At 42.1% G+C, this 129,861-nt stretch overlaps 8 protein-coding genes and 1 pseudogene across 10 annotated transcripts; 3 read left to right on the top strand and 6 right to left on the bottom strand.

Annotated features, from left to right (window-relative positions):
* Window positions 1–229: 229 nt before the first annotated feature.
* On the top strand, window positions 230–4,880 carry prpf38a (pre-mRNA processing factor 38A). The gene is made up of 10 exons (XM_079157547.1): window positions 230–414; window positions 1,137–1,296; window positions 1,660–1,781; window positions 2,145–2,230; window positions 2,426–2,536; window positions 2,656–2,768; window positions 2,894–2,920; window positions 3,007–3,098; window positions 3,833–3,881; window positions 4,290–4,880. The coding sequence occupies exons 1-10, from the start codon at window positions 285–287 to the stop codon at window positions 4,333–4,335; spliced, it is 936 nt and encodes a 311-aa protein (XP_079013673.1). The 5' UTR covers window positions 230–284; the 3' UTR covers window positions 4,336–4,880.
* Window positions 4,881–8,168: 3,288 nt separating this feature from the next.
* Window positions 8,169–10,645, bottom strand: LOC306695365 (interferon-induced protein with tetratricopeptide repeats 5-like). The gene is made up of 2 exons (XM_079158594.1): window positions 10,560–10,645; window positions 8,169–9,528 (listed from the first exon to the last, which is right to left on the bottom strand). Exons 1-2 carry the CDS (start codon window positions 10,565–10,567, stop codon window positions 8,229–8,231), a joined length of 1,308 nt encoding a protein of 435 aa, XP_079014720.1. The 5' UTR covers window positions 10,568–10,645; the 3' UTR covers window positions 8,169–8,228.
* A 3,442-nt stretch (window positions 10,646–14,087) lies between these two features.
* Window positions 14,088–46,898, bottom strand: LOC306694502 (interferon-induced protein with tetratricopeptide repeats 5-like). 2 transcript variants are annotated; one of them, XM_079157392.1, is made up of 3 exons: window positions 46,819–46,898; window positions 44,155–45,570; window positions 14,088–14,522 (listed from the first exon to the last, which is right to left on the bottom strand). In XM_079157392.1, the coding sequence occupies exons 1-2, from the start codon at window positions 46,824–46,826 to the stop codon at window positions 44,265–44,267; spliced, it is 1,314 nt and encodes a 437-aa protein (XP_079013518.1). In that variant the 5' UTR covers window positions 46,827–46,898; the 3' UTR covers window positions 14,088–14,522; window positions 44,155–44,264. The 2 variants fall into 2 exon arrangements, with proteins under 2 accessions (XP_079013518.1, XP_079013517.1); XM_079157391.1 differs by lacking the exon at window positions 14,088–14,522 and adding an exon at window positions 30,322–30,754.
* On the bottom strand, window positions 14,520–16,945 carry LOC306694500 (interferon-induced protein with tetratricopeptide repeats 5-like). Its single transcript, XM_079157389.1, has 2 exons — window positions 16,815–16,945; window positions 14,520–15,921 (listed from the first exon to the last, which is right to left on the bottom strand). The coding sequence occupies exons 1-2, from the start codon at window positions 16,820–16,822 to the stop codon at window positions 14,601–14,603; spliced, it is 1,329 nt and encodes a 442-aa protein (XP_079013515.1). The 5' UTR covers window positions 16,823–16,945; the 3' UTR covers window positions 14,520–14,600.
* On the bottom strand, window positions 20,704–27,686 carry LOC306694916 (NADH dehydrogenase [ubiquinone] 1 alpha subcomplex subunit 12-like; annotated as a pseudogene). The gene is made up of 4 exons: window positions 27,610–27,686; window positions 24,048–24,130; window positions 23,764–23,850; window positions 20,704–20,893 (listed from the first exon to the last, which is right to left on the bottom strand). The product of its transcript is annotated as an NADH dehydrogenase [ubiquinone] 1 alpha subcomplex subunit 12-like (transcript).
* LOC306694501 (interferon-induced protein with tetratricopeptide repeats 1B-like) lies at window positions 30,748–33,549 on the bottom strand. Its single transcript, XM_079157390.1, has 2 exons — window positions 33,417–33,549; window positions 30,748–32,166 (listed from the first exon to the last, which is right to left on the bottom strand). Exons 1-2 carry the CDS (start codon window positions 33,422–33,424, stop codon window positions 30,861–30,863), a joined length of 1,314 nt encoding a protein of 437 aa, XP_079013516.1. The 5' UTR covers window positions 33,425–33,549; the 3' UTR covers window positions 30,748–30,860.
* Window positions 46,899–53,215: 6,317 nt separating the features above from the next.
* Window positions 53,216–62,438, top strand: trmt1l (tRNA methyltransferase 1-like; the record flags this gene model as incomplete). The annotated part of the gene is made up of 16 exons (XM_079157248.1): window positions 53,216–53,276; window positions 54,312–54,422; window positions 54,586–54,648; window positions 54,968–55,081; window positions 55,673–55,737; window positions 56,052–56,208; window positions 56,805–56,925; window positions 57,047–57,126; window positions 57,939–58,200; window positions 58,464–58,676; window positions 58,760–58,950; window positions 59,589–59,655; window positions 60,291–60,454; window positions 60,548–60,613; window positions 61,444–61,570; window positions 61,854–62,438. The coding sequence occupies 16 exons, from the start codon at window positions 53,216–53,218 to the stop codon at window positions 62,041–62,043; spliced, it is 2,052 nt and encodes a 683-aa protein (XP_079013374.1). The 3' UTR covers window positions 62,044–62,438.
* Window positions 62,439–70,975: 8,537 nt separating this feature from the next.
* Window positions 70,976–96,829, top strand: LOC306695393 (protein Niban 1-like). The gene is made up of 14 exons (XM_079158623.1): window positions 70,976–71,108; window positions 84,062–84,192; window positions 84,814–84,942; window positions 85,064–85,178; window positions 87,714–87,878; window positions 88,769–88,884; window positions 91,923–92,027; window positions 92,361–92,523; window positions 92,621–92,808; window positions 93,202–93,348; window positions 94,210–94,320; window positions 94,994–95,101; window positions 95,229–95,340; window positions 95,476–96,829. The coding sequence occupies exons 1-14, from the start codon at window positions 71,054–71,056 to the stop codon at window positions 96,711–96,713; spliced, it is 2,883 nt and encodes a 960-aa protein (XP_079014749.1). The 5' UTR covers window positions 70,976–71,053; the 3' UTR covers window positions 96,714–96,829.
* A 3,277-nt stretch (window positions 96,830–100,106) lies between these two features.
* kifap3a (kinesin-associated protein 3a) lies at window positions 100,107–128,008 on the bottom strand. The gene is made up of 20 exons (XM_079158527.1): window positions 127,867–128,008; window positions 126,906–127,037; window positions 126,482–126,627; window positions 126,301–126,359; window positions 126,011–126,152; window positions 124,108–124,207; window positions 122,920–123,044; window positions 122,631–122,729; window positions 121,585–121,763; window positions 119,246–119,408; window positions 115,066–115,166; window positions 112,496–112,604; window positions 112,277–112,389; window positions 111,740–111,905; window positions 110,299–110,424; window positions 109,673–109,771; window positions 108,888–108,973; window positions 106,742–106,931; window positions 106,536–106,626; window positions 100,107–100,213 (listed from the first exon to the last, which is right to left on the bottom strand). Exons 1-20 carry the CDS (start codon window positions 127,905–127,907, stop codon window positions 100,114–100,116), a joined length of 2,367 nt encoding a protein of 788 aa, XP_079014653.1. The 5' UTR covers window positions 127,908–128,008; the 3' UTR covers window positions 100,107–100,113.
* Between the last annotated feature and the right edge of the window lie 1,853 nt (window positions 128,009–129,861).

The following is a 129,861-nucleotide window of genomic DNA, read 5'->3' as shown; positions in this document are numbered from 1 at the left end:
ATAATGTATTCATATCAAGTATATTTGTAACAGTGTGATTTTATTTACCTGTTCTCTTCTTGCACATCCGTTTCTATGGTTATTGGTTCGGTTTTAATAAATAGACCAGTCGGCTGAGCATTCTCTACGCAGAGAAACAGCGACACGTGCAGGCCAATTCTGAGAATGACGCTCTCATTCTGAAAAATACAATACAGGAAGTGTCTGTTAAACTGTTTCCGGTGTTGGATCGCAGGCTGTCGCTGTTCTGCCCATGCTAGCCGAGTAATTCATTATTCATTCCGATGGCAAACAGAACTGTTAAAGATGCGAATAGCATACACGGGACCAACCCGCAGTATCTGGTGGAGAAAATCATCCGGACTCGAATCTACGAGTCTAAATACTGGAAGGAGGAGTGCTTCGGTCTGACCGGTGAGTAGCATGTTAGCATGGTAGACACGAGCTAACGTTAGCTTCCTCTCGGCCAATGACGTTAACCTGGCGGATTTTACCCCTCTGTTTTCGAATGAAAGCAATTTAATATATACGAGAAGTGTAGTGGGGTTTTCTATATAACGTTTAAGGAACCATATGTGTCACGTTCTGTTTAAATAGCAAAAAATATAAGTAGGCTAAAGCTAAGTATGTTAATGACCACAACCCGAGGTTTACGCTTGTAACTGTTTCTGTTGTCGGACCAGCAGATAAAAACCCTAAAGACGTTCACTTTGAACATTGTGAGACAAACTAGAGCTGCTTTTACCGAGTCTTTAATTAATGATTAAGCAAATAACAAATTAAAGCAGCAAGTCATTATATTTTAAAAGCTGTAACTAATATATCTTTTGTATTTTTATTTGTTTAGCGAAAAATAATTTAAATTGTCATATCGGTCCATCGGCTGATTTTTATAAAACCGTTTTTGCTACGTACAGTTGGGAGTTATTGTTTGTTTTTTACTAGATAATGTACTTTGATAATACTGTTTTGTACTTTATTTCCCTGTTACGTGGAAGGGAAATCTTAATGTAACAACATACAAATATATTAATACAAAAGTAAGCCCACATGTTTTTGTGTCCGCAGTTAGTTTTGGTCCTGTTGTGTTTCACGATGACAGTTAATAAAGTGTGTGCATGTTGTGTGATTCACAGCTGAGCTGGTTGTTGACAAAGCTATGGAGTTGAAGTATGTCGGTGGAGTGTTTGGAGGAAACATAAAGCCCACTCCTTTCCTCTGCCTCACGCTGAAGATGCTGCAGATTCAACCGGAAAAAGACATCATTGTAGAGTTCATCAAAAATGAGGATTTCAAGTGAGTTTCAATCTATTTAGAGAATAACGTTAATACTGGCTCTGTAGTCCCATCACCAAAAATCCTTTCAGTTGAAAAAAGGATTTCGTCAATATAAAGCTAAAAGGTGAGAGAGTGTGAAACATATGTACGACTAGGACACTATTTTGGTTATAGGACTTTGCAATTCTAGAGACTGGTTTTGAGAAAGAAAGAACAGGAAATTCTAGAAACTACAGAAGGCTATTTGACAGACAGCCTTCCATGTACAAAATCCAAACAATACATGCACACGTCAAGCATATCTGCTTGATTATACTTTGCTTGAGGTGGATCTTTTACCATCATCTTACTCTGCTCGCTCTCTCCTTGTTTGTTTTTTAGATATGTTCGTTTACTTGGAGCGATGTACATGAGGTTAACTGGCACTGCAGTGGATTGCTACAAATACCTGGAGCCGCTGTACAACGACTACAGAAGAGTCAAGAGTCAGAACAGAAATGGAGGTGAGTTTTTGATTCAGTTTGGACTGTGCCACAATGCACACCCTGGAATCAAATCAGTGGTTGGTGCGGTAACGGTCAGTGCTCTTTGTATTGCAGGTATAAATAAAACAACAAACAAGACAGTGTGGTTTCCACAGTGGAGCTCTTCCTTTATCTAACTACACAAGAGCCAAACAAATACTGTATATCCCACCAGACTTTAGGAATAAAACCGTTGTTTGGCCCACAGAACTAAAAAGTTTAATGAAGATGAAACATTCTTTTAGCTTCACTAAAATAAAATTCTAGGTAGCGTTTAGAGTATGAGACCGAACCCTGATTATGTTGTGGATGTTTGATAAAATGTTTTTTCTTTTGTTTTAGAGTTTGAGTTGATGCACGTGGACGAGTTCATTGATGAGCTTCTTCATGCAGAGAGGATGTGTGACATCATTCTGCCCCGACTTCAGGTACGTTTACGCCTCGTCTGTTCACACACACACACACACACACACACACACACACACACACACACACACACACACACACACACACACACACACACACACACACACACACACACACACACACACACACACACACACACACACAGAGCTTGATTCAATTGCCCACACCACTGATGTGTGTGTGTGTGTGTCTTACAGAAAAGACACGTCCTTGAGGAGGCTGAGATGTTGGATCCACGTATCAGCGCTCTGGAGGAAGATCTGGATGAGGTGGAGAGCAGTGAAGAAGAAGATGAGGAAGAAGAGAAGGTAATAATCCAGAAACCTCTTCAGGTGAAAGACGTGTCGGTCTTTAATACTCTCTGAAACACAAGACCGTTGTGGTGTTTGTTACGCTGTGAACCTATTTTAGCGTGTATTGTTTGCAGCCGGAGAGACTCCAGACCCCTGAGCCCCACAGACGGCGGGACGGTTACCGCGACAACGACCGGCCTCGACGCTCTCCGTCGCCTCGTTACAGACGCAGTCGCTCACCCAGACGGTTTGTGTTTTAATTATCCAAAACCTGTTCCACGGCTACACACACGTTCCCTTTGTGAAGGGGTTCTAAATCGTGGGTTCAGCTCTAAATCGAATCCTTTTCTTTATGTTTCTTTATGTTTCCAGGAGGAGCAGATCTCCGAAGAGGCGAAGGTATGTTGGCATTTACCTGAAATCCTTTAAATACAACGCATGTAGTTCACACTCATTTATGTTTTTTGTTCCGTGTACTTGCGTAGCCCGTCGCCCCGGAGAGACCGCCATCGCAGCAAGAGCCCCCGCCGACACCGCAGCCGGTCCAGAGACAGACGCCACCGCTCCAAATCTCCAGGTGAACACAACAAGCCTCTCAGGAGTCTGTGTAAAGAAAATAATAATATTAACAAAAGCCACAGCAAGATGAGTCATGGTTGCACTATAATAAAAGTGAGGTTAGATATGGTGGTTGGCCTGCAAATAAACTCCTGCAGCTCTTTTACGGTGTACTGCAGAGATGATTCTGGGCCTCATCTCTTCCTCCGTTTTCTTCCCCCATGGTCAAATAATAAGTAGAATTGATATTTCTATGCAGATGATATGCAAATATATCTTTCTGTCAACCCGAGTGATACAAGTAGTCTGACTTCCCTAAAGATGTATATTTTTCCCATGTTGATTTGCACCTACATGTAAAATCTAAATGGTTAATGCACTGATTCCCTGTCGTTTATCACATGACACACATCTGAAACCTAGCAGGTCGTCTTAGCGTTTGCTGCTTCGCTGTAACTTAAATACTGGATATTTTATTAGTTTGACTAGAGATTAAAAAAATGGCCTCGGTTCAATTGATTTTGTTGATTTCATAGTTTTTAGTTTTTACTTCGGTTCTTTAATTGTCGGTGCACTAACCTGCAGCCTGCTGTGAACACAAATATTTGTTTTCTTTTTATTTCAATTCAATGTAGCACAGATGTACTGATCAAGTCTTTTTTTTAATGATATGTAGAAGAGAAATGAACTTCTTCCTGTATGTGATGATTTGAAGATGGTTGTGTTACTTATTCCATCATTATTTTGAACCAGGTCACCACAGAAGCCACAGACACCGCAGCCACTCAAAGTCCCCAGAGAGGTGAGTGATGCTACTGTTATTGTGACTAAAACATGCAAATCTATTTGCATATGTTCGGCTGGGTCTCGTTTGTTTGTAGGTTTATAAGGTAATAGCAAAGATTCAAGACCAGACTTTCCAAAAAAATTGCAAAATCCTTATTTTCATTGAACAAAAACGTTACTGAATGTTGTCTGAAAACCAGAAGCCCAACAATAACAAACCGTTTTTATATCAGTACTTCTTGGTTCTTGGTGTGTGGTGCTACGGATACATTTCACCACAACGTCTGTATAGTTTTCTGGAGCTTTTCTTTAAAATATCACACGATCTTCGTCTGTTGTGTTCCTGTGTATCTCTAGTCTTATTGTGAACAACAATTGTTTGATTAATTCCATTCAACATCGTTTTGTTTCTTCTACATCACAGGAGTTCAAAAAAGAGTCACAAGAAGAGTCGAAGAGGAAACGAGTGATCTCCCTTTCCTCTTTTTTTACTTTACCTCTGAACTGTCTGAGAGCTTTGCCTCTAACTATTGTACGAAATGCGATGATCATTTTTTATTTTTATTTTACAAGTCATTTCCACTTAAGCTGTTGGACCACTGACCTGTCTGTAAGGTGTGACAATGCAAAGCCCTCGGGTTTCAGCAGTGTGTATGTACAGTATCTAATCACCCATCTGCAGCCCTTCACTCTCATTTTGTGGTTCCAACCCTTTGAGAGAGAAACAAATCCAATAGTATTCCCTGTTTTCAGAAGGTTCTGGCCATTATCGATCACTTTTGGATCTGTGTAAATGTAGAACATGTGTTTCTGTATGTTAAGACTGAGCTCCACACATTTGTCGGAAAATAAAGACCCTGATTCATTAGTTTTGTGTTTTTGGAAGTTGATTCCTGAGGAAGATTAGGACCCACAACTTCTGAATTGATGCTCCTGGGATTTTATTTACAAGGAACTTTCAGGTAAAATAACATGCAAAAAACATTACAGCAGTTTTTTTCGGTTTACATGCTGCACTGTAGTGTAAGAATGCTAAATTGGTCTTAATGATACCTTTAAACATCTCCAATAAGCTTGTCAATAATAAATGACTAAATAATTAATCTTAACAGGTTTAATGAATGATTCAGCCTTTCATACAAATGTATCGTTTTTTAGATTGTCTTCCATTAACTGTACTATAGTGTAAAATCTTGAAGACACAATGTACTGTATATTTCTTCGTCATAAAAAGATCAAGAACCAACAATGAGATGATCATATATTACGCGTTCTGGGTCGAGTGTTACTACCTTCTGGACCAACCGACCACAAAACATTTTAGAACCAGTGTCGTTAAAACCACTATGTCGACCATGTGTGTTGGCTGCCTTCTAATTGAACCTGTAGCATGGGTTCTTCATCAGCTCTATCAGGTGATAGTTGGATTCTGACCCTCTCTGGGCACCCCTAGTAACCATATTTTGGACCTGCCCATGGCTTTACTGGTTAATGGCCGGTCTCTCCACACCCCCAGCCCCCCCCCCCCCGGCGGGGGACGCCTGCGTTGGCCAATCTGGAAAGAAGGTGGTCCTCTTTGACCTTCCCAGCGAGGGCGAGCAAACGGTGGTCTCATTGCCCCATTTCGTTGTTGTGCGTTTGGCTGTGGTGAATAAACATTGACAACAGCGGGCGGCTGCACGAATGATGGTTGTGCATCAGGTGCAGTTGGCATTGCATTGTTAGTAGTGTCATTTACCAGTGGAGCTTGGGTCTTTATTTTGTTTCTGTTTTGCAAGTCACTGAGATGCAGCTTTGCTAATTTTCGCTGAAGACTTCTCTCTTGCTCTTTCATTTTCTCCTCCTCATCCTTCCTATATTTCTCTATAGCGTGCACCACGTGATCACTTAATGGTCGGTGAGGCATTGAAGTCGGTCCCACTACATCCTCCAGTCTGCTTTGCACCGGAGTTGTCAGGGCTTCAATACCTGCGTTCCTGAACAAAGTCATTAAGACAGGGCTGCTCTCAGCCTCCTCCTCCTGTCTCTTGTTTCCATCTTTTCAGCTGTTTGGTACTATATGCAGCTGCATTCACAGTCTCTGCCAGAAGCTCCCCCTTCAATGATTTGGGATCTATTTTGGTAGGGTACTCCACCCTCAAGGCCGCCCATAACCCAGCCCTGTACGCAGTCCCATCTGCCATAGGATCGGCCATCCAAGTATTTCCGCTATTGCGTAAAATATTTTCCATAGTGGACACTCCAAGACTCTGTGCCCACACAGCCTTAATGTCTCCCAAGGCTAGCATTTTACCAACCGTTTCCTCCTCAAAACCCTGATCCACTTACCAGCCCCCTCATGACTGTCAGGTAGCCTGGAAATCAGTCCTGCAAGGTCGAGTGTTTGCCAAGGTATATAATGCCCCTGAGTTCCTCTTATCAAGACAGGATACTGCCCATGGGTGAACCTGTCTGCTGCGTGTATGTCGGGTCTGTATCTCAGATCATCAGCTTTGCCTGTTATTCCTCCCTTTTTGTGTGCCCCTGCTAGTCCTACTATCTTTCCTTCTGCCCTCCTTTTCTCACAAACCTCCCTGTGGCTCTTCTCTATTTGTTTCTCTAGCTGTCGGATCGCGGCGTTTGCATGATTGTGACATTCATCTACCTCTTCATCCATTTCATTAATCATGGTCCGAATTAACTCTCCTCTCGAGTCTCTCTGTTCTCCCCCTCCATACTGTTCCATACCCAGCCAGTAAGACTCTCTCCTCCATCCCTGTGGTCTCGTTTCGTCCCACATAACAATCTAATATTCGTGATGCTTTTGTTGCTTTCCCTTTTCTTCCAGTGCTGCAGAATTTTGGCGTTTGTTCTTCTATTTTTGAAGTGTGGTTCAAATCGAGTTTGAAACTGGAATAGTGGGCTGAATTGGGAGCAGAAGAACTGTGTGGGGGAGTGTGGTGCGTCATTAGAGGCACATTAGTGTCTTTAACTTCAAAGTCTCCATTAATGTTAACAGTTCCTGCAATTGATGGATAAATTCCTGCAGTTTTCAAATAGTCCTGCAGCTCTTCCAATGTGTCTGCTTTTGCTTCTCTTACATTTTTCCTGTAGCGATGACCTATAATCTTAAACAATTTAATTGTTTCTAGTTCTCTTTTCTGCAGACGTTTCTTGCTTTTATCTTTTGGTTTGTCATCCTTGATTCTTAGTTCCATATCCTCACACAAAGGATATTGAGGTTCTTCACTTCAGGTTATTTAGGAACATACTATGATCAATGTCTCTATGAATGATGGCTTTTACTCCTCATGTGCAGCTACAGGCTGCGTCACTCAACAATCACTCAGCGTTCAGCCAACAATCACCACTAGGGAGCCAAACAGGAAGGTGGGGGGGGGGGAACCACGTTGGGCACCAATTATGCAAAATGACGAGAAGAGACGTTGAATTAGAGTTGCAAGGCAGCCGGAAGTGTTTTAATGAGCACAAGGCAACTTACAACAGATCCAAAGTATTAGTTCTTGCGTTCTTACACTTATAGTCGAACTTCAGCCCCCTTATGTCACCTTCCACCAATCAAACCAGCTGGTTGAACCACAACCAAAGCACATCTCGCTCTCCAAATATGGTATGTTCTTTCTGTCCACGTCTGAATCAGATATCAGACCAATTTGACAGAACATTTGGTGTGCGTACAGGAAGTGTTTATCTTACCCATCCAGGTTTCCTGACGCCGTCGTTCTAGGAGCTACTGACGTTCTTATTTCAAGGAACTATCTGTTATAAAACCAACTGTTGTTTTCAGCATTTATATGATGATTTTCTTCAACATAGTAGTAGTAATAGTAATGTTCTTACATAAACTCCATAAACTGCATCTGCTGTTATATTCAGGTTACAGGCATCAAATGTACTATTACATTATTAGAGAATGTTATATTTCCACGACTCAAAGACATACAGCGAAGCAGATTTCACATACCAGTAGTAGTAGTAATAGTAATGTTCTTACATAAACTGTTCTTAGAATACAGTGCTAAGAGGGAAAAAAAAACAGGAATATAATCAACACATCTGATCAAAATCTATTGTAATAAACCATGTGATGTTGAATAATGGTGATGACATTTAGACCTCACAGTGGATGTTATTTAAAAGACCAGTGTTATTGAACGATTCAGCCTGTCGTACAAATCGAGTGTACTACTTCCGACAAATATATAGTTTTTTTTATATCATTTTTAAAAGCTTTTGTCTTCCATTAACTACTAAAGTGTAAAATCTTGCAGACACCGGCCCTTATAAAGGATACAGCTTTTTTTTAGGTAATGCAATGAATTTATTTTGTTCCTGATTCAGGATCAGTGTTGTAAAGAAACCACTATGGCTCCTGCAGGTTTTCCAGAAACTCCTCTATTTCTCTCCACATTGGGTTCCTGCGTTTATTTTTAATCTTCTCCAGAGCTTCGATGCTGTTCCCACGATAGAAGGATTGGTGCGGTATCGCTGCCGCCTTCATGTGATATTTTATTGACTTGTTGTGATCCTGTCGATTGTAGTATAAATATTTTGCATAGTGGTTGTAAAGCAGCTGTTTGTCTGCAGGTTCCAGATCAATTTCTAGCAGTTCCTGGTACATCTGCTCAGCTTTAGCCTGCTTGGACTTCGCGTATATGTTTGCCAGGTCTACTTTCTTCACAAATGAAGAACCAGGGTAAAGAGAAATCACCTCCTCATAGAGGCTGATTGCTCTGTCTATCATGCTTTGCTTTGGGCGACTGTCACTGGAAAGAAAGATCTTCCATTTGAGAGTGAGTGCAGCACATCTCTTCAGATAACGCACATCTGGATGGTTTTCCAGAGCCTTCTCTGCCAAATCAATGGCCTCATCAATAGATACATAGTGTCGGTAAACCCTTAGTATTGCTTTCATACCACTGTGGCTGCTGACAGGATTTCTCAAAACCTTTCCAGCTAACTCACGTGCTTCATCCTCAACTTCTTCTCCTTTCTTTGCACGTTGCTCAAGGTAGTAAGCAGCGAGGTACAAGTTCTCTGGATCCTGTTCCTTGGCGACTCTTATTTTCTCCAAGACGTCAGCCTCCAGCCCTGTCTTGCTGTGCTTAAAAGCACTCGCTAACCCCATGACGTGACTGGTGTTCCACTCCACCATGTCCGGGTGCATCCTGATGGCTTTCTGGAAGTAATCTGCAACCAGCTCTCTGTCTCCGCTGAACTTCATCAGGGTCCAGGCTTTTTCAGCGTAGATCTCTGCATGGAGCTCGTCCTGCGGTGGAGATGGGTATTTCTCCATCAGGGCTTCAACCTTGGACAGGTAAGCCTCGCTCTCTGCTTGGTCTCCCAGGTGGTGGTGCAGCCAAGCCAGGTTCCCGTAGTTCACCACTAACCAGGGACCGTCATCTGCTTTTCTCATCTGGCGGAAGGCCTCTGCAGCCTTGTTGAAGAAACTCTGAGCGTCTTCAGTGAGGCCCAGCTTGTACTGAATGAACCCCCTCAGGTTGTAAATGTGACCCAGCCAACAGTTTCCCTCCTCCGTGCCGATGTCCACCAGCGTGTCGCTGAGACGTAAAAAATTGGTCTTGCTGGGGTCCAGATCCCAGGTAAAGTGGCACTGCAGGGCCTCCAGTTTTGAGACCAGTGTTGTTTGACTCTGAGCAGCACTGATGGGGAATAAAAATGATAAATATTAAAACACATCACTAGGTTAATATAATATGCTCAGAGGCGTGCTATGTTTGGATAATCATTGTTCATTTCATGTTGAGGAAGGGACGAACATGGAACTGGAGTAAGGAGCATTGAATTCCTGGAAGCAAATAATATAATAATGAATCTGTTAGCTGCTTCCTTGATCTGAACACAACATAATTTCACTACACATACTGTGTCTGGTTGTGTACGGTGGTTTGATTTGAACGGCAGTAAGAAAAAAAAAGGAAGTGAGGAAGGATCGGAGGGGGGAATGAAAAATAGAGTAGGGTGCATTAAATGGTGAGAAATGAAATAAGGAAGGAGTAATAAAAGAACAAAATATAAAACCATGGAGGACAAGAAGAAACAGGCTGAAAAAAATACACAAAGGTAGACGACGTATGCAATGAATACATAAATTAGTATTGAAAGATGGCGTCTGTGAGGAAGGAAGAAACCGAGTGAGGCAGGAGGAGAGGAAAAAAGGGGGGCAGAACGACAGAAGAGAGAAAGAAAAGATGGCTGAAAGAGGTAAAGGAGGAGGCAAGGATGGAAGGCCGGAAGGAAGAAAAGTAAAGAAATGGATGTGAGCCACAGAGAGAAGGGAAGTCAGCAGAATAAAATAATTCAACAACAACAACATTTCACATTTGTCCACCAGAATTATATTACTGGAAGTGTGGGATTAAACTTCAAGAAAACAACTGATCAGTAATAATTGTTAAGAAAAAGGGTTTTAAATCCCTGTGGCACTGACTAAAAGGCAAGACTGAAGAAACACAGGAGGGATAAAAGTAGTAGCCTAAAGACAGAAAGGAGGGAATGAAGGAAGGAGAAGATGTGACTGAACAACAGTGTTTGAATACATCATCAATGACTTGAAGGATCCATAATGTTCATATTTTTTGTTGTAGGACACAATGATAAGATATTAAATAAATCATAATGATACTGATTATTTACTCCAACAATGATATGAAATGCAGAAACAGCTACTCACCTCATCATTTAGCTGTTTCCTCAACTCTGTAACTTCTCTAAGTTAGTGTGGCTGGTTTTGGCTCTTGATGCTGCTTTGGCTTCATTGGTATAAATGATTAAGATGTTGTTGAGCACGCAGCTTTATATGTTCACTACACGTCGAAGCGGATCATAGAGGCGGGGCACTTGAGCATCATTTCATCAATTGTCTTTTAGAAACGCCTCTTGACTTTTGTTTCCTGGAATCGAAGCCTACAGCCACGTCTGATGAATCTAAAACATGACTCATCAAATGTGATTATTTTTTCTCTTGAGGAAATGTTGAATTAGAAACAGTTTCTTACTTCTTCTTACAGAACATGATGCCACACTGGGGGAAATATTCACATCCAAGATATCCTATTGTTATGGCTGCACCTTCACATCGAATGGTAATATCAACGTGTTGTGAAACCTTTGAACGCATCTGTATGTTTTGTGACCTGTGTAATGGCAAAAATATATATTTGCATGAAATGGTATAGAAACATGTTACGGCTTAGAAGAACAGACAGCTTTGTCCAAACATGGTTTACGACCAGACCATATACTGGGTGTTACTGTCCTACTTTTGAGGGCCATAAAGACAGACACAGGAAGGTGAGCAAGGGTTCACACTAGGGGTTCTTCCTATTCTTGGGATGTTTAGGGTCACGTACATGTATCTGTACTGTTTCTGCTTTAGTATATAGTATGTGAAGATTTGAACTGATGTTGAAGAATGCATCCAGCAGACTCTGTGTGAAGAGCTGTGTTGGGGATTCTCCCTCTTGCAAGAGAATAAATGGAAAAAGACAACTTTGAATGATTTGGAGACTTGGATTATTTTGATTTGCGAATAACACTCTCTTCTCCCGATTAACATAGAAATATTCTACGACACCTGTCTTCTCCTTCACTTTCATCTGATCAAACTGAAACATAACTCATCAACTTTGGTCACTCAATTTTCTCTTCTGAGTTTTGCATTACTGTTTTGTAATTACAAGAAAATAACTCATACTTATAACTTCGAGTTACTTCTTACATTTGTGTTTCAGCAGTTGAGACATGAATCGTCTTTCTAGTTTCAGATATCTGGAGCTGTTGAGGAGGAGACTCATTGTTTCATCACTTTACCCTCGAGGGGATGGTTTGGAGGAAGAAAAAGAAGAAAGAGAAGAAGATAGTCCCCTAAATGTAAGATTCAGCACACACCACGTCTGTGGTACTGTTTATTGTCCAAGAGGGGGCGTTGTTCCTTTTGGTTTCTGTCTTGTGACTCAGCTCTGCCACTGCATCAGTACAAGATCAGTGAGAGAGAATGAAAGAAGCCTTTGGCATCCTCTGGAGTCAGCATTTCAGCGCACAACAATCCCCTCTCGTCTTTATTGAGAAACCAGTGGAGACTCTGAGAATGGGGGCAGCATCTCATCCATTGAAATGAATTAAGAAAAATTAGCCAGAAATGCTCTGACGAATGGTAATAAACTTGAGTGCCATTACAATTTGTGGACGGTTCATTTGTTGCCCTTTGGCTTTCTCGCAGCAGCTGATAGCTATTGTCTGATTCATCCTCTGCAAAATGGAGCAGATAATGGTAAATGGACTGTACTTAGTCTTTCCGACCACTCAAAGCACTTTCACAATACACTAAAAAAAATGATTCAAGCCCTTCTTAAAGGTGACACATTTAAATTGTCTTTGATTTATTTTAATATATCAATTTTAAAAATAAACATTTATATTTAATGGGTCTAACACAAAATGTATGAATACTTTCATTTATTAGATTTATTTAGGTTGGACGGTGTGGGTATCAACTCAAAATAAAAGCGTTTAGTTGGGGGACTACCCTCTGCGCATGTGCCAGATCAAGTGCTCTCAGTCTTTCCGCCTTTTTTCCTGACTGAAGCAAGATTCAAACCGACCGCAGGCAACAGTCCATTCTACGGTAAGTCACTTTATTTGTTTTCTTGTAGTAGTTTAGAATGTACCTCTCTGTCAATGAAGGCTTCCATTCTGTAATAATGACCAAAATGTGTGCCTCTTTCTGAAGTTTACTGTTTATCTTAGTTTGTTCTTGTAAACTTCTCTACTGGCTGAGACAAAGCAGACAGGAGGACGGGAGGAATGACTGATACTATCTGTTGGAAAAAAATAATGTTTTGTTTAGCCACTGAAATCTAGGCAGCTGCTTTTATAATGTCTGTGTCTTTGTCTGAACCTTTTGTGTGAACTTTTTCTTCACACAAGCTATCTCAGCTGTTTGTCTTAGCATCTATTTGTGACCTGGCGTCAAGGGGAGATAGTACATCTGTTGCGTACGTCAGTATTTACGTATTCTTCTGATTTTAGACCATGACGTCCTCCCATATTAGGATAAGATAACTTTGACAGAACAGGCATCAAAAGGACGGTTTCAAACGAGGTCACAGACTTGACTAAATCATTCTGCTTCAAAGCCTTTGTATGTGATATCTGCAGTAATATATATATATATATATATATATAAATATATATATCAGAGACTCAGAGACAGACCTCTTAGCAGCAACTGGACGCATAACCTGTTTCAATTCTGTTCCTTCTTGCAAGAATAAATGTCCTGTTAAATAATTTTACACCTGGTGTCGAGTAATATTTTTCTAACACTATCTAATGTCTTTGCTCCTCATTATTATTATTATTATATATAAACTTTACTCAGGAGGTTTCCAGTGAAATATTAATGACTTTATAAAGTGACTTTGCTGTTGTAAACATTAAAGTTCTAATTCATTTCTAATCCTGTTCTGAATTTATTTGTATCTAAAATTCTATATATGCTTTCAAAGCAATCATTTGTCATGAAAAAGAACAGAGTATTGATAAAAGTAGCTCTTTGCAGTAATAAAACCAAAAGATAACTATCACTACCTGAAAGCCACCGCAGTTCTCCGATAGGCTTAGAAAGGGAGGGGCTGAGCTGAGGGTCATGTTGTTGCTTGCTATCTGCAACCTCACCACTAGAGGCCACTAAATCTCACACACTGTTCCTTTAAGTTGATTCAAAGTTAGAAACAGTTTTTTCTTCATCTTGAAGTATGCCTTCATGCCACACTGAGTGAAATAATCTAACCCAAGCTCCCACATTGTTTTGGCTGCACCCTCCCATCAAATGGAAACATTAACTTGGTGTGCATTATTTTAAACACGCTTATATATCTAGTATATGTGAACATTCTGAGCAGCGGCCGTCTGCAGAGTGTTGGTGTGAACAGTGGGGACAGCAGTTACCTGGAGACACCTGCATTACGACACTCTGCTGCCATCTTCCCTTGTAACCTGGTTACTGTTTGGTCACCACTTCACACTGACGGGGCTGTTTAACTGAAAACCAAAAATTCTATTTGACAGTAGCTTTCAAGAGCTGTAGTTTGACTAACATCCATCAGCACCCTGTGAAGAGGACTGCAGGATTGTGTAGAGTACATGAATTTCTTGTATAGTAACCAGCACAAAAACTTGAAGATTTCTTAGTGTCATTGTATATTTATTAGTATTAATAGGTAATTGTGTACTACTGAGAATCAACTTGACATACTTTCTATACATACAATCAGTTGCATCTGCTGTTATATTCAGGTTACAGGCATCAACTTAACTATTACATTATAAGAGAATGTTATATTCCACGACTCAAAGAAATACAGCAAAGCATATTTCACATACTAATAGTAGTAGTAATAGTAATATTCTTACATAAACTTAAAATACAGAGGGAAAAAACATAACAGGAATATAATAAACACAACATTTGATCAAAATCTATTGTAATAAACCATGTGATGTTGAATAATGGTGATGACATTGAGACATCACAGTGGATGTTATTTAAAAGACCAGTTTTATTGAATGATTCAGCCTGTCGTACAAATCGAGTGTACTACTTAACTACTAAAGTGTAAAAACTTGCAGACACCTGCCTTTATAAAGGATACAGCTCAAGTATTTTCAGATTTTGTTTTTAGGTAATGCAGTACATTTATTTTTTCCAGATTTAGGACCAGTGTCCTAACCTCTTTGGCTTCTGCAGGTTTTTCAGAAACTCCTCTATTTCTCTACACATTGGGTTCCTGCATTTATTTTTAATCTTCTTCAGAACTTTGATGCTGTTCCCACGATAGAAGGATTGGTGCGGTATCTCTGCCACCTTCATGTGATATTCTATTGACTTGTTTTGATCCTGTCGATTGAAGTATAAATATTTTGCGTATTTGTTGTAAAGCAGCTGTTTGTCTGCAGCATCCAGATCAATTTCTAGCAGTTCCTTGTACATCTGCTCAGCTTTAGCCTGCTTGGACTTCGCGTATATGTTTGCCAGGTCTGCTTTCGTCACCAATGAAGAATCAGGGTAAAGAGAAATCACCTCCTCATGGAGACAGATTGCTCTGTCTATCGTGCTTTGCTTAAGGCGACTGTCGCTGGAACGAAAGATCTTGCATTTGAGAGTGAGTGCGGCACATCTCTTCAGATAACGCACATCTGGATGGTTTTTCAGAGCCTTCTCTGCCAAATCAATGGCCTCATCATAAGATACATATTTGCTGTAAACCCTTAGCATTGCTTTCCAACCACTGTAGCTGCTGACAGGATTTTTCAAAACCTTTCCAGCTAACTCACGTGCTTCATCCTCAACTTCTTCTCCTTTCTTTGCACGTTGCTCAAGGTAGTAAGCAGCGAGGTACAAGTTCTCTGGATCCTGTTCCTTGGCGACTCTTCTTTTCTCCAAGACGTCAGCCTCCAGCCCTGTCTTGCTGTGCTTAAAAGCACTCGATAACCCCATGACGTAACTGGTGTTCCACTCCACCATGTCTGGCTGCATCCTGATGGCTTTCTGGAAGTAATCTGCAACCAGCTCTCTGTCTCCGCTGAACTTCATCAGGGTCCAGGCTTTTTCAGCGTAGATCTCTGCATGGAGCTTGTCCTGCGGTGGAGATGGGTATTTCTCCATCAGGGCTTCAACCTTGGACAGGTAAGCCTCGCTCTCTGCTTGGTCTCCCAGGTGGTGGTGCAGCCAAGCCAGGTTCCCGTAGTTCACCACTAACCAGGGACCGTCATCTGCTTTTCTCATCTGGCGGAAGGCCTCTGCAGCCTTGTTGAAGAAACTCTGAGCGTCTTCAGTGAGGCCCAGCTTGTACTGAATGAACCCCCTCAGGTTGTAAATGTGACCCAGCCAACAGTTTCCCTCCTCCGTGCCGATGTCCACCAGCATGTCGCTGAGACGTAAAAGTTTGGTCTTGCTGGGGACCAGATCCCAGGTAAAGTGGCACTGCAGGGCCTCCAGTTTTGAGACCAGTGGTGTTTGACTCTGAGCAGCACTGATGGGGATTAAAAGTGACAAATATTAAAACACATCGCTAGGTTATGGGTAAGGGAAGAAGTATGAGAGGATAGGAAGAAAAAATGTGGACCAACAGACGGCTGCAAAGAAAAAGTATGGTAGGAAGAGGAAAGTAGATAAAGAAGAAAAACTTGAAAGAGAAACAGAAGAGGACAAAGGAAGACAATGGGTGGACGTAGAAGAAGGTATTAAGAAAATGGAACAATGGAGGGAAGGAATGGAAAAGAGGTATAAGAACAGACAAAATATAAAACTATAAAGGACAAGAAGAAACAAAGGCCGAAAAAAAAGGTGAATGAAGTATGCAATGAATACATAGATTAGTCATGAAAGGTAGGATAGCGTCTGTGAGGAAGGAAGAAACAGAGTGAGGCAGGAGGAGGAAAAAAGGGGAGGGGGGGCAGAAGGACAGAAGGAAGAAAGAAAAGATGGCTGAAAGAGGTAAAGCAGGAGGAGGCAAGGAAGGAAGGTCGGAAGGAGTAGAGAAGTAAGGAGAAGAAAATAATTCAACAACAACAACATTTCACATTTGTCCACCAGAATTATATTCCTGGAAGTGTGGGATTAAACTTCAAGAAAACAACTGATCAGTAATAATTGTTAAGAAAAAGGGTTTTAAATCCCTGTGGCACTGACTAAAAGGCAAGACTGAAGAAACACAGGAGGGATAAAAGTAGTAGCCTAAAGACAGAAAGGAGGGAATGAAGGAAGGAGAAGATGTGACTGAACAGTGTTTGAATACATCATCAATGACTTGAAGGATCTAAAACTATAATATTATTTGGCTGTAGGACACAATGATAAGATATTAAATAATGATACTGATTATTTACTCCAACAATGATATGAAATGCAGAAACAGCTACTCACCTCATCATTTAGCTGTTTCCTCAACTCTGTAACTTCTCTAAGTTAGTGTGGCTGGTTTTGGCTCTTGATGCTGCTTTGGCTTCGTTGGTATAAATGATAAGATGTTGTTGAGCACGCAGCTTTATATGTTCACTATCACGTCGAAGCGGATCGTAGAGGCGGGGCACTTGAGCATCATTTCATCTATTGTCTTTTAGAAACGCTCCTTGACTTTCAGCTCCAGGAATCGAAGCCTACAGCCACGTCCGATGAATCTAAAAAGATGACTCATCAACTTACCACATTGTTATGGCTGCACCTTTACATCGAATGGAAATATCAACCTGTATATCAACATTTGAACACATGTTTTGTGACCTGTCTTCGTCTTCACTTTCCTTTCCTGGGATTGAAAACCTACAGCCACATCTGATTAAACTGAAACATAATTTCATCAACTTTGGTCACTCAATTTTCTCTTATGAGTTATAATTTACTGTTTTGTAATTACAAGAAAAGAACTCATACTTATGACAAAAGATCTCATAATTATGAGAAAAGTTAAGGTAGCCTTGTTCGGTAAAGTCGGAAAGATATTCAGATCCGGACTTCTCAGATCAGTAACTCAGAAGCGAAACGTTGTTAAAACACAAACAAAAGAGCACAAGAGTGCGCAGGGACCGTCTACAAGGTGCAATGCTTAAAAAAAGAATAGATGTATCACAAATATATTCAATAACTTCATTTTTATGCTGTGGAGTGTGACCAAACACACTTCACACATCAATGGTCCCCTCATGGTTAAACTACAAAAGGTCAAACTTATTACAATGGTCATATACACACAGGTTTATACATGAAATGTGTCCTCTGCATTTAAACCCACCACATGGCTTCAGGAGCGGTGGGCTGCTGCAAAGCAGACCAAGGAGGAACTTGGGGTCTGTATTTCACTAATGGACAGCAAGACACACAATTAGCAGCCGAGGATCAAACCACCAACCTCGAGGTAAAAGGAAAATGCTCTCTTGCATAATTTAACTGAGTTAATGTGAATTCTTTTGCAATAGATTTGATCCAGAATTGTGCAAACGCTAATTTTTCCAACCAGGAGAAGACCATTGATGTATGAAGTGAATTTGGTCACACTACACTAAACTACAGTGGATTTATTAAATATTCTTCCCAATAAAAATTCACCAACATTATGTAAATGCACATTTTGCCCAAATAGTTGATGCAGCATAAGAGGATCTCATTGATGTATGAAGTGAGTTTGGTCACACTACACTGCATGACAAATGAATTTATTGAATATTTTTGCACTATGTCTATGTCCTTGTGCACTCACTCTCACAGCCCGCTGCACATAGAAACCGATATTATTTGTCCAGCTCGGAGCGGCTCATTTTGGTGAAAATTAGGATGATGATCGTTGTCTACCTCAGTTGCAAAGTGGCATCGTTTGTGTTTTAACAACGTTTCGCTCACGAGTTATTGATCTGGAAAGTCTGATTCTGTGAATATCTTCTGACCTTTACCGAACGGCTATCTTAACTTATTTAATTATTCCGAGATCTTATCTTGTAATTTCAAGATAGTAACTCATAATGACGAGATAAAGAGTGTATATATTGTCTTTTTTGGATGCAATGCGCTTCCATAATTTAGAAAGGTTATTTTCTTCATCTTGAAGAGCTTGATCCTATTCTGAGTAAAAGATTCACACCCAAGATATCACATTGTTAAGGCTGCACCTTCACATGCAATGGAAATCTCAACGTGTTGTGAAACCTTTGAACGCATCTGTTTGTCTTGTGATCTGTCTTTGCCTTCACTTTCGTTTCCCGGGATTAAAAACCTACAGCCACATCTGATCACACTGAAACATAACTCATCAACTTTGGTCACTGAATTTTCTCTAATGCGTCAATGTTTTGTGATTACAAGAAAAGAACTCATACAAAATGACAAATGACGAGATCTTTTGATTAATAATGACAGTTGAGTAAAGGATGTCGAGAGCTGCAAACAGAGACAGCTCGCCTTCAAAGTAAAAGTTGCGCGTTTTCAAATGTGTTTGGATCAATTTAAGGAGGGCTAAATTAAATAAATAAACTAGTGCTGGGCAACGATTACAATTTTTAATTGCTTGATATTCTTGCTTGTTATGTGCAAAATTCAATAATTAATTCAAAAGTAGTGTATTGAGCACTTTTATTTTAAAAGTACTGCTATATGAACAAAAGTGCAATAACATTTAGTTTGCAAACACTTTAAACAAATAAGGTTATTTTTAACAGCAGTATTCCCTTTACACAGTAGCAGTTAAAATACAGTTATAATGATTCCGATAATAGATATTCAGCCGGTGTTCACAACTTTATTTTCATGTGTGTAATAGATGCAATTTGAAATATACACCTTGAATACTGCAAACCTCATCATGTCATGTTTTTTTATTTATTTTTTATGTTTGTTAAATGTCTCAGTAGCAATAACTAAATGATATGCTTATTATACATATTCCAAATAAACTGAGCCATGAGGCAGAGAGAGCAGGGGAGACAGGATGAGTGAGGAATGCAGGGGACAGGCTCTTCACGACCATATAAGGGAATAGGTCGAGGACCAGAGACATCACCATGGACAGGAAGTGGACACAGAGGAGCTGGACAGATGACCAAGAGTGTTACTTTCTCTCAGGTTCAGCTAAGACTCAGGCGCAGACACAGGAGACAAGGTGAAGTGGAGAACTAGGTAGCTTTACTGGGCTCCAAGTCATCAAACACGGCAACAGAAAACAACTCCAACAGGGAGCGGGCAAAAATCCAAACTGAGTCAAAAAGGGCAGTCACAAAAAGACAAAGTCACAAAAAGGCAAAGTCACGAGGCAGGACCAAACGCTGGAGCACGGAGCATATACACGGAAGACACAATGCTGGGACATGTATGAGACAAGAAGACGAACAAAGACGATCTGACAACCAGAACAGGGAAAGTAGGGGAGTGTCTATGTGTGGGGTGATGAGAAGATTGAAGGCAGCTGGGTGGACTGGGCAGGTGAGTTGGATGAGTGCAACCAGGGGAAACACACACACAGAAACACAGGAACAAAGGGGGCAAAGCCTAAACCGTGACAAAGAGAGCAGGAGGAGTCCGAACGTCTTCAACCAAACACTGAGCTGATAACTGCCCAAAGCCAGGAGGGGGCTATTGAATTTTGGTCAATCACAGAGGCTAATACTGGACATTTAAACTTTCGGACAGAGACTTTTAAATATAGCATAGTTCCAGAGGGTTTTTGCTTCAGTTCGCTCCGTTACCACTCTGTAGTTGACCAGCTGAGCTGGCCTATTAGGTGGGGCAAGTGAGGACTCTGCCCCAAGAGACATATTGATATCGATAGAGTAATTCTGTTTGCAACTGTTCGAGCTTCTCTTGGTTATTAAATACTTTTTGATTGTAAACCGGATCCAGTTCATTTTTGGTGTGACTTCGCTGCAGAAAGTTAGCAGCAGCGAAAGTCCAGCGGCCTGGCTCTCCCCTGAAAAGGTCCAGCCCCAACACCTTCCATCAAAGAAACTCTATTTCAGACTCTTTTGTCGTCTATCATTAAGTAGTACTAACCAATATTATTGCAGCTTCCTTGTTCAATTATATTTCTACACAGACAGAAACACAGCGTGTTTGATGAAGGGCAAAAAGGTAAAACAACTGGACAAAGGCAGATTTTTCCAAAAGGACAGTTTGTGTGCCAAGTTGTTTTTCTCACATTAATGTAATTTCATGATAAAAAAACACTCCTCTAGTCCAAAAGGTTTATTGTAAGAACTGCCACTCCCATCATAAATGTCTGTATAGAGATTTTATTCAGGACATGTTGGATCTAGTTGCAGGATACCATCATTTACAAATATGCAGTCAGAGCTCCGGCTTTGGGTGCAACCCACTCGTGGATCTTCTTGCTGGTGGTGGGGAAGGGCACGTACTGCTGTGAGCTGCCACTCACGTTGAACTCACCTCAGCCAGAAACTTCTTGGGCTCTGGTGGATGTGTGGTGGGGGGGGTCGTCTGTCATACAGTGCAGCCAGCGATGCCTGAAGAGTGAACACAAACACTCTAAACTATTTCATCGTAAAATAACGGTAACTTACTGGCAGCAGGGATGCCAGTAATTTACTGTTTTTTATGGAGAAGCTACCTTAATTTACTTTTATGATATCTTACCGTATACTGGATTACGGTATGTGATAGTAGGATAACTGGGTTTTACGGTGATTTTACAATATATGCCAGAATGTTACCGTTTATTTACAAAGGGTAACACAACCCAATAGTTTTGCATTTAATTTCCAACAAATAAAAGAATAACAATAGACATTCAATACGTAATTGTTGCAGTTTAATACATGTTCTCAAGACAAATAATAAAGGGACATTTGTATTACATCACCAAATTCACAATGTACTGCATGTTTAGAAGAAAACAAATATAAGCACAACATTTTTAATGATCGGCTTAACTGAACGCATGAAGATAACCTCAGACGAGTAGCGCCGAGATCAAAAAGTGGCCGATGGTATGCTACTTTTGTTCAGTGGTAGGTACCTATCCCTGGAGTGGAATGCTGCCAGTTCAGTGGTAGGTACCTATCCCTGGAGTGGAACGCTGCCAGTTCAGTGGTAGGTACCTATCCCTGGAGTGGAATGCTGCCAGTTCAGTGGTAGGTACCTATCCCTGGAGTGGTATGTGTTAAAGAAATCATTCAAGTCCAGTTCAGAAGTTGCTGTGGTGTTGTGAGTTTATTAAAGCATGCCGGCACACTGGTGACCTCACAGAGCAGATCTGAGCCGGTGAGTTGACCCAGAACAAATGTAAAAGAAGCATTTTATATAGGGAGCCAGAGCAGTGTTTAGACTGCATGTAAATACTAGAAAACTAGGGAAGACTATGACCAGACATAATGTAAGAAAACTAGGGAAGACTATGACCAGACATAATGTAATTGCAAGTAGAGACAAAGGGCAGGAAGGGGGCATTCACATTCAGACCTGCAGGAAGGACACACAGTTGGCATTTGGTCATTTAAGGGGTCGACTCAGCAGCATCAAATGCCAGTACTTTTCCAGCGGCACACTGTTTGCTGAAGACAGGTTCCGCTTGAAAGTGGTAGTCCACTCTGAGACAGGCACACCAGTGCCGTCTCTTGATGCGTATGCACATTTTATGTCAATTATGGGCATATACCACTAATAAGATCTTTGAAGCGGCACCTGTCTTCAGGAAACGGTGTGCTGTTAGAAAAGTACTGGCATACCACTCCAGGTATCGGTACATGCCTCTGAACAACAGCAGCATACCACTCCAGGTATCGGTACATACCTCTGAACAATACCATCGGCCACTTTTCGATCTCAGCGTCACTCCCTCAGACACTTAATCAAAATAGCATTAAGAGTGAAACTTAAATTAAAATAGTATCAAGAACAGTGTAATAGAACTGCACCACAGTCTAGCTTGTGAACAAGTCTTATACATATTTATAGTTAATTTGAACTGCATGAACTCACACATGAATGAAAACAATAAGGAGAGAGAACACCTTGAAAGAGGACTTGACTGAAGCGTCTGGCTGGTATCCTCAATCTCTGATGACGAGTGACTGTAAAACAAACCAAATAAAAACACAATGTTCTGAACTTCTGGACAGTTCTATGACATCCAGGATAAACAAACTTAAAAGAAACTTTGGATATGATACTGTGGGTTTGTGCCTCACATATGTTAACATATCAGTGCAAGTCTTTGCAAAAAGCTAATACAACAATATATACAGTTTAAATCAACAGATGAGCTGATTACGTTTTCTGAAGAAATGAAGCTAAGACCATGGACCACAATGGACCAACGTTCAACATTAAATGATTTGATCTGGTTTTAATATTGCTCCTGGGATAACACACAGGTAACGTTACCGTTAGCGTTACCTCAACTGTTCATCGTCTTGAACTCACGTTGTGATTTCTGTTCCCCTCTCCATTTTGATAATCGCCCCGTTTGCGGTCCTACAGTCGGTTTAATAATAGCACAAGTAAACACAAGTTAGGTTACTAACGTTACATCTTAACACTGTAATTGGTGATTAAATTTATTTATGTTAAATTAACTTGCCAAGTGAAACATTATCTGAGATGTTAACAGTTCAATAATCATAAAGACAAAACAATACTGGAGACTTGCATTTTGGGTGATAAGCTTAACGGTTGATCTCCACATGGAATATACTCAGAAGGATGAACTGAAGCTGTTGTTTCCAAAGTCACGTTCAGGAGCAGTCTGTCACTCTGTCACTCAAAAATGACTTTTAGGTAATGAGCAGTTTGAATAATAAAATATATTCTATCGTCATTACAGACACATTAACCTACAATAGACAGTATGATGTAGATGGATCGTGATTCATTGAACTTGTATAGAGAAGCGTATTTCCTCCACTTCACAGAAAATACTGTATCATGCTGTTAAATTACAGTAGTCAGCTGTTATTGTTAATTTACGCCATTGACTGTTAATTTACATGTGAGAGATGAACATTTAACTGTATGTTACAGTTATTATGAAATACTGTAAGATACCGTTTTAAATCCAATGGAAATTTACAGCAATTCATTACAGTGAAGCAGTGTAGCTGTCTTAAATGACAAGCTAATTCCTTCTTTTTCATTATTTTGTGGTCATTTTTGTTTTTGTTGACAGTTACATTTCTGCGGGAGGTCAAAACATGTAAACCATTTGTAAGACAGTAGAGTAGAGTTTGGAAGTCTGAGATGCATATTTCTTTATTATTATTTTTAAATATGTTTATGGTTGGCAGTGGACATGCCAAATATTGCCCCAGAAGTCATTAAGAGTTTCAGCCCAAATGGTCATTGTTGTACTAATCCTATAACAAACTGCAGGTCGTACCATTCATCTGGAACCATGCTGCCGGCCACCTCCCACATGGTGTTCTTTCCGTTCATCTCTGTGGTGTAGATCAACCAGCGGTGACGTCTTGAACACATTTTGGAGACAAGAGTTTATTAATCAAATCTAACAAGTGTTATTTGTCTGCGACAGATTAGTTCTAAAAGTGTGATAAAGTAATCTGAACATCCTGTGCAAAATACTGCTGACAACAATGTCGTTTAGTGTAAATGTCCTGCTAGTGACTTGTTGAAATCATGCACATTTGGGGATAATTGACTCACCAAAGAAGTAGTTATTTTTATCCTTAAAGTATTCATTTCCATATTTACCACCAACCAGGGCTCCTGTCTTCACATCATTCACCCTGCCAATGGAATAATGAGAGTCAGGTTGACAGTCCCAAGATATGCATGGTCAACATTTCTACATTTTCTTTTGTGCAAACAAGCACTGTGAACCAATTATATAAGCTGACATGTTGCTCAAAGAAACACTATGTGTTGACTAAAACTTGAGAACCGGATTTTTCAGTGACACCTTGACTTTTCCTCAGTAAGGATCTCCAGAAATTTTAAAGCGAGAGAAATGCCCCTACTAAACACTTTAAATGAAGTTTGGAGTAACATTCCCTTCAAACACAGTTACATGTCTGACATCTTTTAACGTTTGCTGAAGGTCCAGGCTCCGTTATCAGGCCGGTTTAAAGTTAGCTGTCAACATGCTAACTCGGCTCTGAATTGAAAGACATGGTTAACACATCTTTAAAAAGCTCTCACAGTCAACAGTGGTTTAATATAGACAATAAAAACCATTCAATTAAACTGACCTGAATAATTGAAGGAAAAAACAGGACGTAAACTTAAATGCACAGCATTGACAGCAAACAGGGCAGCATGTATTCAGCCTCACTGTTTATTTCTCTTTACACAATATCTGAGCTGTTTCAAGTTACTGCTGCTTCACATTACACACATTCAACTGGTGAAACATGAGGTAGCTTTTATTGTGAAGAAGTCAAAGGAAATAATTTGTTTGACAACGAATACGTTTTAAATACTGCAGGGAGTAATCAAACAGGAAGCTGCAAACCTTACTGTGTGCCAGGCTGCTATTAAATCACAGTTGTAACTTTTATTGACCGACTTCTTAACAACTGTAAGGCACCGTCTGCCATTTTTGTTCAATTAGCTCTGAGCGGTGGGGATGTTGTCAGCTTTAAAGATGTAAAACAGCATATTTTTGTGGTACAGCTTAAACTGCAGCTTCTGGTCCGGACCGTTCTTCTCCTCCCTCAGGAAAAAAAGCGAGCAACGGACGACTCTCCAACGCTGCAACGTCCTAAAAGGGAGAGATAATTACTCAAGCAAAAAGTTAAAAAAAAAAGCCACACATAGTTCAGGAGAGCAACAAAACCTCACAGTGTGCGTACCTCGCTGGCATCATAGGTGTTCAGGACTTTATTCTCAATGACAAACCACAGCCTTCCACTGCTTCTTGTTGCCTTTTGACCTGTTTCAGTAGCCGCTCATGGAGGAGTTCTCAGTGTTGGCGGACACCTGGAAAAACAGCATGAACAAAATAAAACACTTCACATACTTAATACATAAAAGATGCAAAAACAATTACACCAAAACGTAATCAGCGAATATAGTGACAATTTATGTTCCTTGCCTCTTTTAGTGCAGCAGGAATCTTCTTCTGTTTTCTAGTGAAGGAGAAAGCTCCAGATTTGATCAGAGAAACTGATGTTGAAGCACTGCGGTCACCAGAAAATCACTAAAATAGACCAAAACCCTATATTTTTTACCACAAGTAAATGATCTTAAAGGTCTGATTATATTCGGTATTTTGTTTATTGTCAATACTGTCAACAAATCCCACGAAAGACCAAAACCATCAATGCGTTAGTCCATCTTTCCGTCTTTAAATCTGTTTTTAAACATAGTTTCAGCTTTAAAAAGCTGAATCATTTCCTAAAACAGATGGCCACTGTAGCTTTTATCAAACGTTACTCAAACAGGAGGAAATAGTGCATTCCTTTCAGGACTATTTTCAGCGGCGGATTAATCCACGTTTATTGCTCTAGTGAGTATTTGTGGCAGCAGGACGGTGTATGTGTGAGTTCATGGTAATGAAGGAGCATATCACCCAACAGTGAGGCTCACTGGTGTGTTTTAATAGTTTTTGGACAACAGTGGAGCTCAGAGGAAGAAAATATATCACAGACAATACTTTTTAGTAGATAAATTCATTATTGTTTCTTTAATAAATAATGTCATCAGACTTTAAATCTGATTTTGTGCTGCTGTATTTTCAGAACTCCACGTTTACTTATTGGCAGAGCACGCCTCACACACCACCTGTCAGACACACGTGTAACTGCGATGAGAAGGGGGTTCATTAAACAATGCTTTGTATGAGCAGCAGTAGTCGTAGTGGTACAGACCCTTCCACAGGCGCGACAGTGATGCCTCCTCCAGGTGAGGGTGAACTCACAGGTGCAGATCATGCACATGGTGGCCCTCAGGTCTGGGATCCAAATGGGAGCCTTTGAACCCAGCGGGGCCCCGGTGTCGACAACGGCCTTCGCCTCGGTCAAGATAATAATGTACATATATTTTGAAGGCAGAACAACAGTATAACGTAAACCGGATTTAATTATCACTCACAAGAAAGAACACGCGAGGCTGCATGACTTTCCTGGACAGCTTCATTATAGTGCCCTCCTTCAGAAACACCTGACAATAAACGGGCTGCATTTAGAAAACACCTGCAGTATGTGGAGTCCAGTGACTAAATAATGACTTTTTAAGACTCAATCGATACATGAAACAGAAGCACAGAGCAGCGTGATGTGATGGTGAGAGTAGGTTTGTCATGTTGGGGCGAAATCATCAGTCATACAGACTTAAACCACACATGAGCGTATTCTGATTCACAGAGAACCTGCAACATTAGTAATGACGCTGCAAAAACTAAAAATGATTAGCAAGAAACTGAAAGATGATTCAAACTATAGGAGGGATGAAATTTAACATCTGCTGATTTGTGGATCAGAAGACGCTGTAATATCATATAGATTATAATTATATTATTATCAGTTATGGAACCTGTTGAGTCTGAAGTATTTTGTACTTTCTTTGTACATTTAGTTCTGTGACTTGTCTTATTATTTGTTAATTATAGGAGAAAAAAAGCAGTTTAAACATCTGGTATTTGTAAGTCTTCTGAGAGAATTTACACCTGTGTGAAAATTCTCCCCGCATGACAGACCGAACTGGAATATGAACTTTGTTTTGTAAAAAAAGTTAGCAACACTTTTGAGACTTACGCTTCCTGGCTGAGCGATCTCATGGTGACCATTATGTATAGAGAAAACACATCCTGTCCTAAAAAAAGCACATAAAGGACATAATAATAATACATTTTTCAAATGTGTACATTGTGCAGAATATGCTCGAGAAGAAACAAATCCATATCTGCTCTAGGTCTTGGCACCAGGGGGAGACATAAAAACAGATATTACAAAATGTTATTTCCTTTTTTCCTCCTTTGATGATGTCAAATGTGAAATTCCTTATTTCCAGTGTGCAGTCAGCTTCTAATTTGCCTTAAAATTATTTTGAATATTTGAAATCTGTTCTGCAGAATTCCTCCCTTGTGTTAAACTCCTCAGGTTGTTATTACCGTTACTGTCCACTGGGTGCCAGTACAGCACCAAAGCAAAGAAGGATCTGACTTCAGTCCCAAGGTTCATTCACGTGTTGTCAATAAAGGAGCGCCATGACTGAGGAAACCCTTTGACTTTCACTGAACAGTGAATGTGTGTCGGGGCGTTTGTACCTGTGAGCAGCAGCTGGTGCTGAGGGATCCTCTGCACTGGTGTCAGCAGGTAGTGCTTCAGAGCCAGACTGACACATCTTGGACTCATCTGAGATAAAACACAGAACCTTCCAGTTTACTGTTAGAGATACGCGAAGAGTGTTTTGATGGCTGCTTCTGGATTGACAGACAGCTGAACTATATCACTTTATCTTTAAATGTTAGTTACTGTAAGAGCCAAATGAGACTTAGTAAGATGTCTTAAGTGATTTATGTAACAAAAATGTGGAAATGCTCCTTTAGTTGCGCTACTGACTACGTCACAGGCATTAGCCCTCAGTTGAGGTTAATGAGTCTGCGGAGCAAGTTAGTTTTTTGACCGTTGTGCCAACGCTGTGACAAGTTGAGCACAGAATGCTTCTTGTAACTTTATTTTTGTTGAGTAAACCTTGTTAAATGGAGTTACTGCCTGTGAAGAATCATTACGCGTCAAGCTTATTGCCAAACACAGACTGTAACAGTAGTGGTAATGTGGACTATGGGACGGAGGGAAGATTGCCGCTACAGTGAAGGAGTAAAGGCTCCTGAAACTGTATTGCACACATAATATAACATAAATAATCTAAATTAAAATCCTGCTTGAAAACGGTGCTGATGTGATTTAATCTACTAAGTGATGTTTGAAAGAAAAGCACAAATAAACAAACCTGATAAAATGTTCATATAGAAACCCCCAACAATTTGTTACAACTTTATAAACTAAAGAAGAAGAAATGACTTGCTTACATTGTTTTGTAAATCAAACTTTTTTTAAAGACAGGTCATTCAATAGTGGAAACAAATGTTGGCTATAGACCAGATTAACAAGTATAATCATGCAAATTTAACAATAAGAAAAACAATGATATTACAACGTTCTCTGTAATCATTCTCTTTGCCTCCCCTCTAGCTTTGAGTTTCTCCCTCATGTGCAGAAACACACACATGGGAAGTGGACAGAACTGGGACGTTGGTATTTTTTTTACAGCAAAAATGCAAAAGGGGCAGGCCTAAAAATGAAAAGACTGAAGGCATCGACTGACCCAACAAGCACAGCACAACACTTGTAGATAAAAAGGGAAGCCTGGATCATCAAGTATCTCACACACAACTCCACAAATGTGGAGGAAGTCGGGCATGAATGATGAAAGAAGAGAGCACAAGGAAGGAGGAAAAGACATTGATGGACGAGGAGGACGAAGAGGAGGTGATGGACTATGAGTACAGATGAGAGATATGACAGTTGGCAGGAGGGACGATGGAAGGGGAAAGAGGGCCAGACACGGAGCATGTCTGGATCAAGTGTCGTGGAAAAGAAGTTCGGACCAGGCCAGTTGATGAAGTCTAAACCGTCATGTACAGCAGCCCAGAACAGACACTGGCTCTGGTGAGAGCCATTCGTGTTTTTGCATTAACTAAAAGGTAGGGATGGCTACTGAGACTCGGTATTCATTAAATGTGCCCCGGAGTATTGATAAACTCCGACGTTACTGGTGCTTTTTATTAGTACTTTTTAATGGTTTGGTGTAATTTAATATCACGCTGAAGTGAGCATTTCCACTACTTCGCAAGCAAAAGCCAATAATTTTTCAATACATCTGTTCCACAAGCACTAACATGTGAACAAAACCTAATTCAATTGGCCGCTCTCATCCACTATACCCTAACTCGTTATGTTTATACAAACACAGCACATGCGATCGGCCAAAAGCTTTTTTTCTCATTTTCTTTTTTACAAACAAGCTAAAACAAAATGTGTCGTTTGACTGTTTATCTTAGTTTGTTCTTGTAAACTTCTCTACTGGCTGAGACAAAGCCGACAGGAGGACAGAGGACGGGAGGAATGACTGATAATGTCTGTGTTCCTCATTATTATTATTATTTATAAACTTCACTCAGGAGGTTTCCAGTGAAAGATTAATGACTTTATATAGTGACTTTGCTGTTGTAAACATTACTGTTATAATTCATTTATAATCCTGTTTTGAATTTATTTGTATTTAAAATTCTATATATGCTTTCAAAGCAATCAACAGAGTATTGATAAAAGTAGCTCTTTGCAGTAATAAAATCAAAAGATAACTGTCACTACCTGAAGGCCACCGCAGTTCTCCGATAGGCTTAGAAAGGGAAGGGCTGAGCTGAGGGTCATGTTGTTGCTTGCTATCTGCAACCTCACCACTAGAGGCCACTAAATCTCACACACTGTTCCTTTAAGTTGATTCAAAGTTAGAAACAGTTTTTTCTTCATCTTGAAGTATGCCTTCATGCCACACTGAGTGAAATAATCTAACCCAAGCTCCCACATTGTTTTGGCTGCACCCTCCCATCAAATGGAAACATTAACTTGGTGTGCATTATTTTAAACACACGTATATATCTAGTATATGTGAACATTCTGAGCAGCGGCCGTCTGCAGAGTGTTGGTGTGAACAGCGGTGACAGCAGTTACCTGGAGACACCTGCATTACGACACTCTGCTGCCATCTTCCCTGTAACCTGGTTACTGTTTGGTTACCACTTCACACTGACGGGGCTGTTTAACTGAAAACCAAAAATTCTATTTGACAGTAGCTTTCAAGAGCTGTAGTTTGACTAACATCCATCAGCACCCTGTGAAGAGGACTGCGGGATTGTGTAGAGTACATGAATTTCTTGTATAGTAACCAGCAAAAAAACTTGAAGATTTCTTAGTGTCATTGTATATTTATTAGTATTAATAGGTAATTGTGTACTACTGAGAATCAACTTGACATACTTTCTATACATACAATCAGTTGCATCTGCTGTTATATTCAGGTTACAGGCATCAAATTTACTATTACATTATAAGAGAATGTTATATTCCACGACTCAAAGAAATACAGTAAAGCAGATTTCACATACTAATAGTAGTAGTAATAGTAATATTCTTACATAAACTTAACATACAGAGGGAAAAAACATAAAAGGAACACAACATTTGATCAAAATCTATTGTAATAAACTATGTGATGTTGAATAATGGTGATGACATTCAGACATCACAGTGGATGTTATTTAAAAGAACAGTGTTATTGAATGATTCAGCCTATCGTACAAATCGAGTGTACTACTTAACTACTAAAGTGTAAAACCTTGCAGACACCTGCCTTTATAAAGGATACAGCTCAATTAGTATTCTCAGATTTAGGTTTTAGGTGATGTCATGAATTTATTTGTCCAGATTTAGGACCAGTATTGTAAAGAAACCACTATGGCTCCTGCAGGTTTTCCAGAAACTCCTCTATTTCTCTCCACATTCGGTTCCTGCGTTTATTTTTAATCTTCTCCAGAACTTTGATGCTGTTCCCACGATAGAAGGATTGGTGCGGTATCGCTGCCGCCTTCATGTGATATTTTATTGACTTGTTGTGATCCTGTCGATCGAAGTTTAAATATTTTGCATAGTGGTTGTAAAGGACCTGTTTTTCTGCAGGTTCCAGATCAATTTTGAGCAGTTCCTGGTACATCTGCTCAGCTTTAGCCTGGCCGTGATTGGACTTCGCGTATATGTTTGCCAGGTCTACTTTCTTCACAAATGAAGAATGAGGGTAACGAGAAATCACCTCCTCATGGAGGCTGATTGCTCTGTCTATCATGCTTTGCTTTGGGCGACTGTCGCTGAAGAAAATGATCTTCCATTTGAGAGTGAGTGCAGCACATCTCTTCAGATAACGCTCATCTGGATGGTTTTCCAGAGCCTCCTCTGCCAAATCAATGGCCTCATCAATAGATACATAGTTTCTGTAAACCCTTAGTATTGCTTTCATACCACTGTAGCTGCTGACAGGATTTCTCAAAACCTTTCCAGCTAACTCACGTGCTTCATCCTCAACTTCTTCTCCTTTCTTTGCACGTTGCTCAAGGTAGTAAGCAGCGAGGTACAAGTTCTCTGGATCCTGTTCCATGGCGACTCTCATTTTCTCCAAGACGTCAGCCTCCAGCCCTGTCTTGCTGTGCTTAAAAGCACTCACTAACCCTATGATGTGACTGGTGTTCCACTCCACCATGTCCGGCTGCATCCTGATGGCTTTCTGGAAGTAATCTGCAACCAGCTCTCTGTCTGTTCTGAACTTCATCAGGGTCCAGGCTTTTTCAGCGTAGATCTCTGCATGGAGCTCGTCCTGCGGTGGAGATGGGTATTTCTCCATCAGGGCTTCAACCTTGGACAGGTAAGCCTCGCTCTCTGCTTGGTCTCCCAGGTGGTGGTGCAGCCAAGCCAGGTTCCCGTAGTTCACCACTAACCAGGGACCGTCATCTGCTTTTCTCATCTGGCGGAAGGCCTCTGCAGCCTTGTTGAAGAAACTCTGAGCGTCTTCGGTGAGACCCAGCTTGTACTGAATGAACCCCCTCAGGTTGTAAATGTGACCCAGCCAGCTGTTTCCCTCCTCCGTGCCGATGTCCACCAGCTTGTCGCTGAGACGTAAAAAATTGGTCTTGCTGGGGTCCAGATCCCAGGTAAAGTGGCACTGCAGGGCCTCCAGTTTTGAGACCAGTGTTTTTTTACTCTGAGCAGCACTGATGGGGAATAAAAATGATAAATATTAAAACACATCACTAGGTTAATATAATATGCTCAGAGGCGTGCTATGTTTGGATAATCATTGTTCATTTCATGTTGAGGAAGGGACGAACATAAAACTGGAGTAAGGAGCATTGAATTCGTGGACAGAAATAATATAATAATGAATCTGTTAGCTGCTTCCTTGATCTGAACACAACATAATTTCAATACACATACTGTGTCTGGTTGTGTACGGTAGTTTGATTTGAAAGGCAGCAAGAAAAAAAAGGAAGTGAGGAAGGATCGGAGGGGGGAATGAAAAATAGAGTAGGGTGCATCGAATGGTCAGAAAGGAAATAAGGAAGGAGTTATAAAATAACTAGTAGATAAGGAAAGAAGTATGAGAGGAGGAAGAAAAAATATGGACCAACAGACGGTTGCAAAGAAAAAGTAAGGTAGGAAGAGGAAAGTAAGTAAAGAAGGAAAACTTGAAAGAGAAACAGAAGAGGACAAAGGAAGGCAAATGAGTGGACGTAGAGGAAATGGGACAATGGAGGGAAGGAATGGATAAGAAAGAGGTATTAGAACGGACAAAATATAAAACCATCGAGGACAAAAAGAAACAAAGGATGAAAAAACACAAAGGTGAACAAAAATGAATACATAAATTAGTAATGAAACGTAGGATAGCGTCTGTGAGGAAGGAAGAAACAGAGTGAGGCAGGAGGAGAAAAAAAGGGGGGGGCAGAAGGACAGAAGGAAGAAAGAAAAGATGGCTGAAAGAGGTAAGGAAGAAGGAGGCAACGAAGGAAGGTCGGAAGGAAGAAAGGTAAAGAAATGGTGTGAACCACAAAGGAGAACAAGGAAGAAAAAAATGGAGTCAACAGAATAAAATAATTCAACAACAACATTTCACATTTGTCCACCAGAATTATATTACTGGTAGTGTGGGATTAAATTTATAGAAAACAACTGATCAGTAATGATTGTTAAGAAAAAGGGTTTGAATCCCTGTGACACTGACTGAAAGGCAAGACTGAAGAAACACAGGAGGGATAAAAGTAGTAGCCTAAAGACAGAAAGGAGGGAATGAAGGAAGGAGAAGATCTGACTGAACAGTGTTTGAATACATCATCAATGACTTGAAGGATCCATAATGTTAATATTTTTTGCTGTAGGTCACAATGATAAGATATTAAATAAATCATAATGATACTGATCATTTACTCCAACAATGATATGAAATGCAGAAACAGCTACTCACCTCATCATTGAGCTGTTTCCTCAACTCTGTAACTTCTCTAAGTTAGTGTGGCTGGTTTTGGCTCTTGATGCTGCTTTGGCTTCGTTGGTATAAATGATAAGATGTTGTTGAGCACGCAGCTTTATATGTTCAATATCACGTCGAAGCAGATCGTAGAGGCGGGGCACTTGAATATCATTTCTTCTATTCTCTTTTAGAAACACTCCTTGACTTTCGTTTCCCTGGAATCGAAGCCTACAGCCACGTCTGATGAATCTAAAACATGACTCATCAAATGTGATTATTTTTGCTCTTGAGCAGATTGCACATTGACTACTGGTTGTTTTTCATATTTCATACCAGCATTCTTTACACACACATAGGTAAGGTACATATTTGATTCCACCGGGAGCGTGTGCGACGCGATCCAGCTGCACATAGTGTTTTATTTTGAAGGATTACCGGATGCTCTATCCCTTTTCGGTGTCTGACTTCCGGTTTGGGTCGATCTGCAATGTGTAGCTTGATGCGACTTCAGCGCGTGTCTGTGAAAAACAGACTCTCGCGCGTCGCCTTATTGTGAAACCTTTTGAACGCATCTGTATGTTTTGTGACCTGTCTTTGCCTTCACTTTCGTTTCCCGGGATTGAAAACCGAGAGCCACATCTGATGAAACATCAACTTTGGTCACTCAATTTTCTCTTATAGAAACCGATATTATTTGTCCAGCTCGGAGCGGCTCGTTTTAGTGAAAATTAGGAGGTCTACCTCAGAATGGTTGCAAAGTGGCATCGTTTGTGTTTTAACAACGTTTCGCTCACGAGTTATTGATCTTGAAAGTCTGAATCTGTGAATATCTTCTGACCTTTACCGAACGGCTATCTTATCTTATCTTATTTATCTGAATCTTATTTAGATAAGATAAGATAGCCCAGTTCTTATCTTGTAATTACGAGTTGTCTTTTTTGGATGCAATGCGCTTCTATAATTTAGAAAGGTTATTTTCTTCATCTTGAAGAACTTGATCCTACATTGAGTGAAAGATTCACACCCAAGATATCACATTGTTAAGGCTGCACCTTCACATCCAAAGGAAATATCAACGTGTTGTGAAACCTTTGAACGCATCTGTATGTTTTGTGACCTGTCTTCGCCTTCACTTTCATTTCCCGGGATTGAAAACCGACAGCCACATCTGATGAAACATCAACTTTGGTCACTCAATTTTCTCTTATGAGTTATGCGTTACTGTTTTGTAATTACAAAAAAAGAACACTTATGACAAAAGATCCCGTGATTACGAGATCCGGATTTTATAATTATGAGAAAAGTTAAGGTAGCCTAGTTCGGTAAAGTCGGAAAGATATTCAGATTCGGACTTCTCAGATCAGTAACTCAGAATGTTGCTGAAGCACAAACAAAAGAGCACAAGAGTGCGCAGGGACCGTCTACAAGGTGCAATGCTTAAAAAAAGAATAGACATCACAAATATATTCAATAACTTCATTTTTATGCTGTGGAGTGTGACCAAACACACTTCACACATCAATGGTCTCCTCATGGTTAAACTAAAAAAGGTCAAACTTATTACAATGGTCATATACACACAGGTGCTACATGAAATGTGTCCAAGGAGGAACTTGGGGTCTGTATTTCACTAATGGACAGCAAAACATACAAGTAGTAGCCGAGGATCAAACCACCAACCTCGAGGTAAAAGGAAAATGCTCTCTTCCATAATTTAACTGAGTTAATGGAAATTCTTTGGCAACCGATTTGATCCAGAATTGTGCAAAAGCTCATTTTTCCAAATGTGTTGTGTATAACCAGGAGAAGACCATTGATGTATGAAGTGAGTTAGGTCACACTACACTGCATGACAAATGAAGTTATTGAATATGTTTGCACTATGTCTATGTGCACTCACTCTCACAGCCCGCTGCACATAGAAACCGATATCATTTGTCCAGCTCGGAGCGGCTCGTTTTAGTGAAAATTAGGATGTAGATCGTTGTCTACCTCAGAACGGTTGCAAAGTGGCATCGTTTGTGTTTTAACAACGTTTCGCTCACGAGTTATTGATCTGGAAAGTCTGAATCTGTGAATATCTTCTGACCTTTACCGAACGGCTATCTTATCTTATCTTATTTATCTGAATCTTATTTAGATAAGATAAGTTAGCCCAGTTCTTATCTTGTAATTACGAGTTGTCTTTTTTGGATGCAATGCGCTTCTATAATTTAGAACGGTTATTTTCTTCATCTTGAAGAACTTGATCCTACATTGAGTGAAAGATTCACACCCAAGATATCACATTGTTAAGGCTGCACCTTCACATCCAAAGGAAATATCAACGTGTTGTGAAACCTTTGAACGCATCTGTTTGTCTTGTGATCTGTCTTTGCCTTCACTTTCGTTTCCCGGGATTGAAAACCTACAGCCACATCTGATCAAACTGAAACATAACTCATCAACTTTGGCCACTGAATTTTCTCTAATGAGTTATGAGTTACTGTTTTGTAATTACAAGAAAATAAGTCATACTGACGAGATCTTATGATTAATAATGACAATTGAGTAAAGGAAGTCGAGAGCTGTAGACAGAGACAGCTCGCCTTCAAAGTAAAAGTGTTCAAACGTGTTTGCTCCAGCGATCAATTTAAGGACAGCTAAATTAAATAAATGAACAAATGTTATAAATAATGAACATATTATATAACTATTACAAAGTCATATTTCTGCCACTTTCCCACAACTGATTGAATAAACTGCCAATGGGCCAAACACTGAATTATATGTATGTAATGATTCATTATATTATCAACTTATTTATTTAAATAAAGGCTTCTTAAACTATTTGGGTGAATGTTTCAGGCTGTAGTGTTGAGACTTGTGAAGAGAAAGAGTTGATTTATCTTGAACTTTGACTTTATTGCTGGCTCCGTTGTCATGACAATGATGCCACGAAGCTATCCCATGTAAAATCCTTCAAGTTTATTTACTGTTTGCACTTTTAACTATTCTACATAAAATAAAATGAATGAATAATAAAAATCCTTAGTCAGGATTATCCTCTGGCCAGTGTACAGAGTTCTTCCACATCATGACTTTCCACAGCATAAAAATCACTTTGAATAAAAACCACTTCTGATATATTTCTTGAGTGTGCCAACTAAGATACAGATACCATTTTAAATACAGCAGTCTTGTAATGGTAAAATATATTCTAGTATATTGGGATGTTTTGGAAGATGGGTGTTCTACTGAGGGGAAGGTACAAGATGCAGATAAACACTGCATTCCTACAGAGGTGAATCAGGTCATAAAACCTAGGTCCGGTTTTCCAGTGTTGATGTTTACATGCACACTAAAAGGAGAAACAGGGAACCACTGTTTCCTGTTTCTGCATGAACTGACCCCCAGTTGATCGCACCTGGAGATAACAGATAAGGAGCAGAAACAAATCAACCCATGTCCAGAGACCCTATACTCCCTTTTTGTGAGGTCACTAAAGGCGTGACCTTTTGTATGCATAAAACATGATGTGCCTTGTATTTCTTTGACAGTGGTTTGCACAGTTCACTGAGATACGTGTCTGTGTGCCCACTCTCCTGCTTGCAAGCATTAAATTGACACAATACTTTGAGCATTTATCAGACTCTGTCTATTTAATCAACTCTTATCCCGCATCTACATAGAAATATTCCACAACAGTCTGTAACAGGTTGCACATGTTTCTGCTCACAACACGGGTCTGTATTACAATATTTGTTAACATTAGTAATAACATAAACTTTATTTCAGACTCTTTTGTCGTCTAATATTAAGTACCAATCAATATTATTGCAGCGTCCTTGTTAAATTACATTTAATTGATTCAATACTTTTTCTTACAAGATCTGAAAATGAAAAGGCGAGTTTGTTCAGGAGCAATTCACTGCATTAAAAGTTGTGTCATTAAACCCGGAACCTGTTTATTAACTACAGTGTATTGACCATTTTAAATGACTATACAGCATGAAGCTCGTGCTTTGACAAGCTTTGACACGTGCATTTGAGGACAAATACTGAGGCCATAGAACCAGCAGTTATAATGTTTCTCTCAGAAAGTTATTGCACAACTTAATTTAGCTTTTCATGTGTCAGTGTCTCTGCATTGCCTACACTGAATCAATTAAACGCAATTTGAAAAGAAAGCCGCAATAATAATGATTTTAACTTGATAATAGATGACAAAAGAGTCTGAAATAGAGTTTTTAGATTGGAAGGAGCTGATTGGCTGGCCTGAAATCCGTGTTACTGAGCAAAGAGGTAAAAATGTGAGGATGTTATGCTTTTGTTTATCAGACATGATTGAAGATGTATTTGGACTGCTTGTCGGACAAAACCAGGGATCTAAAGATTGTACCTTGACATCTGATACATTATGATTGATATTATAATCATGTTATCCCTCCTGTTATGTTGCGGGTCAAATTGACCCGTTTCAAAGTTTGAAAATCTAGAAAAAATATTTTAAAGTACTTTTTCTGTATGAAACTTCTTCTGCTTGCCTTAATTAGTGTAATCAATGTAAAAAAAAATGGTTCATATCCAGTATTTGCAACACCCCCCCCCCCCCCCCCCCCCCCCCCCCCCACCCACCCACCCCCCCTTGCACGTTTATATTAAAGAGATGATGTTCGGGTCAATTTGACCCGGCAGTGAAAGTGGAGGCTAGAAGGGGTCAGAAGTGTCAAGTTTAGACCATTTCTTTCTTTGAAAATGTGAGAAAAGTATTTCTTACTCCCTTCCACCATTATTTTCACCCCATTTCACACACACACACACACACACACACACCATATTTCATCCCAATCTCACACGCACACACACTCTCTTTCTCACTACCCCGCCTGTGCGAGAAATACAGATACTATTTTGACTTTGACAGGAACCTTTTATTTTACCGCGGTAAAACTCCGCCCACACTTAGCAGGAGAGGGGAGAAACATATGAAAGGGTTGCTTGGGAGTCCAACCAACATTACACTCTGCAGATACATACAACACAGCAGCTTACTGGAGGACAACATAAGCAACAGAAACAAAAGGATGACAGCCCTGGAGGCTCTGGAGCACATCCTTGATCACGACAGGGAAATAGAGGAGGATGTGTCTGAAGATGAAGACCATCTTGAGGTCATTTCAGATTACAATGGTGCTGATTATGAACCATCAGATGAGGAAACTGATATACCTGTTCCTCTAAGCGAGACATTCGTGTCAAAAAATTGTGAAATACAGTGTTCATCCTCACCCAACGCACGTCAGCCAAGACTGTCTGCCGAAAATATTATAAAGACAGTGCCAGGCCCCACCAGGATGGCAGTGACTCGTGTCACAGACATCAAGTCAGCTTTTGAGCTGGTCATTCCAAACTCAATACAGAAAGTAATTCTAGAAATGATTAATCCTGGAAGGGAGACGTGTTTTGGGGGAGAAGTGGAAGGAGCTGGATGAAACGCATTTACATGCATATGTGGGGCTCCTGGTCCTTGCTGGGGTCTATAAGTCAAAGGATGAATCGGCAGCCAGCATGTGGGATGCAAAGACAGGCAGGGCCATATTTTGAGCCACCATTCTCTCTGGAGACTTTTCACATTTTCTCCAGAGTTATCCGATTTGATAATCGGGAAACAAGAGCTAGCAGACGGGAGAAAGACAAGCTGGCAGCTATTAGGACAGTGTGGGACAAGTGGGTATGAGGGTCTTCCCCTACTCTATAACCCAGGTCCTAATGTCACAGTGGATGAAAGGTTGGTGGCATTCAGAGGTCGCTGGCCATTTAGACAATACATGCCTTCCAAACCGACAAAACATGGCATAAAAATCTGAGCAGCATGTGATGCAAACTCCAGCTATGCATTGAACATGCAGGTTTACACTGGAAAGCCGATTGGAGGAGCCCCAGAGAAGAATCAGGGCGTGAGGGTTGTGCTCAACATGGCAGAGGGTCTCAGGGGGCACAACATTACGTCACTACAAACTGTGTCAGGAACTTCTAAAGAGAAAGCTCACAATGGTCGGGACTGTCCGATAAAACAGATCTGAGCTCCCTGCCGAACTGTTGGAGATCAAGAACAGGGCTCCCTAGTCGTCCAAGTTTGTCTTCACAGACACCACAGCCCTAGTGTCTTACTGCCCCCAAAAGGGAAAGAATGTTGTGCTCATGAGCACTCTCCATAGAAATGCTGAAATCAGCACCAGAGAGGACAAGAAACCAAGCATGATTCTAGGTTACAATGCCACAAAAGGGGGGTGGACAATTTGGACAAAGTAACAGGGTCCTACAGCACCAAGAGAATGACTGCGCGCTGGCCTTTCGTCATCTTTTATAATATAATTGATGTATCGGCCTACAATGTGTTCGTCATCTGGATGGAGATTTTTCCTGAGTGGAACGTGTCGAAGCTGTACAAGAGGCGCATCTTTCTCGGGGAACTTGAGAAGGCACTCGTGGTGCCGCACATACAACGGAGACAGCACATACCAAGGACCCCAGTCGCTGCAGTACACCAGTGTCTGAGGTAAGTAATTGTTTGTGTGTGTGTGTGTGTGTATGTATATGTGTGTGTGCATGCATGTGTGCGATTCAGGGGATCAGGAGAAAGACATACTAAAGTAATCATTATCATTATCTTTCTAGGTTGCTGATGGGGGGAAAAGGAAGAGGTGCCAGGTCTGCCAGCCATCTGATGACATCAAGACGAGCACATGTGCGACATGTGCAAAATGTATTTGCACAAAGCACACCGTGACATGTCACTCGTGTTCTGTGTAGACACAGACAGACGTACACAAACACACACACACACACACACACACACACACACACACACACACACACACACACACACACACACACACACACACACACACACACACACACACACAGACACACCTCTTCATTGTGTTCATGTCTTGTTATTTTTTGTACGTCTGTTTCTTAACACTATAAATAAGCTAGTGCTGGGCAAGTTAACGCGTTATTATCGCGTTAACGCATTAATTCATGAATGCCGACAATTATATTATCACGCGTTAACGCAGTTTTTTGTTTGTTATTATTAAGCGGACATTTTTAACACAAGAACTGGCCAGCGAGCGGTGAACAGCTGTGTTTGTGTGGCTTCACCTCCTTCTGCTGCCGCTCTCCCCCCCACCGGGTGACACGCCCGGTCCGGAACCCCCCTTCACTCCGTCACCGTCGGTCCCTCCTGTCTCTCTCTCACACACACACACACACACACACACATGCATCGCGCGTCTCGTTACAGGATCGTGACAATATCAAAATACATATTGTCGTGTTTTTAAATAAACATATAAGCACGAGAGAACAAACTGCTCTTCACTGCAACTCTTTATTAGCTTAACTTCCAAATGCTGCACGTTACTGCCACGGTACAGACTACAGTTTCCATGCTTCACCTACATTCCGCTGGGTCCTAAGTCCCTCCAAGTACAGCTTCTTATCACCCTCTATGTACCAACATACATTTATAACAAATACCACACATATTACGGTAAGCAGCGTTGCATATGTGTCTGACCAAAATACCAAAAAAATCTAAAAAGAAATGATTAATTTAAATTATTTTTTTAGAGTTTTTAAAGTGTTTTGTTTGGAATATGTATAATAAGCATATCCTTTAGTTATTGCTACTGAGAATTTCACAAACATAAAAAACACGACGTAGATAGGTTTACAGTTTTCAAGGTGTATATTTCAAATTGCATTTATAACACACATCAAAATAAAGTTGTGAACACCGGCTGAATATCTATTATCAGAATCATTATAACTGTATTTTAACTGCTGTGTAAAGGGAATATTGCTGTTAAAAAGCACCTTATTTGTTTAAAGTGCTTGCAAACCAAATGTTATTGCACTTTTGTTCATATAGCAGTACTTTTTAAATAAAAGTGCGCAATACACTACTTTTGAATTCATTATTGAACTTTGCGCAAAACAATGCGATTAATCGCGATTAAAAATTGTAAACGTTGCCCAGCACTAAAATAAACATAAATAAACTTTACTTTCAATACAAATCCTTATCACTCATTTGACTTGATTTTGAGTGAGCGGGTCAATATGACCCTGAACAGCAGAGGTGTCTCATCTCTATTTATCTACATCACCCCATGAAAAAAAGGAAGTTTCAAAATGTAAAAAAGATTTAGAAAAAAATACATGTTACGGTAGACTAATGCAATTTATATCTAGGTTTTTCCAATGTACCTAAAAAATAGTTTGAACATGTATTTTTCATGAAAACGAGTGAGTTATCCTCATTGAACTATGATCTATGGAGGGGGAATAACTAAATTCCACTAAATACTGATTTAATTGTTAGTAATGGTGTTGGTGATGAGGTACAAACTATATTTATTAGGATTTTGGGGTTTCTGACAACTTTTGGATGATTAAACATGCACTGGGTCACATTGACCCGGGAACATCATTGCTGTACCTGAGAAATTAACATAACAGGAGGGTTCTCTTGAAGGAACAGTGTAACATTTAGGGGGATTAGTTGGCAGAAAAGGAATATAATATGCATAACTCGCTAGTGTATAATGACTTGAAACTAATAATCGTTATGTTTTATTTAGCTTAAAAAAGCCATTTATATCTAATTAGGGAGCGGGTCCTTTTCCACGGAGTCGGCCATGTTGCACCACCATGTTTGTACAGCAGCCCAGAACGGACACTGGCTGTGGTGAGAGACTTTTGTGTTTTTGCATTACCTAAAAGGTAGGGATGGCTACTGAGACTCGGTATTAAACGTGCCCCGGATTATTCAAAATCGGAGTATTGATAAACTCTGACGTTACTGGTGCTTTTTAATGGTTTGGTGTAATTTAATATCACACTGAAGTGAGCATTTCCACTACTTTCTCTGTGGGGCTGAGCTCCTCCAACTACACATAGACACAAACACACACACACGATGCATCAGTGAGCAGAGAGGCGGGACGGTGGTACCTGAACCAGGTGAAGTGAAGAATACTCCATTTGACGGCAACTTCGCTTACTGCAAAAAAAACATTTGCAAGTAAAAGCCAATCATTTATCAATACATCTATTCCACAAGCACTAACATGTAAACAAAACCTAATTCAATTGGCCGCTCTCATTCACTATACCCTAACTCGTTATGTTTATACAAACACAGCACATGCGATCGGCCAAAAGCTTTTTTCTTTTTTTTTACAAAAAAACTGAAGTTGACTGTTTATCTTAGTTTGTTCTTGTAAACTTCTCTACTGGCTGAGACAAAGCAGACAGGAGGACAGAGGACGGGAGGAATGACTGATAATGTCTGTGTTCCTCATTATTATTATTATTTATAAACTTCACTCAGGAGGTTTCCAGTGAAAGATTAATGACTTTATATAGTGACTTTGCTGTTGTAAACATTAAAGTGATAATTAATTTCTAATCCTGTTCTGAATTATTTTTTTATTCTATATATGCATTTAAAGCAATCATTTGTCATGAAAAAGAACCCTCCCATCAAATGGAAACATTAACTTGGTGTGCATTATTTTAAACACGCTTATATATCTAGTATATGTGCACATTCTGAGCAGCGGCCGTCTGCAGAGTGTTGGTGTGAACAGCGGTGACAGCGTTTACCTGGAGACACCTGCATTATTACACACTGCTGCCATCTTCCCTGTAACCTGGTTACTGTTTTGGTCACCACTTCACACTGACGGGGCTGTTTAACTGAAAACCAAAAATTCAATTTGCCATTAGCTTTCAAGAGCTGTAGTTTGACTAACATCCATCAGCGCCCTGTGAAGAGGACTGCAAGATTGTGTAGAGTACATGAATTTATTGTACAGTAACCAGCAAAAACAAACACAACTTAAAGAGTTCTTAGTGTACAAATTGTATATTTAATAGTATTAATAGGTAATTGTGTACTACGGAGACACAGCTTGACATACTTTCTTTACATACAATCAGCTGCATCTGCTGTTATATTCAGGTTACAGGCATCAAATTTACTATTACATTATTAGAGAATGTTATATTCCACGACTCAAAGGCATACAGCAAAGCAGATTTCACATACTGCTAATAGTAGTAATAGTAATGTAGGAGCCATTAGTTAGGTCTGGGTATTATAAATGTATATTGGGAGCCTACCTCAGGTTGACCAATTGTGGCAGGTAATTAATATATGGGGCATAGGTGCAACTGACAGGTAATGAGGCATGGGTGACGGGGAGATTGCACGGTTTTTACCGCAAGACAGACACACCAGAGGGAGACCGGGAAGATAAGTCAGATATCATACTATGTTATCATCTGTTAACCAATTATACTAATTAAACGGGAACCTCACCCAAAAGCGAAAAGCCTGGAATCCTTTTGTTGAAGCGAGTAAGGAACACGTTCTTCTCCCGCACCCAGCCGAGTGGCTATTGCTGGAATCAGTCACTACAGTAATGTTCTTACATAAACTTAAAATACAGAGGGAAAAAACACATAAGAATATAATAAACACGACATTTGATCAAAATCTATTGTAATAAACCATGATGTTATTTAAAAGACCAGTGTTATTGAATGATTCAGCCTGTCATACAAATCGAGTGTACTACTTCCGACGTGTATATATATATATATATATATTTATATATATATTTTTTTTCAAGCTTTTGTGTTCAACAACTAAAGTCTAAAAATGTGCAGCCACCTGCCTTTATAGAGGATACAGCTCAATTAATGAGTATTCTCAGATTTAGTTTTTAGGTGATGTAATGAATTTATTTGTCCAGATTCAGGACCAGTGTTGTAATGAAACCACTATGGCTCCTGCAGGTTTTCCAGAAACTCCTCTATTTCTCTCCACATTCGGTTCCAGCGTTTATTTTTAATCTTCTCCAGAACTTTGATGCTGTTCCCACGATAGAAGGATTGGTGCGGTATCTCTGCCGCCTTCATGTGATATTTTATTGACTTGTTGTGATCCTGTCGATCGAAGTTTAAATATTTTGCATAGTGGTTGTAAAGCAGCTGTTTTTCTGCAGGTTCCAGATCAATTTTTAGCAGTTCCTGGTACATCTGCTCAGCTTCAGCCTGGCCGTGAGTGGACTTCGCGTATATATTTGCCAGGTCTATTTTCTTCATAAGTGGAGAATCAGGGTAAAGAGAAATCAACTCCTCATGGAGGCTGATTGCTCTGTCTATCATGCTTTGCTTTGGGCGACTGTCGCTGAAACAAATGATCTTCCATTTGAGAGTGAGTGCGGCACATCTCTTCAGATAACGCTCATCTGGATGGTTTTCCAGAGCCTTCTCTGCCAAATCAACGGCCTCATCAATAGATACATAGTGTCGGTAAACCCTTAGTATTGCTTTTATACCACTGAAGCTGCTGACAGGATTTCTCAAAACCTTTCCTGCTAACTCACGTGCTTCATCCTCAACTTCTTCTCCTTTCGTTGCACGTTGCTCAAGGTAGTAAACTGCAAGGGACAAGTTCTCTGGATCCTGTTCCTTGGCGACTCTTATTTTCTCCAAGACGTCAGCCTCCAGCCCTGTCTTGCTGTGCGTAAAAGCACTCGCTAACTCTATGACGTGACGGGTGTTCCACTCCACCATGTCCGGCTGCATCCTGATGGCTTTCTGGAAGTAATCTGCAACCAGCTCTCTGTCTGCACTGAACTTCATCAGGGTCCAGGCTTTTTCAGCGTAGATCTCTGCATGGAGCTCGTCCTGCGATGGAGATGGGTATTTCTCCATCAGGGCTTCAACCTTGGACAGGTAAGCCTCGCTCTCTGCTTGGTCTCCCAGGTGGTGGTGCAGCCAAGCCAGGTTCCCGTAGTTCACCACTAACCAGGGACCGTCATCTGCTTTTCTCATCTGGCGGAAGGCCTCTGCAGCCTTGTTGAAGAAACTCTGAGCGTCTTCAGTGAGGCCCAGCTTGTACTGAATGAACCCCCTCAGGTTGTAAATGTGACCCAGCCAACAGTTTCCCTCCTCCGTGCCGATGTCCACCAGTATGTCGCTGAGACGTAAAAGTTTGGTCTTGCTGGGGTCCAGACCCCAGGTAAAGTGGCACTGCAGGGCCTCCAGTTTTGAGACCAGTGTTGTTTGACTCTGAGCAGCACTGATGGGGAATAAAAGTGACAAATATGAGAACACGTCACTAGGTTAATATAATATGCTCAGAGGCGTGCTATGTTTGGATAATCATTGTTCATTTCATGTTGAGGAAGGGACGAACATGGAACTGGAGTAAGGAGCATTGAATTCTTGGAAGCAAATAATATAATAATGAATCTGTTAGCTGCTTCCTTGATGTGAACACAACATAATTTCAATACACATACTGTGTCTGGTTGTGTACGGTGGTTTGATTTGAAAGGCAGCAAGAAAAAAAAGGAAGTGAGGAAGGATCGGAGGGGGGGAATGAAAAATAGAGTAGGGTGCATCGAATGGTCAGAAAGGAAATAAGGAAGGAGTTATAAAATAACTAGTAGATAAGGAAAGAAGTATGAGAGGAGGAAGAAAAAATATGGACCAACAGACGGCTGCAACGTGAAAGTAAGGTAGGAAGAGGAAAGTAAGTAAAGAAGGAAAACTTGAAAGAGAAACAGAAGAGGACAAAGGAAGGCAAATGAGTGGACGTAGAGGAAATGGGACAATGGAGGGAAGGAATGGATTAGAAAAGAGGTATTAGAACGGACAAAATATAAAACCATGGAGGACAAAAAGAAACAAAGGATGAAAAAAACACAAAGGTTAACGAAAATGAAGACATAGATTAGTAATGAAATGTAGGATAGCGTCTGTGAGGAAGGAAGAAACAGAGTGAGGCAGGAGGAGAAAAAAAGGGGGGGGCAGAAGGACAGAAGGAAGAAAGAAAAGATGGTTGAAAGAGGTAAGGAAGAAGGAGGCAAGGAAGGAAGGTTGGAAGGAAGAAAGGTAAAGAAATGGTGTGAGCCACAAAGGAGAACAAGGAAGAAAAAAATGGAGTCAACAGAATAAAATAATTCAACGTTTCACATTTGTCCACCAGAATTATATTACTGGAAGTGTGGGATTAAACTTCAAGAAAACAACTGATCAGTAATAATTGTTAAGAAAAAGGGTTTGAATCCCTGTGGCACTGACTAAAAGGCAAGACTGAAGAAACACAGGAGGGATAAAAGTAGTAGCCTAAAGACAGAAAGGAGGGAATGAAGGAAGGAGAAGATGTGACTGAACAGTGTTTGAATACATCATCAATGACTTGAAGGATCCATAATGTTAATATTATTTGGCTGTAGGTCACAATGATAAGATATTAAATAAATCATAATGATACTGATTATTTACTCCAACAATGATATGAAATGCAGAAACAGCTACTCACCTCATCATTTAGCTGTTTCCTCAACTCTGTAACTTCTCTAAGTTAGTGTGGCTGGTTTTGGCTCTTGATGCTGCTTTGGCTTCATTGGTATAAATGATAAGATGTTGTTGAGCACGCAGCTTTATATGTTCACTATCACGTCGAAGCAGATCATAGAGGCGGGGCACTTGAGCATCATTCTTCTATTCTCTTTTAGAAACACTCCTTGACTTCCGTTTCCCTGGAATCGAAGTCTACAGCCACGTCTGATGAATCTAAAACACGACTCATCAACTTACCTCATTATTATGGCTGCACCTTCACCTCGAATGATAATATCAACGTGTACATCAACCTTTGAACGCATCTGTATGTTTTGTGACTTGTCTTCGCCTTCACTTTCGTTTCCCGGGATTGAAAACCTACAGCCACATCTGATCAAACTGAAACATGTAATGGTAATTTTTTATGTAGTATATATTTCTTTTGTATTCAGGCATTAGTACTTTTGCTCTGAACTTTGTTGGACTTCACCGTGTCTCTGTTGTGCAAAAGAAGAATTCTCCCTTGCCTGTTCACAAAGATAACTAACTGTGTTGCATGAGAATGTTTCACGGCCAAGGCCTTTGGGCCGCTTGTTTTGGTTGCTGGCCGTTTGTTTTTCCTTGTTGTTCCTATCAGTCTGAGACCAAATGTCTTTAACATTGGCCATGGGCCCCCACCTTTGCTCATTCTGTATAAAGAAAGCTTGTTCGTTTTTTTCTTGATTCTTCCTCACTGAGACTGTTGTGATGATAGAACCTTCTCTGCGCAGAGAATAAATACTTAAAAGACAACCTGGTTTTTGGTATTATGTATTTCAACATTAAAAGACTCACGCAAAGCGGGTATAGGAATATTTTCCACCACAATTGGTGTCACGAACAGCATCCCTTGTAAGATCGTCAGGAGCCAACAGGGATCGGTGAACTGGCCTCTACTTACCACCAAACAAAATTAAGAGAGACAGGCCCGATCCCTGTCCTGAACGTCTTCACTGGGATCTAATCTTGATGGACCTGTTGAGTCCAAATAACTACAAATTCTCATTTGGTGAGTCGCTGCCATTTTTTAAATTAATCGTATAAGTGAAATTGATCCAGGAAGACCATATCGTGAGACTGAAAAGCAAATACGTCTGTTGTTGTTCATATTGTTTTTTTTAATTTTGTTTTGTGGGTTTATTGTGGATGTTGGTTAACCTCGTATCCTAGCGTTTTTCTGGGCATCACGATTGGGTTACTGGAATGAGGGGTCAGTGTTTGGCGTTGCATGTTGACATGAGTGTTTGACAGTGTAGACGTTAAAAGCTGAAGTCCTTTGACCTAAGAGATGTTAGAGTCCGTAAGGATAAATCTAGAGAAGGAGGACTGGTACAAGGATGAGTGTTTGGCGTTGCATGTTGTAGACCTTGGAGAAAGGTTGACATAAGTATTGGATTCCTTGGACTTAAGACTGGAATACTAGGGTGAGTGTTTGGTGTCTGCCTTAGAGGTTGAATATCTTGGGGTTAGGCAGTAAGCGCTGGGTTCCCTTGACCTAAGACAAATGTGGTCTAGAGCAGTGTTTTTCAACCTTTTCTGAGCCGTGGTACACATTTTACATTAAAAAGATCCCGCGGCACACCAACAACCAAACAAACACGTTACATATATGCCATGGTGTCAAACTCAATCTCAGAGAGGGCCAAAACTAAAAATTGGGACTACGTTGAAGGCCAAACAGAGTCACTATTTAATAAACAGGTTAGAAGGGATATTGGACAAAGTGCAAAAAGAATACATGTTTAGGTAGGCTACATTATTTTATGCATACGTATCAGAGCCAGATGTTTGGCATATTTTCTTGGCTGCCAGTTCATAAATATCTGGGGTTAGGTTCTGTGGAAACCCTCAATGTGGAGTGAAGGTGTGCATCAGTGAGACGAATCCTGTGTGGGTTTTTGTTCATCTTCATCACAAAGAAAAGCTGCTCACACAGGTATGTGCTTCCAAACATGCATAGCATTTGAGCAGCATGTACAGTAGGTGGACTTAAGGCATCGTTTCGGGGATGAAGCTTGGAAACTGTGCAGTGTCCACAGAGTCAAACTTTGCCTTGAGTGTGTCATTATATTGGAGGTCTATCAGCTCCATTTGGATGTGCACAGGTGCACGTGGTGCTCTTACCACGTCAATGGATTGCTGAGCAGTTCAAATTTAAATTTCTGAGCTGCAAAGTCGGCAAATCGCCAAGTGAACTCTGATCCAAGTGCGCCCAGTTCCAAGTGCGCCCAGTTCCAAGTGCGCCCAGTTCCAAGTGCGCCCAGATTATGAGCAAAATGCGCAGTCGGGATCACAGCGGTGGAGACTTTTACTGCATCACACATGTCTGTGATCACATGTCCCCGTCCCTGAAGTGAGCTGCCAACATCCAAACGAATGAGTGAATGAATGTGGTTTTCCTGCGGGAGGTTTATTCAGTCTCAATCTGATACAGAAATTACACACAGAGTTGGGGAAAAAAATTTAAAATAAAGGTGAAACATTTGGAAATGATAAAAAGTCATAGAATAAGCCTGAGCAGCCTGATGCCAAGGTATTACCTCCAATAATAAAATATATTTGGGACAAAGATAATCAGACGGCCAAACAATTGGAAGAACAGATAAGATTGGGGTTCCCGGAAAAAGGCAACTTTAGCCTACGACAAAAATTGGATCAACTCAAACAGTGTCTGGAGCAGCAGAGAGGAAAAGGCGAAGCAGAAGCAAATGAAGTAATGTCCAAGAGGTAAAGAAATAAACATGTATTTGAATAAGACATATACAACTGATAGAAAAGAAAAATATACTGCTGAACTTTTGTTTTGTATTTGTTTTACATGGTTGAGTGGATCCTGATCTGGTCTCCGCAACGCCGCTGCTGTATGCTCCCCAGGCACAAACAACTTGACCGCCAAAGCCCACCACTCAACACTCCTAGGATGAAGAAGGACGAGACTCATCCAAATCTACAGTCACCATGTCAACGCTCACAACTACAGCCCCATCAAGGAACACGTGACAATATAAATCTGGATTATCTGAACACGAGACAAAGAGGACATTACAACAGAGAAAGAAGACGTGAAGAAGCCATGACTCATGTGGAGAGTTCAAAGAGCAACTTCACAGAATTCAAGAGAACTTTGACCTCCTTTGTGCGTTATCATAAAATATCTGCGGCATTCATTGCAGTGACAGCCCTGACTGAACTTTGTAAGAAGGCTTTCCTGCCATCGATGAATCTGAAAAACATCACACTAAAGACAGTTGTGTGATATGGATGACTGCAACCATATTGCAACATGCTGAACACGTTGAGGAACGACAGAGAACAAGCAAAGCTTTTCGTCAGCGCAAACTCGAGGATGCCCAGCTGACAATAGCATCAGTTTGCATTTGTTACCTTCATGGTTGCAGTTGTATCTGCTATCTTTTTATTAAATTACTATTTTTGACTTTAAATTGGATCCAGTTCGTTTTTGGTTAGACTTCGTTGTTGAAAGTTAGCAACAGCGAAGGTTTTGAGGCCTGCTCCTTCTCGTGAAGTTTCCCAGCCCCAACACCGTCAGTGCAGACAGAGCTGTGCTGATCCGCACAGAGCTTAGTGAGCAGTATGAACTGAAAGCAGCTGTATACTATGAGTCACATTTTGTGATTCTAAAAATTATGTGGACCTTAAAGCAATGCCAAGTTCCTGAATGTTGTGTATATACACATGATTTAATGTAGGGACATAAACGAGCTTTCATTTATGCTTTTTGATCAGCTGAGGAAGAAGCAGGACACTGTTTGAATAAGACTAATTTGGTTCTCAAGGGAGAGCACAGGACATGTAACTTATACAGCAGACACTTATGTTCCAGCAGGCAAAAATAATGGATTTAATAGTGTGAAGAATTTAAGTTTTAAAGAGCTCCTAGCATGGATATTATGTGTTACAATATGTTTACTTGTAGGAGGTTTAAACTAAAAGGAGTTACTGAATGTATTGTGCACTGTGAGAGAAACCAGAGATTTTATGACACCGCCATAAAGTAATAAAAAAGAAAGTAGGAATGGGTCAAGAAGATGGCCGACTGAAGTCCGAAGGGTTCGGCCAATCACCTGCCTCTGATCAAACAGCATTTGCTGAAAAGTATTAAGCTGGAGATGAGCGAAAAAGAGCGATTTTTCTCTTCTTCATAAGATAGGTAAAATAGCAATACATTGTCAAGAATTGTCTTTATTCTTGTTCTATAATTTCATAAATACAACAAACTATAGTTTTTGTATATATAATATAACTATATATATACAACTTTGTAAGCTGAGATATCAAATAGCTTTTGCGGCTCCAGACACATTTTATTTCGTGGAAAATAGGGCAAAATGGCTCTTTGGAAAGTAAAGGTTGCCGACCCCTGGTCTAGTTGAAGGAATGGAAGGAGAGGGGGTGAGAGAGGGAGCCTTATTTTCTGTTGCTAGGTACCCAAAGGTTAAGAAAGCCCTTGTAGTAAAATATATTACTAAACTTGAAGAAGCTGAAGGATTTCTTAACAGTGTTACATACCACATCCTTTACATTTGTTTCCTTTACTTTCAGAGCATGTGCAGCAGATGCAGGTGCCCTGGTCTCCTTCCAATCACTGTCACTGTCCTCTGTTTCAGATCCAGAATCTAACAAAGGCTTTTGCCAATCATCATAACTGACTTCAGTCTCAGAGAAGTCAGAAATCATTTCATCATTAGCATTCGGTTGTGCATGATGATCTGGAACTAGGTTCCTGATCCTCCACAGTCCTCTCCACCAGTAGCCGAAATGCTGGCTGGAGGTTCTAACTCTCTGTTATCCTCCTTTTGGCTATGATGAAGCTGTGATGACTGAGGTATCTCATTGTCATCTTCAATCGTCACAGGAACAATATTGAATAGGAACCTGGTGACATCTGCCTCCTCCAGCTCTCTGAGGTGCTCTGCCTCCAGACTGGTCCAGAGTTCCTCTGGTTCCTCTTTTCTGTGGAGGGGCTCTTGGTCCCCCTGCTCCTCTTTTCTGTGGAGGGGCTCTTGGTCCCCCTGCTCCTCTTTTCTGTGGAGGGGCTCTTGGTCCCCCTGCTCCTCTTTTCTGTGGAGGGGCTCTTGGTCCTCCTGCTCCTCTTTTCTGTGGAGGGGCTCTTGGTCCTCCTGTCCTCTTTTATGCGGAGGGGCTCTAACTCTCGATGAACTCTGGAAACAGCAATTCAAAAGCGACTTCCTTGAATGCAGTCAAGATGAACAGACAGGGCCGTCGAGGGAGGATTGTAAGTTCTTGGAAATGGCCAACAAGACTGAAACTTGTGGACGGCCACGACTACAGCATCGCTTTACCTTTAAGGAACAGGAACAAGGAACATCTTTCCAATCTAAAAACTCTATTTTAGAGTATTTTCTCATCTATTATTAAGTAGTACTGATCAATATTATTGCAACTTCCTTTTCAAGTGACATTAAAAAGAGATAAACCGTATTACAATGTAAACATTTAAACCTAGGTTTTAGGAGTAAAATGGTGCAAATGAGCCACTTGGGGTATCGTATTTCGCTAGTAAACAGCAAGACATACACTAAGTATACTAACTTCCCATCGAATGGAAATTTCAACATGTTGCTCAACTTTTGAGCGCATTTATATGTTTAAATCTTCTGGTCTCTACTTTCGTTTCCCAGGAATGGAGACCTACAGCCACATCTTTTAAAAAACTCAAGCATGACTCATCAAATATTTTCTCTTAACTTGATGGTTAGATATAATAGACTATGCAGCACTGGATTATTTATTCAAACCCGATATGCCACATTGTATGGCTGCACCTTTTCATCAAATAAGAATATTAAGATGTCATGTGCATTGTCTTAAACTCTCTGTGTGTGTACTCTCTGAGCAGCGGCCGTGTGCAGAGGGTCCGATGGTTGACTGGAGACACCTTCATTACGACGCTCTGCTGCCACCTACGGGTGTAACCTCGTTACTGTTTGGTGAACGTCCAACTGAAAAACACTTTTCTGCACAAAATCTCATATTACATTATCACACATTCACCCATCTGTTGAATCCTTTCATTTAAAGGTTTCTTTTAACTGTTAGCCATGTTATCTTTATATTTATTTAATTGTATTCTAACTGTAAGTATTATATGTTCCTTGTGTGTGTAGTGTGCGCTACAACTTACAACAATTGTGGTTGTAAATTATGTTGTAAATTGACAAATAAATGAACCGTGTAACTTTATAAATTAGTCATTTTTGTTAAATTCAACAGCAATCTACGTTTACAAACTGCGCAGTTTACGTAAACCACGTACGACAGAACATATCCTGCGTATGTTGCTGTAGTTAGCAATGGCGGAGCTCAAAGAGGCAGACGCTGCTCAGCTTCACCAGGAGGACGTCGATATCAAACGTACGTAAACTGCGCCCGTTTGTTGATTAAACGCTACATTTTGGACCGTAAAGTGGAGAATAAATTATAGCATAGTCAATGTCAGCGCTGTGCAGTGAATTCACAGAGAATTTGAGTTTGTAACTGCTTAACTAAACGAGGGCCTCACCACGGAGCTCCGCCATGGGACCTAAATAGTCAACAATAACAGCGTCAAAGGCACTGGAGCTAACGTTAGCTAAACCGTTGTCGTTAACAATGACTTACAACAGTGCATCTCTTCACAGAGCTTTAATAAGAGTGTGGGTTTGGGTTGCACTACTGTTTAGGATGACACGGTCTCATCACGGAGCTGCACTACAGGACCGCTCAGTTTGGACATCAGCTGTCCGTCTATTATCGGCGTATTGACGGTTCGATGTCCACCGAGCCGTTGGTTTTAGTTTCAGAACAAAGAAAACAACAGTCCACTAGCGATAGCTCAACTTCAGACAAGAAGATGCTGTTTGTGAACAATTTATGTTTTGTCAACAAACAGTGGAAGCAGCTGTGTAGCATATTAGACTTCTAATATAGCTAGACCTATATATTATACGTGTATTAGAAATAGAGGTCATGAGACCAATCCTCCTAAGAAGTTGACATGCATAAATAGCTGAAGACCAGACTTGGCCTTAGACTGGTCTTAGATGTCAGGTTGGTCTAAGTCTAATCCAGCCTGTCTGTTGCATACGTAATAAGACTGATGCTGAATGTGAGGGAGGAATGTTAGCCAGGTAATGATTAGCCACCTCAAGGTGGGAGCTCTGTCACTGAGTGTACCTGGATTGTTCCAACTTCAACTTAAAAACGTAGGAGGACATAACTTGGTTTTGAAAAGTTTTCCAGTAAGACAAAGCAGGAAACCCTCAGACAAGTCAAGCTGAACTAATTAGTTTGTCTGTTTTTTTTGTTTGTAAAACGTTTTTAATGAACCTTGTACCTGCCAATTCCAGCTGGTCCACTCAAAGAAATAATCAAAATAGCTTTAAGAAAAAAAAAATGTTGTCTGTGAAGGTGGAGATGGTGGTGGAGATGCACCGTCAGTTGGTGACCAAGCTGCAGAACAGGCTGTGAAGACCGAAGCTGCTGCAGACAGCGATGCCAAACCCTCAACCACAACCCCTGGTGAATCAATAAAAGCTGTTTCTGTGCATTGATTGGTTGACATCAGTGATGTCTTCATACCATCTATATTCACTGACATTAAGGGTGACACTTTAATGTCACGGAGTAAAACATTTCAGAAGTGTTCTGACTTTGCATAAGTATTGTGCTTTTCTACAAACAGAGAGACACGTCTCCATCCAAACTGAATTGGAGGGACTCGAGGTGCTGGTTGACCTCAATGGTGGTAAGTTCAGTTCTGCAGTAACACATCCTTCTCTTTTCCACTGTTTATCTTATTTTTTATAAAAATAAATCCGGTGTCATGGAAGAAGAATGAGAGGACATGTTCGATCATTTTCTGAATGCAAAGATGCCCCGGAATTTACTTCACACTGTGTATTTTCTTCAGCTTTCTATTGTCGTATTTGATAGTAAACAAAATATCTAGTTTTGGAGTTAGGTGTTAGAAATGTCGTGTTTGCCATTTAAATACAGGTTTCTGACATGTGTAGAGCAAACAGTCAAGCAGCCCTGCTCATTGATTTTGTGTCTTCATTCATCAGCGGGACGTAAATCGTGTCCTCTGTGTCCCGAGGAGAAGTTTAAAGCCTGCTACAGCCACAAGCTCCGACGACACCTGCAGAACCTCCACTGGAAAGTCTATGTGGAGTTTGAAGGTAGGAACGTAATCAGGTCCGGCTCACAGTCGGCGTTCCAGAGATGTGGGATGGGGTTTAGGTCGGTGCTCTGTACCGGCCAGTCAAGTTCTTAACATGGAGCTGGCTTTTTGCACGGGGACATTGTCATGTTGAAACACAAACACTGTTGACACAAAGTTGCAAGAACACTGTTGTCCAAAGGCTTTGTACATGTTCTGGCAACAATTAATGACACCTGTATCCAGCAAACTCTGGTTAGTGTTGAAATATCAAGTAAAAATAGATTTTGTGCTTTTAATTGTTTCACATTGTTGTAAATGTAATTCCATTAGAATTTTTTTTTTGTAATTTCCATAGATTTTAGAACAAATTTATACTGTAAGCTATGCGGCCTAGACCCTGAGAACAGCTCCATAAAACATGGACCGTCCACATGCTTTTGGCCATATATCGTAAGGTGTCTGCACAGGTCTCCAATGTCTGAAAAAGTAAACAAAGCAAAGTAACGTACGTAAAATGTGTGTGAAAGTGACGTCTGGTATCTTGGTCTCAGGAAATCATCAAATCGTACTTCCTTATTGTTGACATGTGACTGTTGACCTTTAACAGGTCAGAGAATGTGCATCTGCCACCTGCCCTGCAGAAACCTGAAGCCCAGCCTCAGTGGAGATCAGGTGAGAAAAAAGACACGCAAACTGTCTGCAGCTCAAGCTCCCTTCAGTTTGGAACAATAGAAGCACTGTGGCTTCAAATTGCATACATCGCTCACACAATACAGCAGCGGTCGGTGCAGACACCCCTGGCGGAGATCTGCACTCTGCTGAGTGCACTTTTTCTAGTTACTTAGTAATGTCAGAGATAATTTGGTAAGTATTTAATTGAAGGACACCTCCCTTCTCCCTCCTGCCACATGACAATACTGTGAAGTAGTTGCGGTTCGTTTCTTCTTTCACCCCTAAATTTCGATTGTTTGATATTTTGTGTCCAGGCGTCGGGGAGACACGTGGCTCACTACCACTGTGTGGTGTGTTCTGTGACCATCGCCCGCAAGACGGACATGGTCAGCCACCTGAAGCGACACGTCAACAAAGGAGAGACTGAAGCCAGCTACTCCGGGAGCTCAGACGTCCCGTTTGAGGAGCCGGGTAATGAGCACTGACACCATCTCGCCACAACATGCTCCATTGGATAGCTGTGGGGCGACACGGGGACTCACAACAGACGGATAAAAGAAAGAACGGCCAAATTTGAGGCAGACATTTAGTCCCCTGTTTGGGTAAAGCTCCAAAACAAAACTGGACTCTACACTTCCTGTAATGCAGCTCTATATTGTGTCTTTGTTAGGCCTTCCCCGGCTGGCTTTAAAGCCCACATCACTCAAACTCCTCGCTTACTTCTAGCCAATACCATGTTGCTGCATGAAACCTCCGAGGAAACTTTGTTTTAAAATGAATGAAAACAGAAATGTTTACTTTACCTATATGATGTGGCAAAACCTAGAACCTTCCATCCTAAAAGAGACAGCCATTAGCTTTGTGCAGGTGTTTTAACATCTACACTGCCACTGTCTAAAAAGCTCTTAGTATAATCCCATGCTTCAGATCTCCTTATTCCAGGTCCTGCCTCAGCAGTCCTCTCTGTCCTGCCACCACTTTGAGTTTGTTAATGGCCAGAGATCTCTTTATCCTTACTGTATGCGGTCTTTCTGCATGATTTGAATGTGTTAAAACGTGTTCGGCAGCTCCGTCCGGCCAGGCGTATGAAATCATGAAAGAACTCGGAACCAACGTCCAGCTCCTCCCGAACCACACCACCCCGCAGAAGAGCGACACTTACTTCAACCGCAAGATGAAGACCAACAGGTCGGCACGCACACAAGACATGAGTCCCTACAAAACTACATGTGCAGAGTTTTGCTTCACGGCTTTATGTAAACTCTGATTATGAACATTCATCAAAGCAGAGTTTGTTCGTGTGTTTCAGGCAGCTGGTGTTTTGCTCGCTGGCTGTTCTGGCGGAGGAGAGAAACCCGCTCGAGTGTCTGGACGCCTTTGGAGCCACAGGTGGGACTGTAAAGGTCTCCAGAAATAAGAAAACAGCGTTAAATACCACAAAATGTTTTAACAAAACACGGGCTGCTTTTTCAAGGAAAAATCTCATGCCTTAAGTATTTGCAGCTTATCTGATGTTCCTCCACAACCTGTTTTCATAAAATATAAAACTGTTTACACAATTCTCGTGGAGTGATCTACTGTTTCAAATTCCTGTGAATAAGAGGAATTATTTTAACCTGTCGGCTGAGTTTGGAGCTGAAACGATTGGTCGATCAGTTGATCGTCATTTTTGGAAGCTAAAAAAAAAAAAGGAATCAAAAGACATGTGAATATTGGTGATAGTCTTTGCCTTCTAAGATAGTAAACTGACTGTCTTTGGTTTTTAGACTGTAGCTCGGACCAGACAAGTCATCTCAATATGTACAGTTGGAATTTGGGAAATAATTGATTAACTGAGAAAGTGAAAATAATTGTTTTGTCGCAGCCCTAGTATCTTAAATCTGAGACTGATCAGGATTGGTTATCAAGTTTAACCACATCCGAATCAGAATGAGGTTTATTGCCAAGTAGGTTTTCATTATGAATAATCATCACAATTCACATAATAAGAAACCAGCACTGCAAGCCAAGAATCTATATAAAATAGGAATGTACGATTAGAAATATGTCAAAAAATATCTGTTTCAAACTGAAAAGAGATGTGCAAGAAGCAAAAAGCCCTAATTTACATGATGCCTTGTAAGTATTTGTTGAAAAAATGTTTCCCAGGCCGTCGCGCTAACCCTCCACCTTGTGTCTGCTATACGTGTCCTCTCTCTCAGGGATTATGGGCCTCCAGTGGGCGAAGCACCTTCGTAACGCCGTCAAAGTCACCATAACCGATATCAGCGACACGTGCATCAAAATGATCAAAGAGAACTGCGAGCTCAACCACATTCGGGTGGACGGAGGCTCACGTGGCTCACGAGGCCCCCGGGGGCCCGACGGGGCCGGCAGCGAAGTCGAGGGAGCGCCCATCGCCACGGTGGAGGTCGTCAAGATGGACGCCAACGTCACTATGCACCTGTGGCCCTTTGACTACATGTAAGTAGGAAGGGTTTGATCACGTGTGTGATCCATTTAGCTTATTGGTCAGATGACTTCATGCAGTCCTCTGTCAATACTTTCTGAAACGTGTTTGGGAGGAATAGCGAAGACACAGTTATGTTGATATTTCAGCCTTTAGTCCGTAAAGACTTGTGACGTTTTTTTTTCTTCTAAATTATGCAGAATAAAAGAAAAATAATGCTTCCTAAATATTTGCCGTTAGGGATTGAAGGCGTCACTTTATCTCTTGGATCTTTCAGCCACTTGGATCCGTTCGGGACGGCAGTGAACTACCTGGACGCCGCCTTCAGAAATGTCCGGAACCTGGGCATCATCTCTGTGACGTCCACAGACACGGGCTCTCTGTACTCCAAGGCTCCCAACGTCACCCTGCGTCACTACGGCTGCCACATCGTACGCACGGAGTACTACAGGGAGCTGGCCGCACGCATGGTGGTGGCCACTATGGCCAGGTAGGACTTTAACTTGTGGCGTGTGTCAGTCCCTCAAGTCCCTCTTGGGCGGAAGAAAACGTAATCCTCGCTGTCTGTTGTAGGGCGGCGGCTCGCTGTAACAAAGGCATCGAGGTGCTGCTGGCGGTGGCGTTGGAGCACTTCGTCCTGGTGGTGGTGAGAGTCCTCAGAGGTCCCACACAGGCTGATGAGTCAGCGAAGAAGTTACGGAAACTGGTCCACTGTCAGTGGTGTGAGGAGAGAGTCTTCCTCAAACAGGGAAACATGGTGGACGGTGAGTTCAACAACAGAGCGGTCCGTGAGAGAATGCTGGTGTGCTGACGTTCAGCGGTGGAACTCAGCAAAGAACATTCAAATGCACAAATTAGAAGTATTTTTACTTTACTTGAGTATTTCCGTGTTCAGCAACTTCATACTTCACACTACTCCACGATATTGTACTTTTTACTGCACTACATTTGGCAAAAGTTCCTTTTCAGGTTACACTTTTTCAAAACCTTCCTGTCCAGTGTATCTCCAGGTGTGGTGATATTAAATATTTGTGATAATCTTGAGGAAATGTCCCTTTTATGTGTTGAGACAATCCCAATGAATGGTGTGCTCACTTCCAGTTTCACAGTAAAGGCTTACAATTGCTTTCACATTAAAATACATTTATTGTGAAGCACATGCAGGAAGTAGAGAGCAACAGCAATAGTTCATTGCTTTTTCAATTGTTGGCCAGAATTGTGTGTGTGTGTGTGTGTGTGTGTGTGTGTGTGTGTGTGTGTGTGTGTGTGTGTGTGTGTGTGTGTGTGTGTGTGTGTGTGTGTGTGTGTGTGTGTGTGTGTGTGTGTGTGTGTGTGTGTGTGTGTGTGTGTGTGTGTGTGTGTGTGTGTGGTAAATCATGTCCCTTTCTTGTATTTCCTGCAGACACGCTGCCCTGTAACTGTCATGGAAGTCTGCCCGGCAAGACAGCAGTGCAGCTGGGACCGCTATGGTAAACACCCCCCCCCCCCCCCCCCCCCTCAGCATCACTGCACACAGCAGCACCAGTCACAGACAAACACATATACCTCGCTGAGCTGTATGAAAGGTTGCTAAATATGGCATTTTGGCGCCATCTGGTGTGAGCAACAAACAAAAATACTGAATACAAAGATGTAATCTCCTGCCACAGAAGTTTGATTGGGTCCAGTCCGATGACTGCGAGGACTACTCTGTGTGTTTGAATGGTCTTTCATGCTTTTAGTTTGTAGAAAGTCCTCTTTACAAGTAGATGTTATGTTGTGTTCTGTTATGAAGGGTGTGTTTTGTACATGGAGAACAAAACTGTGTGCACTGTTTCAACCGGACAGTAAGGGACAAAGATCCCTCTGAGCAGCGGTTGAATAAGAATCACCAGTTATTGGTAAAAGGAACTGGAAGCTTAGCATCAAAATGTGTGCACAATAATGCAGCCTAACACAAGCTGGACTAAATGGAAGTTTGGATCATTTAATTCTTCTTTTGGGGCCAAAACTATTTCAAGTGTAAATAAAACATTTAGTGTCTGAATTATGCTGTTTTAAAAAAGAAATCTCTGTAGAAATATTATTGAAGGAAAGAAGAAGAACTCATTCCAAACTTGTCCAGGTCTGGTCCTCTGTTTAACACGGGCTTCCTGAGGAGGATGCTGTCGGCGGCAGTGCAGCACAGCATGGACGACATCCAGGCGCTCGTCAAAAATCTCATCTGCGAGTCCGACTGCACCACCCTCAAGTCTTTAGTCCACGGGCCGTCCGCTCTCACCAACCAGGGTGAAGCAATCCCACCTCTCCTCTGTAACGCACGTCTGATGTTTGCATGACGAAACTACCTTGCTTACAGAACATTGTGTCTCCTCTCTGCAGTGGAGTGCGGCGTCGTCATCAAGACCTTACAGAGCGGAGAGGAGTCGGGTCCCGCTGAGCAGTCTGGTGAGTCACTCACAGGTTTATTAACCCGTGTGATCATCTCAAGTTCTTTTCAAAATTGAATTCAGCATTAGATTTTTTTATTTCTGTTGTACATATTATCACATTCTAACAAGTTCTAGAAAACCAGATTTTAGTTTATTTGCTCAAACTAGCTTGTATGTGTCTCTTTTGGAGTGGAACGTTAAGATAAGATAGAACTTAAGTTGTAACGAGGGAGCGTGTTTAGCTGCAGTTGCATAACAACGATATGAAATAAAAATTCTAACCATATGTACACAATGCCAGGTATATAAACGAGCTAAACGGTAAGGACCACACATATGAAAGAGCAGTGGCATGTACGTAGCTATGCTTGTACCATATCTTAGTACAGGTGAGTGTATCTGGTTAATTCCAAATGTCCAGTGTTTATGCCCATGATTTATGCAATAAGTCAGTGAAGTCAAATTCCTTGTTCCTTCCTCAGCCGTGATGTAATAGCCAAGTGGAAGCAGCGTCCACCGGCTTCCCTGCTTTTTTTCCTCATAGGATGTGATGCCTAAACTGTTTCTGTTGTCGCAGCAGCATCTCGACAAATGGAAATGTTCTAGATGTCTTGTGCATTATGTCATAATCGTTCCCCAAAATGACAGATTTGGTATCTTTGGAAACGTTTGACATCTCCACTAGATATTCGAAAATAGAGCTATGAGGGTTTGAACAAGGTCTGACCAAGCAACATGAGTTTGTGAAGACTGAGACACCGCTGGGTTGAACACGGTCTCACGTGGATGCCTCTCAGTTTAGTTTTCGGTTCAGATCTCATTTTCTTTCTTTCTTTCTTTCTGCAGGTAAGAGGAAGACGGGAGAAGAGTCGGGGAATGTAGTGAAGAGGATGAAGTCCGATGGGTCTCTGGATCACCCGCCCTTCTACTACAGCATCCACCGCCACAGCATCAGAGGCATGAACATGCCCAAGTAAGTGACCTATGACCTCAGATGTTTTTTTGTAGTGTCTTGTATCGTGTCCACACTCAAACCAAGAGTGAATGTATCAGCTAGCAAGTATTTTAGAATTTTAGCTGTTTTAGAAAATGACTGAGCCTTTTCTTTTTTTAAATATGAAGCTATACATCTTATAGGTGTTTTTAAAGATTTACTTCTTCAGTCAGAGCCAATGGGCTTTGAGCTGAGAGCCACGGACAGGAAGTCAGACAGGAACATTTTAGTTATGTTCATTAAGTCTTTTTGTCTTTACCAGGTTGAACAAGTTTCTTCAGTACCTGACGGAGGCCGGCTTCAGGGTGAGTCGGACTCACTTCGACCCGACGGGGGTTCGAACCGACGCCACGCTGGAGCAGTTCAAGTCTGTCCTCACCAAGTACAGCGTCCCCACGTACACCAACGCCACCACCACGCAGACGAGCGTGAGCACGGAGAACACTTTGTGAGAGACACACGAGCAGGAAGGAGTTTGATTCACATGCTTCGATGAACAAAATACATCTGCTCGTCCCGTTTCTACTCCACTGTTTCTATTAACCTAAATAAAGTTCTGACTGCACTGATGTCTAAAAGAAACCCACCAACTGCTCTCTATGTGGACGTGCATATTCTAGAACAAAGTAGTAATCTGATGTAATCAAACCAAAACCTTCTTAAAACTGCAAACCAAACTGATCCTGCTGCACAAATGAGCCCAACTGATCCACTGTTGCTATTTATTTCAGACTTCTCTTGAAAATTCATTAGTTACAAGATTGTTTTTTTCCTCTTCTAGATGGTTTTTATCATCTTTTTTTCGTTTCTCCTGTCTTATAAAGGCAAAATAAAGTTTATCTGCCAAGCCTGAATTTGCTGAATTCTCATGTATGTGATGTCCTGCAATTCTTTACAGTCTGAGAAAGACAAACACACACACAGATGTATTTCTAAGACTTCTAAACAGTTCTAGTTCTACATATAAGCACAGAACAACCACAGTTCCTGTAACTTTGAGGAGAGTTAATGTATCCCAATGACAAATATGGTTTTAATAGCAAGCTAAGACACAATTAAATCAAATTCCAAAACAGACATCATAATGCAAAGCAAGTTTATTTGTGTGGCATCTTTCAACAAGGCAATTCAAAGTGCCTCAAGATATAACATGTGTTAGGAAAAGATACAGAAGAAACAAACCAATACAGAAATTCAGATAACTCTGGCAATATCAAAGTTACAGTGCAGTGCAAGATGTGAACAAATAGTCCCAAGTTAAATTCCTGCAAACAGCCCTGATTTCAAAGAACAGAGTGTCTGTGAGCTTGTTTCAGATATGGGGATCAAACAAATTGAAGTGCTGCTTCTGTGTGTTTAGTATGGACTACAGGGGTGGAATGCAGACCTGAACCCAGATCATCTGAGACCTGAACCTTAGAGGTCTGGATGGTTCATAACGGAGCAGCAGATCAGACAGAAGGACACTCAAAAGATATAAAAAGAAATAAATGAACAAACTGAATTAAGACAAGGACTGTATTTTAGAAACGACAACTGTATTAAAGTCTTTGTCCTTGTCATGAAGCTGCACCCGGATATACTGTGTTTCGTTGAGCTGTCCCAGTGAGCACTAACCCGGATTTCAACGTTGATATCTGGTTGAAATTGCGTTGAAACGTCTGAACGTCTTAGACCTATTTTCACCGTCATTTCACCCGGCTAAATTATGCCTTAAATTGTCTGAAGAGGTCTTTGAGTCCAAGGAGGAGTGCACACACTGTGGCTGATTCTCCCTCAGAGTGCTACGCTCTCTTAAAAGCCAGAAATTACATTAAAAAAAGTAAAGAGGAAGAGGTCGTGTATTGACCACTGAGCCTCTGACTGGAGGCCAACAGCTATTAAACAGATCTTTTTTTACATTTTGTTGTTTGGTTTATTGTCAGCATATTGTTGGTTTAAGTGAGACCAATGTACTGAAGTATAATACTGACAAGAAGACAATATCAAGAAGAGTGCTGCTGCGTCTTTAACAGCCGACTAGACAAACTAAGCGTAGAACTAAGAGGTCCAAATGTGAGGATTTTATGCTTTTGTTTATCAGATATGATTGAAAATGTAATTTCTCCAAGTGTTGGACCGCTTGTCGGACAAAACCAGGGATCTAAAGATTGTTCACATCTGATACATTATGATGGATATAATAATAGTGATTTTTCCCCATTAATAAAACATTGGATTAATCAATGTTAGAAATGATTGTCAACTGCAGCTCTATAGCCAGCTAGCTGCTTAAGTAAAGTACCAAACGTTGAAATAACAACTTGCAAATGCTATCTTATATTTCTGAACACAGGCGTAGCAGCGTGTCTGAGGGTAAAAAAGGTAAAACAACTGGACAAAGGCAGATGTTTCCGAAAGGACAGTTTGTGTGCCAAGTTGTTTTTCTCACATTAAAGTAATTTCTGGATAAAGAAAATCCTCCTGTGGGGAACACTCATTGTCTAAAAGGTTTATTGTAAGAACTGCCACTCCCATCATAAATGTCTGTCTAGAGATTTTATTCAGGACATCATTTACAAATATGCAGTCAGAGTTCACTGAGCTCCGGCTTTGGGTGGAACCCACTCGTGGATCTTCTTGCTGGTGGTGGGGAAGGGCACGCACTGCTGTGAGCTGCCACTCATGTTGAACTGGTGAATCTCAGCCAGGAACTTCTTGGGCTCTGGTGGATGTGTGGTGGGGGGTGGATGTGTGTGTGTGTGTGTGTGTGTGTGTGTGTGTGTGTGTGTGTGTGTGTGTGTGTGTGTGGGGGGGGGGGGGGGGGGGGTCGTCTGTCATGCAGTGCAGCCAGCGATGCCTGAAGAGTGAACACAAATCTAGCTGGCTAAAATGACAAGCTAATTACTTCATTTTGTGGGGATTTTTGTTGACGGTTACATTTCTGCGGGAGGTGAAAACATGTAAATAATGTTTAATCTACTTGTCAAGACAGTCAGATTAAAACAGAAAAGATCATCACTTAGCTAAAAGAAAACTATCATCACTAGACAACAACTGCATTTTTGTTTTTATTATTTTGTATACGTCTAAGGTTTATTATTAGTTTATTCAGCGGTGATTTTTTTATTCAAACTTTGTCTAATCAATAACATATCATATATTATCCCCAATAACTGACCGAGAACCACGTGTTTATCGCTGGTTAAAACATGTCAACAGTACACAAATCAGCAATTAGCCTGATTAGCATCAGCGTTGATTATGAAAGGTTTCGTTAGCCACCAGCTAACACAGTAAAGTAGCCGCACTAGCGGGCTAAATAAAAGCAAACGGTTCATGTTTCAAATATAGTGAAATGTAATTTACCAGTCCGTGACAGTGGACTGCAAATTCCCGCTTCACGAGACTTGACAGGATTCTTCTTTGTGAGTCTTTTGAAGACTGAAGTTTCTTTTTAATTTTTACAACATTTGACTGCACCAGTGGGAATGCAGTAATCAACACTGAACTATAGGGGGCAGTATAGTGTCTCACGGCAAACAATCTACCGGGATATCAAAAGAAGAAGAAGAAGAAGACGCAAAAAAACTCACGAAGAAGAATCCTGTCAAGCCTCAAGAAGCAGGAATTTGCAGCCCATGTGACGTCACAAAGGCTCGGAACTGAACGATCAGCTGCGTCTGTTGTTTGCGTTCTGTTTCGAGCCTTTGTGACGTCACGTCTTGTGGTGTCTTTGATAGACAGTGACGCGTTATTGTACCATACACCCGAGCAGACGTGAAATCTACTGCATCGAAGATCAGAATAAAACCATGGATAGTCTAGAAAGTTCACAGATAGAGGCGATGCTGATGTACAGAACTATTATCGACTTGACAGGAGATCCTGACACCACTTCCGATGAAGGCTCTCCGTCGCATTTAAAACTTGAAATGCTGAGTGAGCACCGCAAATCTCAGGGTGAACTAAGTAAGTTTGAGTATGATCTCAATCATTACCAGACCATTCGCGAGCTGGAAGTAAAGTCTGAAAGCCTTGTAGAGCCACAACAAACTCTGTCTATATACAGATCCCCACTGGAATGCGAACTGGAGATAATTTCCCAACGGCCTAATTTCTCAGAAATTGAGATGTATTGTGATTTGAAAGGCAAATGTAGTACTTTTAGGGACATGATGAAGTACTGGCTGAAAAAACCGGGTAAGCCAAGTAAATTTAAAGGCATGAAAGATATACACGCTGGACATCTTTTCGATAGATATTCGGTATCACCACGCATGGTGTGGGAGGTTGAATATCTTGAAATTATCGTTGAGGAGATTAAGGATTCAATAATCGAGATGATTGAGGCATTGATAGGCATTAAGTGTGATCTGTCAAAAAAGGAAATCTCTCCGGAGGTTGAACGTCTTGCTAAATACTTTCTTTGGCTAATTCTGAAAGACCAGAAGAGATATATAAAGATATTTCCAACAGGAATGGATATCTCAGATCGCCACGGTGTTGAAATCATGTCATACATCGATCAAAAGGAGAGTGATTATTGCCCAAACATCGTCAGATGTACAATCACAAGTTCAGTTAGGGATTACCTCCTCAATTACTTAACAAATGGGATGGGGCCTGTGATCATCCCAGAAACAATCAGATACAGGACATTTTTCAGACGCGCTGTCACGTACGCTGAGATACTGAACAAAATGTGGTGTTTCATGAGCGAGATGAATGGTAAGATCGACTCACACAAAATGTACCCTAAGTATCATCCGTTCTTCTGGTTCAATAACGAACGTTCAACAACTGGCTCATCATGTGGGGACGCAGTCGATGAACCTGCGCCAGGTGCAACAGCACAGCAAGAACCAAAGGAAAGGTCAGTTCAGGTATTCGTGGAGGCGCTGGTTTCGCGGATATTCAAAGAAACAGATCTGACCTGGACGACTGCAGACATCAAGCCCATCACTATGCGTCTGTTTGAAAGAACGTGGATCGAAGTTAAGGATGTGGATTTTGATCCCAAAACATTAAAAAAACTTGACAAGGCCATTTTCAATGACCTGTGTGTGATGTGGGGCAGTTTAGAAAAGGTGCTGTTGGCCATGAAATTAGAGGAACGAGAACTTGGGAACTGCATTGCCTCCCGTGTCGAATGGAAACTGACACGACGACCCAAAAAGCCCAACATCATCAGCAGGTTCTTCTCGTCTGTGGGCGAAGGCATCTCCAACATCTTCATATGTGGAAAGGAGGTTCAGGAAATCTCCATGGAGAGTTCAGAAACATCACAGACAGAGGAGAGGGAGAGTTCAGAAACATCACAGACAGAGGAGAGGGAGAGTTCAGAAACATCACAGACAGAGGAGAGGGAGAGTTCAGAAACATCACAGACAGAGGAGAGGGAGAGTTCAGAAACATCACAGACAGAGGAGAGGGAGAGTTCAGAAACATCACAGACAGAGGAGAGTTCTGTCAGCCCTCTCAGGGGAAGCAATGAGAACCAGGTGAAGTCCAGTCCTCACAGGAGTCCAACTTCCCCCCAAGAACCACAACAGACAGAGGGGGAGTGTTCAACTGATGAAGGCTCATCCGCTCATCCGTTCTTCTGTTTAAATAACGAACATTCAATTTCTGACACAGTATATGAGGACGCACTTGATGAACCTTGGCCAGGTGCAACAGCACAGGAAGAACCCTTTATCGCTCCAAGTGAAGAGCCTGTAATTAATCCGGACATCACTCCTGATGAAGGCTCTGAGTCACATTTAAAACTTCATCCTGTGAATGAAGAACTTGAAATGCTGAGTGAGTACTTCAAATCTCAGGGTCAACTACGTAAGTTTGAGTATGAACTCAAACATTACCAGACCTATCGCGAGCTGGAAGCAAGGACTGAAATCCTTTTTAACCCAATGTTATATCATGAAAGCCTTGTAGAGCCAAAACAAACTCTGTCTCTAGACAGATCCCCACTGGACCGCGAACTGGAGATAATTTCCCAACGGCCTAATCTCCCAGAAATTGAGATGTATTATGATTTGAAAGGCAAATGTCATACTTTTAGGGACATGATGAAGTACTGGCTGAAAAAACCGGGTAAGCCAAGTAAATTCAAAGGCATGAAAGATATACACGCTGGACATCTTTTCGATAGATATTCGGCCTCACCACGCATGGTGTGGGAGGTTGAAAATCTTGAAATTATCCTTGAGGAGATTAAGGATTCAATAATCGAGATCATTGAGGCATTGACAGGCATTAAGTGTGATCTGTCAAAAAAGGAAATCTCTCCGGAGGTTGAAGGTCTTGCTAAATACTTTCTTTGGCTAATTCTGAAAGACCAGGAGAGATATAAAAAGATATTTCCAACAGGAATGGATATCTTAGATCGCCACGGTGTTGAAACCATGTCATACATCGATCAAGAGGAGAGTGATTATTGCCCAAACATCGTCAGATGTACAATCACACGTTCAGTTAGGGATTACCTCCTCAATTACTTAACATATGGGATGAAGCCCGTGATCGTCCCAGAAACAATCAGAAACAGGACATTTATCAGTCAGTCACGCTGTGACACGTACGCTGAGATACTGAACAAAATGTGGTGTTTCATGAGCGAGATGAATGGTAAGATCGTCTCACACAAAATGTACCCTAAGTATCATCCGTTCTTCTGGTTCAATAACGAACGTTCAACAACTGGCTCATCATGTGGGGACGCAGTCGATGAACCTGCGCCAGGTGCAACAGCACAGCAAGAACTGAAGGCAAGGTCAGTTCAGGTATTCGTGGAGGCGCTGGTTTCGCGGATATTAAAAAAAACAAATCTGACCTGGACGACTGCAGACATCAAGCCCATCACTATGCGTCTGTTTGAAAGAACGTGGATCGAAGTCAAGGATGTCAATTTTGATCCCAAAACATTAGAAAAACTTGACAAGGCCATTTTCAATGACCTGTGTGTGATGTGGGGCGGTTTAAAAAAGGTGCTGTTGGCCATGAAATTAGAGGAACGAGAACTTGGGAACTGCATTGCCTCCCGTGTCGAATGGAAACTGACACGACGACCCAAAAAGCCCAACATCATCAGCAGGTTCTTCTCGTCTGTGGGCGAAGGCATCTCCAACATCTTCATATGTGGAAAGGAGGTTCAGGAAATCTCCATGGAGAGTTATGTCAGCCCTCTCAGGGGAAGCAATGAGAACCAGGTGAAGTCCAGTCCTCACAGGAGTCCAACTTCCCCCCAAGAACCACTACAGACAGAGGGGGAGTGTTCAACTGATGAAGGCTCATCCGCTCATCCGTTCTTCTGTTTCAGTGGCGAACATTCAATTCCTGACTCAGTATATGAGGACGCACTTGATGAACCTTGGCCAGGTGCAACAGCACAGGAATAACTTCTACTGTGATGGTAGGCAACATCTGATAACTTCTACTGTGATAGTATAAATTATCAGATGTTCTAATAATCTAATTACTTCTACTTTGATGGTAGGCAACATCTATTAACTTCTACTGTGATGGTATACATTATCAGATGTTCTAATAATCTAATAACTTCTACTGTGATGGTAGGCAACATCTAATAACTTCTACTGTGATGGTATACATTATCAGATGTTCTAATAATCTAATAACTTCTACTTTGATGGTAGGCAACATCTATTAACTTCTACTGTGATGGTATACATTATCAGATGTTCTAATAATCTAATAACTTCTACTTTGATGGTAGGCAACATCTATTAACTTCTACTGTGATGGTATACATTATCAGATGTTCTAATAATCTAATAACTTCTACTTTGATGGTAGGCAACATCTATTAACTTCTACTGTGATGGTATACATTATCAGATGTTCTAATAATCTAATAACTTCTACTTTGATGGTAGGCAACATCTATTAACTTCTACTGTGATGGTATACATTATCAGATGTTCTAATAATCTAATAACTTCTACTGTGATAGTTGGCAACATCTATTAACTTCTACTGTGATGGTATACATTATCAGATGTTCTAATAATCTAATAACTTCTACTTTGATGGTAGGCATCATCTATTAACTTCCACTGTGATGGTAGAAATGATCTGATCTAATAATCTAATAACTTCTACTGTGATGGTAGAAATGATCTGATGTTCTAATAATCTAATAACTTCTACTGTGATGGTAGAAATGATCTGATGTTCTAATAATCTAATAACTTCTACTGTGATGGTAGAAATGATCTGATGTTCTAATAATCTAATAACTTCTACTGTGATGGTAGAAATGATCTGATGTTCTAATAATCTAATAACTGAATGAAAAGGAACAAATGAAGGGAGCTGCTGCTGAAAATTGACAGGAAATTGTCTGGGTAACCCCAAACTTTTGAACGGTAGTGTATGTTTCTTTTATTTTGTGTTTATTCCAAGGAACTAATATTTCCCCATCATGCTTAAGACTGCATGGTCTCCTTTCTCTTCCAGAGCTGTAGCGGTAGCAGGAGAGCGTTACATGGCCATCCTTCTGCCCTTCCAGTACCCGCGGGTCATGAGCCCCAGGAACGCCCAGCTGGCCCTGCTGGTCACCTGGGGCCTGGGAGCCATCTCCGGCACTGTGCCGCTCATGGACTGGAAGAGACAACCAGCAAACTCTGAGTAAGAGAACGAGATGGATGGATGAAGATATACGTCACATGCCATTTTCGTTTGCCTGCAGTTTTGTCACCATAAACTCTTTCATTTTGGTCCCTGTTATTCCAGCTACTGTATCTTCACTTGTGTGATGGACATGAATTACATGGTGTACTTCAACTTCTTCTGCTGTCTCGTGGTGCCGCTGGTTGCCATGTTCGTTATCTACGGCCACCATCATGCAAGAGGACAGTTTCTATACAAGAACCATTTGAAGTGATGTTTGTACAGACATAAAGCTCCTGCACAATGCAACAGTACCCCATTAAGGTAGGAAAGTCCACATTAAGTTTTATCTCTTGCACCACAAGAGGCGTTATTTATATTATTCTGTGCCCTTGTTGCAAATACTACGGAAGATAAGATGCAAAAAAGTACTCATGGAGAATGTCTCATTAGAAGTAGCCTAATTTAGAGCACAAATTAGTATTCTGGTGTCAGAACTCATCCCCCTCAACCGGTGTAGGATACTTGATTTAGATTAAATTGAATGGTGTCAAATCCATACGTCGTCGGATCACAGTTGAATTACGTCATTAGAGCTTCAGGTGTGACGATCAGGGGAGAAAGAGTGAGCTGGCTTTTCTGGGTGGGCGTCACTGCATGACACAGTGTTTGAAAGAGGAGGCGGAGGAGGAGGAGAAGGAGAAGGAGGAGGAGAAGGAGGAGGAAGAAGAAGAGGGCGTGTTCCTCCTCCCTCTCTCCCTCAGTGCTGCTGCACATCGATGTGTCGGTGTTTGTCGGCTACCTGAGGACTGAACCCTAACCTGTGGATCCTCTCCTAGCAGCAGCGCCATGGGGATCTCCGCGTCCAGTCTGCTGGATGAGACCAAATCCAACTACATCAAAGGTAAATACATACATATTTATATTTAACACGCATAATTTATAACAATACAAACATTCACGGTTTGGAGCGCGTTTGGAGCGACGCGGCGAGGACGCACCGCGTTTCCTTCAACACACGATCTCCGTTTATTTCTACGGGGAACTTCCACTTCTTTATCGTTGTGTTCTCGTGGAGCTTCGTGTCTGAGTGTTAGTGACGAGTGGGTCTGTGAATGTCATCTTCTCTCCCGATTGATCGGAATCTCGGAGTCTCATTCAAATCTGGTCTTAACGTGTCGACGTCACTCGGATGAGAGTTTCTGTGGAAACAAACAGCTGATCAATTTCACCTGAACTTACTTCCAGACATCTGAATATGTCAGTCTGGTCTTCTTGTAGGTGTCCACAGAAATCTCCTAGACTTAAATCCGACCTTCCTCCGTGTCTGTCTGACCCTGACAGGTGACAAACCCAGGAGGGGATTTGATGCCGCTGTCAGTGTTTGCAGCTCAGCTATCTAAAGGGGCTGATCAGGTCACTCTTGCCTTTCCAGTCCTGCAGGGGGGGGGGGGGGAGATGGGAGAAAGGTGAGATGGGACAAGAGTGCCAAGCCCTGTTTCCCCCTTTGTCTTCTGTGTCCTCTGCTGCCGGGTGTGTCCCTGGGTGGATGCGTGGATTGGACAAAAGGTGCCTCTGTTGTTGTGATTGTGTGTGACTGACAAACAGAGAGGCGGGGATGCTAACAGGTGTTTCAGGAAGGGACGCTGCGTGTGCCGACATGATGATATTTAACGTTGCTGCTTTATTTGTGATGTCGGTGTTTAAATGTGCATACATAAGATGAATCAGCAGGACGTTTGGAGACCATATAATCAGTCATATCCCACATAAATATAGTCCAGGGCTGATCCAAGCCTTTGTGTGTGTGGGGGGGTCGTAAGCAGAACCCCTCAGGTTGTTAGGTGAGTGACTGGTGGCTGAAGATCCCCCTGTGCTTCAGTTCATGTCCTGCACCAGTTTGTGCATCTCGTGTAGTGGGATCATATTCCAGTAACCGTTCTCACCATCTGATGTTTTGAAGGTATTTGAGCTGTTTTTCTTATCCACGACCATTTCCTACTTTAACAAATGAAAAAAGACTGTAGCCTTGTTGATTTTGTTCCAAACAAGAATGATATCAATGGGGTTTTTTGGGCATGAAAATATAAGATAACGGAAAGGGACGTCAATGTATATTACTGATTAGGGCTGTACACCTTCAAATGTCAAACTTCTCTCGGTTTCAAAAGACAGCTGCATAGTTGTTGATGCAGCTCAGTGTTGTGTGCCGGTTCTGGTGCTGTGTCAGTGTTTACTGAACGTGTTGGCATAACAGAGCAAGGATAAGACAGCCAGCAGGGCCCCAACAGAGACCAGCTGACTGGAGACATTTATGGACTTGCATGTTTTTACAGGTGTGTATATAGATCAGGGCTGCAACTATTGATCAATCTCATTAATGATTTTAACTGTCACTTTCTCAATGAATCGCTTAGTCTATAAAACATGAAAAAAGCAGTAAAACCCATCCAAATCTGTCTTGTTTAGTCCAAAAATATATAGTAAGAGAAGATGTAAGAGAAGTAAAAAGGCTGAGCGGCCAAGTGTTTGATATTCACGCTTGTGAAATGACAACATCGCGTTTTCAAAACAGTTGCCACTGAATTTTGTATGAATGGACGAGTTGTTGCGGCTCTGGTTTGGATGCATCTATGTTCTGCAGGGATGGATGATCCACTCGCTGCAGAGATAAATACCCCCCCCCCCCTCGGGGCTCGGTAAAGTTCAGCTGTCTGTCTGAGTGTCGGCTGTGCTCTGGCACATACTGTGCCCTCAGGAGGACCGGGACCTGCTTCTCCAGGCTTCACATCAGCTCATATGCACGGGCGTCGTCTTCAAGACACTCATGACATATCGAGGTGTGGATCGACCGTGTGCGTTTAGATGCATCAGTATCTGATTCAGCACAGCGGGTGACGATCGATCAGAATGTGCGCTCACTTCAGGGAATTCATCATGAGTCACAGTCATGTGGAGTTATGAGAGGAAAATCAGAGTGTTCCAGCGCTTCATTCATGAGTCTGGAAACCCGGTGTGCTGGATCGAAGACATTTTTTGGCTTCTTGGGTCACATGAATGACAGGCAGGGTCAACGTTCAGTGAAACGGCGTCGTTGTAAACGAACAAAATAAAGGTGAAAAGTCAGAGAAAGTTGAGGAAAACGGCTGAAGCAAAAAACAAAAGAGAACAAAGACTAAAATGGCAACAATGACTGTAAAAGAATAATCTGGTCCCCCCTCTAAATATAATTGTACCTCCGGAAAAGATAAATAATTGTCTGTGAAAACACCTCCGTGTCTCTTGTTGACGTTGACACCGGTTGCCTCGGCTGTTGCCGTGGTTGCAGAGTATCATATGTGGAAAACGGGAACGGAAAAGTAAAAATATTGATCCTGTGCCACACTGTGCCGAGAACGTGTCCCGTGTGGTGGAAAATCCCAGAGTGAGATGTGTTTTTTTGCTGTCACTGTTGAGACCCCTCTCTCTGCCTGCTGGGTCTCGCACATAAGACGACAAACAATGTGCCGTGTGTATGTGCATGTGGTCAAGGTTGGAGGAAGGCAGCTCTCAGACTCTTGTTTAATGGGGTCCTTTGGGAGCCGTTTACCTCCTGCAGCCCCAGATAGCTCTCAGTGTAGACGCAGCTCGGTCTGCTCGCGCTCCGGGACGAGCCGTTTGTTCTCGTGGTTGCCTCGTCAGTTTTTCCTGGCTGTGCGGTTTTTAGTGGAGGGCGAACTCAGAGCGGTGCATCACCGTGCATCCATTACTCGTGGTGAAAACAATCCTCTCTCTCAGTCTGCAGCAGTGAGAGATGTGTGTGTGTGGAGGGTGGGGTGGGTGTGTACGGGATAATTTGTTGAATATTTGGTGGTAGTGTACTGGGTTGGGTTGGATGTCTGTTTTTTTTTTTTCAAGCAGGCTACATTTGATTCATGAGACCGATTGTTCCAAACATTTGTCCTCTTTGAGTTTTGGCTGTGTGACGTGGTAACATGGACCCTTTCTCTCATTTCTAACTCGATCTGACAGTATTTCTTCATCATTCCTACAATACACGATGGCCTGAACAACGTGTTTGGCTGCAATTGAGACTGGATGTGAAGATATGAGGGGAGAAAGAGGGCGTGCAATTGTGAACGACTTGTGCTTGAAATCAAAATTATGCAACACCCACTTTGAATACATGATAATGAGGTTGCGGAGGCCACATTTCACTAATTGCTCCAACATGTGTCCGTGCTTCATGGATTCATGGCGGTTTTTCCACACTACAATCTCACAGCAGCAACAGAGTGTGTGAGACGTAGTTTGACTCTGTGAGACTATATGACCATGTGGATCCTCGGTAGAGGAATATACCAAACCACTGGCATAGATGTTATGTACAGCGACGACGCTTACGGGCATCTTAAACATCTGGCAGAGCGGTGACACATGTTTATCCTCCACATATTTCACCAAAGAGGACAAACAGAGAAGCTCAACAGGGCACAACATCTGCTGTCTGCTCCGAAGAGTTTCTGCATTACTCAACAGTTTGAACTGTTTCCTTTTACACCATTGCTCATCTCACCATGACCACTCAGTGACTCATGTTGCGTTGGGATGGGCGAAGGAGACCAATCTTGCGCTGGTTCTGGTTCCTAGCTGTTCTGAGCCGTAATACGGATGAGGAGCTGCTGCGGCGGTCAAGGCTGCGACAGTCGTTCATTTGTTAAACGTTCAGTATCTCTAGTTTGTGTTTCGCATGATGAACCTCTTCTCCCCTACGTGCAGGCGTCCACTGGCGATGATAGTGCCACTACTCTGTGGCTGTGTTTACATTCTGGGGACAATATAGCAGACAGGTTGAAACGCTCTGCTGGTGTTAACCACGCCATACATTTTCACTCTACATCTGATGTGTTGCTTTGTCACTGTAGCTGTTCTGCTCCTGGTGGTGTTATGATTCTTTAGTGGAGTAAAACTGCGACTGTTTGTCTCCCACATGGCTGCGAAGGAAGTCGGCCCAGCTCAGTGTGCAGCATTACATCATCTGTCCAGTGTAAATGTCACCCAGAAAAAAAGATCATCATGTGTACTAGTGCAATTCTAATGTAAGGCGGTTTAGCTCCAGTTAGAAAACATTATTGTAACTTGGAGTTGGCTGAAGTAGTTGTAGAGATTCTCTGGTTTTTGCTGTCAGGCTGCAGTTCTTCATGCTGCTGTGTCACTCCAGCTGCCATTACACAATCCTTCAGATATTCAGAGGAGCTGAGCCCCCCCCCCCCCCCCCCCCCCCGTCTTTTAGATCTGAATTCACGGCTCTCCACAAAGAGAGGAAGCTGCTGCTGCCGCTGAGGCGCTCTGCTTTAAAAACCACCTGTTGTTTACTCAATCTGACTGTCCACTGAACACAATGCAAATCTGCTGCTGTTCAAATAACGTTTCACCTTGAAACCAGCTCTGATTAGCCAAGAAAGTATGTACTTATGTATCTGTATGAAGTGCCTCCGTGCAAGCTATAGATATAGTCGGATATTGTGATTTTTAACAAATGAGATGCAATCAGTGAGCTTGAGAGGTGTTGATTGTTGTAGTTTTCTAACTTTGGACGGAGCCAGACTAGCTGTTTCCCCCTGCTTCCAGTCTTTATGCTAAGCTAAGATAACCACATCCTCCAGCTCTGTCCTTAACGAACAGACTGATTCTCATCTCACTCTCATTTTCAATAAACGTAGCTCTTCCTCTTTATGTAAAGTGTCATGGTTAATAGTGTGTAAAGATGCAGTCAGTTTTCTGGTATTGAATGCAGTTTCATATCAGGCTCACATTGTGGTTCGAGCTCGGTGGCAGATGGAGCTTTTTTTCTGTCATTCAGTTCACGTCCGTATGCGGCTTATTTTGAACACGAGGAATAGAGGCAGAGCTGGGCGTCAAGACCTTGACGCTCATACTCTTCATCACCCAGGTATGGTGGTATGATGGTATGGGAGCGTCAAACCGGCTCTGCAGCTCGTAAAAGTCGCTAATGGACAGATGAGTTTATTATTGTTTCAGAAAAACTCTCACATGGTGACGTCCATCTGATGCAGCTCCTCTGCAGTGAAACCTGTCTGCTATGTGAGGGATGTTTGAAGTACATTTTCCTAGTGCAGCTCTCTATCATTGACTATTCCCCCTCTGTCTTGTGTCTCTTATGTAGTTTCACTGAAAACAAGGCACGGAGCTAAGCATCCATTTGTGTGAGAGATGAATCCCTGACCATCTGCAAAAAACCCACAAGGTCCTTTTAACAACACTGAATCAATTTCGAGAGTCCTCAAAGACTCTTTAAACTCTCAGAAAATATTCTGCTGCACAACCAAAACGATTTTTAACCATTTCTCCCAACAAACGTGGAAGCCGGATTATTTTAGTTTTTTTTTATGAACAAAAACATATTTATATGTTTCTTTTGTTGTATGAAATAATCGCATATAAGTCATGCCCAGCCGCCATCTTTGTTTTGATCAGGAAATGGAGTTGCAACCTGGGAGACGGATTAAAGGAGAGATAGAGAGAGGACATCATCTGGTCAACATTGAAATGTGTCCAACACTTTGGTTTATGACCAAATACCAGCAGAACTAATGACATTCCCACCAGCCTCAGCTGCACGTTGTGTTTACTGCTAACTAGCTAACCTGCTAAACATTAACCTGCTAGCATCATCATTGGGAGCATGTTAGCACAAAAGCACCTCTCTGTGCCTAGCGTGACTGTAGACTCTTGTTGCTTAATAAATTACAATTAATTCATCATTGTCAAGAAATCTATTGTTGATTGACTAATTGATTAATTGACTTATCTTTTCAGCTTTTAAAATATGTGGTTAAAAGAGGTCAGTTTGTATATCCGGTATTTCTAGTTATTTATATACAAAAACAGTAGTAAAAGATGGGCTATGAGCTAAACTGGAGAGGAGCATGTTTTAATTTTCATGGACACAAATGCACACACACACACTCATTTCTGTCACCGACTTCCAGCCCCTCCTCTTCATGCACACACACGCACACGCACACGCACACACACTCTTTGTGTCTCTGTCCAACATTTTTCTGCCTTGCAGTGACTTGCTCTGTGTCTCGGGTATTTCCTGACTGACAACACAAAGAGTCTCTTCTCTGAACATAGAGCCCTTGGGAGTACAAAATAACATTAATCATTTAGTTTTTTGACTTTTTATTGTACTTTGAACTTGCACTATAAAGCAATGTTGGCATTTTTTAAAAATCTGCTTTATTAATGAGATCTGACATGTCGTGTGGACTCCTCTAACTTTAAACTGTTGAAAGGATGTCAGCAGTGGTTGTGCATACTTGTTCACTTAGTCACTTGATGTGTGCGAAAACACATTTGTTGTCAGTGTCACACACAGACACACCCTAGACAACCACAGGAACTTTCTCATATGTGAACCAAAGAACACTTCTACCGTTGGACCTCATGTGGTTTAGCTGTTGGAGATTTCAATTTGTCTTTTTTAATGCCTTTTTCCCATATTAATTATTTAGTAATCATTATTTTTCATTATATTTACATCTAAATCTTACAATTCTCAAAGAGTGATGTTTCTCATAGTGCACTAGAGCCGAAAAATCCCCACAGATCTTTTACACAATCATGATATAGAAATAATATTTAATAATGAAGACACTACATATTAGTGGAGGTTGAACCAGGTGTGATGGGGTTAGGTGAAGTTGGCTTTCTTTGTATGACTGTGTGTGTGTGATTTTGTGTTTTTACATTTTACTGCTGGCCGTTTGACCAGCTGTGCCACATCTGCCCTTCATGAGTTCCACATGTTTGCGATGTCTCTGCAGATCCCGGATAAGTCGGATCAATGGAGTACATTGAAGGAGTGCTCACTGCTTTTCCACCCAGATCTTGAGACTTTGCGTACCATCGTCATTTAGTCCATGCTTATCACATGAGGTGTCACCCAGATCTGGTCTTGAGATTCCTTTTGTAGGGGACCGCTTGGACAATTGCTGCACTCATCCAAAAAAATGACATTACCTGTGTGAAATAGCACCTATGCGCTCTACGGCCTTAAGGTTAAAGGGGTCCACCTCTGTGATGAAACGCAGCCGTGGTGGAAGACCAGGCTCTTTTTTCTCACTTCAATTCAAAGGGACAGTTTAAACGGTGATTCATCAACTGTTTCATCTTCTGTTGTCTGACATTGTAAACGTTGAAGGTGGAAGAGCAGGTCTCTCCAGTGAAACGGGGAGGTTGTAAGTCGAGCTGCTGCTCAATCACTTCACACAACTCTCGCTCATAGTTCACATACCAAACCCTCGCATACCGGCACACGTTTCTGTTCGAGGACAGGCTGGCACGTTTTTCAAGACTCGCATGTCAGTTTGTTTGTTTGTTTAACGAGTTACTCAAATTTTGCAGCAACCAAATGCGGCTTTGCAAAATGGAAAGTTCATCATCCACCATATTTCAAAACTGTATTCTGACACGGATTCAACAGCATTTCCTCTCTGGCAAAAGTTGCACACATTTAGCTAAAAAGTGAATCCTTTACGCACCGCAGGATTATTCTGTGTGCTCACATTTAAGATCTGCCTCAAGCATTAGTCCGCAGGTATGGCTCTTCATGTTCTTGTTAAAGTGCCAACAGGTGTAACATACGGTGCGGCACGCAGTCAGACGCCGGCCTGCAGTATTTTAAGTATTCAGTTGTCAGTGTGCCAAGATTCCCTCGCAGATAAAATCACATTCGATTTGTTTTATCGTTTGCTCATTTATTCTCCAACAACAAACCCTTCAAACAGTAGAGACGCAGTGTCTTTGCACCATCAAGCACTTGGATAGATGAGCAAATCCCCAAATGTGATAAACTCTATTAACAGAGTCAGAGTTTCAAGTTTAATACCATGGATGAATTAAGAAAGCAGTTATGGTTTGGCTGAGAATACACCTATGTGTTTCTGCAAGTCTACTCAGAGACTGGCTTTATGGGTAACCGCAGGGTGAGGTTTTTCCCCTCATTAAGATTATGTTAAACACGTTTTGATATTTACAACTAAAACCTGGACCGTTGTGGACGTCGCGTACTTGGGAGGAGACGTCTGAGACTGTGTGGAAACAGGGTCAAGTAGCGCAGTGAGTCAAGAGTGCGTTGTTGTCTCATCTGAACTCTTGAACTAGTTCCTTCCTCTGCACAGATGGCAGCATAAATTAACAAGGCAAACCGTTTGTCATGGATGCCCACTTACAGCTTGGTACTCCAAACATGCGAGAAGTTGTGTCTTAGTGACTCTCAGTCGACACTAAAATACATCAGTCTATTTTGATGAGAATATGAATTATGTGTGGGGAGTTTAGTCCTTTTTAGATTTGAATAATCTGAAGGTCCATCTTGAGTTAATATATAAGTGAATGATTCTTTATATATGGCCAGTGCATGCTGGGATAGGCTCCTGCTTGTGATAAGTGACGTACAGTAGTAAATGGTAAATTACATGACCATTTGAGGCTTCACTCTGGTTAAAAAGCACCATTTATCAGAAAGAAAGTCACTCAGCATCCATCTGAGCTTTCAAACTATGCAGATTTATTGATATTTAAACTGTGAGCATCATATCACAAATAGATAATCACAGTCTGTGGCTCAAATGGCTCCACCACTTTATCACTAATGTGTCGCTTGCGGTTGTGTCTGTACACAAATATGTTTAGAGGCGATGTCTGTCTGCTGTGGTTAATTTGCTCTGAATGACCCAATTACGTAGCTTTTATGACACTTTTGTCTGTGTCTGTTTTGCTTTATATTAATGTCTTTACAATGTGCGTTTGCACAATGTTCAGTTTTAATCTGTGTCAAAGCTGAACATTTGAAAACAAGGGTTTCTACTCGTGCCAGGACTCAAATGAGAAGCAGGCAGATGGCTTTACACTGGCTCATTTACAGTCATGCTGATCAATAGGAAGTGTCCCTGGGAAAACGGCAACAAAAGCAAAGCAGTGATTGTGAGTAATCTGTGATTATTTGAATGAATAATGGATTGTTTTGTTTATAGAATATCAAGTTGTCCGAACAGACTTCTGAGGGACTGCAGGAAACTGATTTGAGTGGGGAGGAGGGGCTGGGCCATATGTTTCAACATGTTCAAAAGTTATTGTATCCATAAACTGTTTACAATAATATATGATATAAATATGCTAGAATTACATGTATTGCAATCAAGGTGTGTGTGTGTGTGTGTGTGTGTGTGTGTGTGTGTGTGTGTGTGTGTGTGTGTGTGTGTGTGTGTGTGTGTGTGTGTGTGTGTGTGTGTGTGTGTGTGTGTGTGTGTGTGTGTGTGTGTGTGTGTGTGTGTGTGTGGCCAACTCCTAGATGCAGGTGCTCTGTGTAAGAAGTGCTTCTTTTGTCTGAACAGTAGTGACTAAAGACAAAGTTATTTACTTTACTATATAAAACCTTTCAGAAGCCAGACTCTTTTTCTAGCTCTTTTCTCATTTTAACTTAAAAGGCCGTCTGAAGGTTGGTCTGAATATTTCATTGCTCCTCCGGCCACCTCTTTCATAACAACTCAACCTGATAACAAGGAAAATATTAAACAAATGGCGGCTGGAGCTATTTTGCATGAACGGCAGCCGAGCAATCGGATGAGGGCCGTCTTCCCAGCCATTCAAATCAACTCGGGAGCAGCGTGAACCAAGATGAACTCGGAGGAAGAAGAGTCACCGGAGCAGAGGTTCCTCCTCCACTCTGAATTTGTGCTGCAGCGTTTTTAAATTGCAGAGAATGAGTCAATTATACCAGAAAACATGTGTGTGTGTGTGTGTGTGTGTCTCACAGCTGGCAGCCAGAGCAGATCAAACCTCTGAAGGAACAGACCAGCTCTGAAATAAAATACATTTTCTGTGCAGAGCGTCTTTCAGGGTTCGGAGAATAAAACTTCACTTGTGTATGTAAGAGTTTCTGATACTCCCTGGGTGACCCACAGCTTCTCTTTATCGGAAAAAAGGTTAACCTCCAACCTGACTGGGTGCTGTTGTGCAGAAGTAGAACGGCGAGTTGCACTGACGGTCACACAAGCAGAGTCTGTCCTTTTCTTGCCAGTACAGTTTATGAGCTGCCAGTGTATTTACCTTTTCAGGGCTGAACTAACATTTCCAGAATTTCTTGCAGCACAGTTCTTAGATCCAAACCACGAGCGGGTCTGAAAAATGCAAAGTTTGTGGTAGAAAAGAGTCTTTTAGGGATTATTAATGTCAAATGGAAAAGTTAGCTGTGCACCAAAACCTTTTCTTGTTGATGATCTGAGTGCCCAACATCCTCCATCCGCATGTTAGCGAGTGTGCATTGGTGACATTCAGAAACATTCCTGTGGCTGTTTCATACAGATTTGGATTGTATAACATCATCGTGTCTATTTGGAACCTGGATCAACCACCTTTGAGTTAGATTTAGATATCTCCCTCAAAGTTGATATTTTGTCCTGACTGCAAGGGTTCAACCTCTGGGGAGCTCTTTGTTTTGTACTGATCGGCAAGACATTTGAATTCTGCCCCCAAATATCCACAAAAACGTAGATGTAAATCTTGACTAGGTGTTGTTTCTGGTCCAGACAAACAAACCATCCATTGGACCTTCTGAAATCACCATCCACCAATGAAAAGGCTTCCCTGTGGAGTGTGACTGGCCAGGAAATGGAAACAGCCCACGTCTGGGAGCAGGATATCCACTCTGACTAGCTGATCAGTGGAGGGATAAGCGGAAGGCTCGTCGGGGTCAATGGGGAGACGAGACACAGAGCTAACCTTTTTACACGCTGCATTGTTTAGGGCTGAGGAAAAAACAAGGAGGCCCCCTGAGATCCTCCATGCACAGCTCCAAACTGCCGCTGCTGATGAAGAAACAGCCTCTGCTTTACTGTGAACAAACCTTTAAAATCCCCGTCATTAATCGTTCACCAAACACTAATCTATCAACATCTAAATGTTTGGTCTGCTGGCCGGAAATATGTCTTAAAAACACCTTTTATTTCAAGGCCTTCAACAGGTCATAACCCTAATTTACACAATTTGAATCATTTGACATCAATTCAAGGTGTTATTAAAGTTGGGTTTTATGGATTAGCGCTATAGTTAAAGATGTTTTTAAGATTAAAAAATGAATGTCCCTTTTAATTTAGAAGGCCCTTAATGAGATAACTAATTAAACATAGCTACTAATTTAGCCATGAATTATCCTCTTTAACATATCTGAATGTATAATGTGTATTACTAGCCCCGAAAACTACCAATTAATACCTTTTTTAATTACATTTTGTGGGTAAATTAGTGAACGAGGTTTCTCTGCCCTGTAACTGAGCCACAGAAACCCCACTTGTGTTTTGATTTTTCGACTCCGTTCTCTAAATTCATCTCTAACCCAGACATACGGCGTGATGGAGCGCCACAGCTTCAGTTACCATAGCGACGCGGTGCCGGGTTGTCGTGGCGCCGTGCCATCGTGTCTTCTGTAAAACACCCCAGAGAGATAATGACGGAGCACATCGACCCCGACATTAACACCGACTGTGCAGTGAGAGAGACAAAGCACAGCAGCCGCCTGTTCAGGCATGTTTATCCATTAAGTGGAGGATGTGTCACTGGGAATTACCTCTAATAGTTTGTGGATATTGAGCATCTAAGGCTGCGTAAATACTCATTGAATGTCGTATTTGTGATGTGGTTTTGCAGCCGTGCAGAGAGAGACGACAGAAAATGGGGAACGCTCTGCAGTGACTTTAACAGAGCTTTATTCTTTGTTTTGTTTTTCCTAAGAAACTGAATCCCTCCGCCCCAGGAATCTGGCCTGGTTCAAACGGGAACGGAGTGAAATCGGAGCGGTTTCTCTTCTCTCTCTCGGTAATCCTGCGAGCGTACTGCCAGCTAGTCTTAGGTTGACAGACCACAGCAGGGACAGAGTGAAAGGTCTCTCTGGTTGATGTGGTTGAGAATCGCCTCGGAGACTTGGACAGAGACACAGAGTCTGATTGGACGCTTGTAATCTGGATAGAAGTTACTCACACGATCCAGAGAGACACCAACAGCAGCCTCAGCGTCCTGATTACGGCGTTCTGCAGAGATCACCTCGGGTACAGCGTGATGTCATCTGGTGTTTGTTATCCAGGCTAAGGGAAGACTTTGGCATGTCTCAGCGCCAAGGAAGAGATGGAAAATGAGCGTAAAGATGAGCTCAGGTTTTGTTTTTAAGAAAGCTCTGTTGTGTGTGGGTGTGTGTGAGTGTGTGTGTGTGTGTGTGTGTGTGTGTGTGTGTGTGAAGTTTTTTGGCAAACGCTCTGCTGCACAAATGTCCAAAACGTTTTGAGCAGTTTTGACAAACTAAGTTCCAATTTCATGTGATTTGCTTTTAGGTTTCTTTAGTTGAGCATCGTTCTATTTATCGAAATAAATCTTTTATTAGAATTGAATGGTGTGTTTGGTTTTCTTTTCCTCCATCTGTCCAGCTTGTGCTTTACCACCCTGGATATGTGTAGTCTTCCTAGCATTAACCCCCCCCACCCCCACCTGGTCATGCGTGACAACAGTTTGTGAATCACTTCTCAGTAGAATCTGGTCTCAGTTGAGAGCAGATCTTTGTGTTTGAGAAGTCCTCAAACTGGACTTCCTGGTTCATATTTCACCCTCTACCTGAAACAACACGCCCACAGCGGAGCGGCCTCGTTCTTATTGTCGGGCTGAAACCTGACCAGGAGTCCAACTGGAAACCTCCGGCTCAGTATTTAACACCCATCCTCAAGTGTAATCGGTGCTTAATTTCCCCCCTGAAACCAGGCAGTAGCCGTTGTTTTACTTCTTCTTCTCTCTGTGTTCCTGCAGACCAGACCGAGGCCGAGCTAAAGGAGTTCAGCCCGTACTACAGGAAGCAGTTCTCTCTGGCTCGTTTCTCCGAGGTAGAAGATGATCTGGAGCAGAACAAAGAGAAGATCACGCAGCTGCTCCAACAGAGGGTACGTGTCTGCACCGGTGCCAGATCCCCCCCGAGTCAGCATTCACTCTTTACGAATGGCTCTAATGAATCAGAGGTTTGGTTTAAGGGTTGGCAGAGCAACCGCAGCAGTAAGCACATGTGCAGGTGTGACTAACATCTGTGATGTCATCCAGCTGCGTGAGACAGAGAGGAGTCAACTAAATTACAGAGACAGCTTTAGGGGGCGGTGTGAAAAGCTAACGGCTGGATTATATCCAGACTCACGAGGGAAAGGACTTATAGAAACACAATCAAATAGAAATAATGATCAGAAAAAAATAAATGAAGCCAACTCATTGTCCCAGTTATCCAACTCAGGCTCACCTGTAAATGACAAGCTGACGTATTTTCTCTTGCTTTGAGTCCTGATGAATATTTACCAACGTCAGAGCCAATCTGTTGATTAGATTCATAAACTATCAATGATTATTGTGACCGTGAGCCAGTTGAGGTGAATCATGCATCCTCTGGGCACAACAATTCAACACACAGCCTTTCTCTTCAGAACAAGTCTCTCCGTTACTCTGGATAAGGGTCGGGTTGGAAATCCAAAATCAAATTCTGAGTCTTCATTGTATGTGTGTGTGTGTGTGTTGACCAGGGGACTCCTGAAGGGGGCGAGGTGCTGTATGAGGAGTGCGTCCTTTTCTTTGACGAGACCAGGAAGTGGAAGGACAGGTACGTGGTGGTGAGAGCCAACTACTGCCTGGAGTGTCACGACGGCCTGGAGGTGAGCGTCACAGTCGAATGCCAACATGTCACATTGATCTATGTACACACTCCATACAAAAAGGTCACATTTAATCTCTGTTTTCTTTTCTTTTTCTTTTCCTTCTGTCCTCTTTCACCAGACTTTTATGAAAGGGATTCCTCCCCGTCAGAAGCTGCTGCCTACAGGCGGCAGTGTGCTGACCACAGAGGAGAAGTACATGGCCATGGTGGACAAGTGCTTACCTGATGACACCAGTGAGTAAAAGATCTGATAACGCTCAGTAACGGCTTCAATTACGTGTACACATAATAATTAGATAATAATGAATATGTTGTCTATTCACTGCTCCTGTCCGCATCAGCTGCACTTTAATTATTGATACCTTACATGCAACGTAACGCTACACAACCGGCCTACATGCTAAAGATAGCCAGTGGTGGGATGTAACCAGGTACATTTTACTAGAGTACTTGTACTTTACTTGAGTATTTCTATGCTGTGCTACTTTATTTACTTCATGAGTATTTTGTTTTTACGCTGTGGTATTTCTACCTTTACTTGATTAAAGGATCTGAGTTCTTCCTCCGCCTCTGACATAGAGCATATTAGATCCTTAATATTAATGTCCACTAACAGAAATTGCGAAAGTTGTCTCTTACTTACTTTTTTAATCTATCCAATAATTGAGTGTGTTGGTTTTCAGTGGACATCACAGCTTCTCAGTGCTACTAATGTGCCTACAATCTTGCTGTATTGGCTTTTTCAGCTTTTTCAGCTTTTTCAGGTATTTTTCAGGTATTTGATCACGGTCATTTCAGCCTCAGGTGTTTTGAGAAGAGACGCGTATCTTTACTGAGTAAACGGTAACCTCTGCAGAGGATGAGCTTCTGAACGTAATGGTGTCATTTGGCTGTTTGCACACAAACACGCTCTCATAAAAGGATGCTGGGTGTTATTCCCACCGGTTTGGTACGGATAAGAAAAAAAAGAAACATTGCAGGATTCATGATTTTATCCTTCAGTAGTCCTCTACTTTCAAAATCGATAAAATAGACAGGTTAAGGTTTTTAAAAAGACAGTTTACTATCTTAGACATCATCTATGAGAAAAAATGTAACTACGTCATCATACATATCACTGGCCATTCAGGAGCTCACTGTTATCCCTCCAGATATTTGATCTGATTATATGTTTTTTAATCCTTGTGTCTTAACGGAAGAGAAGAGAAACCCGTTTCCCACTGTGATCTTGAACAACAACCTCCCACCCACGGGTGCTCAACAAAGCTAAAAGCAGCTCAGGTGGGAGTTTGGGGAACCAAGAGAGACTGAAGGAATTTAGGAAGAACATTGTTTAAGACACGCAGGCACAACGCAGCACTGTGATCACGATCATTGATTTAGTTCACTCTAGTTTATACATGCATTAAAAAAACACACACATTGCAGTTTGACTGTGTATTTATTGAACTCTGGCAGCGGCATAAAATCAAGCTTAGATTGTTCTGCTTCTTGGAAGAAATGTGGTTGAATTAAAGTAAAAAAACAACAAAAAAAAACAAATGTCTTCAAGTTTTCAGTGGAATACTCCTTTAATGGTATCCATCAGTGTGCTGAGTGTGCAGCAGTAGAACTGGTGTTCTGTGTAAAAGCAGGCAGGCAGGCCTGGACAGGCTCTGATCCAGACTGTTTCTATTTACTGTGTGGCTTTCCCTCAAAAAACCAGCCACCGAGTGAAGAACTGACGGATCAGACTCTGAATACTGCTGCCTTCAGACCGCAGGGCTCACCTGGACTAACCTGTGTGTGCTTCTAAGCTGTAGATTATAAATTAATTTTATATAAATTAATAATTGTTTTCGAACACCTTAATTCATGAGCATGCACTGGAAAGAAATCACTAATTATCATCCAGTAAAATGTTTTATCTATTAGAGAACTTCATCCATAATTATGATATACTGTCCTAAATTGTCTATAGAAAAATGGGCACAATGTATGTATTTTATTGCTCATACTAAACGGACCAAGCAAATATATTATAAGACAATTAGAGGCTAATGATTAACAAAATGTTTCCCAAAATAACTTGCCTTTTTTATATTTGAAATATAATCAAATTAAACACAAAAAATAGATAAACTAAGCATTGTGAACACTGTTTTTTTCTCCTTACGTGTTGAAGCATTTGCGGTTGTTGACGTCACTGAGATTTAATGGTCATGTGTTTATTAAGAGAATCTGAACTGCAAATCTGACTATAAACTCAGTCTAAATGTTCTTCTTTGATTTAAGTGTCCCTGACTTAAATAGAGCAGAGAGAGATATGTTGTTGTTTGGGAAGCTCGTACTGTTGTGCTGCCACCTGACCTGAGGGCCTTTTTATTTGACTTGAAGGAGATCAGAGACTCATTTGGTTTACTGGTGTAAAGAGTAGAGCAGTCACTCAACCGGTAAGAGCCTGAAAACATGATATCTGGAGGCTGAGGAGTCATTCATGCATCTCCTTCTTCTCAGATCAGTCTCTTACAGGCCGTTGACAAACAATGATGCGTGATGAAGTGTTAATGCTTAAATGAGCAGAAGGGAAACAACACATTTCATTGCCACACTACTCCCTTATAAGCCACTGTATGTGTAACCAATAAAGTATAAGTAATAAGCAACGTATACTAATATCGTGTAGAAATACCAACCGCCCAAATGTTGAGCCGCTAGCGTGGCTAAAACAACAGCTCTCCATTCAGTTCGGTGGTCGCCATCATCGGATCTCCATGTTTTCTGTTTCAGACGTGAAGGAGGACTTTGCTCCTCCTCTGTCGGGGATGCCTGGGCAGTTCCCCGTCTACCTGCGTCTGCCCTACAGGAGAGACTCCTACTTCTGCTTCAGACAGGAGGCCAAAAAAGCTGCCTTCCTCTCCATCCTGTCAGACTGCATCAGACACCAGAACCAAGGTGAGACGCTGCGAGGAGATACAGTCGATCCAAATACTCCACAGTGGGTTTACCGTCCGCTGCTACAACGCAGCCACGGGGGCTCTCTTATTCTCTCTCTTCTCTTCTAGGGCTGGGTATCGTTTGGCACTTTGGGATTTGAGTTTTTCAATGTTTGTTTGTTTTCTTTTCGATCTCTTACTTTGGGGGATTATTATCTTGTTTTTCTACTAAATCCTTTTTTCATTTTTCTCAACTTACTTACTTTAACTTTACTAAATGAAATACAGTCTGAAAGTTGGCCGATTTTTCAAAAACACACTCAAGATGCTGGTTGCTTGTAATAACGTATTACTATTGAGTGATACAGAATAAAGATGAAACAGGGATGCCAGACCGCCACTGGCTCCAGATTGCTGGTTTTCTGACACTTTACAGTGTGATGGTGGATTACATATCTTTGGGTTTTGGACTTTTAGACATTGTGATAAACAGTTTCAATATTCTACCGACAGTATCCTATTAATTAAAAATGACTAACATTCATTTTTTAACACGTAGTCACTAGTGATCCATTTTACACTCTGCAGAAAGGATTTGAGAAGCAACGGCACTCCATCATCATCAGCAGCATCTGAGTGTGTAAGAGATGGTTTTAGGTTGCACGGCATCACTTAAACCACTTTCGGCAGTTGCCATGGCAACAGACTCGCCCCACACCAGCTCCAAGGAGCAGAGTCGGGCATTTTTTTTTTTTTTATAATCAAGTTGAAGCAGAACGTCTCTGCCCGAGCGAGTTGACATTTAATTCACATCTCGGGCTTAGAATAAAGCGAACCCACCACTAGAGACTGATGACACATTATTTGTAGTCGATTTGTTAATCTCTCCATCTCTCTCCTCTCTGTCAGACTTCCTGAAGAAGAAGACGTGTGAAGTGCAGGCCTTCCTCAAAGCCACCCAGTTCTACAGACAGGACAAAGGCAAATACGAGTCCTGGGACATGCTGATAGGGAGTGATGTCAGGGTACGTTTTGGTGTATTCACATTCTCAGCAGAAGTTACATTGGCAAGAACTGCTCCTCCTGCGGTCAATACATGCGTACAGGGTTAAGCTCCACTAAAGGAATAGCTTGACATGGAAAAGGCCCTCACTGTGTTCTGTTTTTTTTTTCCAAGAGGGAGATGTCTACGGGTTGAACAAATGAGAAACCAGAATGAGTTATTTAGCGAGCTTTAGAGGTGTTCCCTGTTTCCAGGCTTCATGCTAAGCTAGGCTAACCACACCCTCACCCTGTACTTAACACACAGACGTGAGATTGATATTGCATCTTAATTGCAAGGACACCAAACAAATAATAATTCAGAAACTATAGCTGCACAAAATTGCTTCGAAACTCAACATATGATAACTTCTAATCTACAGAAAAGCTTTCTGTTGAATAAAAGACAGAAATACTTTTGCTATTGTTTCATCTACACCTCCACCTGCAGTTGGAGTCTCGTTTTACTCTCGGATGAACCATTATATCTGTCAAACAGATCCTGCAGACGACTAAAACATTCATGAAACATATGTACCGCTGTGAGACCAGAACATCTGTCTGTGGAGCAGCACACTGTGTCAGTGGTGAAGTGATGATGATGCCTTTTGTACAGAAAGAACCAGACATTTGTTCCTACAGCAGGGATCAGATGTGCTAAACAACACAAAAAACACGTATTTCTTACACATTACATGACACTTATAAAAATAGAATGCGTGCTCACGCATACTTCAAAGACTAGTAGTCCACGTTTTTCTAAAGCAATCTGGAGGTGATACGATATGTGACAGATAGAATCTAAAACTAAAATATGAACCATGAATGTAGCTTCTATTTGTTTCTGAGGCATCATTTCGTTACCCTCTGTTTTTGATGTTTTCATTTGATCTTGTGAGACATTTTGAAAAGGTATGAGCGCTAAAGACTAAATCAATTCACACTAGTTCTCAATATGCAGATGTCATATTTGTGAGTTTCAAACATTTAGATATAATTAAACCAAGAGATATAATCAATGGTAACACATGGGAGGAGAGGAGCTTTGGTTCACTTAGACCGTCGTCCTTACTCTCTTTTTCTCTTCCTTCCTCCTCCTTCCCCGAGCTCTCTGCTCTGCCGTTTTGCTTCCTGCTGTTTTTCTCTCTGTTCTCTTTTAAAGCAGTGCAGGAATCCTCCCTCATAATGACAGTGTAAATGCTCCATTGTGTTGCTGTTCGCTCACATTGTGTTTAGTCACAATTAGTTGGAGGTGAGAGGAAGTTTGGCTTGCTGCAGGAAACACACACGCACACACACACGCACACACACCATTTGTTTTTCTCTGCACTTAGCATGCAGTTTATACACGTATAAATTAAAAATACACACCAAAGTACACAGGTTTGCACTCGCTCACCGGTATTTTTTCCCTTCTTGTACATAGCTCTCCTCTGACACACACACACGCACACACACCATTTGTTTTTCTCTGCACTTAGCATGCAGTTTATACACGTATAAAGTAAAAATACACACCAAAGTACACAGGTTTGCACTCGCTCACCGGTATTTTTTCCCTTCTTGTACATAGCTCTCGTCTGACACACACACACGCACACACACACACACACACTAGTGAGAGCTAAGACATGAAAGGAATGAATGAAATGTTGGCAGCAGAAACGCAAACAGTTTCACTGAGTTTTATAACCACTGCATCAAAATCAGTCAAGGTCTCAAAAACAGTTTGTGTGTGTGTGTGTGTGTGTGTGTGTGTGTGTGTGTGTGTGTGTGTGTGTGTGTGTGTGTGTGTGTGTGTGTGCGCGTAGACTCACTGTCTGATCATGTAAGTCATTTATAAAAAGACGTGAAACTTCAGTCAGTCAACAGTGAGGAATATCATTTGATTTTATTAATCAAATATGGCGTATGTTGCTTCATCGGGTCACAAACACAACATATGCCAGACTGGCGTTTGGTTGCAAAAAAAGACATGTCCACATTGACGACTACAGTCCAGCCTCTGCCTGTTCTTCGTCTGTTAGTCAGCAAGGAATCTCAGAAACGTGAGACGAGATTTCAACGACACTTTGTTGAAATTGAGGACTGGATTTGGTGTGGGGGGATTTCTTCACACGAATGTTTTCCCATGAACTTCTGCACTGTCGAATGAAGAAAATCTGGCACATGTATCACATCGCTGTCCGTCTCGATGTGTATTTTGATGTCGATCCAGCTCTTAGTTCTCTCTAGTTTGGGTTATTTGACCCGAGGCTGGATTACCAACTGGGCAAAACTATTTCAAATATTTTAACACCAAAATTAGAGCAGCGAGCACCCATGAAATTTCTTCAGAAAATGTAGCCTTTTCTCGTTCCAAATGTATTTGGTAATGTGCACCATTAAAGGATGATATAAATGGAAATGGTGAGAGTGTCTTGAGGCCCTGTCTTGTGTCAAAGTCCAGTTTTAGGACCTTTTGATATTTCGGTCAATGCTATGCTTACATAGTGCATATTCAGTGTGTTTATCTGGATTTTTGAGGCCGATACCGATATGTTCGGAATCTTTGGGATTTGGAAGGTTTCAAAAAATAAATTATTCAAATGATGACACATTTGTGGATCTGTATCTAAACAAAATCTTTAGATACAGATCCTTTTTAGATTTTTCTTTTTAAGATTTGTGACCAAGATACATTCTATGTGGGACATTTTACAAAGTAAAAAGAACTTGTCAGTACTCTGTGATGAGTGCACTGTTTTTTAAATGTCTTCAAACCTAGTTTGGTGTATCTGCAATAATGTTATGGGTCAGTCTCTATTTTACTGTCTATTTTCTCAAACAAATGTGTTTTATAACCAAACTAACGAAATAGAGGAACCCCTCGGTTAATGGATAATCCAACATCACTTTGGTAACCTGAGATATTTTCGAAAAAGGCTTAAATGTGTGTTTGAAGACAGTTTTAAATGCTTAATGATGTGTTGCAAAAAAAAAAAGAATAATTATAATTTCAGTCCTGTCTGTGTGTTTGCAGGTGATGGCCAACGTGGTGATGGAGCAGCTGCTGCCGTCTCTTCAGAGAGACATGCTGCCTCACCTCAAAGCCAAGAAGACCGAGAGGAAGAGAGTCTGGTTTGCTGTGAGTCACGCTGTTACCGGGATACCTTTTTATATCCTTTGTGACTGATGTTGCTGCTGGCGCACTGTCAATGCAGATGAAAAATAATCAGTTTTAGTTTGAAAATTGGCACACGGGGAGCATTTTTATCCATCGTCGTCTTTGCTGGCGTTTTAGCACAAATTGAACCCAGTTAAATCTAGAGTGGTAAATCATGCATTCATGCTGTGGGCTATCTTCATATGGAGCGATTTCATTTTGTCAAGCAGTAAGAAATGAAGTGAGCTGAAAACTTGGAAAGAATCGACTTTATTTATACGACCCGTGTTTGATCAATGGACTGTTTGTGCCCAGACGGTGGAGGCGGCGTACATCCTGATCCAGGAGCATCTGTTGGAGGGACTCTCAGCGCTGAAGGAGGAATGTCGAACGTCAGTCCGGCAGCAGGAGGTGCTCATCCACTCCGACATGGACCAGATCCTCAACTCCAGATGGCAGCTGGAGGAAACAGTCCGAGGTAACGTCAGCGACGAGCTGCATTCCTCTGTGATGAATGTGAATGAAACTGGCTCTGGTTGTTTTCTGAGGGCAAACATTTGAATTCCTTCCTCCAGCCAAAGTGTCGGAGCGAGCAGAGAAGCTGTGCTCCGAGTCCGTCCAGCCGTACCTGGCCTCAGTCCTGGAGGAGCTGATGGAGCCGGTCAGCTCTGGCTTCCTGGAGGGACGGCAGGTGAGCGAACGCGCCATGGACCAGGTGTATCAGGACGTCCTGCGGCTGGCAGACAAAGAGGAACTGAAGAAGGTTTGTCAATCATCTATATCCTCTTCTGTGTTTTTTTTCCTCTGTTATTGAAGACCCAACCTGACTCCATCACAAATAAATGAGTAAATAAACTGAGTTTTCTTCATGAGTAAGGCCTGGATTATTTTTTCCATAAGTATTGAAATGAAGGCCTCATCCAAAGGTGTCTACTCAACATAACTAATAACTTTCAATTCAATTCAGTATTTGTAGGCACCTCGATTCTAAAACACAGCTGCTAACTCTGACTGGAAGTACACACAGAAACATGTGACTTTAGTTCCTACTGTTACATTTGCTCAAATCTGTCATTTCTAGGCCCAAAGAGTTACCTGTAGCTACATGAGCTAAACAGGCTGTTATTTTAAACCCCCTCCTCTCTCCGTCTCTCAGGCTCTGGCAGACATGGCCAAACCGAACCTGCTGAGCGGCTACCAGAAGATCGGCTCGCTGCAGGAGAAACTGCAGCACCTGCAGGAGAGATTTGGTTTCTCCAACATTTCAGGAGTGGTCCACAGCGCTCAGATTGACCTGCAGCAGGTACACACACACACACACACACACACACACACACACACACACACACACACACACACACACCAGTATTTATTCCAGCACTGTACAGTTTTATGGGTACAGGGTACAGTTTTATGGGCACAGGGTACAGTTTTATGGTAGTTGTTCTTTCTTGAGTATTTCCATTTTATGATACTTCTTACTTTTATACTTCCCTCCACTACATTTATTTGTCAGCCTTAGTTACTCGTTTCTTTTCATGTAAAGTTTAACATAAAAACACACGAAAAGGTTATAAAATATATGTTGAAAACACATTATTAAAGATTAAACCAGTGATTCCCAACCTTTTTTTTCTTTTACACGTGACTTTTTACAAAAGTAGTCTGGGCCTCTAGTCATGTTTCAGATGTCCGAGTTGTCAGTTCCACCACACAAAAGCAAATTTTAGCTTTAACTTTAGTACGATTATGAATACGTTACTTGTGAGTATTATTTCATTGTATTGGTAGTTTTACTTAAAGGGACTGAATACTTGGTTTCATTCACTCTCTCCTCCTTCAGAGGACTCAGCTGTCATTCTTCTGCTCAGAGTGGGCGGAGGAATCTTTCTGGCAGAGTCGTTTTATGAGCCAACATTTCTGACACAATTGGGATTGTAATCTATGTTCCTTCGATACATTGACTCGGCACTTCAGTGTGTGAACACATTTTGAGTCTGCTGATGATGTTTCACACTGATGGGATTTCCAGCTGCTTTTTTTTCCGCTCTGTGTTTGGGGCATTTAACTGCTGTCTGATCTGATCTCATCCTGTCTGTATGTGTGTGTGTGTGTGTGTGTGTGTGTGTGTGTGTGTGTGTGTGTGTGTGTGTGTGTGCTTCAGCTCACTGAGAATGCAGCCTACACGTTCGAACAGCTGTTTCACAAAGCCGTCCAGGACAACCCCGACAACCCCGGCTCTGCCATCGAGAAGGCCAAACACAGAGTGCTCAAGGTCAGATTGTAATTTACAACACGTATCCTCCATGTTTCTGAACGATTGTTTGTCACAGACTTTTACTGAATTAAGAAACACATTACTGCCATTACAAATCCAATCCGACAGAGAAAGATAGACAAGAGGGGAGAGAGAGACACGTAGGAGAGAGGGTTGAGAGAGAGGGACAAGAGACAGGATGGGGAGGAAGAGACGGGACAGAGAGACATAAACATCCAGGGGAGGGGAGACAGAGGCCAGAGGAGGTAAGAGACGGAGACAAGATAGGGAGGGGGAGAGAGACATGAGGGGTAAAGGAGAGGGAGAGAGGGGGAGGGGAGAGAAAGACATGTGAAGGGGGGAGAGAGACAGACTATAGACGGGAGTGAGAGACGAAAGTGAGTGGGAGAGGGAACGAGAGAGGAACTAGGGAGACATGAACGAAAAAAGGGAGGGGGAGAGAGGCGAGAGGGAGCAGGGGACAGGGATGAGATAGGGAGGGGGAGATGTGAGAGAAAGATGAAATTGGGAGCGAGACATGAGGGGGACAAGAGGAGAAGGGAGAGATGGGAGAGGGAGAGAGAGAGAGACGAGAGGCAGGGCAGGGGAGGGGATAGAGAGAGGAAGAGACAAGAGAAGGGCTCCCTGACATGAAGTGACGAGTCTCGTCTGTCCCCTTTGTGTCCTGCAGCAATATGACTATGACAGCAGCACAGTGAGGAAGAGGATCTCCAGGGAGGCTCTCGTCTCCATCACTCTGCCCTTCATCAAGAAGAGTCTGGCCGCCACCTGCAAAACTGTGAGTCTCACACAAACGCACACATATATAGACTTACTATGATCAATGATCCTTAACTCCACCATTATTCAAAAAGCTTCAATGGTTTCAGAGCATGACCCGTGTGTCTCTCTCTCTCTCTGTGCAGGAGCTTCAGGGTCTCGAGCAGTCAGTCTACGCCGACCACTCCAACTACGTCCACGTTGAGAACGTCTATGAGAGCATCCTCCTGCAATCTCTGGACAAGGAGGTCACCAAAGGTATGAGACAAGTTACACAGATGGTGTCAAATCAGCAACACACACACACACACACACACACACACACACACACACACACACACACACGTCCTCCCTCACAGAGACGCCTCTAATCCTTCCCGTTTTCTCCCGCAGTGGTGAAGGAGGCGGCCAGCCTGAAGAAGTACAACCTGTTCACAGACAGCAGAGACCTGCTCAGTCAGTCCAGCCGCTCCAGCCTCTCCTCCCCGCCCGTCTCCACTCCGGGCACCCCCGCCATGGTGCTCGCCTCCCCCTCCAAAACCTCCGTTGAGTCCCAGCCCCCGTCTCCTCTTGCGGTCAACGGTCTGCCGTCCAGCCCACTGAAGGAAGGGCAGACAGAGGAGAGCAAAGCCCCGGCGGACGCGCCCCTCATTGAGACGCCTCTGGCGAATGTTGATCAAAAAGACGCAGCTCAGACCGTCGCAGTCGGCGTGGAGGCAGAGGCAACGCCACTCACAGCAGAGGAAGTCTTCCTGCCTGTGAAGGCAGAAGCAGGCCCCCCTGCTTCAGCAGACACATCCAACCCGAGTGAGACGCAGGAGGCTAACGTAGAAGCAATAGAGACTGTGATCCAAAAGGAAGAGATTTCTCTCGAGACAGAAACAGTGGAGATGGCCGCTGAGCCTCAGGTGCAGAGGACAGATGCTCCAAAAGAGGCAGATGTCACTTTGTCAGAAACCCCCATTGTTGTAGAAAGCATAAAGACAGATGCAGAAGAAGCAGCAGCACGGATAGAAGCTCCTGTACCAAGCTCTGACCCCACTTATGAACCAGACAACACTTCAGCAGAGAGCACTGATTCCCAAACTGCAGCCAGCTGTGTAGAAGAGACAAACGGTGGATGCTCAGAAGTCAAGTTAGAGGCTCCCTCTAGTGGTGAAAGAGCTGAACTCACATCTGCAGACATCAGCCTGGACATGAAGCGACGGGAGTTAGAACCAGTCTCAGACACCAATTCCATGGGCGTGTCGGTGGGGAGTGAGTCGGCCCCGTCAGACGTGGAGTCCATGGAGGAGGGGAAAGTAACGCAGAGCAGCGAGGACGAAGTCTCAACGACCTCCGACGTCTTGGAGGACGAGGCCAACGTCAGCAAATCACCTGTGAGCTTGGACGATCCCGCCGGGGACAAAACCACGGGCGACAAGGCGTCTCCTCAGGCCCAGACGGAAGCTGTGACGGGCGGCGTCGAGGCGGGTGCGAGCGCGGAGCCCTCTGAGCCCGCAGAGGAAGAAAGCCTTGAAGCACAGCCCATTGGCTGCATCAAGGAGATCCGTGATCTAGTGATGGAGGTGATCGATGTGGAGGAGCTGGTGCAGCGGTACCCCAGCGGAGTGCCAAACGAGGAGGAATGAGGCATCAGGATCCATCACAACTGCATTACAAGAGTGATTCAGGATGTTCTGCTGAAGGGAACCAACTCATGACCAGATTAGAACGTTTAGCCTCAAACTGTCCGGGAGTCAAAACATTTGTTCTCAGAGCCGACGTAGGAAAAGACTCCTGAGAAACATTCACAAAAGCTTCCATGAACTTTTTTCTTTTTTTTTTTAAACACATATGCATGAAATTATGGCAAATTATTTATACAAATCAATATATCAGCTGTGTCGGGTGTATAAAACAAACATGTCGGTTTCATTCAGTGAATTTTAACACTATAATTATTTTTGCGGCAAAAAGTTTTAGAAAACTTAGATTTAGAACTTTTATGTGAAGTTTGGGAAGAAGTTTCTGGAAATTGCTTTATGCTGTGGTAGATTACGAATCTATTTCAAAGGAACAGTTTGGACATTTTATAGACTGTATTCATGCGCTCTCTCTCTGAGAATAGGATGTGAAGATAATGTCTGTGTATACGCCGCTTAGCTTAGCAGAGGAAATGGCCAGCTTGGTTCAGTCAAATTTGAAATTACACCTACAAATCGGTCAGCTCTGTACTACATGAGATTTGTATCCATCTGAATATCTCACTCACAAAAAAAAAAGCAAATGAATGAATTCCCTAAAATGTCGAACTGTTTCTTTAAACAGACTATGAGCTTTAAATTGTTTAGAAATTACTATTAACAGATATTTAATTATATTAGACCACATGCGCTACCACCATGTCCACATTTAATATTAAAGCTTGAATTTGAAAGGTGAAAGATATGAGATCAGGAGCACATCTATTGCCTCTCAGCGGCTCTTAACATGGCGAAGGTGAGCCGGCGTAAACTGCGGCTTTGACAGCAGTGCAGAGCGGCGGCTGTGAGCTAGCCAGTGGGGGGCGCTCACGTGCACTAAAAGCCACGTGGCAGGAAAACACAGACAGACAGACAGACAGACAGACAGACAGACAGACAGACAGACAGACAGCGGGAGAGCGACTTCATTCTCTGCTCCAGTAGACATTCATCCTCTATATCTTTACATAGCAAATCGCTGTTTGCTGTTGCATTCATGCTCTGAATGTTAAATGCAGCTTCTTCAATGTGATTGATTTTTAACCTACTGAAGGACTTTCTTTTAGCTAAAAAGGAAACTAAATGCCTTTACAGAACCTCCATGTTGCCTCCTCGTGCCTTATCGTCACAAAATGAAGGAAACCAGCTTCTGTCCTGTGGAAGCGGTTGCCGTAGAGACTGGTCCGAGTCTCAATACCTGTGCCTTCTACCTGTGTAGAGCATCTTACACAGACGTGGTTAGCGGGACAGTTTACAGTGCGAGTACAGGGAGAAACACTTGACCATTTACTGTCAACGGGATGACTGTTTGTTAATGGAAACATTGTGTGGAAATATTAATAAAATAAGAGTCTAAAAAAAAAACAATTTCTGTGTGAACTCTCTGGTTTCGATGTCGGGAAAACGACACAAGCAACAAATGGTTTTATTTGCCAATAAAACAAATACAGCATGAGGTTTGGATTATTTATTTTTGGTCCACAATCACAGACACACTGTTGAGAAATATCAAAAACCTGCAAGTAATCCAACATCTGTGACAGATTAAATACTAAATACAGTTTGACTACAACAATACGCCTTACATTTATTTGATATATTGCACCACATATGTCAAGCGAGCCAGCAGCGCTCCAGGCACATCAAGGACAGGATAAAGAATACAAATAAATTATTTAACATTTGTTCATATTTAAGTCCCATTTTTCAAGATGAGACAATAAAGGCTGTTCTCATTTCTTCTTAAATTACATTCATAGAAATAAAGATAAATGACATCTTAATCCAGTGCTTGGATTTAATTTCCTTACAGTCTACTGCAGCGCTTCTAGTGAGACGCAGTGTGTACTCTTTATTTTATGGTCCATCGTTGAAAGAACTGTGTCATTTGGTACTAATTATAGAGACAATGGTCTGAGACAGTTATTCGAGTTTAGAGAGTTATGTGGAGTTTATAAAAGCTTGTTGATTAAGCAAATCCAGCTGACCTGCTGGGCACAGACTGAGACTCTCCAGCTTCTACACCAATTGAACACTGTGTCTGTCTGCAGTAGTTTCCCTATAATATGTACCAAATTACACAGTGATTTTCAACAAGCTTCCTTGGAAATCAAGAAAATACAGAACCGGAAATATAAGGTGTTACCCAAATATGATGTATTGTTATTTAACACAACTATTCTTAGTGCGTAACTCAGTGGTTTTAAACCTGTGGGACGTACTATACTACATCCCAGTCGACCCAAGAGGAATCTGAGAGGTCACCATGATGAAAGGGATAAGATAGAAAGTGCATTTTCTCAGTTTTGCTTTATTCACTTACACAAAACAACTACGCCAGCCAGTGAGTCGGACTGGTTTTAAGTCTATAAATTATTATCTCTGTGAAAGGAAGTTTTCCTCTTGTTAATAAATCCAACCGACAGTGAATCTACTAGCATCTACTAACAAGTATTGTGTGTTAGTGTGTCTTCTTCCTCTGAGCCATAGAGCTCCTTTAAAAACACATCAATGAGCCACACTGTTGCACTGGATGACATGTCCCTTCACCACCATGAATACACACTAGTTTATTTAGACTCAATCCCACACGCACCGTCCTGCTGCCACAAATGCTCACTACGGCACCAAATGTGGATTAATCCGCCGCTGAAAATAGTCCCCAACAAATGCACTATTTTGTCCTGTTTGATAAAAGTACTATGACTAGCTGTTTAAGATTACTGAACTACTTAAAGATTGATGTCAATATGAACCAATGGGCTTGGAGCAGAGAGACACAGACAGGAAGTCAGAAAGTATTGAGATGCACCAACACATTGTTGGTTTGAGTCGATATAAGCGATATTAAAATATTTACAAATTCATCTGAATAAAAGTCAAATGAAATTCAAGATCGACCTTAATATGTGAGTTTTTTAGTTTTTTTAAGTGTATAATATTTATATAATATGAATAAATCACATACTTTCATATGGAGTCTTGAGGATTTTGTGGGTGGGGTAATTCAACTTATTCTCTGTGCAGTTGCTTGTTCCAGCAGTTTTCCATGAATCAGTGCCAGTATATATTCAAATAAGACAAATTACTTTTGGTACTCCAACATCAAGAAAAGGACACTTCCTGTTTGCCTCATTAACAGACTGACTGATCCTTACGGTGATAATTATTTTGCGGTGAAGCCATGTAAAGCGCTGAGCGATGCTCAAAGAAAAGACACGCGTCGACGCTATTCCTCCACAATCAAGATGCAGCTTATCAGGGGCACGACGCCTGTACAGTGTTGCATGTGTCAGGGGCTCCAGGTTTACCGGGAGGCGGTGTTGTAGTTGGAGAAAAACTGCTCGTCGGGGCGGAAGCCGTAGGCGCTGACCGGTCGATCTGCTGGGACAAACTGCTCCGAAGAACTGAAAGGACAAATGAAAGAAGGTGGAGATGGGAGAAATGAATACAATCTGATTCACCATTACCAATTACGGAACCTTTTTTTTTTTTACATAACCCTCAAAATACCAAACAGTCTGTCACATGGTTCTGACAGAGATACACACAATTCTTAAACCTTTGACTCGACTATGAAAAGTACACAAGCATGAAATTGTCTGTTTACAGCACGGCCTGCTTACGCCTCTCAACTAGTGAGGCAGTTCAGAGGAGGTTAGAGCCTGTGTGATGATCAGAGAGCAGAGAAGGGAGAGATGGAAACATGCTGGTGCTTTCGAGAACCAGGAGTGAGCACCAATGGCCAAGATATGAACTAAAATAAGCCCCCGATAGCCTTGTGGGCAGCGATAAGAGTGACGAATTCATCCTTTTGAAAGAAACTAAGTAGGAAAGCAACTGGGAATTTCTTAACACAATCAAATACTTTTACAAGACCAAAACAAAATCCCCCAAAAGAAAAAAAACATCTAAAATGCACCATCGTAATGGAGCAGATGCAAAGCTTTTATTTCTTTGCAGAGATCCTGGTGCTTTCTTATTCACAGCCACATTGTATAAGCTTGTGTGAAATCCAAGTTTGTGTCAGACGAATGTAGTGGAGTAAAACGTACTGAGCACAGTTAAACATGGTGCCTCAAAACTCTCCACATTTCCTACAATAGTGAGCCTCCAGCCTTGTGTCAACAGCTTGTGTTTGTCTCTTTCCTGTTTCAGCATGACAATGCCCCCGTGCACAAAGCCAGCTCTATGAAGAAATAGCTTCCCCAGTTTGATGTGAAAGAACTTGACTGGTCTGCGGCAGAGTCCTGAACTCAACCCCATCCAACACCTTCGGGATGAACTGGAACATCAACTGAGAGTCAGACCTGAATCACCCATTGCTAGCGTTGGACCTCACTCCTGCCAAGCTTCCAAACATCTGGAGGAAAGACTGAAACCAGAAAGCACCAGCACCACCACCAGGTGGAGCTCTGACACCAGGCATCCCTATGGACCCCCCCCCCCCCCCCCCCCCCAACTCCTAACCCCGAGGCCGGACCAATCACTCAGGGTGAAGAAAAAGGAAAAAAGAAAACTCATAAAAAGTTAATGTAATATTCATCTGCCCTGATGCAGGTGTTGGACATCCACAATGAGTGTGTGAGTTACAGACTGCTAATGGCTGGAGGGCTAAACAGCAGAGCGGCCAAGCCGTAAAAAAAACCCAAAAAAAGGAGAGATGTCAAAACACAGCGCCGTGACGAGGGCGGAGGCTGACGGCCAAACCTGGAGGACCTGGCTGCCCTCCGCTTGGCAACAGAGGCCTGTTGAGGGGGATGATAAAAGGCCTGTATCTGCACCGTATAAATCAGTTACTACGGGGATGTGGATACGGAGGGTGGGGGCCGATTTCACGCTCCATCTTCTGACCAGCTGCTGGGAGTTTGTGTCTGGTGGTGGGTCACCTCGAACAGGCCGGTCGATGGATAAAGTGGGCCCTGATGGATGACACCACATCTCACACGTATCCCCGTCTTTCTCCTCGCTGGCCGGCCCGCCGTCGTCCCTCGGCCTTCTAAAATACGAGCTGTTTGCTTTGCCCCTGCAAGCGCCTATAATGACGTGTTGTTTTTAGCCAAATCACTTCCAGCGATCAGTTACACAGCTTGCAGCATATCCCCACTCTCCCTCCTCCTCCTCCTCCTCTCCGTTTTGCCTTTGCCCCCTGCCGTCCCCCCCCCCCCCCCTCCCACAACCACCATCTCCTCTCCCTCCTCTCTGGGCAGAAATATGTCTTTTTCCTCTCCGCACGCTACGGCTGTCAGGGGGGATTTGAGAGCCCGGCTAAAGGAGGCTGGAGGAACACTGGAGCTCTGAGTCACACCATCCGCCTGCCTGCCTGCCTGCATGTCTGCCTGTTTCGATGGCTGACTGACTGGTCACGCCCCGGCCTGGACTTCCAGGATCTGCTCACGACCTGTAGAGTCCTGAAGTTCAGACGGGAGCAAAAACACTGAGCATATAGTCAAATCCTGAGTTATTAACCTCCACTGCGATTGCTAATTGAATTCAATTTGAAGATGTGACCTCAGGCCCTGGGGACTTATGGCCAAGCTGGCTACTTCTGATCTCTTGTCCCAGGTTGCGTAAGTCTACAGGTTCTGACCAGTTAAAACACACTGTGACTCCTCAGATTGTATTAGTTGAATATTTTAGGACTCATCCAATTATTCTGATGAAAAAAAGGATTAAAGAATATCCTAAAAAACACAATCTGTCAGATTTATCTTGCAACCCTTAATGGACAGATGACCAATCATTAGCTGTCTGATTGAGAAATAATTCATTTAACTTAAACTGAAAACATTGACTCAAGACCGGAACATACACTGAGTTTGTTTTCATGTCGAACTTTAGTTACAGTAAAAAAACAGATGTTTGAACTGGACAACAAGATATATAGACTTAAACATCATTTGACTGCCAATAAATTAAAGGAATGTGATGTTTTTGATTACAGATGAGTGCTGCATCTCCTCAAACAACAGTAATAATATGATGTTAACATTAGAGCCACACAGACAGAGAGGACTAATTGGTTTTCCTTTGATAGAAAAATGGATTTGTCAGTTGAAGCTAGCAGTTCCAAAGCGCTAATGATTTATTATAGATCTGTCTTTTCTGAAAAGACAAAATATATAACGAAACATGTAACCCTGTAATGTATTTTTTTAAAAGAAAGGCTCAAGAACTGAAGTGATTATGGAAACTGAATCAATAAAAATGATTTAAATTCTGCTAGAAACACTGGCTCTCATCTCGAGCTGTATATCAAATCTTAACTCTGGTGTCAACGGAAGAGCTCCCGTCACAGCAAGAAGTTAAAAACACTAGCTGAGGAAATCTAATTCATCCCTCCGGGTGAGTGATGCTTTCTATCACGCTTTGAATATTTTTGTTTGAAGCCCTGTACATCAGAAACGACGCCTGACACAGTTGCTGATATTTCTCATTATGAAACATGCAAATCAACCTGTCTGCACCCCCCCCCCCTTCCCCCTTATTCACTTCACGTGTGTCAGTGTGTGTTGTGACACGCCGGCAAAATGAGGTGAGTGTGGTCGGGGGTCGCTGAGACAAGGGGCCCGGTGTTCCCACAAATGCCAGTTTGGCCCCAGAGGAGCGGCTGCAGGAGGCGGCGGGGACACGTCCCATCCCGCTGAGAGCATTCCTTGGTAGTGAACAGGAAAGGGAATCAGGCCTTTTTCCTCCTTTGGCGTGACCCTTCGCCTCCCCCTACGTCTGTCTCTTCCAGGGCCCCCGCTTTGATCTCGCCCTGCTGTCACTGCTCAGGTTACAGCTAACCAACACGCCGGTAAAGAACCAGGTCTCGCCCCCCCCCCCCCCCCCCGCCACCTCCATCCTCCCCGCGTATCTCCACGTCTCACCTGATCGCGACGGCATTCCGCTTCTCCTTCCCCTTCATTTATTTTGTACCTCGCTTCTCTCCCCGGCGCCCGGCCACATCCTGACAGCCTCTCAAAGCGCTCAATGATCCTCCTGTTGGTGCGTTCACAGGCGCACACTGTCTGTGTTCCACGACTCTCTCCATTGGACACGTCTCTTTACCTGACTAAAGATAATTAACACTTGTGGGAAATCTGTCCGTCTGTCCTGACAATGCAGATAAATAACATTCAACCAAAACGTCCCTGGGTTCATGTCATCCCCTGTCTCTGTCTCCCTTCATTTCCTGTTTTGTCTTCATATTATCAACTGTCCAATAAAATGTCAGAAAATGTCTTTGAAAATAAAACAAAGAAATGTGCAACTATAGCAAACTTTTTAAAGTAAACTGCACTGAAACTTCGCTAAATTAGCATCAATAGAAACATCACAAATATATGACTGAATATATATAAAGATACATACTAAAGTTTTATAAACATGAAATTAAGAAGTGTGCGGAGCATTATGAAACATTAAATTCATTTTTGATAGTTAGAATAGCTCATTACGATGTATTGAAAAATGACTTTTAAATAAAACATTTAGTGTCTTGGACAGGAAGAGCAGAGCGACCTGCCCTGACTACGTATTGTCAGATCGATGGATCTGAATAATTAGTCTTTGAGGTATTCATTTAAAACCCATTTTACGATTTGCTTTGGAAAAAAATCCTGTCCTGCAATTACTTCACATGTCAGCACACATGCTGTATACAGCGATGTGAAATCAACTGATAATCCTCTTTGTACAAAGTTAGTATAAAAGCTCATTCTGATGTTCATACAAATAACAGTGACTGTACAGTATTACGTCCATTTAAAAAAAAGGCCCCATTCACACCATGTTTCACACATAGTTTAAAATAAGCGGCGGAGCTGGCTTTGATTATTATGTTAACCTGGATCACTCAAGAGTACAGCGGCCAAATTAAAACAGTCTCACAGACGCGACTCCCCCGGCGCTTTCAGTATATTTAAAAGGTATCGGTTACAAAGCTGAGAGAGAGAGAGAGAGAGAGAGAGACAGAAGGAGAACAGAAACAGACAATAAAGAAACGAGTGAAGGGGAGTCAGATTGGGACTTCTCTCTCGTTGGACTGGCTGACTGTGTCGTGGATTCAGCCGCTCACAGTCAGCCTCTCAACAACAGCCAAATTAAACATTCCTGCCGGCGAGGGGGGAGAAAAAAAATAAACATCGACACAAGCTTTATCGCACGCAAGGAGAAGTTTGATAATAAATAAGACAAATTACTCACAATAAACTCTCTATTTCCTCAACTATTCATCATCTCAGCGGCGTATCGAATTAGCTGCCGCTCGATATTGGGACCAAAAACGGACTCGCAGTCCATCAGTGATAACAGGACTGATTTCTAATTCCCAGGCTTCAGTTTCATGTTTCGCTGTGGAATGTCAGCGGCGTATTGGGACTAAAGTAGCTGATATATTGGAGCCACAGAGAGGAATGAGGGAGAGAGAGAGGGAGAGAGAAACATGGAGACAGACGGACAGACGGAGAGTGTTTGTGCTCAAAGCTGGAGTACTGCTGTTCGGGGTGAAGCGATGCCTTCTGGGATTGGTGAGGCCTGTTGACTCAGGCCTGGCCTGGTTCAATAACACAGATCAGCGAATACTGATTCAGAAAAACAATACGAGGGGGCAGAGGCTGGCTGGCGGACGAGCCGGCTGAAGGTAAACACTCACAGTTTAGCGTTTCCTCTCTGACACAGCCAGTGTTTCTGGACAAAGACAACCTGCCCAGCTGACAGACTTCTATGCCCGTGTCTGAGTGCGGGGTTACCAGATACTGAACCCCAGAATACTAGGTTCGCTAAATATCCACATGGGCTAAGCTCCGAGGATAACAAATGTCTTCTTTCCTTTTCATTAGCAAGGAGCAACGTAAAACAGATTCAGGGAGCGGGATTCTCCTTTTTTTTTTAGCTGGCTGTTGCCTTCAACATATGAATTGCCAAAGATTATATCAGCAATGAAACTCATCTGTTTTCTGGTTATTGTGCTCTATTGTAAGGTGGTGTGCTCACTCGGCCACAGATTTATTAGCGAAAGAAGTAAAAAGCATCCAACAACATCTTTGGCATTGCGTATATTTTGAATTGGCCCATTATTGTTATTCAGATTTTTATCTTCAAACTCATTCCTACTTCTGTTAGCAGCTGATGCACAGCCATTTCCCTCTGGATAATTAAAGTTGTGATTTGCGTAATCGGGCTATACAAATGAATTGAATCAAAATGTAATTGTTACATGACCCACCTCCGTTTGAACTCCTTTTCTCTTTCGGTTAGTTGAGGGGAAAACCCTGCTCTCACATGCTGCCGTGTCTACATGTTCACATGGTTACTATGCTGTATGATCTTGCCTCGTCATTCTGGATACGGCTTTCTTGACAGGCTCCAGGACCAGCAGATGGATTTAATAATAAGTTTAAGGGATAGAATTCATGCTAAAACCACATTTCTACTCGTCACATAGTACTGGTCCTTTTCTTAACCGACAAACAAAGTACACAACAGACAAAGACTGCTTGAGAAGGAGGGTGTTGTTTGGTCCACAGTTTGACTGACCGACTAAACAAACTGGCACACGCACCAGCGTTCATGTGAACCAAACTAAACGGGTGTAAAAGCAGATTCATTTATATTTAAATGTATTCACTTAAAAATGTTGAAGCCAGACGATTTTAAAATGATTACGATTCTCTAACTGGATTTGAAACCATATTGAGTTTTGGTGAAGTGCTGTTATTGTGAGGTGAAGGGAGAGCTCCAAACCTGCTCATGTATCCAGTCTGTCCCAGCTCTCCGTCCTGGAAGTCGGTGTAGAACTCGGGACTGATGGCGCCGTCTGCTGAGACGATGCCCTCTGGATGAAACAATACAAAACGCTCGTTATAAACCTTCTCATCCCACTCTCCAGATACAAAAAGGCAGACGGGCCTGTTTTTCAAATGACGCATTCCTTTCAAAGCCCCCCGTACCGGCGCTGTAGAACAGATCGGGTCTCTCCAGGAGGTCTCTGTCCCCGATGAAGGATTCTCCGTCCTCCCCGTACAGGAAGGGCTCTTCCGCCTCATCCATTGGACGGTTCTCCACCATCTCCAGCCACTGGCAATTGTACCAGCGGAACTTCTCATTCTGGATCTTCTCTCCCCACTCCTCGTCATATTCCTGAAGCGATGTTGGAGGGCAGATGGGTTTGGGTGGAGAGAGACAAACATTGTTGTTATAATGCTGCATTTCCATTTTTCAATGCACAATTTAGAAAATGACTGGAATGTACCCGGTGGTAAGAGCAGTGAGACAGACGTCTTATCAGAGTCAGCGTTATTATAGACGAAAGGAATCACTTCATTGGCAAACATTTGAAACGCTATACTGACTGATACTCGCCACATGACACTTATTTACAACAGACCATGCAAGTAAGGTCAACAGCTCCATATCAGGCACACGGCTGTATGTGTGACTGTGTGTCTTCTCCGCCCTCCGTCCTCACTACAGCTTATAAAAACCTCTGTTTGCGTGCGTAGCTCGGGCGGAGGACGACCACAGAGCTCTGTTTTCTTTTCCCTGCGTGGGGCTGAAGGGGCAGCGATGAAGGCGGCCTTTGAGACTGTGACGCCCCGGCCTGAAGGATTAATCACTCAGATACAAAGCAGAGACGCCTTGGGATCTGACAGCCGGCCGAGACCCCGGACTCAAACGGGCCTATTGACCGACACACAGAGGGCCCCGCCCCAAAACCCCTGGAGGTGACAGTGACACATTTCTTAGCGTGCTGATTCATCACAGGCTGAAAATCGCACTTTTTCACTCAGCAAATATGCTCTTTTATTAGCTTAATATGACTTTATAATCTGTTATTAGCCGCTGAGTGCATGACAGCATGAGCTCATCACAGCAGGGGTGAGGAAGTGCATCAAAGTTTTGCCAGCTTTTCAACTTATTCCTCTGGAAATGTGGCATCACTGTGAATTAGGCCTGTGTCCCACTTGGAGCATCTACAAAGTTCCTTGTGCGTGTGTGCTTGTACATGAGCAGGGCCACAATGATCAAAGAGCGAACATCTCAGGACTGCACAGTTATGGCGTGTGCTGCCAAAAGGATCCCGCACAGCCGAGCAGTAATGATTGTGTGCGTGTGTGTGTGTGTGTGTGTGTGTGTGTGTGTGTTTGTGTCCAAAGCTCTGCTTTCTCTCTCACCTCTGCCGTCCAGCCGCTGACACACTCCAGAGCCCACCGGCGGCCTTTCATGTGGTTCACAGCTTAATAGGTCTCACTGATAATTTCAATGAAACACTTCCTTTGCCCCGCTACACTGCCTGGCTGTAATCTACAGCTAATTACGCTGATCTGAGGTCTGGCAGCGATCACGCACTGTCTGGGAGCTGACCACACCTGTCAGTCACAAGGTGATTCCGGAGTTCATCGGTTTGGTAATCGCTGATGTCAAATGTGACACATCAGTGTTTGACTGGAAGACTGGAAAAGGTCAAAACGTTTCATGTTTGTATGGAAATGAGCTGTAGAACACAGTATTCTGGAAGACCCGTTTTAATCTGTATAGAATTGGAAATCTTAATTTGAATCTAATATTTAATTCCATGGCTTGCAGCAGTGTCATTTTAATGGTGAGTTCCAAAGGTTTTTGAACACCTCCTACACAAGGCTGTATTACCAATCAGGCAAAGTGAGGAACTGCCCTGGAGCCCCAGAACCCCAAAAAAACATCTGATTCCCTGCGTTACAATTGGTGTGTTGCTCTTCAACCTGTGAGACTCCAAATCAGTGCACCTCTTTATAAAAACATCATAAAACCAAGTTTACTTTGGCTTTCTCTTCTTTTATTTTATAAAAACTTAATATTCGTGTCTATTCACTTTATTTCTATAAACCGTCTTATGTCTTTTTAAAGGAATTAAATTTCCTCTGTATCTATTCTTCTCTCTTTAAAGAACTTTGTGACCTTGTGAAAAATTTGAATGTATTTAAAAAAAAAAAAAAGTCAAGTTTTTACAACCAGTTAAAAAACATAATACTGACTTTTTATTCCAGCATCAAAGCGCCACAGCTCCTACAGCTGAAGTGTTGAAGTGTTATTTATGAGACATGGTCAGTTACTCACAGCGATGATATCCAGCGTGTTGTTGCAGACTTTGCGGATCTCGGCGTTGCTGTCGTGCATCAAGTCGATGAGGTACTCAGGCGCTTCTGAGATCAGGACTCAAGGAAAGAAAACATTTCATCCTCTCTGGGACGTTTCGACGCTGAATCAATTATTTAGTCTGTCCCTAATCAATTGCAGGGGGAACGATGGGGATGCGGTGGTACTGTGGGAAGGAACAACCGCTCCCACTCTGTCATTTGAAGACAAAAGAGACCGGAGACAGGTGCCCCGCGGCTGAAGGAACCGCTGTCTGCATTTCCTGTGATGAAGTGAACACTTTCCTCCCACAGCGGTGCCTAAATCAGATATTCCCGTTATATTCTTTACGCAGAAAGAAAAACATCAATCAGAACGTGCTGACAGAGAGCATATTTGTAATTTGACACAAGCCGCCACCGACCACAACTGTGTACAATTACAGGCGGCTTAAAATACCCAGAGGGTTAAAAGAAGAAGAAAAAAAAAAAGAGGGGTTAAAAGAGGTTGCTATTGAGATGCAGATGGGATCAAACAGTGAAGATACATACAGGGCAGTACAAGGACTTACCACAGGGACAAACACTAAAGACTGAAAATAAAGTATTTCTGGAGAGCACCAGAGAATAACTTTGGAGGAAACATACAGGCAGTGTACATGACTGTGATGGAAGCTACTCATAACAGTCTTCCCATATCTCACGTCTCTAAACATGTATTTCATCCAACGGGACGGAAACGTCTGCGATGCTTTGCAAAAAGGATACGAGTGTCTTTGACGATGACGTCCCTGGTAGCTTTGTGAAAGACCATCTGGTAGAAGACGTAGACAATCTGACACACAAACTCATCATCCTCTTGACGGGCTAAGGGGAAAGAAATTAAGAATGATTCATTTTAAAAGTAGATAATGTCATGTGTCGTTAAAAAATTACTAAAATGTCTACTGGAAAATGTTCTCGTGAAAAAGGTAAAAAACTAGTGTTGAACATGATTTAATCAATATACTGTACATATTGTTTTCGAACTAAAAAAAAAAAAAAATCTACTTTGGAGATGTGGAGTCCAACGAGGCAACAATATGATCATCAGCTTGTTCACATTTCTTCTTAAGATTAAGAAGTTTTATTGCAGTTTAATTACGATCAGTTGGTGGTTTACTTAAATAAAGTAAGCCTTTCTAGGTGGATAGAAGAACACAGATTTAAAAGGCGTACTCCAGTTATTTAGTATTGTACTTCATTAAAGTTGGGAGACACAGATTAAAAGAAGAAGGTGAATATCTGTGTAGAAGAAGGCGAGATATCCTGACTTTTAGTTTAAAAAAAACTCAAAATACTACATGGTACATTTGATAATGCTTTGGAAAGCTGTAGTAGGATTTGGTTCTTACCGTTGAGCAGCTCAATAAGAGCAGGAATGATCCCAGACTTGGCCAACATGGCTGCACACGAGTCATCCATGGACACGGTGCCGATCATGATCACCACCTCCAGAATGAGGTCATCCTCAGCAGAACCTGTCATCAGGGAAAAGTGCAAGTTGATCGCATGACCGGCAAAGAAACCTCATTGATCGTCTGACACATCAGTCCCCTGATGTGCAGAACAGAGTGCTGAGCCAGGGGCAACACACAGTGCTGCTGGACCTCAGTCTTTTGACTGCTGTGTCTTAATACCAATGCAGTCTAGAAAACTATGCCTGGGAAACATAAGGTTATAAATAAAATGGCTGCTTTCCATTTGTGTCTGAGGACATCTATTTACTTTTAAAGGATCCCAATGGGCTCACTTTAAGATCAATAAATGTCTCATGGACGGTTCAGTGGAGGCTGTTAGCGGGCTGGAACTCACTGAGGATCGCTCAGATCTCTTTGTGAAATCATTCAATTCTCAGACCGTTGGAAATATGATCAGTTTTACACCCTCACCATGGGCATCAAAACGTAATGCAACTGACATGTGGCCATAGCACCCGATATCAAAATCAATTCTTGATCAGATTAAAACTCATTATATGATGGAACAATTAATGAAATTAATAAGATTGTGAATTTTCCTAACATTTTTGATTGGCTGCGAAAAAAAGCAGAACTTTGGATTCTTCTCAAAGTTAGGGATCAACAAACTTGTTCTGGTATCGGAGGTGAAACTCTGGTACTCTGGTATCGGCACTAGTATTGAAACATCAAATGACACCCAAAGAAGCGGCACTGGGCCTGGCCTGGTTGGAAAAGAAATATGGGCAAACATCAAACTTTTAAATAAGTCAGGGTTCTTGTTATATAGACCCAACCCAAACCAATGTCCCAGATCAGGTCTTCACCACGATGTTTATGGTTAAATAAAAACAGAACTGGTAACTTATGTAATGTTTTGTGCAAACTTTCCTGTCACTTTATTATTTACTATCCTACAATACAAAAACAACAGAGTTCAATATGTAGCACTAGACTTTTAATTCTGCCTCAATAAAGACAAAAACTGAGGGTTAAGAGGTCACTGGTCATCAAAGGTAAAGATAAGGCCCAGACCCTAATGAGGGTCCTCTGTCCTCATATCCTCCATGACCAGTGACACTTCACTGATAGTGGGATGCAGGTGGAGTAGTTAGAGGTTAAGACGGGGCATGGGAGAGACCTGGCCTCTGCTTTTAAAGGGAGATAGATGAGAGAACCGTGGCAGGGTTATCCTTCTATGCAAGCATTACTGCATGTCCCTGCAAGAGTGGGTTTAAAAGACGTCACAAAAACCTTTTTTAACACGTAACAAAAAACACTCTCAGATGGTGCATCTGATGAAGACCACAGAGGTCCATGTAGTCTTCACACACACCTGGTTTGATTCTGTCTTTCAGGTAGGGCACCAGGTTGTACTCGTTGAGGACCAGCGCCCAGTCCAGGTCGGCGATGGTCAGATTGGCCAGCGTGCCCAGACACTCGATCACAAACTCCTCCGCCTCCTCCTCACTGATCTGAGCTGCCAGGTCACCGACGTGGTCCTACCAGCAGACAGACAAAACAAGATCAATGAGAGTATGGAAATCACAAATGCAGATTTGACTTGTGTGCTTCTCTTTATATGAATGGACAGAAGAGAGTGTTAGTGAGATGGAAGAACCAGGCTGATTGGACTGATCAAGTAAAAAACATATAGTTTGGCAAAAGTGCGGCACACTTTCATGTCACTCCTATTGTTATTCTGTTTCTCATTTAATTCATACATTTTGAGATGTTGCCATCAGAGTTCCCATCATTCCTCGGTTAATAAAAGAGGAAGTGTAATGTTGCACTGGAGACTCTGAGTTAGCCATGGGCTTCATACGCGCATTGCTTTGAGGTCATGACTTCAGTATCAAGACAAAGTACTGACCAGGAAGAGGCTCTTGGTGGGTCCGTTGTGCTGAGAAAGGTTTCTGATCATCTTCATCACCAGAACATCCTTCAGCTTCACAGCACGCTTCATCAGCATCTTCAGACCGTTGCCTATGGCAACAAGGAGGTAAAGATCATTTTAGAACTCAACGACGTCAGAGTGGGATAAAATGCCTTTTTCCAAATGTTGCCGTTATGGTTTCTTTGGAGCTCCTACCTTCACAGATGACCCTTGCGTTACTCTTGTTAGCAGCCAGGTTGATGCAGAGCGAGATGAGCTCAACATCCATCTTCTCCTCCCCACAGTCAAACACCATCTTCATCAGCTGTCAATCACAGGTGTTCCACATGTCAGTTAACCTCTTGATTGATTCATCACTGAGAATCAAGACAAACTAATCCATAACACACCAAAGCAGTCGTGTGTCCGCCGTGTTAGAATAACACAGCTGAATATCAGTGGTTGAGGGTGTTAATGTAATATGCTGGGAGTATTTCTTCTCTGATGTGAGCTAAAAAGGAGCAGCGGTTAGTTCCCAAAGACAACGAGCGACGTGTCTTCATGTTGTGTGTGTTATTGGTCGTGACATGTCATTCTGATGATTTTCGTGTCGGGTTTGAGCCCTGGAGTGTAAAGGAGGGTGAGGAAAAGAAATCAGATTACAATTAGGTTTTTTTTAAATAGGAGTGAGTTTTTGAGTTAAAGAGAGAAAGACAGTGTTTCGAGATAAAGGCAAGCGTCATTCCTAACTTCTCAAACACCCACCACCTCCTTCCCTCCCTCTGTCCGTCTGTCAGTCTCTCCTGCACTGATTTAACATTAAACAGGAAAAGCTTTGAGCAGAGGAGGGGGGGGGGGGCAGAGGTGCACTGCTTCCCTGTGAGGAGTCAGGAGTCAAAGAAAGGCTGGGCCGGGCCGGGCCTGGGTTAGGTATCACATACCAGGGGCCCCGGACCCCAAATCAGCCCCGTCTAGACTCTCTGGCACCTGCCTCTGCTTATTTACCACAGACAGCCACCGGAGGCCCAGTCAGGGCCCAACGCCACGCTGCAGTCCGTCCAACCAACACAGCCACCTCTGCCCCCCCACTCCCACACCACCACCTCCATTCCTCCCCTTCCTCACCCCTGGCATCCCTGTGCTGGAAACCCCACATTGAACACCAAACGGTGACCCCATTAAAAGCTGGAGAAGGGGAAAGGGGCAGGTCAGCTACTAGCCTGGGAAAGTGATAAAAGAGAGGGGTCTTAGAAGTACAAACTAGGTAGAGAGGATAAAAAGGTGGGAAATGGGGTGAGGCAGTTTGTTGGGGATGGAGGGACATGTAAATATCATATGGCACAAAAAAGGTTTTGGTGTGGGGAGTTGGACTTTGGGGAAAATGAAAAATAAAATGTAAATGAACCACTGAAACTAAGACTATGTCTACACAAAGCTGGCTAAATTGGAAAAACTATGTTTTTAAAGTGTGAATATGACACTCATTGATAGTTTTCGCAAAGATCTGCACACTAACACCTGAACAAAAGGAAAACGATTAAATCTAGTCTTTTTGGTCAAAAACAACTAACTGTTGATCACAGCAAACATCTGGTGAGCAGGGGGACAGACATTCTTCTTTCACCGACACTTTAGTGCAGACACATAATTATCTAACCTCTGCTTGATAATGAAATGCTACCTGTTCACCTATTGAACAGCAGCTCCTGTTGAGCTGCACTGAGACGTCAATCAGAATCACTATTTTATGATCATCTCACTGTCAGATGACATCAATATTAATACAGGTTGATGTGCGATCAGCTACATTGGCAATTGAAATAAGTGATGGCAGGCAGGGCTGCTACAAGGATTTTAGAAACACCAAGTTATTAAGAAATCAAAACAAAAACATTACACTTTTCAATTATATCTTTCTTTCACACTCTACATTATTAAGGTGGCAGGTACTTTATGCAAATCTGGTGGAAACAAATGACTCCTTTTAAAATAAAGTGAGTTGTCTTCTTAATTACTGTCAAACTGCCTCTGACCTCGATTGAGCTATAGACTGATTGATTGATTTTGATATTTATCCACTCCCGATTAGTGGGACCAAAGGTAGAAGAGGGTAGTGAGGGGAGAGTGAGCGGGCCTCGGGGCGGGGTCGGAGGTCACATCCTGGTCATGCTGCTAGCCAGCCTCCTTTCTACCACGCAGGGGAGCCTGGGGTTCAGATCTGCTGCTGACGTGACCTTCTGAACAAACAGCCGACTCCCCCCGGCCACATCTGGCCGGCATTTACACCCAATCTCAACAAACAAACACAACGCACATTTAGCTAATCGCCGATGATGAGAGGAGCGACTGACCGGGTCAACTCAATCAGGAGGGAGTGTAACTCAACAAAAATGTTCTGATCGAAAGTTGAAAGAAACAAGCCTGGGGGGGGGGTGGGTTTGAAATTAGGCTGTAAACTTAATTTTCATGATCACAAATCCTGTCTCTGCGCTGGCGTCCCAGTTTAGAAATGCTAATTAGGAGTCGAATATGTGGAGAAGATACAGAAATGGATGAAATGGCGAGAGGATGTTTTCAGGAAAGAGAAGAAAAGAAGGAAAAACAGAGACGTCATCACAGCGAGAGCGAAGACTGAGCAGCAGTCCTCTGGTGGTTTATGGCTCCAGATGTGGCGCGCGTCCCTCCCTCTCGCTCCGTTTCTCATGCATTAACTCCCGGGTGCCGTTAGCTGCTGATGCCAATGTGTCTGTCTTGGTCTGCTGGCGTTGTACATTAGCCAGTCTTACCTGCGGTATGCAGTCTGTGTCGGCAAACATGGACTTGAATCTGTCGTCCATGCTGATGTGGTACAGAATGCACATGCTGAGCTGTCTCTGGGCCTCGTCAGCTGCAACATAAACAGGAGGAGGAGGGAAGTCAATGGATGAATGACTGGTTGTGCCGTAACGCTTCGCGGGATGCCAATGACCACATCTAGGAGAGTGGTGTGTTTTTTTTGAAAGTATTAATGAGCTCAATGGCCTTTTCAACAGCGATTCCTGTTGAAGGTCAAATGGCATTCGGTGCAGAATCAGAATCAGTCGACTGCAGTTTCACAGTTTGTTGCGTCTCACGGGAAGCTCTTTTGAAGAAAAACAACATCTAAACGTTGAATGTGGAACTGCAGCAGGCTACTGACTGACCATGCTGCATTTTTGTTCTTTGTTTAAGCAGCTTTTGATATATCCAGATTTCTGTCCCAAAACAATGGAAGTGAATGAAATTTCTGTGCTATTCACAGAATTTGGAGATAAGTCTGACAATATCATATCTTTTTCTTATTGTCAACAAATTCCATGTGCAGACCAACAATGAATGTATCTACTAACAAGTGATATACAACCTCTTCCTCTGTGCCATAGAGCTCAATTGTTGTCCAAAACTATTGAAAACACATCAATGGGTCACACTGTTGCACTGGATCACATATTCTGACTTTACCACCAACACACACACTGTAGTTCATTTTGAAATAATCCCACATAAACTGTCCTGCTGCACCAAATGTGGATTAATCCGCCACAGAAAATAGTCCCTAAATTTTCCCTTTCCTCTTGTTTGAGTAAGTCTTTTTTTTTAGTGAAACTTCTTCAGTAGGAACCAATGGGTTTTGAGCTGACAGCCACAGACAGTGTTGAGAGACGGACTAACATGCTGTTGGTTCGGCTCTGCACACGAAAACAATGATGCCAGCCTTGAGATCAAGAATAAAAAAAAAATGTCTCCTCTCCCTCCAGAAACAGTGACCCAGTTACTCGTAGGGATACTCCACAGACCTCACTGGGAACAGTTTACATAGGGAGCATTTCTTCGGTAGAAAGCATTTCCAATGAAAACAGATTGGTCTGTGGATTATCTGGGTAACCGGGACACTGTCTGTGGAAAGACACGTTCATGCTGAATTATTTTTAAAGCTGCATTAATGATTTTTCTGCTACTTAGAGGCAGTGGAACAAGTTGAAAACCTCAAAAAGCTAAATAAATAATAATATTCTCTTCCATTGCATTGTGGTGTATCCAGAGATCCAAGAGATATATCTCTAAAAAACCTGGATTTATAAAACCAAAACTATCTGCATAGATAGATACTGCTAGAGGTTAAGAAAGAAAATGTGACTTTTTTTTTAATTTGGGTGAACTGACCCTTTAGTATTTGTATAATAAAATGAGTGCATTCCCTGTCACTCCACTTGTGTGAGCTTATCAAGCCTTGGAAGCAGCATGGAGGAGATAAAAACAGAATGGATTGAGTGTTAGACTGTCAGTGAGCCCAGGACCTTTATGAGTTTGACCTCTGACCAGAGCTGGGGGGCTGGAGGCCTGGAGGAGGAGCCAGCCAGAGGGGATTAATAGAGTTCAGACCAGAGTTTGACCCGGGAACTTTTCATTAAGAGAAGTGTTAAGAGAGAGGCTCCTCACTGGACCAGAACCACCGACAGACCTCCAGTAATGCCCACCAGCCTCCAAATCCCCAACCAGGTCCAGTTAAAACTGGTCCCAGCCGTGTTCGGTCACTGGCCGTACGGGGAGCCTTATCGCTGAGTATTAGATCCAGATGTGCTCAGTGAAGCCTTGGAATCACAGGAGGGAGAGACGGCTTCTAACTTTAATTGGGAAAACAGGAGGAAGCATCAATTTTACTGCCTTTAATACGTTAAAGCTACGCCGCTCGCTGCTCTGGACCTTCCAGCACAGCCAGCGATTGGCCAGAACATGTGCTTCTCATTAGCGATCCTTTACCTCAACCAATACCTTGAAATGCACATGAAAACAACCAAGCATGCACGCGCACACACACACACACACACAGGCAATAAGCTCCTGCAGACCGTGCAGACTTTCTCACTTTACTGGTAGGAACATGGAGGATCCTTTATGGGGGACGAGAGAGATCCCATTAAATGTTCAAAACACTGGTCGGGTTGGGGCAAGAAAGAGGAGGAAAAAAAGGTGAGGGGGAGCTGTTAAGAATTAACTAGACTGTTCAGGGGCAGTTAGTGGGCGAGCTAAACTCCAATTACACCCCAGCCTGATTTAAAACCGCCTAACCTTCGTAAAATTACACCCGCACACATTAGGAGGCGTCTGGGTTTGCTTTGCCGACATCACCGCGCCGTTGTTATTGTATTTTCTGGATAAATAAGCAAGCTGGGTTTGGTCTTCGGAGACATCACGCACCACTTAAACTGGGTAAAAAGTTCTTAAAGAGATCCCCACCCCCACTCAAGTCTCCTGGTATGTTTTTGCAATGTAATGACAGCCAACAAGTTGGGCAATGCTGGAAAAGAGGCTGCAGCAAATGATTGTGTTTTATTATTAATACATCTGAAGATTATTATTTTTGGATAAACAGATTATTTATATTTGTATCTATAAAATGTCCAATGATATCTTTTTCAATTATTTGTATTATGCGTCCAATAGTCCAAACCCAAAGACTAAAAGACAAAAGGCAACACACGAAACCAGAGAATGTTTGGTATCTCTGATGAATAAACTTTTTTATTCCGATATGTGATTTTAGGGATAAGAGAGAAAATAAATATTTCTGTTTTGTTATGGTATTTTGGACATACAGGTTCAGACAGTGCTTTTGTTCCATGCGCACAGTCCACGGTGTCATGACTGTTGGGCTTTAAGGCCCTCATATACTACAAGAGTTTGTTCGTACACTTTACTGGGTGTCATAGGTGGGTGTGTGCAAAAGTCTAAATCGAATTGGGCATGGGTTAGAGAGGTTATCATCATAGTTTATAGAGTCCAAGTGACTCCAAATGTCTTGTTTTGTCCAACCAACCGAATACCAAAAGATTTTCAGTTTACTATGATGTAAAAGAGAGAAGCAGCAAATGCTCACATTGAAAGCAGACATGTTTGCCATTTTTGCTCGATACATGACTTGAACAATTGACAGATTTTCTAAATTATCGATTAACTTCTGATCGACTAATCGACAAACTGTCTCTGCGCTAGCTAACGGAAAAAATAATAATGTGCAGCTGACAAAGAGGAATTTTCTACTTCCTGTTGGGTTCAGGTGGTGGTGGGATGGATCGAGTGGGAGGTGATGATGACAAGTGGAGGCTCCCTCCTCCACTTTCATCTTATCACCAGGGGTCATGACCTCGGGTCAGGTCTGGATGGAGACAGTGGAGGCTGACAGACCCGCCCCCTCGCCGTCTTCTCTCTTTAGAGATAAGACCTCAGGAGTCCTCGCGCAGAGTGCGTCAAACGAAAAGAGGACAGTCGGCAGTGAAAGCAGATGATTAATGACACATCGGCTCACATGCAGAGCGCATTAAACACGTGCGCAAACACACAAATACAGGCAAACTCAACAGTGTCAAGACTGTGAGCAGGCGTAATATTTCAGTGTTCACTTATATTATGTGTGCGCCTCGCTTCCTGTATGAGCAACCCCCACCCGCCACTTCCCCAAAAAAACAGCCCTCTCTAAATCTCTGAAGACCTCTCCACCTCTCCGGCCTGCTCCTGCAAAAACAACATTTGTGCAGAGGCTCTGGCATGTTATTCTAACAAATATATTATATTAATTATGCGCCGTTACCCGAGCCTCCCCCTGAGAGGCTTCAAAAGGCCCGTCAGAGATGCTTCTGACCGTGTCACATGACCTCGCGGATGAGACGACGCACCGATCGCACGCTCTGGAGCTTTCAGGAAGTCACTGCCCTAATGGTCACCAGAGGCCCTTATGAGGCCTGGGTGCTGTGTAAATGCTGCACCTGCCACATACGCCCCAGTTATAACAGATTAAAGGCTCCACCGGCGGCTCGGGATGGACGAGCATTTCTTATGATCTGAATACAACCTCAGTCGTAAACACACAATGAGCCGGTACAAACACATCCACAGGAACAAGCACAGACAGTCGGGAACAAACAACCAGTACGCAGTCAGATCGATTACCGAGCAGTGAGGAGACTTTGGGAAGGAGTCCTGTCTGGACCATCTGGCTGCGCAGCGACGTGTCGAAGGAGAGGTTGAGCAGGAGGCGTAAGTTGGTGCTCAGGAGGTACTCGTGATCGCAGGGAACCAGCCGAGCCAGCTTCTCCACGGCAAATGCTTCAGCCTGCAGACAACGGACAAAAAAAAACTAACTTCCAGGTTCTGCTCTAGAAGCACACGGACATCTGTAATATTACACAACAATCCAGCTCTACAACATAACCTTACTTAACACAGTGCCATGTGGTACAAGGTGGCAGTATTCTGCATAATGACTACTTGTTACTTTTGACAACTTTGAACTTTGAATGTAATATGAGTATTTTTGAAGGTGAAGGATTGAAGTACTTTTTCCAACACTTGCTGTATATATGTACAACACAGGTGTCATGTGATTCACAGTATATGTGATTAGAATTCATGGCGACACTTTTTTTCCTCCATTTTTAGATTAAATGATTATCTGGATAATGTAAAGTAATGGGATACTTTTGTCAGAAGTTAATATATAATAACTTTATTTTCTACTGGAACGTGCTGCCTTAAAAGAGACAGAAGCAGAATAAAATTCATGAAATGATCACACAAAATGTTATGATTGCTTTCTTTACTGGATTACATTATCTGTCAGTTTACACTGTGCCGTGCTACCACTTTGAAAAACACTCCTGAATGTAAATACAGGGATTTTTCCTAATTATAATAAATGATAACTCTGAATCATCTCTGATATGATAGTTACTAAACAGCTTCATAAAACACTGAAATCGTGCCTTTTCCATTTGTTAGGTGTCCAGCTTGGAGAAGGTTCACATGACCTACAGGCAGGTGGAAGTGTTGAGCTGATGACTCTGAACACAAACTCATGCCTGCCGACTCTTTAGGGGATCGTTGATGTGTGAAAATGTGACCAGCATGGTAGCGTTTGGACTACATGCCGCCACTGTGAGTGTCAGTGTGACAGAGCGGCGCTCGTCAGTCCGGTGCTGCCTGTTAACATGTCTCTCCCCCCCCCCCCCCCCCCTCTCCTGTGGTCTCCCCCACAGCCAGATATCACAGTGACGCAACCTGCTCCCAGTTAAAAAACGCACCCACTGCTACTGTGTGCGAAACCAGCTCCAGTCGCACCATCACAAACCAGACCACGAGTAGCATAATCAAGTGCAGCCCGTGTCAATTACCACTGACATTCCCCTTTCATTAGTGACGGGAGAAAAATATCAGACTGCGTTGAAGTCTTATCTGATTAGGAGAAAAATATGTTTGCCGAGTAAATAAAACCTAAAGACACACAGCATCATTAAGTGATTATGTCTTTCTTTTTTTTTTTTATCAATTAAACATCCATGTCCTTAAATGGAATCCCTTTTCCCTTGTGTAAACTGATATACTCAACCGAGTCAAAGTGTTGAAACCACTATTTTCCTGCTGTACACATGCTTGAGTGGGTCTAAACCCCCTGAAGGCTTCTTTAATCTGAATCAAAGATACACTGAAGGGGAAACCAGGAGATAAAACCAGTTCCTAACAGGGTCTGGCTTTGATAAAGAACCACAAACTGAGTGAGATTGGAACCAGGTGGGGCTGGATTAGGGGAAAGTCGGCGCCTGTACGAGCGCTGTGGGACACGTGGCCAAAAGCGGACCTTCTAAGCATTTAATAAACTGAAATTTGATAAGCGTGGTTTCAACTGGCATTTCTACAGCGGAACAGCCATTTGTCAACATGACTTTGGGAGCGTTTTACAGAACAAATGAAGAGTGATTGTTTCCTTTTAAGTTTCACTAATGGAGTTTAAATATCTCAAAACAACCTTGTTAAAGAGCGCATTCATTAGAGATGTGAAGGTCTGATTTAGGAGATTGACTACACTAGTCAGAAAAAAACTCTAAACAACACAGACGCCATGGTTTTTAAACAATGAATAGTTTGGCGGAGGTGCTTTAATAAACACTTAATTAAATCCAAATTTTGTTGATGTAAGAGTGGTTTTATGTAAGACTTGATTGCGGGAGTATTTTTTCATTTACCTTAACAAATCCATGATTAATGTCCTATTGCCATTTCTCAAATTCAGAGAAAGAGCGCAAGCGGCTGCAAGCTCAAATAGTTTCTTTAGTAAAACTTTCCACCTTAACTGTCTGCACCATTCATGAGCTTAAGTGTTCATTTGTGATATTGGGCTATATAAATGGTTCTAAACTGTTTGCAAGGCACTGTCTATATCAGCGCTTCAGTTAAGATGCAAGGAAAAAGGAGGAGAGTGTTTTAACTTTCACTCCACCCCTCCTCTGTCTCACCATGTCATTCTTGTTCTCCAGGAAGATGGAGAGCTTCTTGAGGAAGGACACCACCACCAGCAGCAGCTCCTCGTCTTCCCGGTCCAGGATCTTCACCAGCGTGTGGACGATGTTTTTGTTCCTCATCTTCAGCTCTGTGCGGGGGTCTTCAGCCAGGTTCAGCAGCAGACACAGGGCAACTACGGGGTCAAATGCATCAGAGACATATTGTTTCTAGAACAGAAGTCATTTAGCTGTAACGCACTCCCTTACTGTTGTTTTGGCTTTTGGAAGTAATTTCTGATTTAATGTAGCTTTTCTTGTGCCTCTTGGGTCAAAGTCAATTAACTTAATGAAGAATGAATTACTTGTTTGGTGTATAAAAACCAACAGAGCAGAGTCAAAAATCAGATGTCTTGTTTTGTCTGAACAATGATCCAAACTTCAAAGACATTCAGATTCAAATAATTAAGAAAAGCAGCAAACCCTCTCATTGGAGACACAGAACTTCCCCAATAACTGATTAACAAATGAAAAAAAATGTATTATGAAAAATCTCATATGTTGTTCATTATATCAACAGTATTTCTGATATAATTCTTTATGATATGTTGCGCTTAACTGTTTTAATTAAGAAGTACTTACGTTTTGTTAGAAAAGTGCTGTATAACTAAATCACATATAATGTGTTCATTGCAGCTGTTAGACGCCAACTTAGACTTTAAAACCAGTGACACCGACACTGTCTGTATAATTACATTTAACACACAATATTCTAGATGTCATACGCATGACTTTGTTCAAACATTCCCAAAATTCAGCCAAACACATTTGATGACTCTGGAAACTTTTGTTGATAGCCCGACCGGCAGCTCTGAGTGGCTGCAGAGGTTAAACAAAACGGACCTACAGACGCAGTGAGCAGACTGGTGTTTGGCCAATTCAATTAACCGGGCTTAGAAGAGGACTACACTGACCCCTCACGACTCCAGTATCTATCAACCTGGTGGACACTGCAGGTCAGATAGGTTTGACATCATCAGGGGGTACAAAGCTCCCACAGTTACCTCTGAGAAGCTGCTCCTGCTTGGTCAGTAGACTCTGGTACTTTCTGAAAGACTTCTCATGTTCCTTCTTCAGATTTTGGTTCTCAGAGAATTCTTCATGTGAGATCAGTTAAGCGAATCAAATTTACACAGAAAACATTAAAACTGTACCATAATAACCGAGCTACTGTAAGTATTAGGTTACATACAAGAATACATTATTTCCATACAGATATCATCAAATCTATTAAGTAAAAACTGGCTTTTAGAGGAAAGATTTTTCAGTTGCACAACTCTTAGAAAAGGATATAGGCCTTCTTCTTCTTCTGTAGTTCGTCTTGCCAGAGGTCGAACCTCTTCAGCTCATGCTCAATGATATTCATACAAAGGGCCCCAATCTTGAAATGTGTGACCAGGCCATGGAACTGGGAGAAACTAGACGAGAAAATGAAGAGGCAGAGAGAGAGAGAGAGAGAGAGAGAGAGAGAGAGAGAGAGAGAGAGAGAGAGAGAGAGAGAGAGAGAGAGAGAGAAAGAAAAAGACTTCCATTTATCCAAAAGTGTATTTTCCAAACGGAATTGGGGATTCCAGCTGGGAGCTGTCATTAAAATGACCCAATCCGTCACCCCTGAAGTAGTTTACAAAGTAAACTGTCAAAGTCAAAACACATTCAGTCAAACAGTATGTCCTGGTCCGACTTATAATCAGTCCAACTTGAACCGTTTCACAATCCAAACAGCATAACATGGAGATGGACACGAGCCAAGAGCGACGATCAGTTTTCAGACGTACAAGTCCTCTCGCTGCCTAAATCAGCTCTGACAGACGTTTATGTATTATTCTAGCGAGGGCTAATTTTAGGGTTTCCTAACCCCCAGTTGGAGAGTGAAACTTCAGTACTAGGTACTCTGCCAAAGGTGGATGACTACTGTAAGTAAGGGGGAGAGCAGTGAAAAAAGAAGAGAGCAGAGTCAGGCACGGTCAATGCTGTTACAACTGAAACTTAGAAATACTGCACAGAAGGAAGGCAACCATACGGCTGGTAAAATGTTATGACTATGCCTTAATCTGGTAAACTGGGCTTGTGCTCCAAATGCAAAAGACCGTATTACCTTAATGCGATATCGATACCAAGGCATGTGGTCAAAAATATTGAGATATTTGATTATTCCATCCTAGTCCAGCCCTAGTTTAGTTAATCACAACAAATTAAAAATGCACGGATGTAGTCCAAAACCAGTATGCGGACTACATTGGATGTCTGCATTCACGGAAGGATACACATGTTTGTCAGTACGAACGCTCCATGCCAGTATACATTTTTGGGCTGCATGTAGACGGTCATTGCAGGCATGGGCACATGATGACATTTACACCATGCAACAGACCCCAGCATAAAGAAGTGGAGACTATACTTAAAGTTTAAAAATACAAATTTGGAATGAAGGGACAGTCAGATACTTGTGGCCCTCTGCATGTGTTTGACGTGCCGGTTTACCTGGAGAAGCAGAAGAAGACAGAGGCGATGGTTGTTGCCAGGTCCACACTCTGCTTCCAGTCCTCCCTCAAAACTCTGGCCAGGGCTCCAAGGGCCGCCTCTAACCACACACACACACACAAACACATGTCAATAAAGACAACCATACAAACACACAAAGGCCCTTATAAATAAAAAGTCATACAAAGAGAAGGCGAGACAAGAATGAAGGACCACAGATGTCAATAGGAAAACTAAATGCAGAGCGTCTGCGTGTGGAATTAAATCAGAGTCAGACCGAACACTGCAGCCGGAGGTTGATTTAAAGAAGCGTGGGGGAATGCGATGAGGTCGGAGGCTCCTGAGGATTGTGTGCTACGGGGGCTTCTCAGCGCAAAAAGACGTGCGTCCCAGGGTCCGTCTCCTCTTTCCACGTCGACCCCAGGCCTCTCGGCTCACACGAACACTCGGCTCTTATCAACATCGGACCGGTTGATGCGGCGCGGCAGACGGAGTGAGCCGACGACGCATTATGACAGATACAAATGAAGCCGCGCCATCTCGCCGCGGCTGCAGAGGATGATGGCTCCGTGCTGTTGCGGAAGAAACAGCGCGGTTGTCACGGAAGGGAGCAGAAGTGAAGCCGAGCTTTGTTTTCTTTGAAAAGGGGAGCCGAGAGGACGAGCTGATGAAAGTCAACGGATTCTACACCCAAGCAATATTCTCATTATCAAAACTCCCTTTTCATCCAAATCTGGCTTTTTGCTTGACAATCTGAAATATGAGTGAGGTTTGCACTTTTGAACTTTGGCAACTGGCTTCACTTTGCCAGGAAAAAGATTATTTACAGGAAATTAATACACTCTGAATGATTGAGAATGAAAAGGGACCTTGACCTTGATCCTGGTCTTCCTCTGCAGATGGAGTTTGCTCGGTTATCACAGAGATATTATCATATCGCCATATCATGACAGGGGTTACCATCTTCCCTCCGTATACGACCACTTCAGCAAACTCCATCTGCCGAGGAAGACCGTGAGATGCTGTTGAAGGCTAAAAAAAAAAAAAAAGGCAGGGTAGAATAGGGGCAAAATATATCTACAGCTCCAGTTAGTGAAGGGACGAACATGGTAAAAAACAGACATGGAGAGCAGACATAGTTCTGTTTGTTTTACAGTGTGTGTCTGCTGAGGCAAACACAGACACAGATGATGGAATATATATCACATGGACCCTTGTGAACGTGGATGTGCAAACTATAAACTGTGCTTAGCTCATCCTTCACTCATTAGTATCTGAAACGTGAATGAATCTATTGATTTAGTCTTTAGTCACGTTATCACGTGGCATTTTTTATTTGTTTAGCGCTCTCTTGATACCGGTGCCAGTTCGATAACTTTGGTACCGACACTGAAATATACTTGTTTGCTGCCTAATGTTTGGATTTAGGTCTTGAATTATGTGATCCAAGAAAGAAAACAGAACTATGAAGCTGACCAGACATGTGACGGCAGCTTTTGTTACTTAACAGATACCATAAAAGTATTGAGGTTTGATTGATACCCGGCCCTTGGAGCCAGTGGAGAGAAGGAATCTTGTAATGTGATTTAGAGTAACTACATACTTTTGTATACTTTTTGTATATATTGAAAAACTATATAAAATGTTTTTTTGCTTCATTATTTGAGGAAGGAGATACCTTGAAACATCGTTTGTACCATGATTTGAGAAAAGGCATATACACTGTCTATCAATAGTAGTTTGGGAAACCAACACATTGGTGCTGGCTGTGAGCATGTTGTTGGATTTCTACTGTGGTTCTGTATTTCTGCGTGAATAGACAAAGAATAGAGATAAACTAAGAATGATGTTTTCTTCCTCTTTAGCTGAACAAAGTACTTCTCTATTTAACAGAGCAGGGTACCGTTCTGTAGGAGCTCCTCCAGGTTGTCCGGGTTGCGAGCCAGTTGGAAGATGAGCGCGGCTCCTCTGATCTTCTCCTGGATGTCCTCATACAGCAGATCCACATACTCATCGATGCTGTTGATGCTCGCCACCTCGTCCAGCTGAAGGGAAATAAAAGAGTTCAACCTCTGGACTGCGAAATGTCCTCAGAACTGCACGCACACGCACACGCACACACACACACACACACACACACACACACACACACACACACACACACACAGTCATACTGTACAGTTCAGTTCCTACCTCCACTCCTGCGTAAGGTGTGGAGTCTTGAGGTGAGATGCGTTTCTTCTCTTGGATGTCTGTGAAAGGAAATATTTAGCATCACAAAAAGGCCTCTTGTGACTTTTACTCGGAGGAATACTAACCCTAACTATGTTAGTTAGTTAGTTAGTTAGTTAGTCATGATGAAACTCCTCAATACCATTTGATTGTTTGCGGTTTTGCAAATAGAAGAGCAGCTGCTCCACCTCGTGGAGCTTGGACGAGGGAATCAGACGACATTCCTCCACAACCTTCTGGGCCAAAGAGGACGTATCTGTGTGGGCGTTCAGGCTTTTCAGGCGAATACTGAAGGACAAACATATAGACATGTGAAATTACAGCTTTTGAGAGAAACATTGAGCACCTGGTTCTCAGATGCAAGGTACAAAATGAAATCAGGATACAGAAACCGATTGATATTGTTGGACACAATAACATCATTTATCTTAAGAAAGGTATGTCTCTTACAGTGTAACTGTCGTCTTACAAATCACCATAACTAAGTTGTACGCAGTTAAAAGAAACAAAATAGTAGTAAAAAGTAAAATTGAATCCTGAATTAGCTGACAGTGTTTATTTCTCACATTTTCTGACACTCTTTGCGTTCTCCAACCATGGGCTTCCCCAGCTCTCCCAAGACAGTGGCCTCCACCTCATACTGAACCACAAGGGCTCTCTCAGTGGGGTGGACCTCAAGAGTACATCCCTTCACTCTCCTGTGGGTCATACAGAGACAAAGTGAGCATTGGCTGAAGATGAAACATACAATACAACAGTGAATAGCACAGTAGTAGTATAGTAAGATGTACTAAATGCTCATTCTGGTTGGATTCACTTCAATTTGCCTAGTTGAGATACAGTGCTTTCAAATCAGCCACAACTCATATGTATGGATTATAAAATGTATCCAAACTGATTCAGTAAACAATAACTACAGATATTATAACCAAATTCATTAATATTGCCGCCAGGATTTGTATAGCAGCGGGGCATGTGTATGAAGGATAATATGGCAGGTGATGGAGAAATGGTGGAATACCAGGAAAATACAAAGCTCAGTGAAAATGTAAAATGACAGTTCTTGGATGTGATTCTTTTCATTGTGTTGGAGTCAAGATTCAGAAGAGCTCAGAATGTATTAGGATTTTTAAAAACAGGTACAAAAAAAAAAAGTTTCATGCTTGAATTGAATGATGTGTGAATGCATTTAATATGTTAATATATGTACTGTTTGTGTAATGTGTAAAACATATGAACCTATGAATCAATCTTATTGTTTTCATTGATTAAAGTACATCACGGTCCATGACGTCACATTACCGTTACACACCCAAGACAGACATATGGTCAGCTAATGCTATGCTACCGGTACTACTGTTAGATACTTTAAGCTGGTCGTACCAACACACAAATACATATTCATGAATATTTGAAAGCTCGTTTAAACAGAACTGTTGTTCTTTCGATGAGCAGCGGAGCATCCCGCTGCTCATCGACCTGCTCGCTAAAGGTTCCACTACACAAGCCGGCGTTAGCAGCGGTTACCTTTTCAGATACCGCGGATCTCCTGCTGGCAAACTGTCCATTTTAGATTAAAATGAAAGCCCACATTAAAACTGTCTGCGTCCCAAAACGGGGCCAGCTGATGCTGATGAAGACAGGGCGGATGTTTTTTTTCTTCTTCTGCAGCTTGTTGCCAGGGCGGCGACTCGTCCAGCTCCCAGCATGCAATGTTGTTATCTGCAGCAATCTGGCACTGCTGCCACCTATAGTCACGGAGGACGAGTTTAATGCAAACCAGCAGTGCGGGGAGGCCACGATTTGCATCATGTGTATTAACGTTAACTACATCAAAGTACTTAATAAGTACTGAAAAAACAGAACTTGTCTTTATCTGAGTCTTTTCTTTTCATACCACTTCTACTGTAAAAGTTTGGTATCTCACCTGGAAATATTGTACATTTATCGTTACTCTACTGCATTTATCTTACAGCTTTATTACCGTTTATCACTGCTTATTACCAATCCTTCAGTCCAACAAGTGGATTCTGTTAAAATTTCGGTTTTCTCTGACTGCTTTTTTTACATAAGGTTTCACATTAACCACAGTGTTTTCTAATATACTCTATTGTTAAATGAACTCTTCAATGAAGACTAAGGCAGATCACTACACCAGATTCAAGAGAAATATGACTTGATTGTAGAAAATCCATTAAACAGGTTTATTTGTTAAGCACTTGCAGATTTGTTTATTTGTTTTAGTGAAATTATACTTTTGAGATCTCTTAATAAGCCATGTTTGTATCTAGTTACAAGTGAGGATAAACAAATGGCAAGTAGGTGTAATCAATACTGTAACATATATAAATCTGCTCTCCTGCATGTATTCGCTTGTCTCAGCACCAGTGACAGCTGATGTCACTGCACTACATTTAGTCCGTGGCTCCTCATGGATATATTAGAATATAATTTGTGTTAGGGGTCAAAAATATACGGTTTTGTATTTCCTGGTGACTGACTGATTTATAGGGGTACAATGACAGATAGAGGTTGTTTGTTGGTGTTTGACAGTATGACATTTGCATGCAGTTTTTGAGATGCCTTACCCCACATAACAAAACAGACAACTGCAGCCATTGTGGTTTAACCATGCTGTCTGCAAAGCTCTCAATTTATATGATACGTCTAGAATGGGAACTACAAACAGCTACTTAAACCCCTGAACTACTGTAACTCATCCTGAAGTCAGATTTCAAGGTGTCAACTCAAAAAAGGTCAGTGAGAGTGGCACATATAGAGGGTGAGACTCAGAAGAGACCGCATAACTGAGGCATTCAGGCGAAGCTTCAACCCTTCACAGGCAGAAACTATGTTGAGAATATGATAAGTCAAAAATAAGAGTCTGCAGCGAATAAACTCTTCATTTACCTGACATTCTGCATCGGTCCAACAGAAGCCAATCACATTGTACATGCAATTGTGTTGGATTTACGTCATAGAATCACCTTCAGATGTAAAGATTTTGCAGCAACATTCAAATCATTGAGCTCATTATGAATGATTGCAATTGCGTCAAAGGAATAACTGCACAACTGATTATTATGCTTTTAAATCCCAAATTTTCCAAATTTACTTTTTACTATACCAACTGTTAACCCTGTTTAAAAACATGTAATCAATGTTACATTTAGCTAAATGCGCTTAAGGAATCCAAACACAAAGTGTAGGACTTGGACTTGTCCTGGGATTTGTTGGATTTGAGTTAAGACGTGACTTTGGACTTGCAAAACTACGGTTCTGTCCCTCCTCACTATCATTTTGAAGTAAGGTAGTTTGGCTACTTATCAGTCTCGCTATCCGTTTTTGCTTGGATGAAAGACAGGTGTATAACTTGCCAAGTAAATCAATTATTTGTGTGTGTCTGCAGTGTACAAGATATTAAGCCTAACCTTTGTTCAAGGGAGTGTTTATTTCTCTTTGTTTTTTAGAACCCAGATGCCTTCATTCTACATTATTAATATACAAGGGGGTAAAATCACA

The sequence above is a fragment of the Pholis gunnellus genome (assembly GCF_910591455.1).
Source record: "Pholis gunnellus genome assembly, chromosome: 4".
In the NCBI taxonomy this organism is placed as follows: domain Eukaryota; kingdom Metazoa; phylum Chordata; class Actinopteri; order Perciformes; family Pholidae; genus Pholis; species Pholis gunnellus.
Note: the sequence above shows the minus strand (reverse complement) of the source record. Positions and strands in the feature narration are given on the sequence as shown.

Excerpts from the sequence above, each read along its gene's own strand:
- prpf38a (XM_079157547.1), top strand. The coding sequence starts at position 285 with ATGGCAAACAGAACTGTTAAAGATGCGAATAGCATACACGGGACCAAC. Across the intron at positions 2,921-3,006 it reads AGATCTCCGAAGAGGCGAAG|CCCGTCGCCCCGGAGAGACC; the intron begins GTATGTTGGCAT and ends GTACTTGCGTAG. Across the intron at positions 3,882-4,289 it reads CACTCAAAGTCCCCAGAGAG|GAGTTCAAAAAAGAGTCACA; the intron begins GTGAGTGATGCT and ends TCTACATCACAG.
- LOC306695393 (XM_079158623.1), top strand. The coding sequence starts at position 71,054 with ATGGGGATCTCCGCGTCCAGTCTGCTGGATGAGACCAAATCCAACTAC. Across the intron at positions 85,179-87,713 it reads GTGCTTACCTGATGACACCA|ACGTGAAGGAGGACTTTGCT; the intron begins GTGAGTAAAAGA and ends TTTCTGTTTCAG. Across the intron at positions 95,102-95,228 it reads TGGCCGCCACCTGCAAAACT|GAGCTTCAGGGTCTCGAGCA; the intron begins GTGAGTCTCACA and ends CTCTCTGTGCAG.
- kifap3a (XM_079158527.1), bottom strand. The coding sequence starts at position 127,907 with ATGGACAGTTTGCCAGCAGGAGATCCGCGGTATCTGAAAAG. Across the intron at positions 126,628-126,905 it reads CGCAAAGAGTGTCAGAAAAT|TATTCGCCTGAAAAGCCTGA; the intron begins GTGAGAAATAAA and ends TTTGTCCTTCAG. Across the intron at positions 109,772-110,298 it reads TCTTATTGAGCTGCTCAACG|CCCGTCAAGAGGATGATGAG; the intron begins GTAAGAACCAAA and ends CTTTCCCCTTAG.